Genomic DNA, 105,000 nt, shown 5'->3' with positions numbered 1-105,000 from the left:
TCTGCCAGATCAGAGGCAGTAGGGATGACCAGGGATGTTCTCTGTTTAGTGAGTCCTCCAGATCAGAGGCAGTAGGGATGACCAGGGATGTTCTCAGTTTAGTGAGTCCTCCAGATCAGAGGCAGTAGGGATGACCAGGGATGTTCTCTGTTTAGTGAGTCCTCCAGATCAGAGGCAGTAGGGATGACCAGCGATGTTCTCTGTTTAGTGAGTCCTCCAGATCAGAGGCAGTAGGGATGACCAGGGATGTTCTCTGTTTAGTGAGTCCTCCAGATCAGAGGCAGTAGGGATGACCAGGGATGTTCTCAGTTTAGTGAGTCCTCCAGATCAGAGGCAGTAGGGATGACATGGGATTGTCTCTTTAAGTGTGTGAATTAGATCATTTTCCTGTCCTGCTAAGCATTCGAAATGTAAAGAGTGCTTTTGAGTGTCAGGGAAAATGTACGGAGTAGAAGGTACATTTATTGTCTTTATGAATGTAGTAAAGTAAAAGTTTAGATACCCCAAACGACTTCAGTAGTACTTTACAGTATTTTTACTTCAGTAGTACTTTACAGTATTTTTACTTCAGTAGTACTTTACAGTATTTTTACTTCAGTACTTTACACCACTGAAAACCGACAATCCATAATATCAGTCAAAAATATACAATTCCCAGTTTATGCTACGAAACCAACTTTTATAAGAGATTTTATAAATAGGTTATATTTGACTCTACATTCCATGACGTACACCAAGGCATTGTTGTCAGAATAGATGGATGCGGCTCAATACATGATTTATATATTAAACTAATACATTTCTCGGTACTCCAGAAAATATTGCTATCGTGTTGTAAGTCACAGCGGGCCTGGTACCATTCGGAATGCAGTCTGTTTCAATGGCTCATTATTTTTTGGGGACAAAAACGGACAATTGTAACTAAGGCTGGGAATGTCAATACGATCACCGAGAGATTGAAAACCAGCTTCTATCTCAAGGCCATCAGATTTGCTAAAAAGCCATCTCTAACTCAGAGAAGCTTCTGCCTACATTGAGACCCAATCACTGGCCACTTTAATAAATGGACCCGCTAGTCACTTTAAACAATGTCACTTGAAATAATGACACTAATTTTGTTTACATATCTAATATTACTCATATCACGTGTGTATATACTGTATTTTATACCATCTACTGCACCTTGCCTATGCTGCTTGACCATCGCTCATCCATATATTTATATGTACATATTCTCATTCACCCCTTTAGATTAGTGTGTATTAGGTCGTTGTTGGGGAATTGTTAGATTACTTGTTAGATATTACTGCATTGTCGGAACTAGAAGCACAAGCATTTCGCTGAACTCGCATTTACATCTGCTAACAATGTGTATGTGACCAATAAGATTTGATTCAATCAAACTAACAAGGCCAAATGATCACAAGTCAGTTATAATGTGGCTGATAGGCTAGCGTATCTAGTTATGTAGCAAGATAAAAAACACAGACTAAACTTAGTCTAGATAGCTAGCTGCTAGGAGGATGTCATTGGAGGAGTGGGTGAGTGACTGACTTTTCCGGTGGCTACAGAGCTAGGGATGCAGGTGTCATTTGGTTAAGCTAGCAAGAAATACGAATCGCTATTCTTAAATTAGAGTGAATTTGCAAACGCAAGAGATATGCTATCTACTTCGATTTCAGAGCGCAGAATAACTGATGAATTTACCGACGCGCAACACCTGCTGATTATGACCGGTGTCAGTAAACTGGTTCTTGACACAATGCCCGCTTAACCCGGAAGCCAGCCGCACCAATTGTGTCGGAGGAAACACCTGGGGACCGTGTCAGCATTAAACCCAGCCCGCCACAGGAGTTGCTAGTGCGCGATGGGACAAGAACATCCCTGCCGGCCAAACCCTCCCCTAACCCGGCCAATTGTATGCCGCCCCATGGGTCTCCCGGTCGAGACCATTTGCGACAGAGCCTGGACTCAAACACAGAATCTCTAGTGGCACATCTACCACCGTGATGCAGTGCCTTTGACCACTCTAGAGGCCCTAACAGTGCATTTTTGATGGCCAACTAGCTAAAACAGTTTGAGGGGTTGCGCTAATCTGGCTCTGACTAGCATTAGTTGTTCATCTTGTTGATGTGTGTATATTGTGAAAAGATAGCCCACCTTGTCATGATTGTTTGATCAACAGGACTGAAGTTCCCAAATATAAGAGGATTCCCTGATATTTTACATATTTGCAGAAATCCATTCAGGTGTATTTTGTGACTTTTGGTGAATGTGTTCTAATGCTCTAAAGCCGTGTTGTTGCTACTTCCTGTAAACACACAGTCCAGTTCATAGTGAATGATGACAGGCCCTACTGCCTGTAAACACACAGTCCAGTTCATAGTGAATGATGCCAGGCCCTACTGCCTGTAAACACACAGTCCAGTTCATAGTGAATGATGACAGGCCATACTTCCTGTAAACACACAGTCCAGTTCATAGTGAATGATGACAGGCCCTACTGCCTGTAAACACACAGTCCAGTTCATAGTGAATGATGACAGGCCCTACTGCCTGTAAACACACAGTCCAGTTCATAGTGAATGATGACAGGCCCTACTGCCTGTAAACACACAGTCCAGTTCATAGTGAATGATGACAGGCCCTACTGCCTGTAAACACACAGTCCAGTTCATAGTGAATGATGCCAGGCCCTACTGCCTGTAAACACACAGTCCAGTTCATAGTGAATGATGACAGGCCATACTTCCTGTAAACACACAGTCCAGTTCATAGTGAATGATGACAGGCCATACTTCCTGTAAACACACAGTCCAGTTCATAGTGAATGATGACAGGCCCTACTGCCTATAAACACACAGTCCAGTTCATAGTGAATGATGACAGGCCATACTGCCTGTAAACACACAGTCCAGTTCACAGTGAATGATGACAGGCCTCTGTGCAAATGGCTTGTTTGTATAAAAGCCTACTGTAGTTCTTATTGGCTATGGGGCACCAGTCTGCGTAGATTCTGGTCCTGGACGAGACAGATGTTTTATTTACTGCAGTGTCTACTAATTGTCCAAACGCACGGCCACTTTCCCTCTATATTGCTATAGGATTTTCACAAATGCCCAAAACATTTATGAACATGTGAAAATGACCATGTGCTCACTTGTCAGAAATTCCTGGGTTGTATATGAACAGATTTTAATCAGAGTTCATGTTGCTAAAATGCAGTCCGTCCCATTTTAAACCCAGGAAACAGCCATTCAACTTGCCAGTCACCAGCTTTTCAAGCTTTAATAATGTCAAAAAAACATTTGGTAACTAGCTACCAAAGAATGGAGTTTCTCTGAGCAACTATCGACAGTACTGCCGTCACGACCTGTAGGCACTTCCTAATAAGGTCTGAATAGAAAGATGCAACTAAAAAAATGCCTGGAAATAATCTATATTACATTCTGGGTAGAGCAGGTGGAATAGTATTACATTCTGGGGGTAGAGCAGGTGGAATAGTATTACATTCTGGGTAGAGCAGGTGGAATAGTATTACATTCTGGGGGTAGAGCAGGTGGAATAGTATTACATTCTGGGGGTAGAGCAGGTGGAATAGTATTACATTCTGGGTAGAGCAGGTGGAATAGTATTACATTCTGGGGGTAGAGCAGGTGGAATAGTATTACATTCTGGGTAGAGCAGGTGGAATAGTATTACATTCTGGGTAGAGCAGGTGGAATAGTATTACATTCTGGGTAGAGCAGGTGGAATAGTATTACATTCTGGGTAGAGCAGGTGGAATAGTATTACATTCTGGGTAGAGCAGGTGGAATAGTAGTACATTCTGGGTAGAGCAGGTGGAATAGTATTACATTCTGGGTAGAGCAGGTGGAATAGTATTACATTCTGGGGGTAGAGCAGGTGGAATAGTATTACATTCTGGGTAGAGCAAGTGGAATAGTATTACATTCTGGGTAGAGCAGGTGGAATAGTATTACATTCTGGGGGTAGAGCAGGTGGAATAGTATTACATTCTGGGGGTAGAGCAGGTGGAATAGTATTACATTCTGAGGTTAGAGCAGGTGGAATAGTATTACATTCTGGGTAGAGCAGGTGGAATAGTATTACATTCTGGGGGTAGAGCAGGTGGAATAGTATTACATTCTGGGGGTAGAGCAGGTGGAATAGTATTACATTCTGGGTAGAGCAGGTGGAATAGTATTACATTCTGGGGGTAGAGCAGGTGGAATAGTATTACATTCTGGGGGTAGAGCAGGTGGAATAGTATTACATTCTGGGGGTAGAGCAGGTGGAATAGTATTACATTCTGGGGGTAGAGCAGGTGGAATAGTATTACATTCTGGGGGTAGAGCAGGTGGAATAGTATTACATTCTGGGGGTAGAGCAGGTGGAATAGTATTACATTCTGGGGGTAGAGCAGGTGGAATAGTATTACATTCTGGGGGTAGAGCAGGTGGAATAGTATTACATTCTGGGGGTAGAGCAGGTGGAATAGTATTACATTCTGGGGGTAGAGCAGGTGGAATAGTATTACATTCTGGGGGTAGAGCAGGTGGAATAGTATTACATTCTGGGGGTAGAGCAGGTGGAATAGTATTACATTCTGGGTAGAGCAGGTGGAATAGTATTACATTCTGGGTAGAGCAGGTGGAATAGTATTACATTCTGGGTAGAGCAGGTGGAATAGTATTACATTCTGGGTAGAGCAGGTGGAATAGTATTACATTCTGGGGGTAGAGCAGGTGGAATAGTATTACATTCTGGGTAGAGCAGGTGGAATAGTATTACATTCTGGGGGTAGAGCAGGTGGAATAGTATTACATTCTGGGGGTAGAGCAGGTGGAATAGTATTACATTCTGGGTAGAGCAGGTGGAATAGTATTACATTCTGGGGGTAGAGCAGGTGGAATAGTATTACATTCTGGGTAGAGCAGGTGGAATAGTATTACATTCTGGGTAGAGCAGGTGGAATAGTATTACATTCTGGGTAGAGCAGGTGGAATAGTATTACATTCTGGGTAGAGCAGGTGGAATAGTATTACATTCTGGGTAGAGCAGGTGGAATAGTATTACATTCTGGGGGTAGAGCAGGTGGAATAGTATTACATTCTGGGTAGAGCAAGTGGAATAGTATTACATTCTGGGTAGAGCAGGTGGAATAGTATTACATTCTGGGGGTAGAGCAGGTGGAATAGTATTACATTCTGGGGGTAGAGCAGGTGGAATAGTATTACATTCTGAGGTTAGAGCAGGTGGAATAGTATTACATTCTGGGTAGAGCAGGTGGAATAGTATTACATTCTGGGGGTAGAGCAGGTGGAATAGTATTACATTCTGGGGGTAGAGCAGGTGGAATAGTATTACATTCTGGGTAGAGCAGGTGGAATAGTATTACATTCTGGGGGTAGAGCAGGTGGAATAGTATTACATTCTGGGGGTAGAGCAGGTGGAATAGTATTACATTCTGGGGGGTAGAGCAGGTGGAATAGTATTACATTCTGGGGGGAGAGCAGGTGGAATAGTATTACATTCTGGGGGTAGAGCAGGTGGAATAGTATTACATTCTGGGGGTAGAGCAGGTGGAATAGTATTACATTCTGGGGGTAGAGCAGGTGGAATAGTATTACATTCTGGGGGTAGAGCAGGTGGAATAGTATTACATTCTGGGGGTAGAGCAGGTGGAATAGTATTACATTCTGGGGGTAGAGCAGGTGGAATAGTATTACATTCTGGGGAGAGCAGGTGGAATAGTATTACATTCTGGGTAGAGCAGGTGGAATAGTATTACATTCTGGGTAGAGCAGGTGGAATAGTATTACATTCTGGGTAGAGCAGGTGGAATAGTATTACATTCTGGGGGTAGAGCAGGTGGAATAGTATTACATTCTGGGTAGAGCAGGTGGAATAGTATTACATTCTGGGGAGAGCAGGTGGAATAGTATTACATTCTGGGTAGAGCAGGTGGAATAGTATTACATTCTGGGTAGAGCAGGTGGAATAGTATTACATTCTGGGTAGAGCAGGTGGAATAGTATTACATTCTGGGTAGAGCAGGTGGAATAGTATTACATTCTGGGGGTAGAGCAGGTGGAATAGTATTACATTCTGGGGGGAGAGCAGGTGGAATAGTATTACATTCTGGGGAGAGCAGGTGGAATAGTATTACATTCTGGGGGTAGAGCAGGTGGAATAGTATTACATTCTGGGGGTAGAGCAGGTGGAATAGTATTACATTCTGGGGGTAGAGCAGGTGGAATAGTATTACATTCTGGGGGTAGAGCAGGTGGAATAGTATTACATTCTGGGTAGAGCAGGTGGAATAGTATTACATTCTGGGTAGGGCAGGTGGAATAGTATTGCATTCTGGGTAGAGCAGGTGGAATAGTTTTACATTCTGTGGGTAGAGCAGGTGGAATAGTATTACATTCTGGGGGTAGAGCAGGTGGAATAGTATTACATTCTGGGTAGAGCAGGTGGAATAGTATTATGTTCTGGGGGTAGAGCAGGTGGAATAGTATTACATTATGGGTAGAGCAGGTGGAATAGTATTACATTCTGGGGGGAGAGCAGGTGGAATAGTATTACATTCTGGGTAGAGCAGGTGGAATAGTATTACATTCTGGGGGGTAGAGCAGGTGGAATAGTATTACATTCTGGGGGTAGAGCAGGTGGAATAGTATTACATTCTGGGGGTAGAGCAGGTGGAATAGTATTACATTCTGGGGGTAGAGCAGGTGGAATAGTATTACATTCTGGGGGTAGAGCAGGTGGAATAGTATTACATTCTGGGGGTAGAGCAGGTGGAATAGTATTACATTCTGGGGGTAGAGCAGGTGGAATAGTATTACATTCTGGGGGTAGAGCAGGTGGAATAGTATTACATTCTGGGTAGAGCAGGTGGAATAGTATTACATTCTGGGGGTAGAGCAGGTGGAATAGTTTTACATTCTGGGGTAGAGCAGGTGGAATAGTATTACATTCTGGGGGTAGAGCAGGTGGAATAGTATTACATTCTGGGTAGAGCAGGTGGAATAGTATTACATTCTGGGGGGAGAGCAGGTGGAATAGTATTACATTCTGGGGGGAGAGCAGGTGGAATAGTATTACATTCTGGGGGGAGAGCAGGTGGAATAGTATTACATTCTGGGGGTAGAGCAGGTGGAATAGTATTACATTCTGGGGGGAGAGCAGGTGGAATAGTATTACATTCTGGGTAGAGCAGGTGGAATAGTATTACATTCTGGGTAGAGCAGGTGGAATAGTATTACATTCTGGGGGTAGAGCAGGTGGAATAGTATTACATTCTGGGGGTAGAGCAGGTGGAATAGTATTACATTCTGGGGGGAGAGCAGGTGGAATAGTATTACATTCTGGGGGTAGAGCAGGTGGAATAGTATTACATTCTGGGGGTAGAGCAGGTGGAATAGTATTACATTCTGGGTAGAGCAGGTGGAATAGTATTACATTCTGGGTAGAGCAGGTGGAATAGTATTACATTCTGGGGGTAGAGCAGGTGGAATAGTATTACATTCTGGGTAGAGCAGGTGGAATAGTATTACATTCTGGGGGTAGAGCAGGTGGAATAGTATTACATTCTGGGGGTAGAGCAGGTGGAATAGTATTACATTCTGGGTAGAGCAGGTGGAATAGTATTACATTCTGGGTAGAGCAGGTGGAATAGTATTACATTCTGGGGGTAGAGCAGGTGGAATAGTATTACATTTTGGGGGTAGAGCAGGTGGAATAGTATTACATTCTGGGGGGAGAGCAGGTGGAATAGTATTACATTCTGGGGGGAGAGCAGGTGGAATAGTATTACATTCTGGGGGTAGAGCAGGTAGAATAGTATTACATTCTGGGTAGAGCAGGTGGAATAGTATTACATTCTGGGTAGAGCAGGTGGAATAGTATTACATTTTGGGGGTAGAGCAGGTGGAATAGTATTACATTCTGGGGGGAGAGCAGGTGGAATAGTATTACATTCTGGGGGGAGAGCAGGTGGAATAGTATTACATTCTGGGGGGAGAGCAGGTGGAATAGTATTACATTCTGGGGGGAGAGCAGGTGGAATAGTATTACATTCTGGGGGTAGAGCAGGTGGAATAGTATTACATTCTGGGGGGAGAGCAGGTGGAATAGTATTACATTCTGGGTAGAGCAGGTGGAATAGTATTACATTCTGGGTAGAGCAGGTGGAATAGTATTACATTCTGGGGGTAGAGCAGGTGGAATAGTATTACATTTTGGGGGTAGAGCAGGTGGAATAGTATTACATTCTGGGGGGAGAGCAGGTGGAATAGTATTACATTCTGGGGGGAGAGCAGGTGGAATAGTATTACATTCTGGGGGTAGAGCAGGTAGAATAGTATTACATTCTGGGTAGAGCAGGTGGAATAGTATTACATTCTGGGTAGAGCAGGTGGAATAGTATTACATTTTGGGGGTAGAGCAGGTGGAATAGTATTACATTCTGGGGGTAGAGCAGGTGGAATAGTATTACATTCTGGGGGGAGAGCAGGTGGAATAGTATTACATTCTGGGGGGAGAGCAGGTGGAATAGTATTACATTCTGGGGGGAGAGCAGGTGGAATAGTATTACATTCTGGGGGTAGAGCAGGTGGAATAGTATTACATTCTGGGGGTAGAGCAGGTGGAATAGTATTACATTCTGGGGTAGAGCAGGTGGAATAGTATTACATTCTGGGTAGAGCAGGTGGAATAGTATTACATTCTGGGTAGAGCAGGTGGAATAGTATTACATTCTGGGTAGAGCAGGTGGAATAGTATTACATTCTGGGTAGAGCAGGTGGAATAGTATTACATTCTGGGTAGAGCAGGTGGAATAGTATTACATTCTGGGTAGAGCAGGTGGACTAGTATTACATTCTGGGGGTAGAGCAGGTGGAATAGTATTACATTCTGGGTAGAGCAGGTGGAATAGTATTACATTCTGGGTAGAGCAGGTGGAATAGTATTACATTCTGGGTAGAGCAGGTGGAATAGTATTACATTCTGGGGGTAGAGCAGGTGGAATAGTATTACATTCTGGGGGTAGAGCAGGTGGAATAGTATTACATTCTGGGGGTAGAGCAGGTGGAATAGTATTACATTCTGGGTAGAGCAGGTGGAATAGTATTACATTCTGGGTAGAGCAGGTGGAATAGTATTACATTCTGGGTAGAGCAGGTGGAATAGTATTACATTCTGGGGGTAGAGCAGGTGGAATAGTATTACATTTTGGGGGTAGAGCAGGTGGAATAGTATTACATTCTGGGGGGAGAGCAGGTGGAATAGTATTACATTCTGGGGGTAGAGCAGGTAGAATAGTATTACATTCTGGGTAGAGCAGGTGGAATAGTATTACATTCTGGGTAGAGCAGGTGGAATAGTATTACATTTTGGGGGTAGAGCAGGTGGAATAGTATTACATTCTGGGGGGAGAGCAGGTGGAATAGTATTACATTCTGGGGGGAGAGCAGGTGGAATAGTATTACATTCTGGGGGGAGAGCAGGTGGAATAGTATTACATTCTGGGGGGAGAGCAGGTGGAATAGTATTACATTCTGGGGGTAGAGCAGGTGGAATAGTATTACATTCTGGGGGGAGAGCAGGTGGAATAGTATTACATTCTGGGGGTAGAGCAGGTGGAATAGTATTACATTCTGGGTAGAGCAGGTGGAATAGTATTACATTCTGGGTAGAGCAGGTGGAATAGTATTACATTCTGGGTAGAGCAGGTGGAATAGTATTACATTCTGGGTAGAGCAGGTGGAATAGTATTACATTCTGGGTAGAGCAGGTGGAATAGTATTACATTCTGGGTAGAGCAGGTGGAATAGTATTACATTCTGGGTAGAGCAGGTGGAATAGTATTACATTCTGGGTAGAGCAGGTGGAATAGTATTACATTCTGGGTAGAGCAGGTGGAATAGTATTACATTCTGGGGGGAGAGCAGGTGGAATAGTATTACATTCTGGGGGTAGAGCAGGTAGAATAGTATTACATTCTGGGTAGAGCAGGTGGAATAGTATTACATTTTGGGGGTAGAGCAGGTGGAATAGTATTACATTCTGGGGGGAGAGCAGGTGGAATAGTATTACATTCTGGGGGGAGAGCAGGTGGAATAGTATTACATTCTGGGGGGAGAGCAGGTGGAATAGTATTACATTCTGGGGGGAGAGCAGGTGGAATAGTATTACATTCTGGGTAGAGCAGGTGGAATAGTATTACATTCTGGGGGTAGAGCAGGTGGAATAGTATTACATTCTGGGTAGATCAGGTGGAATAGTATTACATTCTGGGGGTAGAGCAGGTGGAATAGTATTACATTCTGGGGGTAGAGCAGGTGGAATAGTATTACATTCTGGGGGGAGAGCAGGTGGAATAGTATTACATTCTGGGTAGAGCAGGTGGAATAGTATTACATTCTGGGTAGAGCAGGTGGAATAGTATTACATTCTGGGTAGAGCAGGTGGAATAGTATTACATTCTGGGTAGAGCAGGTGGAATAGTATTACATTCTGGGGGTATAGCAGGTGGAATAGTATTACATTCTGGGGGTATAGCAGGTGGAATAGTATTACATTCTGGGTAGAGCAGGTGGAATAGTATTACATTCTGGGTAGAGCAGGTGGAATAGTATTACATTCTGGGTAGAGCAGGTGGAATAGTATTACATTCTGGGTAGAGCAGGTGGAATAGTATTACATTCTGGGGGTAGAGCAGGTGGAATAGTATTACATTCTGGGTAGAGCAGGTGGAATAGTATTACATTCTGGGTAGAGCAGGTGGAATAGTATTACATTCTGGGTAGAGCAGGTGGAATAGTATTACATTCTGGGTAGAGCAGGTGGAATAGTATTACATTCTGGGGGGAGAGCAGGTGGAATAGTATTACATTCTGGGGGTAGAGCAGGTGGAATAGTATTACATTCTGGGTAGAGCAGGTGGAATAGTATTACATTCTGGGTAGAGCAGGTGGAATAGTATTACATTCTGGGTAGAGCAGGTAGAATAGTATTACATTCTGGGTAGAGCAGGTGGAATAGTATTACATTCTGGGTAGAGCAGGTGGAATAGTATTACATTCTGGGGGGAGAGCAGGTGGAATAGTATTACATTCTGGGGGGTAGAGCAGGTGGAATAGTATTACATTCTGGGGTAGAGCAGGTGGAATAGTATTACATTCTGGGGGTAGAGCAGGCGGAATAGTATTGCATTCTGGGGGGAGAGCAGGCGGAAGAGTATTGCATTCTGGGGGGAGAGCAGGCGGAAGAGTATTGCGTTCTGGGGGGAGAGCAGGCGGAAGAGTATTGCATTCTGGGGGGAGAGCAGGCGGAAGAGTATTGCATTCTGGGGGGAGAGCAGGCGGAAGAGTATTGCATTCTGGGGGGAGAGCAGGCGGAAGAGTATTGCATTCTGGGGGGAGAGCAGGCGGAAGAGTATTGCATTCTGGGGGGAGAGCAGGTTTAAACAACCAATTTAGATGTTATGTTCCTACACTGTTGTAGGTGATAAAACGGAGATCTGTCTATATTTGGGGCGGCAGCGTAGCCTAGTGGTTAGAGTGTTGGACTAGTAACCGAAAGGTTGCAAGTTCAAATCCCCGAGCTGACAAGGTACAAATCTGTCGTTCTGCCCCTGAACAGGCACTGTTCCTAGGCCGTCATTGAAATATTGAAAATAAGAATTTGTTCTTAACTGACTTGCCTAGTAAAATAAAGGTAAAAAAAAAAAAAAAAATTTACGAGATGCTCTGCCTCTAATTTTGCACGCCCAATTTTTCAGTTTTTGATTTGTTAAAAAAGTTTGAAATATCCAATAAATGTCGTTCCACTTCATGATTTGTGTCCCACTTGTTGTTGATTCTTCACAAAAAAATACAGTTTTATATCTTTATGTTTGAAGCCTGAAATGTGGCAAAAGGTCGCAAAGTTCAAGGGGGCCGAATACTTTCGCAAGGCACTGTATAAGGGATTTTATTAGAGGTGCAGAAAAGGTGGATTTGATGCTTTATTTCGACATTATTAAATTGGACAAGCTGTTAAATGGCTGCTTCTTGGGCTTAAAAGAGAATCACTGTATTCAACGTTTCCTGTAAGCCCAGATTGTTGTTCAGTTTAGATTGTTGACAACATGTTAACTATAGTTCATCTGTTTTTTGAAAATATATTAGAGGTCGACCGAGTTTAACGCCGATACCGATTATTGGAGGACCAAAAAAGCCGATACCGATTTATTGGAGGACCAAAAAAGCCGATACCGATTATTGGAGGACCAAAAAAGCCGATACCGATTTATTGGAGGACCAAAAAAGCCGATACCGATTTATTGGAGGACCAAAAAAGCCGATACCGATTTATTTATATTATTTTTTTACATTTTTTTTATTATTATAATTTTTTTTTTTTATGTATTTGTAATAATAACAATTACAACAATACTGAATGAACACTTATTTTAACCTAATAAAATAAAAATCAATTTTGTAAATAATAATAAATCAATCAAGTAAATAATGAAACATGTTCAATTTGGTTTAAATAATGCAAAAACAAAGTGTTGGAGAAGAAAGTAAAAGTGCAATATGTGCCATGTCAGAAAGCTAACGTTTCAGTTCCTGGCTCAGAACATGAGAACATATGAAAGCTGGTGGTTCCTTTAAACATGAGTCTTCAATATTCCCAGGTAAGAAGTTTTAGGTTGTAGTTATTATAGGAATTATAGGACTGTTTCCCTCTATACCATTTGTATTTCATTAACCTTTGACTATTGGATGTTCTTATAGGCACTTTAGTATTGCCAGTGTAACAGTATAGCTTCCGTCCCTCTCCTCGCTCCTCCCTGGGCTCGAACCAGCAACACAACGACAACAGCCACCACATCAGCAGCGTTACACATGTAGAGCAAGGGAAACAACCAACCACCCCAAGGCTCAGAGCCAGTGAAGTTTGAAACGCTATTAGCGTGTGCTAACTAGCCAGCCATTTCACTTCGGTCACACCAGCCCCATCTCGGGAGTTGATAGGCTTGAAGTCATAAACGGCGCCATGCTTGAAGCACAATGAAGAGCTGCTGGCAAAACGCACGAAAGTGCTGTTTGAATGAATGTTTACGCGCCTGCTGCTGCCTACCACCACTCAGTCAGATACCTAGATACTCAGTCAGATTATATGCAACACAACACGCTAGATAATATCTAGTAATATCATCAACAATGTGTAGTTATCTAGTGATTATGATTGATTGTTTTTTATAAGATAAGTTTAATGCTAGCTAGCAACTTACCTTGGCTTACTGCATTTGCGTAACAGGCAGTCAGTCTCCTTGTGGAGTGCAACGAGAGAGAGGCAGGTCGTTATTGCGTTGGACTAGTTAACTGTAAGGTTGCAAGATTGGATCCCCCGAGCTGACAAGGTGAAAATCTGTCTTTCTGCCCCTGAACGAGGCAGTTAACCCACTGTTCCTAGGCCGTCATTGAAAATAATGTGTTCTTAACTGACTTGCCTGGTTAAATTTAAGATTAAATAAAGAAATCGGCGCACAAAAATACAGATTTCCGATTGTTATGAAAACTTGAAATCGGCCCTAATTAATCGGCCATTCCGATTTAATCGGTCTACCTCTAAAATATGTACATCTGCACAATGAGCACTTGTTGTGTCAAATACATCATTACCGTTGTTGGCAAGGTAGCGTGCACATTTTAGCCATATTAGCATAGACCAGACATCAGTCAAAACAAGACATGGTATGAAGAACGAGCTGAAACGAGCCACCTACGATTCCCTACGTGCCAGCTTCTTGTCATTGTTGCTAGCTATCTGACCATCCAGAATCACCAAACAGACTTCTGTCCCATTTGAGCGCTCGCGTCATTTTGTTTTTGTGACTGTTTTTGTCAGCTAACCCGTCTATAGAAGTTATTTTTTATTTTTTGGGGGTGACGTTAAAAAAAAAAAAAAAAATTTTTTTTTTTTAAATTACGCATTCCTGCGCCTGTCTCCCGATCCTTTATACTGACATCAGCAAACCCGTCTATAGAAGTAAAAAAAATTTTTAGGACATATTTGACCGATGTTTGCTGCTTCTCTTTCCTCTTGTCTTTCAGCGAGCTATGGCCAGCCTGTCCAACTACGCCGTACGTATGGCGCGTCTCAGTGCACGTATCTTTGGGGATGTGGCGCGTCCTACGGACAACAAGTCCATGAAGGTGGTCCAGCTGTTCAAGGAGCCGCCCATGGCCCAGAAAAAGGAGGTGTACGACTGGTACCCTCAACACAAGATCTACTATGCCCTTACGCAGAAGCTACGATACATGGGACTCTTCAGGTAGTACATGACGTGGTGATGGGCTTAATAGATCCATAGGCCTATTCATGAGAAAGTGATCTGGGTTGTTTTGGCATGTCTGTGTTTGGCAGTGTGCAATAATGTATACAGCCCTACTCTAGCCAGAACCACTGCTAGAGGCTTTAGAAGGTTCTTCTGGCTAACCACAGACAGGGAAATTACAGTGTTCTAGACCCTGTTTGTCTCTGTGTTCTAACCAGACAGTATTCTAGACCCTGTTTGTCTCTGTGTTCTAACCAGACAGTGTTCTAGACCCTGTTTGTCTCTGTGTTCTAACCAGACAGTATTCTAGACCCTGTTTGTCTCTGTGTTCTAGACCCTGTTTGTCTCTGTGTTCTAGACCCTGTTTGTCTCTGTATTCTAGACCCTGTTTGTCTCTGTGTTCTAGACCCTGTTTGTCTCTGTGTTCTAACCAGACAGTATTCTAGACCCTGTTTGTCTCTGTGTTCTAACCAGACAGTGTTCTAGACCCTGTTTGTCTCTGTGTTCTAACCAGACAGTATTCTAGACCCTGTTTGTCTCTGTGTTCTAGACCCTGTTTGTCTCTGTGTTCTAGACCCTGTTTGTCTCTGTATTCTAGACCCTGTTTGTCTCTGTGTTCTAGACCCTGTTTGTCTCTGTGTTCTAGACCCTGTTTGTCTCTGTGTTCTAGACCCTGTTTGTCTCTGTATTCTAGACCCTGTTTGTCTCTGTGTTCTAGACCCTGTTTGTCTCTGTGTTCTAACCAGACAGTATTCTAGACCCTGTTTGTCTCTGTGTTCTAGACCCTGTTTGTCTCTGTGTTCTAGACCCTGTTTGTCTCTGTATTCTAGACCCTGTTTGTCTCTGTGTTCTAGACCCTGTTTGTCTCTGTGTTCTAGACCCTGTTTGTCTCTGTGTTCTAGACCCTGTTTGTCTCTGTATTCTAGACCCTGTTTGTCTCTGTGTTCTAGACCCTGTTTGTCTCTGTGTTCTAACCAGACAGTATTCTAGACCCTGTTTGTCTCTGTGTTCTAGACCCTGTTTGTCTCTGTGTTCTAGACCCTGTTTGTCTCTGTGTTCTAGACCCTGTTTGTCTCTCTGTTCTAGACCCTGTTTGTCTCTGTGTTCTAGACCCTGTTTGTCTCTGTGTTCTAGACCCTGTTTGTCTCTGTGTTCTAGACCCTGTTTGTCTCTGTGTTCTAGACCCTGTTTGTCTCTGTGTTCTAGACCCTGTTTGTCTCTGTTCTTCTGTACACCTCCTTCAGTGTAGTATTAATTTAGCTCACATCAGTAACACCATTTCCTCCCTGTTTCCCCACCAGAGATGAACACGAGGACTTCAAGGAGGAGATGCGTCGGCTGAGGAAACTGAGAGGCAAGGGGAAACCCAAGAAGGGTGAGGGAAAGAGAGCCACCAAGAAGAAATGAGCTCTTCCTTTCCCTGTCATATAGGACCTGTGGATAAACCCAGCCTTGCCCTGTCATATAGGACCTGTGGATAAACCCAGCCTTGCCCTGTCATATCGGACCTGTGGATAAACACAGCCTTGCCCTGTCATATATGACCTGTGGATAAACCCAGCCTTGCCCTGTCATATAGGACCTGTGGATAAACCCAGCCTTGCCCTGTCATATAGGACCTATGGGGGAATCACAACAGTCCTCGTTTGCTTTGGGACACCAGAGGAATGGCCTCCCTAACTGTATTCACAACGGTAACATGTGACCCCCACTCAGGATGTTCATAATGAATGGATCCTTGGAACAGCTGATGATGTGTGTTGAGAGGATCCTTTCATGACCCCATCACAGAAGATCCTGTCTGACAAGTGACCAGTCTTTGACCGCTGTGTGGTACATAAAGCCTTTCTGTTCATTGATTTACGAGATGTTTCACTTGTGTCCACGTTGTTATCAGCTTTCTGTTCTCATAGTCTCTGTACAGTGAACGGGTGAAGGAGATCTGGAGGGCATCAGTACATAGAACTGTGATGCTGGTATGTTCCTATTGACTGAGACAAAGTCATGAATAAAATCCTGAAAACAAATCTGCTGAAATGTGACTCTCCAGTTTGTGACTGGTTTATTGCCATGCAAATACTGTGTTACACCATGTTGTTACTAGGGACTTGGTGTAACTACAGGAAACCCATTTAAAAACCTGATCTGTTCTCTTTATGAATTGATGGCCAGTTTTTCAAAAGTGATCTGTATTTCTCCTATCGGATAAACTGGATAGAGTCCGGTTCTATTCATTATATTTCTAATCATTTAGTCTGTTTATCTGACAGGAGATATGAATGGAGAGTCCGGTTCTGTTCATTATATTTATAATCATTTAGTCTGTTTATCTGACAGGAGATATGAATGGAGAGTCCGGTTCTGTTCATTATATTTATAATCATTTAGTCTGTTTATCTGACAGGAGATATGAATGGAGAGTCCGGTTCTATTCATTATATTTATAATCATTTAGTCTTTATCTGACAGGAGATATGAATGGAGAGTCCGGTTCTATTCATTATATTTATAATCATTTATTCTGTTTATCTGACAGGAGATATGAATGGAGAGTCCGGTTCTATTCATTATATTTATAATCATTTAGTCTGTTTATCTGACAGGAGATATGAATGGAGAGTCCGGTTCTATTCATTATATTTATAATCATTTAGTCTGTTTATCTGACAGGAGATATGAATGGAGAGTCTGGTTCTATTCATTATATTTATAATCATTTAGTCTGTTTATCTGACAGGAGATATGAATGGAGAGTCTGGTTCTATTCATTATATTTATAATCATTTAGTCTGTTTATCTGACAGGAGATATGAATGGAGAGTCCGGTTCTATTCATTATATTTATAATCATTTAGTCTGTTTATCTGACAGGAGATATGAATATGAATGAGATACACATGGGTACTGGTGTTGTACAGAGACTGACTGGGTACGTCCACCCTATTCCCTATATAGTGCACTACTATAGACCAGTGCCCTATTCCCTATATAGTGCACTACTTTAGACCAGAGCCCTATTCCCTATATAGTACACTACTTTAGACCAGAGCCCTATTCCCTATATAGTGCACTACTATAGACCAGAGTCCTATTCCCTATATAGTGCACTACTATAGACCAGAGCCCTATTCCCTATGTAGTGTGCTACTTTAGACCAGAGCCCTATTCCCTATATAGTGCACTACTTTAGACCGGAGCCCTATTCCCTATATAGTGCACTACTTTAGACCAGAGCCCTATTCCCTATATAGTGCACTACTATAGACCAGAGCCCTATTCCCTATATAGTGCACTACTTTAGACCAGAGCCCTATTCCCTATATAGTGCACTACTATAGACCAGAGCCCTATTCCCTATATAGTGCACTACTATAGACCCTATTCCCTATGTAGTGCACCTTTCTATAAAAGGAACAGATATATTACTGGGCTCCTCTCTCTCTCTCTCTTGCTGCCTCTCTCTCTCGCGCTCTCTCTCGCTGTCTCTCTCTCTCTCGCTGTCTCTCTCTCTCGCTGTCTCTCTCTCTCTCGCTGTCTCTCTCTCGCTGTCTCTCTCTCTCTCTCGCTGTCTCTCTCTCTCTCTCTCTCGCTGTCTCTCCCATTATTTTGGTCTTACTCTCTCTCTCTCTCGCTGCCTCTCTCTCTCTCTCTGCCTCTCTCTCTCTCTCTCTCTCTCTCTCTCTCGCTGCCTCTCTCTCTCTCTCTCTCGCTGCCTCTCTCTCTCTCTCTCTCTCGCTGCCTCTCTCTCTCTCTCTCTCGCTGCCTCTCTCTCTCTCTCTCTCTCGCTGCCTCTCTCTCTCTCTCTCTCTCTCGCTGCCTCTCTCTCTCTCTCTCTCTCTCCCTGCCTCTCTCTCTCTCGCTGCCTCGCTCTCTCGCTGCCTCTCTCGCTGCCTCGCTCTCTCGCTGCCTCTCTCTCTCGCTGCCTCGCTCTCTCGCTGCCTCTCCCTCGCTGTCTCTTTCTCTCTCTCGCTGTCTCTTTCTCTCTCTCGCTGTCTCTTTCTCTCTCTCGCTGTCTCTTTCTCTCTCTCGCTGCCTCTCTCTCGCTGCCTCTCTCTCTCTCTCGCTGCCTCTCTCTCTCTCTCTCTCTGCCTCTCTCTCTCTCTCTCTCTCTCGCTGCCTCTCTCTCTCGCTGCCTCTCTCGCTGCCTCTCTCTCTCTCTCTCGCTGCCTCTCTCTCTCTCTCGCTGTCTCTCTCTCTGTGTAATATCCTCTGTCCCAGAGAGCTGGTCCTTTCTCGTTGCTCATCATGAGGCCAGAACACTCATTCAACTCCATGGCAGTTAAACCATCATAATCTGGTTGCTCATCATGAGACCAGAACACTCATTCAACTCCATGGCAGTTAAACCATCATAATCTGGAGTAATTTGTTCAGCTGCCCTATTATTACGTCCACGATAATACATTTAACATAATGATAACCCCAATGATAGGTTTCAGTACGTGAAGGTAGGATTTGTAAGATGTGTTTTTCACTCTGCCCCCCCCCCCCCCCCCCCCCGTGTGCACTCAGAATGGTGTGTCCCAGGGTCAAAGGAGAGATGAGGAGATGCAGCCCTTCTACACTGAACAAAAATATAAACACAATATGTAATGTTTTGGTTCCATGAGCAGAAATAAAAGATCCCATAAATGTTCCAGACGCACAAAAAGCTGATTTCTTTCCAATGTTAGACTCAAATGTGTTTACATCCCTGTTAGTGAGCAGTTCTCCTTTACTGAGAACACATCCACCTGACAGGAGTGGCATATCAAGAAGCTGATTAAACAGAATGATCGTTACACAGGTGCACCTTGTGCTGGGGACAATTAAAGGTCACTCTAAAATGTGCAGTTTTTTTACACAACACATTGCCACAGATGTCTCATGTTTTGAGGGAGCGTGCAATTGGCATGTTGACTGCAGGAATGTCCACCAGAGCTGTTGCCAGAGAATTTAATGTATTTTTCTCTACTATAAGCCACCTCCAATGTCGTTTTAGAGAATTTGGCAGTACATCCAACTGGCCTCGCTACCTCACAACCACGTGTATGGTGTTGTATGTGCAAGCGGTTTGCTGATGTCATTGTTGTGAACAAAGTGCCTCAAGGTGGTGGTTGGGTTATGGTATGGGTAGGCATAATCTACGGACAATTTAAAAAATGGCATTTTATCGAAGGCAATTTAAACGAACAGAGATTCCGTGACAAGATCCTGAGGCCAATTGTCGTGCTATTCGTCCTCCATTACCTCATGTTTCAGCATGATAATGCACAGCCCCATGTCGCTAGGATCTGTACACAATTCCTGGAACCTGAAAATGTCCCAGTTCTTCCATGGCCTGCAGACTCACCAGACATGTCACCCCATTGAGCATGTTTGGGATGCTCTGGATGGACGTGTACGACAGCGTGTTCCAGTTCCCGCCAATATCCAGCAACTTCGCAACAGCCGTTGAAGAGGAGTGGGACAACATTCCAACAGGCCACAATTGACAGCCTGATCAACTCTGTGTGAAGGAGATGTGTCGCGCTGCATGAGGCAAGTGGTGGTGACAGCAGATACTGCCCGGTTTTCTGATCCACACCCCTACCTTTTATTTACGGTTTCTGTGACCAACAGATGCATGTCTTACTTCCTAGTCGTGAAATTGATAGATTAGTGCCTAATTTATTTATTTAAATTGACTGATTTCCTTACATAAACTGCAACTCGGTAAAATCATTTAAATTGTTTCATGTTGTGTTTATATTTTTGTTCAGTATGATTGGCAGGGTTGACTTGCCTACAGATTAAACCTGCAGTTTGATTTACCCAGAGATTCAGATAAAATGAAGAGATGCCTACTGGATGTCTCCACCCTGACAATGGAAACTGTTGTCCATAGAGCGGTGGAAGACTGCCTGTCACGCTCCCTCCTCTCTTCGGATTGGTGGATACATCTAGTTTATTTGAATATTTTGTTGAATATTCGATGAGGGGTTCTTGACGTCACCTGTCTGTAATTACGTGGAGAGTGAGACGCCTCATGAACAGGACTGTCAAGAACCGGGATAAACTGATATGAAGTGTTTTTTTTCTCAAAGTTGCCGGGATGTCACGTGTTCACCTTATATCAGCGCGCTCGTAACAACCTAAACATGACAAGTCTTCTATTCAATCAAATAAGCCTCACGAAGCAAATGAGCCATTACACTTTTTTGTTGACCAAAAGTCGACACTCATTCTCATTATTTTACGTTAGGTTACTCAAATCAAATTCAAATCCAAGCTGCTTTATTGGCATGAAAAACATTGCGTCAATATTGCCCAGGCAACAATGTATACAATATAAATTGTAATAAAATAATGCAGAATAATAATATCAAATGGTAATAAATAATACAAATAATTAAATGGTAACAGTTAATAGTAGATAAATAATAAATAATAGGAATGAAAAAAAGCTAAAAATGGAAAATGAAACTATAACTAACTCACCATTATATCAGTACTACCACTAGTGTAACGGATGTGAAACGGCTAGCTTAGTTAGCGTGGGCGCTAAATAGCGTTTCAATCAGTGACGTCACTTGCTCTGAGACCTTGAAGTAGTTGTTCCCCTTCCTCTGCAAGGGCCGCGGCTTTTGTGGAGCGATGGGTAACGATGCTTCGAGGGTGACTGTTGATGTGTGCAGAAGGTCCCTAGTTCGCGCCCGGGTATGGGCGAGGGGACGGTCTAAATTTGTACTGTTACACTAGCATCACCATGACTAATACAATACTATACCACAACTACCACAACCATCATTCATTATCAACAATACCACAACTACCACAACCATCATTAATTATCAACAATACTATACTACCACAACCATCATTAATTATCAACAATACTATACCACCACTACCACAACCATCATTAACTATCAACAATACTATACCACCACTACCACAACCATCATTAACTTTCAACAATACTATACCACCACTACCACAACCATCATTAATTATCAACAATACTATACCACCACCACCACAACCATCATTAATTATCAACAATACTATACCACCACCACCACAACCATCATTAATTATCAACAATACTATACCACCACCACCACAACCATCATTAATTATCAACAATACTATACCACCACCACCACAACCATCATTAATTATCAACAATACTATACCACCACCACCACAGCCATCATTAATTATCAACAATACTATACCACCACCACCACAACCATCATTAAATTTCAACAATACTATACCACCACAACTATCATTAATTATCAACAATACTATACCACCACTACCACAACCATCATTAATTATCAACAATACTATACCACCACCACCACAACTATCATTAATTATCAACAATACTATACCACCACCACCACCACCATCATTAATTATCAACAATACTATACCACCACCACCACCACAACCATCATTAATTATCAACAATACTATACCACCACTACCACAACCATCATTCATTATCAACAATACTATACCACAACTATCATTCATTAAACTGATGTCATTACCATCACCCCTACTACTCGTACCACTACTATTAGGAATAATAATCACAACCCTAATAATAATTAAGTTAATTATTCAATGTCTCCCAGGCTTTGGGAGGCAAATACATATTTGTCTGCAAGAGGAGTCGTTGCTCCTTCCTTCACCTATGAGTATTTCTTGTTTTTCCTTTTAATAAGATCAAATGTGGAATAAATGTAGTAATTTCTACGAATAATGAATCTCTTGGTGAGGATTATATTTCTCACATTAAAGGAGAAAGTGCATCTCTGTTTCTACCTCCCCTGTCGTGCAGTGACCACATACACGCTCCTCTTTGGGTCGCCATGTCTTTTAATGTCTGCCCAGATTCTATGTCAATCGGAGGTCACTCAGCCTGTACTTGTTAAGGATCTGTCTCTGCTTCGTATCTCTGACAGAGTAGAGATAATCAATTTCAATTTCAATTTAAGGGGCTTTATTGGCATGGGAAACATGTGTTTACGTTGCCAAAGCAAGTGAAGTAGATATCAAACAAAAGTGAAATAAACAATAAAAATGAACAGTAAACATTACACTCACAGAAGTTCCAAAATAATAAAGACATTTCAAATGTCATATTATGAATATATACGGTGTTGTAACGATGTGTAAATAGTTAAAGTACAAAAAGGTGGGACCGAGAGACTGAAAAACAGCTTCTATCTCAAGGCCATCAGACTGTTAAACAGCCACCACTAACACTGAGTGGCTGCTGCCAACACACTGACACTGACTCAACTCCAGCCACTTTAATAATGGGAATTGATGGGAAATGATGTAAATATATCACTAGCCACTTTAAACAATGCTACCTTATATAAATGTTACTTACCCTACATTATTCATCTCATATGCATACGTATATACTGTACTCTATATCATCGACGGTATCCTTATGTAATACATGTATCACTAGCCACTTTAACTATGCCACTTTGTTTACATACTCATCTCATATGTATTTACTGTACTCGATACCATCTACTGTATCTTGCCTATGCTGCTCTGTACCATCACTCATTCATATATCCTTATGTACATATTCTTTATCCCCTTACACTGTGTACAAGACAGTAGTTTTGGAATTGTTAGTTAGATTACTCGTTGGTTATTACTGCATTGTCGGAACTAGAAGCACAAGCATTTCGCTACACTCGCATTAACATCTGCTAACCATGTGTATGTGACAAATAAAATTTGATTTGATTTGATTTGATTTGAAAAGGGACAATAAATAAACATAAATATGGGTTGTATTTACAATGGTGTTTGTTCTTCACTGGTTCCCCTTTTCCTGTGGCTACGTTGGTTATAAATACTCCTCGCCTGGCGGACGAAACAATTTTGGGCCAAATTAGCCCTCTCTGTTCGCCTTTTTACCTCTCTGGTCTAGCTGAGATTTTAACTACTGGAGTTAAAATCTCAGCTCGGGTTTGGTTTGCCTGTCTGTGTATGATGGTAGACCTGCAAAGGTTGGTGCTATACATTTGTTTTGTGGTTAATGTGTTTTGTATTTTGTTGCGTTTCATTTTGCAGGTGCACTTGATGCAGTTGTAAGCTACTAATCAGTAAACAAAATCAAATGCGGTCACTGAAACAAATTAAATACTCGTTATTGACATGATAAAACAATAGAAATAGTCACTGACACAGAAAGGAGGAAAGTGGTACCCTGATTTCCTCGTGTACCCCAAAACCATCACATCCCGGTGCTTTACTAGCCAGCTAGCTACATTTCTTGAATCTGTCTCCCCCTCCTGTCTCCTCTCCTCGATTATTTTCCACTCAGCTGATCGCAGTTTAAAATGGCGGCGTTGAGTAACGCCGAGTCCCCACCGCCCGTCTTCAACGGTGACACGATGGACCGAGACCCGGAGCGGGAGCGGGGACTGGAGGAGCTGGGAGCCTGCCTGGACCCCGCCTGTTCGGTGGGGATCCCGGAATGTCCGCAGGACGAGGAGGTATGGACCGGGGAGACGGGGGTGAAGCTGGGCATGGCGAGACGGGGGTACCGAGTGGAGGTTGCTGGATGGGGATCTTTAGGAAACACCGGCTGTAATATGGATCGTGGGGATGCATTGCAGGGGGCGAGATGATGCACTAAAATGGAAATGATTTCCATCACTAACGTGTCCTTCGTCCTCTTTGTATTTGCCGTTATTCCTTAAGGTGCATTTTGCGTTAGACTACATCGATCACGTTAGATTTGTGTAATAGTACGCTGACGGCAGTGTTTATTTCAGGCCTGCCTATATTTCATTTGGTTTTCGAGTTTTTTTTCTCTCTCCAGCAGGTCTCTCTCTCTCTCTCTCTCTCTCTCTCTCTCTCTCTGCGGCGGCTGCATCCCAGCTCTCTTTTCGCTACCTGGCACCGTTTGACTTCAACGATCTACCGCGTACGGCTTGATAATACATCGTTTTATATCGATATAGCTAACGGACAAACTTGTATTGATATTTATGAACAATTCATCAGGGATTTTCGTAAATTCGATGCAGAGAACCCCATCGTGGGCTGTCGACGGGAGCTGATATGTCTGTGCAAAGATCGGCTTTGTTTTGGTTGATAAAATGTACATTATTTTACATTATAGATCCAATGTTACGGAGGTTCATGCAGAATTATTAGCACACGAATATTAATAGCTATACACTAAGCTAGGCCTCTTCCATCATCATGGCTCAAATGATATGCTCCTAGCTAACGTTACATTTATGTAAAGTTAAACCATATTTTTCAACAGCTATTTAAAAACATATTTTTGCTTTCAATGCAAGAAGGCCTGTATCGAAGACATGACATTAAAATAAAGAACCTGATGCAACAGTCAAAAGGTATTTTGTTAGTGACATATCAAGCTTATCCAATTGACCGTAATATAACATAATGCCAAAATCACAATTGCATCATTAGTCAAATAGAAAAAGCTGTAAGTTGTGCAATGAGCCAAACCAAAATCCTCAATCAATTCCCTGTCAGCTTAACTTTGGGACCTTGAGTAACCTGCTGTTGATACTAGTGGTTTCTCTGGTTACAGTAGAACTCATAAACCAATTCACCTGGGATCCAGGTAATTACATCAATTAGTAGGCCAAATTAGTCAGATTTTTTTTAAAGGTATACTCAGGTAGCTAAACTTTCTCCTTCCCAAAAGTGCTTGACTGATGTTATTGTATGCCTTCTCAATAAATACAATATCTTTATTGTCTGTTGAAATTTTGTCCGCGCGGGATATCTGCCAATATTCAGGATATCTTCCAAGCTTAGTGAATAATATTGGCCCCCATTCAGCAGTCAACAGAATGCACATAGAATCAAACAGAATTCAAATAGAATGCACATAGAATCAAACAGAATTCAAATAGAATGCACATAGAATCAAACAGAATTCAAATATAATGCACATAGAATCAAACAGAATTCAAATAGAATGCACATAGAATCAAACAGAACTCAAATAGAATGCACATAGAATCAAACAGAATTCAAATAGAATGCACATAGAATCAAACAGAATTCAAATAGAATGCACATAGAATCAAACAGAATTCAAATAGAATGCACATAGAATCAAACAGAATTCAAATAGAATGCACATAGAATCAAACAGAACTCAAATAGAATGCACATAGAATCAAACAGAATTCAAATAGAATGCACATAGAATCAAACAGAATTCAAATAGAATGCACATAGAATCAAACAGAATTCAAATAGAACAGTTAGACAGGCTCCAGAACTTTGGCTACTAGTAAGTATTTTTGAAACCTCCAGCTTTGGGCAGGATGTGTCAATGTGTAGTTCATACATGCATAATCTATGCGCAAGAATTAGTCTTACCTCAATTAGCCACGGAATCCCGAGTTTGAAAGCAACAGTATTTCTGGAAGCTGTGCTGCTCCACCCCCCCCCCCCCTCCACCCCTCCACCCCTCCTCCCACATGGGCTAGCCCCCTAGCAATTTGATTTCTAGCCAATGAGCTTCAGCCCCTCGCCATTTTGAGTGACAACGAATCAAGATGCAGAGTGGAGAGAGTCATGACATATCTGTTCCGATGTGACGTAGTCCGCCATTTTATCGAGAACCACTATTGGCTAGAGAGCGTTTACCTTCAGAACTACTGGCTAAAAAGTACAGGAGAATCTCTTTTAATGGTCAGAGAATCAGAGAATGTAATTGAATTTGAATTCTGTCCTTTTTGATCACAAGTCATATTGCCCCAAAACAGTAAAACATAGTCCAGACTGAGGCCAATTAGAGTCCAGAGGTGTCACAGCCACCTGCCCCAGATATACACATGATGTGCGCATTTGGAGTTATTTTCATGGAACAGTTCTCGCCGGCCTCACGTTTCTATCCACAGTTTTTATGCAAGTAGTCATACCGTATTAAAAGTGGGACTTTCTCCCATTCCTCTCTGCAGATCCTCTCTGTCAGGTTGGATGGGGAGCGTCGCTGCACAGCTGTTTTCAGGTCTCTCCAGAGATGTTTGATCGGGTTCAAGTCTGGGCTCCGGCTGGGCCACTCAAGGACATTCAGAGACTTGTCCCGAAGCCACTCCTGCGTTGTCTTATCTGTGTGCTTAGGGTCGTTGTCCTGTTGGAAGGTGAACCTTCGCCCTAGTCTGAGCGTCCTGAGCACTCTGGAGCAGGTTTTCATCAAGGATCTCTCTGTACTTTGCTCCGTTCATCTTTCCCTCAATCTTGACTAGTCTCCCAGTCCCTGCCGCTGAAAAACATCCCCACAGCATGATGCTGCCACCACCATGCTTCACCGTAGGGATGGTGGCAGGTTTTCTCCAGACGTTACGCTTGGCCTTCAGACCAAACAGTTCAATCTTGCTTTCATCAGACCAGAGAATCTTGTTTCTCATGGTCTGAGAATCTTTAGGTGCCTTTTGGCAAACTCCAAACGGGCTGTCATGTGCCTTTTACTGAGGAGTGGCTTCCGTCTGGCCACTCTACCATAAAGGCCTGATTGGTGGAGTGCGGCAGAGATAGTTGTCCTTCTGAAAGTTTCTCCTATCTCCACAGAGGAACTCTGGAGCTCTGTCAGAGTGACCATCGGGTTCTTGGTCACCTCCCAGACCAAGGCCCTTCTACCCTGATTGCTCAGTTTGGCGGGGTTGCCAGCTCTATGAAGAGTCTTGGTGGTTCCAAACTTCTTCCATTTTAAGAATGATGGGAGGGCACTTGGGGACCTTCAGTGCTGCTGACATTTTTTGCTACCCTTCCCCAGACCTGTGCCTCAACACAATCCTGTCTCGGAGGTTTACGGACAATTCCATCGACCTCATGGCTTGGTTTTTGCTCTGACATGCCCTGGCAACTGTGGGTCCTTTTTTTTATAGACAGTTATGTGCCTTTCCACATCATGTCCAATCAATTGAATTTACCACAGCTGGACTCCAAGTTGTAGAAACATCTCAAGGATGATCAATGGAAGCAGGATGCACCTGAGCTCATTTTCGAGCCTCATAGCAAAGGCCCTGAATACTTAATTTAATAAGCTATTTCTGTTTTGGTTTTTAATACATTTCTAAAAACTTGTTTTGGCTTTATCATTATGGGGTATTGTGATGTCATTATGGGGTATTGTGATGTCATTATGGGGTATTGTGATGTCATTATGGGGTATTGTGATGTCATTATGGGGTGTTGTGTGTAGATTGCGGAGTATTTTTTAATTTTTTTAATCAATTTTAGAATAAGGCTGTAACGTAACAAAATGTGGAGAAAGTCAAGGGGTCTGAATACTTTCCGAAGTCACTTTACATATATTTATAAATGAATTTGTGCTCATAAAGAATGTGTACGGTACTCAAACCACTCAAGATTGATCAGAATATCAAACTCTTATGTAGCTTACGATCATTTCAATGAGACCCCTAAAATGCTAGAAACGATTTGGTTGGGCTTTTCAAGACAGCCCTATTATCAAATCATGTTCTGAGTATCTGAGGGCAACAGGGGGGCGGGGTTTGTCTTAGTTCTAGGCCTACTCTCTGGATGTACAGACGCTTCCATGCATTTAACCAGTGACGGGGAAGGTTTGTGTGACTGGTTATTTTAGGATCCATGGCCCACGGTAGAAACACTGGTGTATCAAGCATTTTGTCACATAGAACATGTTCTTTCTAACTGAAGCCCCTGAAGAGGAATTGGTTTGTTATGGTGGGATACTGTCTATACATAGACGAGTGATGCGTGGTTATGGTGGGATACTGTCTATACATAGACGAGTGATGCAGGGTTATGGTGGGATACTGTCTATACATAGACGAGTGATGCAGGGTTATGGTGGGATACTGTCTATACATAGACGAGTGATGCATGGTTATGGTGGGATACTGTCTATACATAGACGAGTGATGCATGGTTATGGTGGGATACTGTCTATACATAGACGAGTGTTGCATGGTTATGGTGGGATACTGTCTATACATAGACGAGTGATGCAGGGTTATGGTGGGATACTGTCTATACATAGACGAGTGATGCATGGTTATGGTGGGATACTGTGTATACATAGACGAGTGTTGCAGGGTTATGGTGGGATACTGTGTATACATAGACGAGTGATGCATGGTTATGGTGGGATACTGTCTATACATAGACGAGTGTTGCATGGTTATGGTGGGATACTGTGTATACATAGACGAGTGATGCAGGGTTATGGTGGGATACTGTCTATACATAGACGAGTGATGCATGGTTATGGTGGGATACTGTCTATACATAGACGAGTGATGCAGGGTTATGGTGGGATACTGTCTATACATAGACGAGTGATGCAGGGTTATGGTGGGATACTGTCTATACATAGACGAGTGATGCAGGGTTATGGTGGGATACTGTCTATACATAGACGAGTGATGCAGGGTTATGGTGGGATACTGTCTATACATAGACGAGTGTTGCATGGTTATGGTGGGATACTGTCTATACATAGACGAGTGATGTAGGGTTATGGTGGGATACTGTCTATACATAGACGAGTGATGCAGGGTTATGGTGGGATACTGTCTATACATAGACGAGTGATGCGTGGTTATGGTGGGATACTGTCTATACATAGACGAGTGATGCAGGGTTATGGTGGGATACTGTCTATACATAGACGAGTGATGCAGGGTTATGGTGGGATACTGTCTATACATAGACGAGTGATGCAGGGTTATGGTGGGATACTGTCTATACATAGACGAGTGATGCATGGTTATGGTGGGATACTGTCTATACATAGACGAGTGATGCAGGGTTATGGTGGGATACTGTCTATACATAGACGAGTGATGCAGGGTTATGGTGGGATACTGTCTATACATAGACGAGTGATGCAGGGTTATGGTGGGATACTGTCTATACATAGACGAGTGATGCAGGGTTATGGTGGGATACTGTCTATACATAGACGAGTGATGCAGGGTTATGGTGGGATACTGTCTATACATAGACGAGTGATGCATGGTTATGGTGGGATACTGTCTATACATAGACGAGTGATGCAGGGTTATGGTGGGATACTGTCTATACATAGACGAGTGATGCAGGGTTATGGTGGGATACTGTCTATACATAGACGAGTGATGCAGGGTTATGGTGGGATACTGTCTATACATAGACGAGTGATGCAGGGTTATGGTGGGATACTGTCTATACATAGACGAGTGATGCAGGGTTATGGTGGGATACTGTCTATACATAGACGAGTGATGCATGGTTATGGTGGGATACTGTCTATACATAGACGAGTGATGCAGGGTTATGGTGGGATACTGTCTATACATAGACGAGTGATGCAGGGTTATGGTGGGATACTGTCTATACATAGACGAGTGATGCAGGGTTATGGTGGGATACTGTCTATACATAGACGAGTGATGCAGGGTTATGGTGGGATACTGTCTATACATAGACGAGTGATGCAGGGTTATGGTGGGATACTGTCTATACATAGACGAGTGTTGCATGGTTATGGTGGGATACTGTCTATACATAGACGAGTGATGTAGGGTTATGGTGGGATACTGTCTATACATAGACGAGTGATGCAGGGTTATGGTGGGATACTGTCTATACATAGACGAGTGATGCGTGGTTATGGTGGGATACTGTCTATACATAGACGAGTGATGCAGGGTTATGGTGGGATACTGTCTATACATAGACGAGTGATGCAGGGTTATGGTGGGATACTGTCTATACATAGACGAGTGATGCAGGGTTATGGTGGGATACTGTCTATACATAGACGAGTGATGCATGGTTATGGTGGGATACTGTCTATACATAGACGAGTGATGCAGGGTTATGGTGGGATACTGTCTATACATAGACGAGTGATGCAGGGTTATGGTGGGATACTGTCTATACATAGACGAGTGATGCAGGGTTATGGTGGGATACTGTCTATACATAGACGAGTGATGCAGGGTTATGGTGGGATACTGTCTATACATAGACGAGTGATGCATGGTTATGGTGGGATACTGTCTATACATAGACGAGTGATGCAGGGTTATGGTGGGATACTGTCTATACATAGACGAGTGATGCAGGGTTATGGTGGGATACTGTCTATACATAGACGAGTGATGCAGGGTTATGGTGGGATACTGTCTATACATAGACGAGTGATGCATGGTTATGGTGGGATACTGTCTATACATAGACGAGTGATGCAGGGTTATGGTGGGATACTGTCTATACATAGACGAGTGATGCAGGGTTATGGTGGGATACTGTCTATACATAGACGAGTGATGCAGGGTTATGGTGGGATACTGTCTATACATAGACGAGTGATGCAGGGTTATGGTGGGATACTGTCTATACATAGACGAGTGATGCAGGGTTATGGTGGGATACTGTCTATACATAGACGAGTGATGCAGGGTTATGGTGGGATACTGTCTATACATAGACGAGTGATGCATGGTTATGGTGGGATACTGTCTATACATAGACGAGTGATGCAGGGTTATGGTGGGATACTGTCTATACATAGACGAGTGATGCAGGGTTATGGTGGGATACTGTCTATACATCTATACATAGACGAGTGATGCAGGGTTATGGTGGGATACTGTCTATACATAGACGAGTGATGCAGGGTTATGGTGGGATACTGTCTATACATAGACGAGTGATGCAGGGTTATGGTGGGATACTGTCTATACATAGACGAGTGATGCATGGTTATGGTGGGATACTGTCTATACATAGACGAGTGATGCAGGGTTATGGTGGGATACTGTCTATACATAGACGAGTGATGCAGGGTTATGGTGGGATACTGTCTATACATAGACGAGTGATGCAGGGTTATGGTGGGATACTGTCTATACATAGACGAGTGATGCAGGGTTATGGTGGGATACTGTCTATACATAGACGAGTGATGCATGGTTATGGTGGGATACTGTCTATACATAGACGAGTGATGCAGGGTTATGGTGGGATACTGTCTATACATAGACGAGTGATGCAGGGTTATGGTGGGATACTGTCTATACATAGACGAGTGATGCATGGTTATGGTGGGATACTGTCTATACATAGACGAGTGATGCAGGGTTATGGTGGGATACTGTCTATACATAGACGAGTGATGCATGGTTATGGTGGGATACTGTCTATACATAGACGAGTGATGCAGGGTTATGGTGGGATACTGTCTATACATAGACGAGTGATGCGTGGTTATGGTGGGATACTGTCTATACATAGACGAGTGATGCAGGGTTATGGTGGGATACTGTCTATACATAGACGAGTGATGCAGGGTTATGGTGGGATACTGTCTATACATAGACGAGTGATGCAGGGTTATGGTGGGATACTGTCTATACATAGACGAGTGATGCATGGTTATGGTGGGATACTGTCTATACATAGACGAGTGATGCATGGTTATGGTGGGATACTGTCTATACATAGACGAGTGATGCAGGGTTATGGTGGGATACTGTCTATACATAGACGAGTGATGCATGGTTATGGTGGGATACTGTCTATACATAGACGAGTGATGCATGGTTATGGTGGGATACTGTCTATACATAGACGAGTGATGCATGGTTATGGTGGGATACTGTCTATACATAGACGAGTGATGCGTGGTTATGGTGGGATACTGTCTATACATAGACGAGTGATGCATGGTTATGGTGGGATACTGTCTATACATAGACGAGTGATGCATGGTTATGGTGGGATACTGTCTATACATAGACGAGTGATGCATGGTTATGGTGGGATACTGTCTATACATAGACGAGTGATGCGTGGTTATGGTGGGATACTGTCTATACATAGACGAGTGATGCGGGTTATGGTGGGATACTGTCTATACATAGACGAGTGATGCGTGGTTATGGTGGGATACTGTCTATACATAGACGAGTGATGCATGGTTATGGTGGGATACTGTCTATACATAGACGAGTGATGCATGGTTATGGTGGGATACTGTCTATACATAGACGAGTGATGCAGGGTTATGGTGGGATACTGTCTATACATAGACGAGTGATGCGTGGTTATGGTGGGATACTGTCTATACATAGACGAGTGATGCATGGTTATGGTGGGATACTGTCTATACATAGACGAGTGATGCAGGGTTATGGTGGGATACTGTCTATACATAGACGAGTGATGCAGGGTTATGGTGGGATACTGTCTATACATAGACGAGTGATGCGTGGTTATGGTGGGATACTGTCTATACATAGACGAGTGATGCGTGGTTATGGTGGGATACTGTCTATACATAGACGAGTGATGCGTGGTTATGGTGGGATACTGTCTATACATAGACGAGTGATGCAGGGTTATGGTGGGATACTGTCTATACATAGACGAGTGATGCATGGTTATGGTGGGATACTGTCTATACATAGACGAGTGATGCGTGGTTATGGTGGGATACTGTCTATACATAGACGAGTGATGCAGGGTTATGGTGGGATACTGTCTATACATAGACGAGTGATGCATGGTTATGGTGGGATACTGTCTATACATAGACGAGTGATGCAGGGTTATGGTGGGATACTGTCTATACATAGACGAGTGATGCATTATGGTTATGGTGGGATTATGGTGTACTGTCTATACATAGACGAGTGATGCGTGGTTATGGTGGGATACTGTCTATACATAGACGAGTGATGCGTGGTTATGGTGGGATACTGTCTATACATAGACGAGTGATGCGTGGTTATGGTGGGATACTGTCTATACATAGACGAGTGATGCGTGGTTATGGTGGGATACTGTCTATACATAGACGAGTGATGCATGGTTATGGTGGGATACTGTCTATACATAGACGAGTGATGCAGGGTTATGGTGGGATACTGTCTATACATAGACGAGTGATGCAGGGTTATGGTGGGATACTGTCTATACATAGACGAGTGATGCAGGGTTATGGTGGGATACTGTCTATACATAGACGAGTGATGCAGGGTTATGGTGGGATACTGTCTATACATAGACGAGTGATGCAGGGTTATGGTGGGATACTGTCTATACATAGACGAGTGATGCATGGTTATGGTGGGATACTGTCTATACATAGACGAGTGATGCATGGTTATGGTGGGATACTGTCTATACATAGACGAGTGATGCATGGTTATGGTGGGATACTGTCTATACATAGACGAGTGATGCAGGGTTATGGTGGGATACTGTCTATACATAGACGAGTGATGCAGGGTTATGGTGGGATACTGTCTATACATAGACGAGTGATGCAGGGTTATGGTGGGATACTGTCTATACATAGACGAGTGATGCAGGGTTATGGTGGGATACTGTCTATACATAGACGAGTGATGCAGGGTTATGGTGGGATACTGTCTATACATAGACGAGTGATGCAGGGTTATGGTGGGATACTGTCTATACATAGACGAGTGATGCAGGGTTATGGTGGGATACTGTCTATACATAGACGAGTGATGCAGGGTTATGGTGGGATACTGTCTATACATAGACGAGTGATGCATGGTTATGGTGGGATACTGTCTATACATAGACGAGTGATGCAGGGTTATGGTGGGATACTGTCTATACATAGACGAGTGATGCAGGGTTATGGTGGGATACTGTCTATACATAGACGAGTGATGCAGGGTTATGGTGGGATACTGTCTATACATAGACGAGTGATGCAGGGTTATGGTGGGATACTGTCTATACATAGACGAGTGATGCAGGGTTATGGTGGGATACTGTCTATACATAGACGAGTGATGCATGGTTATGGTGGGATACTGTCTATACATAGACGAGTGATGCAGGGTTATGGTGGGATACTGTCTATACATAGACGAGTGATGCAGGGTTATGGTGGGATACTGTCTATACATAGACGAGTGATGCAGGGTTATGGTGGGATACTGTCTATACATAGACGAGTGATGCAGGGTTATGGTGGGATACTGTCTATACATAGACGAGTGATGCATGGTTATGGTGGGATACTGTCTATACATAGACGAGTGATGCAGGGTTATGGTGGGATACTGTCTATACATAGACGAGTGATGCAGGGTTATGGTGGGATACTGTCTATACATAGACGAGTGATGCAGGGTTATGGTGGGATACTGTCTATACATAGACGAGTGATGCAGGGTTATGGTGGGATACTGTCTATACATAGACGAGTGATGCAGGGTTATGGTGGGATACTGTCTATACATAGACGAGTGATGCATACATAGGTTATGGTGGGATACTGTCTATACATAGACGAGTGATGCAGGGTTATGGTGGGATACTGTCTATACATAGACGAGTGATGCAGGGTTATGGTGGGATACTGTCTATACATAGACGAGTGATGCAGGGTTATGGTGGGATACTGTCTATACATAGACGAGTGATGCAGGGTTATGGTGGGATACTGTCTATACATAGACGAGTGATGCATGGTTATGGTGGGATACTGTCTATACATAGACGAGTGATGCAGGGTTATGGTGGGATACTGTCTATACATAGACGAGTGATGCAGGGTTATGGTGGGATACTGTCTATACATAGACGAGTGATGCAGGGTTATGGTGGGATACTGTCTATACATAGACGAGTGATGCAGGGTTATGGTGGGATACTGTCTATACATAGACGAGTGATGCAGGGTTATGGTGGGATACTGTCTATACATAGACGAGTGATGCAGGGTTATGGTGGGATACTGTCTATACATAGACGAGTGATGCAGGGTTATGGTGGGATACTGTCTATACATAGACGAGTGATGCAGGGTTATGGTGGGATACTGTCTATACATAGACGAGTGATGCAGGGTTATGGTGGGATACTGTCTATACATAGACGAGTGATGCAGGGTTATGGTGGGATACTGTCTATACATAGACGAGTGATGCAGGGTTATGGTGGGATACTGTCTATACATAGACGAGTGATGCAGGGTTATGGTGGGATACTGTCTATACATAGACGAGTGATGCAGGGTTATGGTGGGATACTGTCTATACATAGACGAGTGATGCAGGGTTATGGTGGGATACTGTCTATACATAGACGAGTGATGCAGGGTTATGGTGGGATACTGTCTATACATAGACGAGTGATGCAGGGTTATGGTGGGATACTGTCTATACATAGACGAGTGATGCAGGGTTATGGTGGGATACTGTCTATACATAGACGAGTGATGCAGGGTTATGGTGGGATACTGTCTATACATAGACGAGTGATGCAGGGTTATGGTGGGATACTGTCTATACATAGACGAGTGATGCAGGGTTATGGTGGGATACTGTCTATACATAGACGAGTGATGCAGGGTTATGGTGGGATACTGTCTATACATAGACGAGTGATGCAGGGTTATGGTGGGATACTGTCTATACATAGACGAGTGATGCAGGGTTATGGTGGGATACTGTCTATACATAGACGAGTGATGCAGGGTTATGGTGGGATACTGTCTATACATAGACGAGTGATGCAGGGTTATGGTGGGATACTGTCTATACATAGACGAGTGATGCAGGGTTATGGTGGGATACTGTCTATACATAGACGAGTGATGCAGGGTTATGGTGGGATACTGTCTATACATAGACGAGTGATGCAGGGTTATGGTGGGATACTGTCTATACATAGACGAGTGATGCAGGGTTATGGTGGGATACTGTCTATACATAGACGAGTGATGCAGGGTTATGGTGGGATACTGTCTATACATAGACGAGTGATGCATGGTTATGGTGGGATACTGTCTATACATAGACGAGTGATGCAGGGTTATGGTGGGATACTGTCTATACATAGACGAGTGATGCAGGGTTATGGTGGGATACTGTCTATACATAGACGAGTGATGCAGGGTTATGGTGGGATACTGTCTATACATAGACGAGTGATGCAGGGTTATGGTGGGATACTGTCTATACATAGACGAGTGATGCAGGGTTATGGTGGGATACTGTCTATACATAGACGAGTGATGCAGGGTTATGGTGGGATACTGTCTATACATAGACGAGTGATGCAGGGTTATGGTGGGATACTGTCTATACATAGACGAGTGATGCAGGGTTATGGTGGGATACTGTCTATACATAGACGAGTGATGCAGGGTTATGGTGGGATACTGTCTATACATAGACGAGTGATGCATGGTTATGGTGGGATACTGTCTATACATAGACGAGTGATGCATGGTTATGGTGGGATACTGTCTATACATAGACGAGTGATGCAGGGTTATGGTGGGATACTGTCTATACATAGACGAGTGATGCAGGGTTATGGTGGGATACTGTCTATACATAGACGAGTGATGCATGGTTATGGTGGGATACTGTCTATACATAGACGAGTGATGCATGGTTATGGTGGGATACTGTCTATACATAGACGAGTGATGCATGGTTATGGTGGGATACTGTCTATACATAGACGAGTGATGCAGGGTTATGGTGGGATACTGTCTATACATAGACGAGTGATGCGTGGTTATGGTGGGATACTGTCTATACATAGACGAGTGATGCAGGGTTATGGTGGGATACTGTCTATACATAGACGAGTGATGCGTGGTTATGGTGGGATACTGTCTATACATAGACGAGTGATGCATGGTTATGGTGGGATACTGTCTATACATAGACGAGTGATGCATGGTTATGGTGGGATACTGTCTATACATAGACGAGTGATGCAGTGGTTATGGTGGGATACTGTCTATACATAGACGAGTGATGCATGGTTATGGTGGGATACTGTCTATACATAGACGAGTGATGCAGGGTTATGGTGGGATACTGTCTATACATAGACGAGTGATGCAGTGGTTATGGTGGGATACTGTCTATACATAGACGAGTGATGCATGGTTATGGTGGGATACTGTCTATACATAGACGAGTGATGCATGGTTATGGTGGGATACTGTCTATACATAGACGAGTGATGCAGGGTTATGGTGGGATACTGTCTATACATAGACGAGTGATGCAGTGGTTATGGTGGGATACTGTCTATACATAGACGAGTGATGCATGGTTATGGTGGGATACTGTCTATACATAGACGAGTGATGCAGGGTTATGGTGGGATACTGTCTATACATAGACGAGTGATGCAGGGTTATGGTGGGATACTGTCTATACATAGACGAGTGATGCATGGTTATGGTGGGATACTGTCTATACATAGACGAGTGATGCATGGTTATGGTGGGATACTGTCTATACATAGACGAGTGATGCAGGGTTATGGTGGGATACTGTCTATACATAGACGAGTGATGCATGGTTATGGTGGGATACTGTCTATACATAGACGAGTGATGCAGGGTTATGGTGGGATACTGTCTATACATAGACGAGTGATGCAGGGTTATGGTGGGATACTGTCTATACATAGACGAGTGATGCATGGTTATGGTGGGATACTGTCTATACATAGACGAGTGATGCATGGTTATGGTGGGATACTGTCTATACATAGACGAGTGATGCATGGTTATGGTGGGATACTGTCTATACATAGACGAGTGATGCAGGGTTATGGTGGGATACTGTCTATACATAGACGAGTGATGCAGGGTTATGGTGGGATACTGTCTATACATAGACGAGTGATGCAGGGTTATGGTGGGATACTGTCTATACATAGACGAGTGATGCAGGGTTATGGTGGGATACTGTCTATACATAGACGAGTGATGCAGGGTTATGGTGGGATACTGTCTATACATAGACGAGTGATGCATGGTTATGGTGGGATACTGTCTATACATAGACGAGTGATGCAGGGTTATGGTGGGATACTGTCTATACATAGACGAGTGATGCAGGGTTATGGTGGGATACTGTCTATACATAGACGAGTGATGCAGGGTTATGGTGGGATACTGTCTATACATAGACGAGTGATGCAGGGTTATGGTGGGATACTGTCTATACATAGACGAGTGATGCAGGGTTATGGTGGGATACTGTCTATACATAGACGAGTGATGCAGGGTTATGGTGGGATACTGTCTATACATAGACGAGTGATGCAGGGTTATGGTGGGATACTGTCTATACATAGACGAGTGATGCAGGGTTATGGTGGGATACTGTCTATACATAGACGAGTGATGCAGGGTTATGGTGGGATACTGTCTATACATAGACGAGTGATGCAGGGTTATGGTGGGATACTGTCTATACATAGACGAGTGATGCAGGGTTATGGTGGGATACTGTCTATACATAGACGAGTGATGCAGGGTTATGGTGGGATACTGTCTATACATAGACGAGTGATGCAGGGTTATGGTGGGATACTGTCTATACATAGACGAGTGATGCAGGGTTATGGTGGGATACTGTCTATACATAGACGAGTGATGCAGGGTTATGGTGGGATACTGTCTATACATAGACGAGTGATGCAGGGTTATGGTGGGATACTGTCTATACATAGACGAGTGATGCAGGGTTATGGTGGGATACTGTCTATACATAGACGAGTGATGCAGGGTTATGGTGGGATACTGTCTATACATAGACGAGTGATGCAGGGTTATGGTGGGATACTGTCTATACATAGACGAGTGATGCAGGGTTATGGTGGGATACTGTCTATACATAGACGAGTGATGCAGGGTTATGGTGGGATACTGTCTATACATAGACGAGTGATGCAGGGTTATGGTGGGATACTGTCTATACATAGACGAGTGATGCAGGGTTATGGTGGGATACTGTCTATACATAGACGAGTGATGCAGTGGTTATGGTGGGATACTGTCTATACATAGACGAGTGATGCAGGGTTATGGTGGGATACTGTCTATACATAGACGAGTGATGCAGGGTTATGGTGGGATACTGTCTATACATAGACGAGTGATGCATGGTTATGGTGGGATACTGTCTATACATAGACGAGTGATGCAGGGTTATGGTGGGATACTGTCTATACATAGACGAGTGATGCAGGGTTATGGTGGGATACTGTCTATACATAGACGAGTGATGCAGGGTTATGGTGGGATACTGTCTATACATAGACGAGTGATGCAGGGTTATGGTGGGATACTGTCTATACATAGACGAGTGATGCAGGGTTATGGTGGGATACTGTCTATACATAGACGAGTGATGCATGGTTATGGTGGGATACTGTCTATACATAGACGAGTGATGCAGGGTTATGGTGGGATACTGTCTATACATAGACGAGTGATGCAGGGTTATGGTGGGATACTGTCTATACATAGACGAGTGATGCAGGGTTATGGTGGGATACTGTCTATACATAGACGAGTGATGCAGGGTTATGGTGGGATACTGTCTATACATAGACGAGTGATGCATGGTTATGGTGGGATACTGTCTATACATAGACGAGTGATGCAGGGTTATGGTGGGATACTGTCTATACATAGACGAGTGATGCAGGGTTATGGTGGGATACTGTCTATACATAGACGAGTGATGCAGGGTTATGGTGGGATACTGTCTATACATAGACGAGTGATGCAGGGTTATGGTGGGATACTGTCTATACATAGACGAGTGATGCAGGGTTATGGTGGGATACTGTCTATACATAGACGAGTGATGCAGGGTTATGGTGGGATACTGTCTATACATAGACGAGTGATGCAGGGTTATGGTGGGATACTGTCTATACATAGACGAGTGATGCAGGGTTATGGTGGGATACTGTCTATACATAGACGAGTGATGCAGGGTTATGGTGGGATACTGTCTATACATAGACGAGTGATGCAGGGTTATGGTGGGATACTGTCTATACATAGACGAGTGATGCAGGGTTATGGTGGGATACTGTCTATACATAGACGAGTGATGCAGGGTTATGGTGGGATACTGTCTATACATAGACGAGTGATGCAGGGTTATGGTGGGATACTGTCTATACATAGACGAGTGATGCAGGGTTATGGTGGGATACTGTCTATACATAGACGAGTGATGCAGGGTTATGGTGGGATACTGTCTATACATAGACGAGTGATGCAGGGTTATGGTGGGATACTGTCTATACATAGACGAGTGATGCAGGGTTATGGTGGGATACTGTCTATACATAGACGAGTGATGCAGGGTTATGGTGGGATACTGTCTATACATAGACGAGTGATGCAGGGTTATGGTGGGATACTGTCTATACATAGACGAGTGATGCAGGGTTATGGTGGGATACTGTCTATACATAGACGAGTGATGCAGGGTTATGGTGGGATACTGTCTATACATAGACGAGTGATGCAGGGTTATGGTGGGATACTGTCTATACATAGACGAGTGATGCAGGGTTATGGTGGGATACTGTCTATACATAGACGAGTGATGCAGGGTTATGGTGGGATACTGTCTATACATAGACGAGTGATGCAGGGTTATGGTGGGATACTGTCTATACATAGACGAGTGATGCAGGGTTATGGTGGGATACTGTCTATACATAGACGAGTGATGCATGGTTATGGTGGGATACTGTCTATACATAGACGAGTGATGCAGGGTTATGGTGGGATACTGTCTATACATAGACGAGTGATGCAGGGTTATGGTGGGATACTGTCTATACATAGACGAGTGATGCAGGGTTATGGTGGGATACTGTCTATACATAGACGAGTGATGCAGGGTTATGGTGGGATACTGTCTATACATAGACGAGTGATGCAGGGTTATGGTGGGATACTGTCTATACATAGACGAGTGATGCAGGGTTATGGTGGGATACTGTCTATACATAGACGAGTGATGCAGGGTTATGGTGGGATACTGTCTATACATAGACGAGTGATGCAGGGTTATGGTGGGATACTGTCTATACATAGACGAGTGATGCAGGGTTATGGTGGGATACTGTCTATACATAGACGAGTGATGCAGGGTTATGGTGGGATACTGTCTATACATAGACGAGTGATGCAGGGTTATGGTGGGATACTGTCTATACATAGACGAGTGATGCAGGGTTATGGTGGGATACTGTCTATACATAGACGAGTGATGCAGGGTTATGGTGGGATACTGTCTATACATAGACGAGTGATGCAGGGTTATGGTGGGATACTGTCTATACATAGACGAGTGATGCAGGGTTATGGTGGGATACTGTCTATACATAGACGAGTGATGCAGGGTTATGGTGGGATACTGTCTATACATAGACGAGTGATGCAGGGTTATGGTGGGATACTGTCTATACATAGACGAGTGATGCAGGGTTATGGTGGGATACTGTCTATACATAGACGAGTGATGCATGGTTATGGTGGGATACTGTCTATACATAGACGAGTGATGCAGGGTTATGGTGGGATACTGTCTATACATAGACGAGTGATGCATGGTTATGGTGGGATACTGTCTATACATAGACGAGTGATGCATGGTTATGGTGGGATACTGTCTATACATAGACGAGTGATGCAGGGTTATGGTGGGATACTGTCTATACATAGACGAGTGATGCAGGGTTATGGTGGGATACTGTCTATACATAGACGAGTGATGCAGGGTTATGGTGGGATACTGTCTATACATAGACGAGTGATGCAGGGTTATGGTGGGATACTGTCTATACATAGACGAGTGATGCAGGGTTATGGTGGGATACTGTCTATACATAGACGAGTGATGCAGGGTTATGGTGGGATACTGTCTATACATAGACGAGTGATGCAGGGTTATGGTGGGATACTGTCTATACATAGACGAGTGATGCAGGGTTATGGTGGGATACTGTCTATACATAGACGAGTGATGCAGGGTTATGGTGGGATACTGTCTATACATAGACGAGTGATGCAGGGTTATGGTGGGATACTGTCTATACATAGACGAGTGATGCAGGGTTATGGTGGGATACTGTCTATACATAGACGAGTGATGCAGGGTTATGGTGGGATACTGTCTATACATAGACGAGTGATGCAGGGTTATGGTGGGATACTGTCTATACATAGACGAGTGATGCAGGGTTATGGTGGGATACTGTCTATACATAGACGAGTGATGCAGGGTTATGGTGGGATACTGTCTATACATAGACGAGTGATGCAGGGTTATGGTGGGATACTGTCTATACATAGACGAGTGATGCAGGGTTATGGTGGGATACTGTCTATACATAGACGAGTGATGCAGGGTTATGGTGGGATACTGTCTATACATAGACGAGTGATGCAGGGTTATGGTGGGATACTGTCTATACATAGACGAGTGATGCAGGGTTATGGTGGGATACTGTCTATACATAGACGAGTGATGCAGGGTTATGGTGGGATACTGTCTATACATAGACGAGTGATGCAGGGTTATGGTGGGATACTGTCTATACATAGACGAGTGATGCAGGGTTATGGTGGGATACTGTCTATACATAGACGAGTGATGCAGGGTTATGGTGGGATACTGTCTATACATAGACGAGTGATGCAGGGTTATGGTGGGATACTGTCTATACATAGACGAGTGATGCAGGGTTATGGTGGGATACTGTCTATACATAGACGAGTGATGCAGGGTTATGGTGGGATACTGTCTATACATAGACGAGTGATGCAGGGTTATGGTGGGATACTGTCTATACATAGACGAGTGATGCAGGGTTATGGTGGGATACTGTCTATACATAGACGAGTGATGCAGGGTTATGGTGGGATACTGTCTATACATAGACGAGTGATGCAGGGTTATGGTGGGATACTGTCTATACATAGACGAGTGATGCAGGGTTATGGTGGGATACTGTCTATACATAGACGAGTGATGCATGGTTATGGTGGGATACTGTCTATACATAGACGAGTGATGCAGGGTTATGGTGGGATACTGTCTATACATAGACGAGTGATGCAGGGTTATGGTGGGATACTGTCTATACATAGACGAGTGTTGCAGGGTTATGGTGGGATACTGTCTATACATAGACGAGTGATGCAGGGTTATGGTGGGATACTGTCTATACATAGACGAGTGATGCATGGTTATGGTGGGATACTGTCTATACATAGACGAGTGATGCAGGGTTATGGTGGGATACTGTCTATACATAGACGAGTGATGCATGGTTATGGTGGGATACTGTCTATACATAGACGAGTGATGCAGGGTTATGGTGGGATACTGTCTATACATAGACGAGTGATGCATGGTTATGGTGGGATACTGTCTATACATAGACGAGTGTTGCAGGGTTATGGTGGGATACTGTCTATACATAGACGAGTGATGCAGGGTTATGGTGGGATACTGTCTATACATAGACGAGTGTTGCAGGGTTATGGTGGGATACTGTCTATACATAGACGAGTGATGCAGGGTTATGGTGGGATACTGTCTATACATAGACGAGTGATGCAGTGTTATGGTGGGATACTGTCTATACATAGACGAGTGATGCAGGGTTATGGTGGGATACTGTCTATACATAGACGAGTGATGCAGGGTTATGGTGGGATACTGTCTATACATAGACGAGTGATGCAGGGTTATGGTGGGATACTGTCTATACATAGACGAGTGATGCAGGGTTATGGTGGGATACTGTCTATACATAGACGAGTGATGCATGGTTATGGTGGGATACTGTCTATACATAGACGAGTGATGCATGGTTATGGTGGGATACTGTCTATACATAGACGAGTGATGCGTGGTTATGGTGGGATACTGTCTATACATAGACGAGTGATGCAGTGTTATGGTGGGATACTGTCTATACATAGACGAGTGATGCAGGGTTATGGTGGGATACTGTCTATACATAGACGAGTGATGCAGGGTTATGGTGGGATACTGTCTATACATAGACGAGTGATGCAGGGTTATGGTGGGATACTGTCTATACATAGACGAGTGATGCAGGGTTATGGTGGGATACTGTCTATACATAGACGAGTGATGCAGGGTTATGGTGGGATACTGTCTATACATAGACGAGTGATGCAGTGTTATGGTGGGATACTGTCTATACATAGACGAGTGATGCAGGGTTATGGTGGGATACTGTCTATACATAGACGAGTGATGCAGGGTTATGGTGGGATACTGTCTATACATAGACGAGTGATGCAGGGTTATGGTGGGATACTGTCTATACATAGACGAGTGATGCATGGTTATGGTGGGATACTGTCTATACATAGACGAGTGATGCGTGGTTATGGTGGGATACTGTCTATACATAGACGAGTGATGCAGTGTTATGGTGGGATACTGTCTATACATAGACGAGTGATGCAGGGTTATGGTGGGATACTGTCTATACATAGAAGAGTGATGCAGGGTTATGGTGGGATACTGTCTATACATAGACGAGTGATGCAGGGTTATGGTGGGATACTGTCTATACATAGACGAGTGATGCAGGGTTATGGTGGGATACTGTCTATACATAGACGAGTGATGCAGTGTTATGGTGGGATACTGTCTATACATAGACGAGTGATGCAGGGTTATGGTGGGATACTGTCTATACATAGACGAGTGATGCAGGGTTATGGTGGGATACTGTCTATACGTAGACGAGTGATGCATGGTTATGGTGGGATACTGTCTATACATAGACGAGTGATGCATGGTTATGGTGGGATACTGTCTATACATAGACGAGTGATGCATGGTTATGGTGGGATACTCTCTATACATAGACGAGTGATGCAGGGTTATGGTGGGATACTGTCTATACATAGACGAGTGATGCAGGGTTATGGTGGGATACTGTCTATACATAGACGAGTGATGCATGGTTATGGTGGGATACTGTCTATACATAGACGAGCGATGCATGGTTATGGTGGGATACTGTCTATACATAGACGAGTGATGCATGGTTATGGTGGGATACTGTCTATACATAGACAAGTGATGCAGGGTTATGGTGGTATACTGTCTATACATAGACGAGTGATGCGTGGTTATGGTGGGATACTGTCTATACATAGACGAGTGATGCATGGTTATGGTGGGATACTGTCTATACATAGACAAGTGATGCAGGGTTATGGTGGTATACTGTCTATACATAGACGAGTGATGCATGGTTATGGTGGTATACTGTCTATACATAGACGAGTGATGCAGGGTTATGGTGGGATACTGTCTATACATAGACGAGTGATGCAGAGTTATGGTGGGATACTGTCTATACATAGACGAGTGATGCATGGTTATGGTGGGATACTGTCTATACATAGACGAGTGTTGCATGGTTATGGTGGGATACTGTCTATACATAGACGAGTGATGCATGGTTATGGTGGGATACTGTCTATACATAGACGAGTGATGCAGGGTCATGGTGGGATACTGTCTATACATAGACGAGTGATGCATGGTTATTCATTTTGTCTGGTTGTTGTGTGGAAGACATGGCTGAGGGTGGAGAGGAGACTGACCCCCCCTCCCCCCCCCCGCTCTCCCAGGGTGGAGAGGAGACTGACCCCCCCACTCTCCCAGGGTGGAGAGGAGACTGACCCCCCCCCCCCCCCCTCTCCCAGGGTGGAGAGGAGACTGACCCCCCCCACCACCCCCCCCCCCCCCCCCCCCTCTCCCAGGGTGGAGAGGAGACTGACCCCTGCCCATTACGCCACTCTTTTGACAGTCGGTTGTGTAATGATGTGTATTTTAATGTTGACAGTCGGTTGTGTAATGATGTGTATTTTAATGTTGACAGTCAGATGTGTATTTTAATGTTGACAGTCGGTTGTGTATTTTAATGTTGACAGTCGGTGGTGTATTTTAATGTTGACAGTCGGTTGTGTATTTTAATGTTGACAGTCGGTTGTGAAGTTGGGGACGCAGCAAAGAGAAAGAACAACCAGTAACTTAGTCTTCCACGACTAGTGTCTAATGGCTGCTTCCAAAACGCCACCCTAGTCCCTTTGTTTAGCCTAGTGCTCTACTTTTGACCACGACAGATAGGGACCCATAGTGCACTATGTAGGGAATAGGGCTCTGGTCTAAAGTAGTGGACTATATAGGGAATAGGGCTCTGGTCTAAAGTAGTGGACTATATAGGGAATAGGGCTCTGATCTAAAGTAGTGCACTATATAGGGAATAGGGCTCTGGTCTATAGTAGTGGACTATATAGGGAATAGGGTTCTGGTCTATAGTAGTGTACTATATAGGGAATAGGGCTCTGGTCTATAATAGTGTACTATATAGGGAATAGAGCCCTGGTCTATAGTAGTGCACTATATAGGGAATAGGGTTCTGGTCTATAGTAGTGTACTATATAGGGAATAGGGCTCTGGTCTAAAGTAGTGTACTATATAGGGAATAGGGCTCTGGTCTATAGTAGTGTACTATATAGGGAATAGAGCCCTGGTCTATAGTAGTGCATTATATAGGGAATAGGGCTCTGGTCTATAGTAGTGGACTATATAGGGAATAGGGTTCTGGTCTATAGTAGTGCACTATGTAGGGAATAGGGCTCTGGTCTAAAGTAGTGCACTATGTAGGGAATAGGGCTCTGGTCTATAGTAGTGTACTATATAGGGAATAGGGCTCTGGTCTATAGTAGTGTACTATATAGGGAATAGGGCTCTGGTCTATAGTAGTGTACTATATAGGGAATAGGGCTCTGGTCTAAAGTAGTGTACTATATGTGGAATAGGGCTCTGGTCTATAGTAGTGTACTATATAGGGAATAGGGCTCTGGTCTATAGTAGTGTACTATATAGGGAATAGGGCTCTGGTCTATAGTAGTGTACTATATAGGGAATAGGGCTCTGGTCTATAGTAGTGTACTATATAGGGAATAGGGCTCTGGTCTATAGTAGTGTACTATATAGGGAATAGGGTTCTGGTCTAAAGTAGTGTACTATATAGGGAATAGGGCTCTGATCTAAAATAGTGCACTATATAGGGAATAGGGACACTTCGAGGACCAATGTCTATAGTCACCATCTCTGTCAATGTAATTAGGCTATATATGAGATATGAGGTGACGTTCATAATTAAGGTGTGTGTGTGTGTGTGTGTGTGTGTGTGTGTGTGTGTGTGTGTGTGTGTGTGTGTCCTCTTAGATCTGGAATATCAAACAGATGATCAAGCTGACCCAAGAGCACTTAGAGGCACTACTGGACAAGTTTGGAGGAGAATGTAACCCCCCGTCCATATACCTGGAGGTGAGTTACCCTGTGAGGAGGAGAATGTAACCCCCCGTCCATATACCTGGAGTTGAGTTACCCTGTGAGGAGGAGGATGTACCCCTCTGTCCATATACCTGGAGGTGAGTTACCCTGTGAGGAGGAGGATGTAACCCTCTGTCCATATACCTGGAGGTGAGTTACCCTGTGAGGAGGAGGATGTACCCCTCTGTCCATATACCTGGAGGTGAGTTACCCTGTGAGGAGGAGGATGTACCCCTCTGTCCATATACCTGGAGGTGAGTTACCCTGTGAGGAGGAGGATGTACCCCCCCGTCCATATACCTGGAGGTGAGTTACCCTGTGAGGAGGAGGATGTACCCCTCTGTCCATATACCTGGAGGTGAGTTACCCTGTGAGGAGGAGGATGTACCCCTCTGTCCATATACCTGGAGGTGAGTTACCCTGTGAGGAGGAGGATGTACCCCTCTGTCCATATACCTGGAGGTGAGTTACCCTGTGAGGAGGAGGATGTACCCCTCCGTCCATATACCTGGAGGTGAGTTACCCTGTGAGGAGGAGGATGTACCCCTCTGTCCATATACCTGGAGGTGAGTTACCCTGTGAGGAGGAGGATGTACCCCCCCGTCCATATACCTGGAGGTGAGTTACCCTGTGAGGAGGAGGATGTACCCCTCTGTCCATATACCTGGAGGTGAGTTACCCTGTGAGGAGGAGGATGTACCCCCCCCGTCCATATACCTGGAGGTGAGTTACCCTGTGAGGAGGAGGATGTACCCCCCCGTCCATATACCTGGAGGTGAGTTACCCTGTGAGGAGGAGGATGTACCCCCCCGTCCATATACCTGGAGGTGAGTTACCCTGTGAGGAGGAGGATGTACCCCTCTGTCCATATACCTGGAGGTGAGTTACCCTGTGAGGAGGAGGATGTACCCCTCTGTCCATATACCTGGAGGTGAGTTACCCTGTGAGGAGGAGGATGTACCCCTCTGTCCATATACCTGGAGGTGAGTTACCCTGTGAGGAGGAGGATGTACCCCTCTGTCCATATACCTGGAGGTGAGTTACCCTGTGAGGAGGAGGATGTACCCCTCCGTCCATATACCTGGATGTGAGTTACCCTGTGAGGAGGAGGATGTAACCCCCCGTCCATATACCTGGAGGTGAGTTACCCTGTGAGGAGGAGGATGTACCCCTCTGTCCATATACCTGGATGTGAGTTACCCTGTGAGGAGGAGGATGTACCCCTCTGTCCATATACCTGGAGGTGAGTTACCCTGTGAGGAGGAGGGAAACTCCTTTTATGTTTGAGGTTCTTGAAAGTAGCCACCCTGTGCCTTGAAGACAGCTTTGCACACTCTTGGCATTCTCTCAACCAGCTTCATGAGGTAGTCACTTGGAATGAATTTCAATTATCTTGTGTGCCTTGTTAAGTTAGTTTGTGGAATTTTTTCCCTTAATGCGTTTGTGCCAATCAGTTGTGTTGTGACAAGGCAAGGTAGGGGTGGTATACAAAAGATAGCCCTATTTGGTAAAATACCAAGTCCATATTATGGTAAGAACAGCTCAAATAAGCAAAGAGAAACAACAGTCCATCATTACTGTAAGACATGAAGGTCAGTCAATACGGAACATTTCAAGAACTTTGAAAGTTTCTTCAAGTGCAGTCGCAAAAACCATCAAGCTCTATGATGAAACTGGCTCTCATGAGGACCGCCACAGGAAAGGAAGACCCAGAGTTACCTCTGCTGCAGAGGATGTCTTCACTATTATTCTACCATCTAGAAAATAGTAAAACCTGGAATGAGTAGGTGTGTCCAAACCTTTGACTGGTTATGGATGGATGGATGTTTAAAAAATGTTTGTATTGTCTCTGTAGGCCTATGAGGAGTACCCCAGTAAGCTGTGTGTGTGTGTGTGTTGTCTCTGTAGGCCTATGAGGAGTACCCCAGTAAGCTGTGTGTGTGTTGTCTCTGTAGGCCTATGAGGAGTACACCAGTAAGCTGTGTGTGTGTGTTGTCTGTAGGCCTATGAGGAGTACCCCAGTAAGCTGTGTGTGTGTTGTCTCTGTAGGCCTATGAGGAGTACACCAGTAAGCTCTGTGTGTGTGTGTGTGTGGTCTCTGTAGGCCTATGAGGAGTACACCAGTAAGCTGTGTGTGTGTTGTCTCTGTCGGCCTATGAGGAGTACACCAGTAAGCTGTGTGTGTTGTCTCTGTAGGCCTATGAGGAGTACACCAGTAAGCTGTGTGTGTGTGTGTGTGTGTGTGTGTTGTCTCTGTAGGCCTATGAGGAGTACACCAGTAAGCTGTGTGTTTGTTGTCTCTGTCGGCCTATGAGGAGTACATCAGTAAGCTGTGTGTGTGTGTGTGTGTGTTGTCTCTGTAGGCCTATGAGGAGTACACCAGTAAGCTGTGTGTGTGTTGTCTCTGTAGGCCTATGAGGAGTACACCAGTAAGCTGTGTGTGTGTTGTCTCTGTAGGCCTATGAGGAGTACACCAGTAAGCTGTGTGTGTGTTGTCTCTGTAGGCCTATGAGGAGTACACCAGTAAACTGGACGCTCTGCAGCAGAGGGAGCAGCAGCTCCTGGAGGCCATGGGGAACGGGACTGACTTCTACTCCTCCTCCCCTACGCCTCCTTCCCTCCTGGATGGGGGTTTGAGCTGTTCTGGGGGATCCGGGGGCACCCAGTTCCTTCTCCCCTCCGCCCCCAACACCCTGGCTGTCCTCCAGACCCCTACAGACGGACGGGCCAATCCCCGCTCCCCTCAGAAACCCATCGTCAGGGTGTTCCTGCCCAATAAACAGCGGACCGTGGTGAGTAAGGGGTGGTTATAATACATATACCTCCTGGTCTAGAAGGTGGGAGGGGTTAGGGTGGCCGTGGGAGGGGTTAGGGTGGCCGTGGGAGGGGTTGGTGTAGGCTGTGGGAGGGGTTGGTGTAGGCTGTGGGAGGGGTTGGTGTAGGCTGTAGGAGGGGTTAGGGTGGGAGGGGTTGGTGTAGGCTGTGGGAGGGGTTGGTGTAGGCTGTGGGAGGGGTTGGTGTAGGCTCTGGGAGGGGTTAGGGTGGCTGTGGGAGGGGTTAGGGTGTTCCTGCCCAATAAACAGCGGACCGTGGTGAGTAAGGGGTGGTTATAATACATATACCTCCTGGTCTAGAAGGTGGGAGGGGTTAGGGTGGCCGTGGGAGGGGTTGGTGTAGGCTGTGGGAGGGGTTGGTGTAGGCTGTGGGAGGGGTTGGTGTAGGCTGTAGGAGGGGTTAGGGTGGGAGGGGTTGGTGTAGGCTGTGGGAGGGGTTGGTGTAGGCTGTGGGAGGGGTTGGTGTAGGCTCTGGGAGGGGTTAGGGTGGCTGTGGGAGGGGTTAGGGTGTTCCTGCCCAATAAACAGCGGACCGTGGTGAGTAAGGGGTGGTTATAATACATATAGCTCCTGGTGTAGAAGGTGGGAGGGGTTAGGGTGGCTGTGGGAGGGGTTAGGGTGGCTGTGGGAGGGGTTAGGGTGGCTGTGGGAGGGGTTAGGGTGGCTATGGGAGGGGTTGGTGTAGGCTGTGGGAGGGGTTAGGTAGGCTGTGGGAGGGGTTCGGGTGGCTGTGGGAGGGGTTGGTGTAGGCTGTGGGAGGGGTTCGGGTGGCTGTGGGAGGGGTTATGGTGGCTATGGGAGGGGTTGGTGTAGGCTGTGGGAGGGGTTAGGTGTAGGCTGTGGGAGGGGTTGGTGTAGGCTATGGAAGGGGTTAGGGAGAGTTGGCCTGGATTGGTGATATTAGACAATAGTTGGGGAGAAATGGCCTGTATTGATGATATTAGACAGTAGTTAGGGAGAGATGGCCTGTATTGGTGATATTAGACAGTAGTTAGGGAGAGATGGCCTGTATTGGTGATATTAGACAGTAGTTAGGGAGAGATGGCCTGTATTGGTGATATTAGACAGTAGTTAGGGAGAGATGGACTGTATTGGTGATATTAGACAGTAGTTAGGGAGAGATGGCCTGTATTGGTGATATTAGACGGTAGTTAGGGAGAGATGGCCTGTATTGGTGATATTAGACGGTAGTTGGGGAGAGATGGCCTGTATTGGTGATATTAGACGGTAGTTAGGGCGAGATGGCCTGTATTGGTGACATTAGACAGTAGTTAGGGAGAGACGGCCTGTATTGGTGACATTAGACAATGGTTGGGGAGAGATGGCCTGTATTGGTGATATTAGACAGTAGTTAGGGAGAGATGGCCTGTATTGGTGACACTAGACAGTAGTTAGGGAGAGATGGCCTGTGTTGGTGATATTAGACAGTAGTTAGGGAGAGATGGCCTGTATTGATGACACTAGACAGTAGTTGGGGAGAGATGGCCTGTATTGGTGATATTAGACAGTAGTTGGGGAGAGATGGCCTGTATTGATGACACTAGACAGTAGTTGGGGAGAGATGGCCTGTATTGATGACACTAGACAGTAGTTAGGGAGAGATGGCCTGTGTTGGTGACAGTAGTTAGGGAGAGATGGCCTGTATTGGTGACACTAGACAATAGTTAGGGAGAGATGGCCTGTATTGATGACAGTAATTAGGGAGAGATGGCCTGGGCCTCTGCTGTGCAGGTGGCAGCATACTCTCATTAGACAGTAGTTAGGGAGAGATGGCCTGGGCCTCTGCTGTGCAGGTGGCAGCATACTCTCATTAGACAGTAGTTAGGGAGAGATGTCCTGGGCCTCTGCTGTGCAGGTGGCAGCGTACTCGCATTAGACAGTAGTTAGGGAGAGATGGCCTGTATTGGTGAAATTAGACAGTAGTTAGGGAGAGATGGCCTGTATTGATGACATTAGACAGTAGTTAGGGAGAGATGACCTGTATTGATGACAGAAGTTAGGGAGAGATGTCCTGGGCCTCTGCTGTGCAGGTGGCAGCGTACTCTCATTAGACAGTAGTTAGGGAGAGATGGCCTGTATTGGTGAAATTAGACAGTAGTTAGGGAGAGATGGCCTGTATTGATGACATTAGACAGTAGTTAGGGAGAGATGGCCTGTATTGATGACAGAAGTTAGGGAGAGATGTCCTGGGCCTCTGCTGTGCAGGTGGCAGCGTACTCTCATTAGACAGTAGTTGGGGAGAGATGGCCTGTATTGGTGAAATTAGACAGTAGTTAGGGAGAGATGGCCTGTATTGATGACATTAGACAGTAGTTAGGGAGAGATGACCTGTATTGATGACAGAAGTTAGGGAGAGATGTCCTGGGCCTCTGCTGTGCAGGTGGCAGCGTACTCTCATTAGACAGTAGTTGGGGAGAGATGTCCTGTATTGGTGATATTAGACAGTAGTTGGGGAGAGATGTCCTGTATTGATGACATTAGACAGTAGTTAGGGAGAGATGGCCTGGGCCTCTGCTGTGCAGGTGGCAGCGTACTCTCATTAGACAGTAGTTGGGGAGAGATGTCCTGGGCCTCTGCTGTGCAGGTGGCAGCGTACTCTCGATCTCTGTAATTGTTTCGCTCCTTTATTGCGTTGATGCATTTCTTCATCGTATGTTACGTCAGTTTTAAAAACCACAGCCTTTTGCCATAATTACAACACCAACCTCCTCGGCGTTGTTTTTACATGTAGTTTCCTGTTTTCTTCACTGGAAGGTCAAGTCTTCATTAGAAGTGTCATGCTACATAAAGGGGAGGATGTGGCCTAAAGTACAGATGACTTAAGCTACAGGATTTAGGGTTGTGATGCTAGGCTATTAGCTCGTTGACGATAATAAGCGCACAGTTCTGTTGACGTCCGTGTGATTGGAGCCCAGTCTGTGTCTTGGTAGATGTACTCTTGGTTCTCTACTGTAATGCTGTCATGCTACATAAAGGGGAGGATGTGGCCTAAAGTACAGATGACTTAAACTACAGGATTTAGGGTTGTGATGCTAGGCTATTAGCTCGTTGACGATAATAAGCGCACAGTTCTGTTGACGTCTGTGTGATTGGAGCCCAGTCTGTGTCTTGGTAGATGTACTCTTGGTTCTCTACTGTAATGCTGTGACCTACTCCTCTCATTCTATTCTTCAACATGACATTGAACCAATGCGGAGGAGTGTTGTCACCGTATCAGAATGTTGTTTTTGAACGGTAAATCTTTATTGATTTTTTTTTTTAAATGTTTTATTAAAAACTGGGTAGATCAAGATGTATACTAGGTCTTTATTCTCAGTACAGGTGAATGCCTATTCAATAGGAGTGTGACATGCATTGAGTTATTCAGCTTGTTTTTAGCTGATTTCATACACAGATAACCAACAAACCCTTCCGTTTGGGACTAAGTGGTATCTTCTTGCATTGTAAAGTGTCCGAGCCTGTCTGGACGGTTTCAACATCTCTACACCGTTTTAAAATATACTTTCCACCGGCTCAGAAATGAGCCGGATCACATCGCACGGAGCGAAGACGTCAGTTCAACGTCTAGTTTTGATTTACTTTTGCTTGAGTTGTCAACTGATGTGAATTCAATGTGAAATTTTAAAAATTACAAAAAATTTATGTTATTTTAATTTAAAAGTTAGGTGGTCCACAGTAAAAACGAGTCCTATATCGACATTACCTGAAAGGCCACTCAGCAAGGAAGTAGCCACTGCTCCAAAACCGCCATAAAAAAGCCAGACTGCACATGGGGACAATGATCGTACTTTTTGGAGAAATGTCCTCTGGTCTGATGAAACAAAAATAGAACTGTTTGGCCATAATGACCATTGTTATGTTTGGAGGAAAAAGGGGGAGGATTGCAAGCCGAAGAACACCATCCCAACCGTGAAGCACGGGGGTGGCAGCATCATATTGTGGGGGTGCTTTGCTGCAGTAGGGACTGGTGCACTTCACAAAATAGATGGCATCATGAGGAAAGAAAATGATGTGGATATATTGAAGCAACATCTCAAGACATCAGTCAGGAAGTTAAAGCTTCGTCACAAATGGGTCTTCCAAATGGACAATGACCCCAAGCATACTTCCAAAGTTGTGGCAAAATGGCTTAAGGACAACAAAGTCAAGGTATTGGAGTGGCCATCACAAAGCCCTGACCTCAATCCTATAGAACATTTGTGGGCAGAACTGAAAAAGCGTGTGTGAGCAAGAAGGCCTATAAACCTGACTCAGTTACACCAGCTCTGTCAGGAGGAATGGGCTAAAATTCACCCAACTTATTGTGGGAAGCTTGTGGAAGGCTGCCTGAAACGTTTGACCCAAGTTAAACAATTTAAAGGCAATGCTACCAAATACTAATTGAGTGTATGTAAACTTCGGAATTTGATGACAGAAATAAAAGCTGAAATCATTCTCTCTACTATTATTCTGACATTTCACATTCTTAAAATAAAGTGGTGATCCTAACTGACATAAAACAGTTAAAAAAAAAAAAAATGTTTTACTAGGATTAAATGTCAGGAATTGTGGAAAAACAGAGTTTGATATATTTGGCTAAGGTGTATGTAAACTTCTGACTTCAGCTGTATATAGTGATCTTGTTATACAGTTATGTAGTTCTAGTTGTGTGTGTGTGGTCTATACCTGCTGTTCAGTCTCTGAAACTAACTGTATATAGTGATCTTGTTATGTAGTTCTAGTTGTGTGTGGTCTATACCTGCTGTTCAGTCTCTGAAACTAACTGTATATAGTGATCTTGTTATGTAGTTCTAGTTGTGTGTGGTCTATACCTGCTGTTCAGTCTCTGAAACTAACTGTATATAGTGATCTTGTTACAGTGCCTTGCGAAAGTATTCGGCCCCCTTGAACTTTGCGACCTTTTGCCACATTTCAGGCTTCAAACATAAAGATATAAAACTGTATTTTTTTGTGAAGAATCAACAACAAGTGGGACACAATCATGAAGTGGAACGACATTTATTGGATATTTCAAACTTTTTTAACAAATCAAAAACTGAAAAATTGGGCGTGCAAAATTATTCAGCCCCTTTACTTTCAGTGCAGCAAACTCTCTCCAGAAGTTCAGTGAGGATCTCTGAATGATCCAATGTTGACCTAAATGACTAATGATGATAAATACAATCCACCTGTGTGTAATCAAGTCTCCGTATAAATGCACCTGCACTGTGATAGTCTCAGAGGTCCGTCAAAAGCGCAGAGAGCATCATGAAGAACAAGGAACACACCAGGCAGGTCCGAGATACTGTTGTGAAGAAGTTTAAAGCCGTATTTGGATACAAAAAGATTTCCCAAGCTTTAAACATCCCAAGGAGCACTGTGCAAGCGATAATACTGAAATGGAAGGAGTATCAGACCACTGCAAATCTACCAAGACCTGGCCGTCCCTCTAAACTTTCAGCTCATACAAGGAGAAGACTGATCAGAGATGCAGCCAAGAGGCCCATGATCACTCTGGATGAACTGCAGAGATCTACAGCTGAGGTGGGAGACTCTGTCCATAGGACAACAATCAGTCGTATATTGCACAAATCTGGCCTTTATGGAAGAGTGGCAAGAAAGCCATTTCTTAAAGATATCCATAAAAAGTGTCGTTTAAAGTTTGCCACAAGCCACCTGGGAGACACACCAAACATGTGGAAGAAGGTGCTCTGGTCAGATGAAACCAAAATTGAACTTTTTGGCAACAATGCAAAACGTTATGTTTGGCGTAAAAGCAACACAGCTGAACACAACATCCCCACTGTCAAACATGGTGGTGGCAGCATCATGGTTTGGGCCTGCTTTTCTTCAGCAGGGACAGGGAAGATGGTTAAAATTGATGGGAAGATGGATGGAGCCAAATACAGGACCATTCTGGAAGAAAACCTGATGGAGTCTGCAAAATACCTGAGACTGGGACGGAGATTTGTCTTCCAACAAGACAATGATCCAAAACATAAAGCAAAATCTACAATGGAATGGTTCAAAAATAAACATATCCAGGTGTTAGAATGGCCAAGTCAAAGTCCAGACCTGAATCCAATTGAGAATCTGTGGAAAGAACTGAAAACTGCTGTTCACAAATGCTCTCCATCCAACCTCACTGAGCTCGAGCTGTTTTGCAAGGAGGAATGGGAAAAAATGTCAGTCTCTCGATGTGCAAAACTGATAGAGACATACCCCAAGCGACTTACAGCTGTAATCGCAGCAAAAGGTGGCGCTACAAAGTATTAACTTAAGGGGGCTGAATAATTTTGCACGCCCAATTTTTCAGTCTTTGATTTGTTAAAAAAGTTTGAAATATACAATAAATGTCGTTCCACTTCATGATTGTGTCCCACTTGTTGTTGCTTCTTCACAAAAAAATACAGTTTTATATCTTTGTTTGAAGCCTGAAATGTGGCAAAAGGTCGCAAAGTTCAAGGGGGCCGAATACTTTCGCAAGGCACTGTATGTAGTTCTAGTTGTGTGTGGTCTATACCTGCTGTTCAGTCTCTGAAACTAACTGTATGGTTCCTCTCGGGCTGTCCAGTCTCTGAAACTAACTGTATGGTTCCTCTCGGTCTGTCCCAGGTCCCAGCCCGCTGTGGCATGACGGTCAGAGACTCTCTGAAGAAGGCTTTAATGATGAGGGGACTAATCCCTGAATGCTGTGCTGTCTACAGGATACAGGATGGGTAAGATATATACACACACACACACACACACACACACACACACACACACACACACACACACACACACACACACACGTGTCTTTTACATTTCACATTCTGTCAATTGAAGCTCCTGTACAACTTTGTAATCATTTCAGAACAGTGGAGATCAGTAAGGGGTCAATGTACAGTCCCACGGTAAGGGGTCAATGTACAGTCCCACTGTAAGGGGTCAATGTACAGTCCCACTGTAAGGGGTCAATGTACAGTCCCACTGTAAGGGGTCAATGTACAGTCCCACTGTAAGGGGTCAATGTACAGTCCCACTGTAAGGGGTCAATGTGCAGTCCCACTGTAAGGGGTCAATGTGCAGTCCCACTGTAAGGGGTCAATGTGCAGTCCCACTGTAAGGGGTCAATGTACAGTCCCACTGTAAGGGGTCAATGTACAGTCCCACTGTAAGGGGTCAATGTGCAGTCCCACTGTAAGGGGTCAATGTGCAGTCCCACTGTAAGGGGTCAATGTACAGTCCCACTGTAAGGGGTCAATGTACAGTCCCACTGTAAGGGGTCAATGTGCAGTCCCACTGTAAGGGGTCAATGTACAGTCCCACTGTAAGGGGTCAATGTACAGTCCCACTGTAAGGGGTCAATGTGCAGTCCCACTGTAAGGGGTCAATGTACAGTCCCACTGTAAGGGGTCAATGTACAGTCCCACTGTAAGGGGTCAATGTACAGTCCCACTGTAAGGGGTCAATGTACAGTCCCACTGTAAGGGGTCAATGTACAGTCCCACTGTAAGGGGTCAATGTACAGTCCCACTGTAAGGGGTCAATGTACAGTCCCACTGTAAGGGGTCAATGTACAGTCCCACTGTAAGGGGTCAATGTACAGTCCCACTGTAAGGGGTCAATGTACAGTCCCACTGTAAGGGGTCAATGTACAGTCCCACTGTAAGGGGTCAATGTACAGTCCCACTGTAAGGGGTCAATGTACAGTCCCACGGTAAGGGGTCAATGTACAGTCCCACACTTGCACAATTCAGTTTATTTTATTGTACTTTGTTGTACAAGGTAAATCATTGAGAACACATTCTCTTTCACAACAACAACCCACACATGTGTACTAAACTCGACCACAACCCAGTGAACTCCTCTTCCTGTCACCTGTCTCAGAGAGAAGAAGCCTCTTGGCTGGGACACAGACATCTCCTGGCTGACAGGGGAGGAGCTACACGTGGAAGTGCTGGAGAACGTTCCTCTGACCACACACAACTTTGTGAGTATGACTTGAAACTATGGAATTGGTACTAGAATTTCATATGACTGGGCAGGGGTGCAGCCTGGGAGGGCATGGGCCCACCTACTTGGCAGCCAGGCCCACACACTTGGGAGTCAGGCCCAGCCAATCAGAATGAGTTTTTCCCCACAAAAGAGCTTTATTACAGACAAAACTACCCCTCGGGCTTATGGTAGAGAAAGCAACATTACATTTTCTGTCAACAGTTCTGGTGGACAATCCTGCAGTTAGAATGTCAATTGCACACTCCAAAACTTGAGACATCTGTGTCATTGTGCTGTGTGACAAAACTGCAAAACAAATTAAGTGGCCTTTTACACAGATGAGTGGTCTTTCCATCTCCATGGACAGAAGGTACCCGTCACTAGTTACTGACGTTCCCGATCTATTTTCTAACCGTCTCTGTCTCTCTCTCTCTCTCTCTCTGTTTCTGTCTGTTCGCCCAGGTGAGGAAGACGTTTTTTACGTTGGCCTTCTGCGATTTTTGCCGGAAGCTTCTGTTCCAGGGGTTCCGATGTCAGACGTGTGGCTATAAGTTCCACCAGCGTTGCAGCACGGAGGTGCCGCTCATGTGTGTCAACTACGACCAGCTAGAGTGAGTTATCCATCGGTTTGATCAAATCAATCAGTTCAACTCGTTGAGGAAAGGGGGTGGGACTCGATGCGTGATGTTATTCTGTTGGTTTGCACGCAAGTGTTGTTGTTCCTTGTTTGAGACGGACGTTAGCTTGACCTGTCCCCGAGACGGACGTTAGCTTGACCTGTCCTCGGAGACGGACGTTAGCTTGACCTGTCCCCGAGACGGACGTTAGCTTGACCTGTCCCCGGAGACGGACGTTAGCTTGACCTGTCCCCGAGACGGACGTTAGCTTGACCTGTCCCCGAGACGGACGTTAGCTTGACCTGTCCCCGAGACGGACGTTAGCTTGACCTGTCCCCGAGACGGACGTTAGCTTGACCTGTCCCCGAGACGGACGTTAGCTTGACCTGTCCCCGAGACGGACGTTAGCTTGACCTGTCCCCGAGACGGACGTTAGCTTGACCTGTCCCCGAGACGGACGTTAGCTTGACCTGTCCCCGAGACGGACGTTAGCTTGACCTGCTTATTGCTAGTGTCCCAGTTCTATCCTGTATGTTGGGTCTCTGCTAGTGTCCCAGTTCTATCCTGTATGTTGGGTCTCTGCTGCAGTTTGCTGCTGGTGTCGAAGTTCTTTGAGCACCACCCCATCACCCAGGAGGAGGTGTCGTCAGAGGGCACCACCCCCGTGTCCGAGGCCTACCCGTCACTGCCCCCGTCCGACTCCACCGGGTGAGTCTCACAGCTGTCCTGATCCCATTCTCACCTCGGCACAGTTGACGGAAAGGAGACGAGGAGAGGAAGCCATTTTTGAAGACTATTGAAACAGACTTGATAATCTTATATCAAATCAAAATCAAATCAATGATGTTTTGATTGATTATATCTCCTTGCTAGATTCAATGTAGACTGGAATCTCTGCTAAGGCTTTGCCACATGTCCCCAGTGAGATGACCCTCATGTCCCCAGGGAGATGATCCTCCCCTCTTAACCGCTCTCTGAACCCAGGTTCCTGTCCCCGTCTAAGTCCATCTCCATCCCCCCCAGAGTTTCAACCCCCATCCTCCCTGACCACTGACCCCTCTCTCTCTCTCTGACCCCCAGGTCCCTGTGCCACGCCAGTGTGTCCCCGTCCAAGTCCATCCCTATCCCCCCAGAGTTTCAACCCCCATCCTCCCTGACCACTGATCTCTCTCTCTCTCTCTCTGACCCCCAGGTCCCTGTACCACACCAGTGTGTCCCCGTCCAAGTCCATCCCTATCCCCCCAGAGTTTCAACCCCCATCCTCCCTGACCACTGACCTCTCTCTGACCCCCAGGTCCCTGTGCCACGCCAGCGTGTCCCCGTCCAAGTCCATCCCTATCCCCCCAGAGTTTCAACCCCCATCCTCCCTGACCACTGACCTCTCTCTGACCCCCCAGGTCCCTGTGCCACGCCAGCGTGTCCCCGTCCAAGTCCATCCCTATCCCCCCAGAGTTTCAACCCCCATCCTCCCTGACCACTGACCTCTCTCTGACCCCCAGGTCCCTGTGCCACGCCAGCGTGTCCCCGTCCAAGTCCATCCCTATCCCCCCAGAGTTTCAACCCCCATCCTCCCTGACCACTGACCTCTCTCTGACCCCCAGGTCCCTGTGTCACGCCAGTGTGTCCCCGTCCAAGTCCATCCCTATCCCCCCAGAGTTTCAACCCCCATCCTCCCTGACCACTGACCTCTCTCTCTCTCTCTCCCTCTCTCTGACCCCCAGGTCCCTGTGCCACGCCAGTGTGTCCCCGTCCAAGTCCATCCCTATCCCCCAGAGTTTCAACCCCCATCCTCCCAGACCACTGACCTCTCTCTCTCTCTCTCTCTCTCTCTGACCCCCAGGTCCCTGTGCCACGCCAGCGTGTCCCCGTCCAAGTCCATCCCTATCCCCCCAGAGTTTCAACCCCCATCCTCCCTGACCACTGACCTCTCTCGCTCTCTCTCTGACCCCCAGGTCCCTGTGCCACGCCAGCGTGTCCCCGTCCAAGTCCATCCCTATCCCCCCAGAGTTTCAACCCCCATCCTCCCTGACCACTGACCTCTCTCTGACCCCCAGGTCCCTGTGCCACGCCAGCGTGTCCCCGTCCAAGTCCATCCCTATCCCCCCAGAGTTTCAACCCCCATCCTCCCTGACCACTGACCTCTCTCTCTCTCTCTCTGACCCCCAGGTCCCTGTGCCACGCCAGCGTGTCCCCGTCCAAGTCCATCCCCATCCCCCAGAACTTCAGGCCCGGAGAAGAGGACCACAGGAACCAGTTTGGACAGAGAGACCGCTCGTCCTCCGCTCCCAACGTCCACATCAACACCATCGAACCCGTCAACATAGACGTGAGTCCAATATCCCCTTTTGTCTGTGTGTCCGATGGCTCAGACACTCCCCCTGCTGGAGACAAGTAGAACTGTGTTTACAGGAAGTAGGGCCTGTCATCATTCACTTTGAACTGGACTGTGTGTTTACAGGAAGTAGGGCCTGTCATCATTCACTTTGAACTGGACTGTGTGTTTACAGGAAGTAGGGCCTGTCATCATTCACTTTGAACTGGACTGTGTGTTTACAGGAAGTAGGGCCTGTCATCATTCACTTTGAACTGGACTGTGTGTTTACAGGAAGTAGGGCCTGTCATCATTCACTTTGAACTGGACTGTGTGTTTACAGGAAGTAGGGCCTGTCGTCATTCACTTTGAACTGGACTGTGTGTTTACAGGAAGTAGGGCCTGTCGTCATTCACTTTGAACTGGACTGTGTGTTTACAGGAAGTAGGGCCTGTCGTCATTCACTTTGAACTGGACTGTGTGTTTACAGGCAGTAGGGCCTGTCGTCATTCACTTTGGACTGGACTGTGTGTTTACAGGAAGTAGGGCCTGTCATCATTCACTTTGAACTGGACTGTGTGTTTACAGGAAGTAGGGCCTGTCATCATTCACTTTGAACTGGACTGTGTGTTTACAGGAAGTAGGGCCTGTCATCATTCACTTTGAACTGGACTGTGTGTTTACAGGAAGTAGGGCCTGTCATCATTCACTTTGAACTGGACTGTGTGTTTACAGGAAGTAGGGCCTGTCATCATTCACTTTGAACTGGACTGTGTGTTTACAGGAAGTAGGGCCTGTCGTCATTCACTTTGAACTGGACTGTGTGTTTACAGGAAGTAGGGCCTGTCGTCATTCACTTTGAACTGGACTGTGTGTTTACAGGCAGTAGGGCCTGTCGTCATTCACTTTGAACTGGACTGTGTGTTTACAGGCAGTAGCTTGCAGCACGACTAGATCAAGAGAACACATTCACCAAAATACACCTGAATGGATTTCTGTAAATATGTAAATATCAGGGAATCCTCTTTATATTTGTGAACTTTACAGTCCTGTTGATCAAACAACCATGAAAAGGCAGTATCTCTCTCCCTCAGTTGTACACATCAACAAGATCAACAGCTAATGCTAGCCAGAGTAAGATGAGCTAACATCTAACGAAGTAACATTAAATAAACCCTCTAAAACCTTTTCACCTAATTTGGCTGTCAAAATTGCACTGATAAACGATGGGGAATTGTAGCCTCCTCGTCTTTCTGCAGTTTGCCTGCCAACAATGCAAGGCTTGTCCCCAACCAAGCACACAAGCCAACTGGCTAAAGTTGGCTAGCTAGCTAGCTACTTCCAGACACAGCAGAGCTGTTTACATGTTACCGAGAGCGTTCTTAACTAAACTATTACTTTATTTGCCTACGTTTACTGACCCCGGGTTAAACTCAGCAGGTGTTTCACGTTGGTAAATTCATCAGTTATTCTGCTCTCTGAATTTACAAATGCGAGAGATATGCTAACTGGATTAGCCGTTCTTGCTAGCTTTACCCAATGACACCTGCATCTCTAGCCGTGTGTATAGCCACCGAAAAACAAGATGACGGAAGAGTCAGTCACTCACCCACTCTTCCAATGACATGGTATCCTCCTAGCAGCTAGCTCGCTAGCTAACGTTAGGCTCCGTGTTTTTAGCTCGCTAGCTAACGTTAGGCTCCGTGTTTTTAGCTCGCTACATAACTAGATACGCCAGCCTATCAGCCATGTTATTGCTGACTTGTGATCATTTGGCCTTGCTAGTTTGATTTATATTGTCATTCTCAACCTTAGTTAAATTCGTCTTTTTTTTTTTTGTCCATAATATTGAGCCATTGAAACTGAGACAGTGCATTCCTTATGGTATCAGGCCCGCTGTGATTTACAACCCGATACCAATATGTTTTGGGACTACCAAGAAATGTATTAGTTTATTATATTAATCATACATTGAACTACATCCACCTGTTCTGCCATCAATGCCTTTTAGTGTACATCATAACATTTAGAGTCAAATATTATTATTATTATTATTATTATTACCTATTTTTAAAACCTTTTTAATAAAGTTGGTTTTGTATACATAAACTGGGAATTTTATATTTTTTGACTAATATATATAATTTTATGAAAACAGTGTTGACTGTTTTCATATCTGCAAAAGTAGTCCGTTCCACTAAGTGTTATACAAGCTACCAAGATATAACCCAATCTGTAGCGTTTATCTGGAATCTGAGATGACTAGCAGTCTTCACAGTATTGTGATTCTCTGTTATTTCCTCTCTCTCGCTCTCTCTCTCTCTCTCTCTCTCTCTCTCTCTCTCTCTCTCGCTCGCTCTCTCGCGTGCTCGTGCTCGCACTCTGTCTCTCTCTGTCTCTGTCTGTCTCTCTCTGTCTGTCTCTTTCTTTCTTTCAGGACTTGATTCGAGACCAAGGTTTACAGAGATCAGAAGGAGGTAAGGAAGCTATCATCATCACTAATTCAATCAACAAGTCCCCCCACCACCACCACCCCCATATCCTGCATCTGTGTTCTCTTTCTCTCTTGTTTTACAAGGTCCTCGAAACTCATTTTGTCCAGTCAGAATTCTAATTCTACTAGTCTTGTTGATGCATATTTAGAATATTTGTCCTTAGACTGTAAAACTCTGTCCCTTTTTAAGGAGACTTCCCCTTTAAGAGAGCCATCTACCCTTTTTATTCCCCTAACATTCTCTGATTTCTACTGCCCATCCATGCTCCCTCAGAGTGTAGACTACTTACTATAGGGCCAGTCTCAAATGGTACCCTATTCCCTATCTAGTGCACTACTTTTCGCCAGTGATAATGTGTGGAAAAACTCCCTAACTTTCTACTGGTCCACGGAGACAGATTCATGCATTCTCCTCATTGGCACTCATTGGGCTCTGGCCAGAAGTAGAGCACAGTACAGTGACTAGGCGTCCATTTTGGATCGGGCCTACAGTAGGTACCATAGAGAAGTGGGCCCAGTAGCTGGTCTTCAGGGCCAGTGATCCTGCTGTGTCTGTCTCTCTTTCCCGCCCTCCTGCAGCCCCCCCCTTGCAGACCCACCCACCCGCCCGCTGCTTGAGGAAGCACCGAACACGGATCTCAAGCCCCCTCCTATACTCCTACCCCAATGACATAGTCTTTGATTTTGAGTCCGAGCCTGTGTTCCGAGGTAGCTAGGCCTCTGTGGCGTGCCTCTGTGTGTGGTATTGTGATTGTGTGTATTGTGGTGATGTGTGTGTGTGTCCTCACCTCCCACCTGTGTTTTGGCCCTCCACTGTCTGTCTGTGTTTCGCTCTTCACTCTCTTTCCTTATGTTTTCTCTCACTACCATAATCCCTCACACTGTCACTACCGACACCCTCCCTCTGCTTCCAAAACGCTCATATGGGAGGATTTTTGTGTTTCAGGGCCTGTGTCCACAAAGCATCTCTGAGTAGGGCTGAGGCTGTAGGATCTGCTCGTATATTCTGATTCATTATGATCTAGAAGGGAACGCCGATCCTACCCTGAGATCCTTTGGATCCAGGCTCTGATCAGGGAATAGGAAAATACACTATAGATGTATAGGACATTATATAAATGTCCTCAGAACTGACATATCATGTAACAGTGTACTGTGTTGACTGACTGTAGTTGACTGACTGTAGTTGACAGTGTACTGTGTTGATGGTGTACTGTGTTGACTGACTGTAGTTGACCATGTAATGTGTTGACTGACTGTAGTTGACTGACTGTAGTTGACAGTGTACTGTGTTGATGGTGTACTGTGTTGACTGACTGTAGTTGACCATGTAATGTGTTTACTGACTGTAGTTGACTGACTGTAGTTGACAGTGTACTGTGTTGATGGTGTACTGTGTTGACTGACTGTAGTTGACCATGTAATGTGTTGACTGACTGTAGTTGACTGACTGTAGTTGACCATGTACTGTGTTGACTGACTGTAGTTGACTGACTGTAGTTGACAGTGTACTGTGTTGATGGTGTACTGTGTTGACTGACTGTAGTTGACCATGTAATGTGTTGACTGACTGTAGTTGACTGACTGTAGTTGACAGTGTACTGTGTTGATGGTGTACTGTGTTGACTGACTGTAGTTGACCATGTAATGTGTTGACTGACTGTAGTTGACTGACTGTAGTTGACAGTGTACTGTGTTGATGGTGTACTGTGTTGACTGACTGTAGTTGACCATGTAATGTGTTGACTGACTGTAGTTGACTGACTGTAGTTGACAGTGTACTGTGTTGATGGTGTACTGTGTTGACTGACTGTAGTTGACCATGTAATGTGTTGACTGACTGTAGTTGACTGACTGTAGTTGACAGTGTACTGTGTTGATGGTGTACTGTGTTGACTGACTGTAGTTGACAATGTACTGTGTTGACTGACTGTAGTTGACAATGTACTGTGTTGACCGTGTACTGTGTTGACTGACTGTAGTTGACAATGTACTGTGTTGACTGACTGTAGTTGACCGTGTACTGTGTTGACCGTGTACTGTGTTGACTGACTGTAGTTGACAATGTACTGTGTTGACTGACTGTAGTTGACCGTGTACTGTGTTGACCGTGTACTGTGTTGACTGACTGTAGTTGACAATGTACTGTTGACTGACTGTAGTTGACCGTGTACTGTGTTGACTGACTGTAGTTGACCATGTAATGTGTTGACTGACTGTAGTTGACAATGTACTGTGTTGACTGACTGTAGTTGACCGTGTACTGTGTTGACCGTGTACTGTGTTGACTGACTGTAGTTGACAATGTACTGTTGACTGACTGTAGTTGACCGTGTACTGTGTTGACTGACTGTAGTTGACGGTGTACTGTGTTGACTGACTGTAGTTGACAGTGTAATGTGTTGACTGACTGTAGTTGACAGTGTTGACTGACTGTAGTTGACAGTGTAATGCGTTGACTGACTGTAGTTGACGGTGTAATGTGTTGACTGACTGTAGTTGACAGTGTTGACTGACTGTAGTTGACAGTTTAATATTTTCACTACCTTCCAGTGTGAGTAGGTTGTTGTCTTTTTAATGTAATGTTGGAAGCCACATTGAGATGTATTGGTTATAAAGTAGAGGACGCCGTTAAAGTACTACATTACCCAGAGTTCCCTACTGCACCAGGCACCTCCCCCCATCTCAGCAACACCCTCTCCTTCACAAACCGGTGGCACTGATGGTTTCCTCTGAACTGACGGCTTCTACGGTTGTGGCTAGATGGAGGATTTGACAGGTTAGGGAGAAGTTGACAGGTTATTGAGAAGTTGACAGGTTATTGAGAAGTTGACAGGTTAGTGAGAAGTTGACAGGTTAGTGAGAAGTTGACAGGTTAGTGAGAAGTTGACAGGTTAGTGAGAAGTTGACAGGTTAGTGAGAAGTTGACAGGTTAGGGAGAAGGTGACAGGTTAGGGAGAAGGTGACAGGTTAGGGAGAAGTTGACGATTTAGGGAGAAGGTGACGATTTAGGGAGAAGTTGACGATTTAGGGAGAAGTTGACGATTTAGGGAGAAGTTGACAGGTTAGGGAGAAGTTGACGATTTAGGGAGAAGTTGACGATTTAGGGAGAAGTTGACGATTTAGGGAGAAGTTGACGATTTAGGGAGAAGTTGACGATTTAGGGAGAAGTTGACGATTTAGGGAGAAGTTGACGATTTAGGGAGAAGTTGACGATTTAGGGAGAAGTTGACGATTTAGGGAGAAGTTGACGATTTAGGGAGAAGTTGACAGGTTAGGTAGAAGTTGACGATTTAGGGAGAAGTTGACGATTTAGGGAGAAGTTGACGATTTAGGGAGAAGTTGACGATTTAGGGAGAAGTTGACGATTTAGGGAGAAGTTGACGATTTAGGGAGAAGTTGACGATTTAGGGAGAAGTTGACGATTTAGGGAGAAGTTGACGATTTAGGGAGAAGTTGACAGGTTAGGGAGAAGTTGACGATTTAGGGAGAAGTTGACGATTTAGGGAGAAGTTGACGATTTAGGGAGAAGTTGACGATTTAGGGAGAAGTTGACGATTTAGGGAGAAGTTGACGATTTAGGGAGAAGTTGACGATTTAGGGAGAAGTTGACAGGTTAGGGAGAAGTTGACAGGTTAGGGAGAAGTTGACGATTTAGGGAGAAGTTGACGATTTAGGGAGAAGTTGACAGGTTAGGGAGAAGTTGACAGGTTAGGGAGAAGTTGACAGGTTAGGGAGAAGTTGACAGGTTAGGGAGAAGTTGACAGGTTAGGGAGAAGGTGACAGGTTAGGGAGAAGGTGACAGGTTAGGGAGAAGGTGACAGGTTAGGGAGAAGTTGACGTGGTAGGTTAGGGAGAAGTTGGCGTGGTAGGTTAGGGAGAAGTTGACGTGGTAGGTTAGGGAGAAGTTGACAGGTTAAAGAGAAGTTGACAGGTTAAAGAGAAGTTGACAGGTTAGGGAGAAGTTGACGTGGTGGGTTAGGGAGAATTTGACAGGTTAGGGAGAATTTGAGGTGGTGGGTTACGGAGAATTTGACAGGTTAGGAGAATCAGGTTCAGGTTAGGGCGAAGACTGCTGTGCTCTAGCCACAAGCGTAGAAGCCATCAGTTCTGTTAAACCATCAGTACCACATCCCATTGTGACATCACCCCTCACCTCCCACTGTGACATCACCCCTCACCTCCCACTGTGACATCACCCCTCACCTCCCACTGTGACATCACCCCTCACCTCCAACACCACCAGGACACAACACTCCGACTCCCCTCAACCCTCCTGTTCTCTGAAACCCACTCTATGGTCCAATCCCAAATAGACCCCTAGACCCTACGCCAAGGATCCCTAATTACATTCAGCCGTGGGTCAAATTGTTTTCTTCATCCTTGAGCGGATGGTAAGGGGTTGCTGGAGCATAGTTATTAATCATTTGTATCGCTGCAAATTGACCGCAAGTATCCCAAATAGATAGATATATATTATATTATATTAGAGGGAAAATAATTTCAAACCTTGATTACATGTCAGTCTCTATTTATGCGTTGGAATAGTTGGACAGTTTTCCTAAATTTAAAATCACAGAGCTCATTTTCTGATGGTTTTACAGTCTCTTTTTGTTTCATTAATGAAAAATTATTTCTTAATAAAATATATACAAAATATTTTTGACCTGAACATTTTGGGAGCCAAATTAAATCGCCCATTGGGGAACCCTGCCCTATGATCGACCCCTAGAGCCTGTGATCGACCCCATGATCGACCCCTAGAGCCTGTGATCGCACCCCTAGACCCTATGATCGACCCCTAGAGCCTATGATCGACCCCTAGAGCCTGTGATCGACCCCTAGAGCCTGTGATCGACCCCTAGACCCTATGATCGACCCCTAGACCCTATGATCGACCCCTAGACCCTATGATCGACCCCTAGACCCTATGATCGGACCCCTTGACCCTATGATCGACCCCTAGAGCCTATGATCGACCCCTAGAGCCTGTGATCGACCCCTAGACCCTATGATCGACCCCTAGAGCCTATGATCGACCCCTAGAGCCTATGATCGGACCCCTAGAGCCTGTGATCGCACCCCTAGAGCCTATGATCGCACCCCTAGAGCCTATGATCGACCCCTAGAGCCTATGATCGCACCCCTAGAGCCTATGATCGCACCCCTAGACCCTATGATCGGACCCCTAGACCCTATGATCGGACCCCTAGACCCTGTGATCGACCCCTAGAGCCTGTGATCGGACCCCTAGACCCTATGATCGACCCCTAGAGCCTGTGATCGACCCCTAGAGCCTGTGATCGACCCCTAGAGCCTGTGATCGACCCCTAGAGCCTGTGATCGACCCCATGATCGACCCCTAGAGCCTGTGATCGCACCCCTAGACCCTATGATCGACCCCTAGAGCCTATGATCGACCCCTAGAGCCTGTGATCGACCCCTAGACCCTATGATCGACCCCTAGACCCTATGATCGACCCCTAGACCCTATGATCGACCCCTAGACCCTATGATCGACCCCTAGACCCTATGATCGGACCCCTTGACCCTATGATCGACCCCTAGAGCCTATGATCGACCCCTAGAGCCTGTGATCGACCCCTAGACCCTATGATCGACCCCTAGACCCTATGATCGACCCCTAGAGCCTATGATCGACCCCTAGAGCCTGTGATCGCACCCCTAGAGCCTGTGATCGCACCCCTAGAGCCTATGATCGCACCCCTAGAGCCTATGATCGCACCCCTAGAGCCTATGATCGCACCCCTAGAGCCTATGATCGCACCCCTAGACCCTATGATCGCACCCCTAGACCCTATGATCGGACCCCTAGACCCTGTGATCGACCCCTAGAGCCTGTGATCGGACCCCATGATCGACCCCTAGAGCCTGTGATCGACCCCTAGAGCCTGTGATCGACCCCTAGAGCCTGTGATCGACCCCTAGAGCCTGTGATCGACCCTATGATCGACCCCTAGACCCTATGATCGACCCCTAGAGCCTGTGATCGACCCTATGATCGACCCCTAGACCCTATGATCGACCCCTAGAGCCTGTGATCGACCCTATGATCGACCCCTAGACCCTATGATCGACCCCTCGAGCCTGTGATCGACCCTATGATCGACCCCTAGACCCTATGATCGACCCCTAGAGCCTGTGATCGACCCCTAGAGCCTGTGATCGACCCCTAGAGCCTGTGATCGACCCCTAGAGCCTGTGATCGACCCCTAGACCCTATGATCGACCCCTAGACCCTATGATCGGACCCCATGATCGACCCCTAGACCCTATGATCGACCCCTAGAGCCTGTGATCGACCCCTAGAGCCTGTGATCGACCCCTAGAGCCTGTGATCGACCCCTAGACCCTATGATCGACCCCTAGACCCTATGATCGACCCCTAGACCCTATGATCGACCCCTAGAGCCTGTGATCGCACCCCTAGACCCTATGATCGACCCCTAGACCCTATGATCGACCCCTAGAGCCTATGATCGACCCCTAGAGCCTGTGATCGACCCCTAGACCCTATGATCGACCCCTAGAGCCTGTGATCGACCCCTAGAGCCTGTGATCGACCCCTAGACCCTGTGATCGACCCCTAGACCCTATGATCGACCCCTAGACCCTATGATCGACCCCTAGACCCTATGATCGACCCCTAGACCCTGTGATCGCACCCCTAGACCCTGTGATCGCACCCCTAGACCCTATGATCGCACCCCTAGACCCTATGATTGACCCCTAGAGCCTGTGATCGACCCCTAGAGCCTGTGATCGACCCCTAGAGCCTGTGATCGACCCCTAGAGCCTGTGATCGACCCCTAGAGCCTATGATCGACCCCTAGAGCCTGTGATCGACCCCTAGACCCTATGATCGGACCCCATGATCGACCCCTAGACCCTATGATCGACCCCTAGACCCTATGATCGACCCCTAGACCCTATGATCGACCCCTAGACCCTGTGATCGACCCCTAGAGCCTGTGATCGACCCCTAGAGCCTGTGATCGACCCCTAGAGCCTGTGATCGACCCCTAGACCCTATGATCGACCCCTAGACCCTATGATCGGACCCCTAGACCCTATGATCGACCCCTAGAGCCTGTGATCGACCCCTAGAGCCTGTGATCGACCCCTAGACCCTATGATCGACCCCTAGAGCCTGTGATCGACCCCTAGACCCTATGATCGACCCCTAGAGCCTATGATCGACCCCTAGAGCCTGTGATCGACCCCTAGACCCTATGATCGACCCCTAGAGCCTGTGATCGACCCCTAGAGCCTGTGATCGACCCCTAGAGCCTGTGATCGACCCCTAGAGCCTGTGATCGACCCCTAGACCCTATGATCGACCCTATGATCGACCCCTAGACCCTATGATCGACCCCTAGACCCTATGATCGACCCCTAGACCCTGTGATCGACCCCTAGACCCTGTGATCGACCCCTAGACCCTGTGATCGACCCCTAGACCCTATGATCGACCCCTAGACCCTATGATCGACCCCTAGAGCCTGTGATCGACCCCTAGACCCTATGATCGACCCCTAGACCCTATGATCCACCCCTAGAGCCTGTGATCGACCCCTAGACCCTATGATCGGACCCCTTGACCCTATGATCGACCCCTAGACCCTATGATCGACCCCTAGAGCCTATGATCGGACCCCTAGAGCCTATGATCGACCCTATGATCGACCCTATGATCGACCCTATGATCGACCCTATGATCGACCCTATGATCGACCCCTAGAGCCTATGATCGGACCCCTAGACCCTATGATCGACCCCTAGACCCTATGATCGGACCCCTAGACCCTATGATCGACCCCTAGACCCTATGATCGGACCCCTAGACCCTATGATCGACCCCTAGACCCTATGATCGGACCCCTAGAGCCTATGATCGCACCCCTTGACCCTATGATCGACCCCTAGACCCTATGATCGGACCCCTAGACCCTATGATCGCACCCCTAGAGCCTATGATCGCACCCCTAGAGCCTATGATCGCACCCCTAGACCCTATGATCGCACCCCTAGACCCTATGATCGCACCCCTAGACCCTATGATCGCACCCCTAGACCCTATGATCGGACCCCTAGACCCTATGATCGGACCCCTAGACCCTATGATCGGACCCCTAGACCCTATGATCGGACCCCTAGACCCTATGATCGGACCCCTAGACCCTATGATCGACCCCTAGAGCCTATGATCGACCCCTAGAGCCTGTGATCGACCCCTAGACCCTGTGATCGACCCCTAGAGCCTGTGATCGACCCCTAGACCCTATGATCGACCCCTAGAGCCTATGATCGACCCCTAGAGCCTTTGATCGACCCCTAGAGCCTGTGATCGACCCCTAGACCCTGTGATCGACCCCTAGAGCCTGTGATCGACCCCTAGAGCCCGTGATCGACCCCTAGAGCCCGTGATCGACCCCTAGAGCCTGTGATCGACCCCTAGACCCTATGATCGACCCCTAGACCCTATGATCGACCCTATGATCGACCCCTAGACCCTATGATCGACCCCTAGACCCTATGATCGACCCCTAGACCCTATGATCGACCCCTAGACCCTGTGATTGACCCCTAGAGCCTGTGATCGACCCCTAGACCCTATGATCGACCCCTAGACCCTATGATCGACCCCTAGAGCCTATGATCGACCCCTAGACCCTATGATCGACCCCTAGACCCTATGATCGACCCCTAGACCCTGTGATCGACCCCTAGAGCCTGTGATCGACCCCTAGACCCTGTGATCGACCCCTAGACCCTATGATCGACCCCTAGACCCTGTGATCGACCCCTAGACCCTATGATCGGACCCCTAGACCCTATGATCGACCCCTAGACCCTATGATCGACCCCTAGACCCTATGATCGGACCCCTAGAGCCTATGATCGACCCTATGATCGACCCTATGATCGACCCTATGATCGACCCTATGATCGACCCTATGATCGACCCCTAGAGCCTGTGATCGACCCCTAGAGCCTGTGATCGACCCCTAGACCCTATGATCGGACCCCTAGACCCTATGATCGACCCCTAGACCCTATGATCGACCCCTAGACCCTATGATCGGACCCCTAGAGCCTATGATCGACCCTATGATCGACCCTATGATCGACCCTATGATCGACCCTATGATCGACCCCTAGAGCCTATGATCGACCCCTAGAGCCTATGATCGACCCCTAGAGCCTGTGATCGACCCCTAGACCCTATGATCGACCCCTAGAGCCTGTGATCGACCCCTAGAGCCTGTGATCGACCCCTAGAGCCTGTGATCGACCCCTAGAGCCTGTGATCGACCCCTAGAGCCTGTGATCGACCCCTAGAGCCTGTGATCGACCCCTAGAGCCTGTGATCGACCCCTAGACCCTATAATCGACCCCTAGACCCTATGATCGACCCTATGATCGACCCCTAGACCCTATGATCGGACCCCTAGACCCTATGATCGGACCCCTAGACCCTATGATCGACCCCTAGACCCTATGATCGAACCCCTAGACCCTATGATCGGACCCCTAGACCCTATGATCGCACCCCTAGACCCTATGATCGCACCCCTAGAGCCTATGATCGCACCCCTAGACCCTATGATCGCACCCCTAGACCCTATGATCGCACCCCTAGAGCCTATGATCGAACCCCTAGACCCTATGATTGACCCCTAGACCCTATGATCGGACCCCTAGACCCTATGATCGGACCCCTAGACCCTATGATCGGACCCCTAGACCCTATGATCGACCCCTAGAGCCTATGATCGACCCCTAGAGCCTATGATCGACCCCTAGAGCCTATGATCGCACCCCGAGAGCCTATGATCGCACCCCTAGAGCCTATGATCGCACCCCTAGAGCCTATGATCGCACCCCTAGAGCCTATGATCGCACCCCTAGAGCCTGTGATCGACCCCTAGACCCTATGATCGACCCCTAGAGCCTGTGATCGACCCCTAGACCCTGTGATCGACCCCTAGACCCTGTGATCGACCCCTAGAGCCTGTGATCGACCCCTAGACCCTATGATCGACCCCTAGAGCCTGTGATCGACCCCTAGAGCCTGTGATCGACCCCTAGACCCTGTGATCGACCCCTAGAGCCTGTGATCGACCCCTAGAGCCTGTGATCGACCCCTAGAGCCTGTGATCGACCCCTAGAGCCTGTGATCGACCCCTAGACCCTATGATCGACCCCTAGACCCTATGATCGACCCTATGATCGACCCCTAGAACCTATGATCGACCCCTAGACCCTATGATCGACCCCTAGACCCTATGATCGACCCCTAGACCCTATGATCGACCCCTAGAGCCTGTGATCGACCCCTAGACCCTATGATCGACCCCTAGACCCTATGATCGACCCCTAGAGCCTATGATCGACCCCTAGACCCTATGATCGACCCCTAGACCCTATGATCGACCCCTAGACCCTGTGATCGACCCCTAGACCCTATGATCGACCCCTAGACCCTATGATCGACCCCTAGAGCCTGTGATCGACCCCTAGACCCTATGATCGGACCCCTTGACCCTATGATCGACCCCTAGACCCTATGATCGACCCCTCGACCCTATGATCGGACCCCTAGAGCCTATGATCGACCCTATGATCGACCCTATGATCGACCCTATGATCGACCCTATGATCGACCCTATGATCGACCCCTAGAGCCTGTGATCGACCCCTAGAGCCTGTGATCGACCCCTAGACCCTATGATCGGCCCCCTTGACCCTATGATCGACCCCTAGACCCTATGATCGACCCCTAGACCCTATGATCGGACCCCTAGAGCCTATGATCGACCCTATGATCGACCCTATGATCGACCCTATGATCGACCCTATGATCGACCCTATGAGCGACCCTATGATCGACCCCTAGAGCCTATGATCGACCCCTAGAGCCTATGATCGACCCCTAGAGCCTATGATCGACCCCTAGAGCCTATGATCGACCCCTAGAGCCTATGATCGACCCCTAGAGCCTATGATCGACCCCCTAGACCCTATGATCGACCCCCTAGACCCTATGATCGACCCCCTAAACCCTATGATCGGACCCCTAGACCCTATGATCGACCCCTAGACCCTATGATCGGACCCCTAGACCCTCTGATCGGACCCCTAGACCCTATGGTCGACCCCTAGACCCTATGATCGACCCCTAGACCCTATGATCGGACCCCTAGAGCCTATGATCGACCCCTAGACCCTATGATCGGACCCCTAGACCCTATGATCGGACCCCTAGACCCTATGATCGGACCCCTAGACCCTATGATCGGACCCCTAGACCCTATGATCGACCCCTAGAGCCTATGATCGCACCCCTAGAGCCTATGATCGCACCCCTAGAGCCTATGATCGCACCCCTAGAGCCTATGATCGGACCCCTAGACCCTATGATCGACCCCTAGACCCTATGATCGGACCCCTAGACCCTATGATCGGACCCCTAGACCCTATGATCGGACCCCTAGACCCTATGATCGGACCCCTAGACCCTATGATCGGACCCCTAGACCCTATGATCGACCCCTAGACCCTATGATCGACCCCTAGAGCCTATGATCGCACCCCTAGAGCCTATGATCGCACCCCTAGAGCCTATGATCGCACCCCTAGAGCCTATGATCGCACCCCTAGAGCCTATGATCGCACCCCTAGAGCCTATGATCGCACCCCTAGAGCCTATGATCGCACCCCTAGAGCCTATGATCGCACCCCTAGAGCCTATGATCGCACCCCTAGAGCCTATGATCGCACCCCTAGAGCCTATGATCGCACCCCTAGAGCCTATGATCGCACCCCTAGAGCCTATGATCGAACCCCTAGACCCTATGATTGACCCCTAGACCCTATGCCCTAGGATCGACCCCTAGACCCTATGACCGGACCCTTGACCCTATGATCGCACCCCTTGACCCTGTGATCGGACCCCTAGACCCTGTGATCGGACCCCTAGACCCTATGATCGGATCCCTAGACCCTATGATCGGACCCCTAGAGCCTATGACCGGACCCTAGACCCTATGATCGGACCCCATGCACTTGTGGAGATCAGAGATGTTTTTGACAGGTGTAAGCAATATGGTAATTGTTTCAACTTGCCCTCTGATAGGCTAGGTGGAAGATTCACTGTTTCGTTTTATACCCGTCATTTCATAGGTCTAGGGGTCGATCCTAGGGCATAGGGTCTAGGGGTCGATCCTAGGGCATAGGGTCTAGGGGTCGATCCTAGGGCATAGGGTCTAGGGGTCGATCCTAGGGCATAGGGTCTAGGGGTCGATCCTAGGGCATAGGGTCTAGGGGTCGATCCTAGGGCATAGGGTCTAGGGGTCGATCCTAGGGCATAGGGTCTAGGGGTCGGTCCTAGGGCATAGGGTCTAGGGGTCGGTCCTAGGGCATAGGGTCTAGGGGTCGATCCTAGGGCATAGGGTCTAGGGGTCGGTCCTAGGGCATAGGGTCTAGGGGTCGGTCCCAGGGCATAGGGTCTAGGGGTCGGTCCCAGGGCATAGGGTCTAGGGGTCGGTCCCAAGGCATAGGGTCTAGGGGTCGGTCCCAAGGCATAGGGACTAGGGGTCGATCCCAGGGCGTAGGGTCTAGGGGTCGATCCCAGGGTGTAGGGTCTAGGGGTCGATCCCAGTGCATAGGGTCTAGGTGTCAGTTTGGGACTGGACATATCCCTTCTCTCTGTCACTCAAGCCCTGTCTTCCTCCTCTTCCTCCTCTTCCTCCTCCTACCGCCTCTGTTTGCCCTCCGTTTCTTCTCATCCTCATCTTTCCTTTTCTTTTGTTTTCCTCCTCCACCCCCCCCACCCCCCCCCCCTCCCTTCCCTCCCTCCCCCCCTAACCCCCTCCCTCCCTCTCCTACTTCCAATTAGGGTCGACTGCAGGGCTGTCGGCCACGCCCCCGGCCTCGCTGCCTGGCTCATTGACCAATGTGAAGGCTCCTCAGAAGTCTCCGTGTCCACAGAGAGAGAGGAAGTCATCGTCCTCGTCTGACGACCGCAATAAGATGGTGAGACACAACCGCTACAAAACACAGACCTTCCTAGAGCTGATTGGTGCATAAGGAACACAGACCTCAGAGCTGATTGGTGTATAAGGAACACAGACCTCAGAGCTGATTGGTGTAAAAGGAACACAGACCTTCCTAGAGCTGATTGGTGTATAAGGAACACAGACCTTCCTAGAGCTGATTGGTGTATAAGGAACACAGACCTCAGAGCTGATTGGTGTATAAGGAACACAGACCTCAGAGCTGATTGGTGTATAAGGAACACAGACCTCAGAGCTGATTGGTATATAAGGAACACAGACCTCAGAGCTGATTGGTGTATAAGGAACACAGACCTCAGAGCTGATTGGTGTATAAGGAACACAGACCTCAGAGCTGATTGGTGTATAAGGAACACAGACCTCAGAGCTGATTGGTGTATAAGGAACACAGACCTCAGAGCTGATTGGTGTATAAGGAACACAGACCTCAGAGCTGATTGGTGCATAAGGAACACAGACCTTCCTAGAGCTGATTGGTGCATAAGGAACACAGACCTTCCTAGAGCTGATTGGTGCATAAGGAACACAGACCTTCCTAGAGCTGATTGGTGTATAAGGAACACAGACCTTCCTAGAGCTGATTGGTGTATAAGGAACACAGACCTCAGAGCTGATTGGTGTATAAGGAACACAGACCTCAGAGCTGATTGGTGTATAAGGAACACAGACCTTCCTAGAGCTGATTGTTGTATAAGGAACACAGACCTTAGAGCTGATTGGTGTATAAGGAACACAGACCTTAGAGCTGATTGGTGTATAAGGAACACAGACCTTCCTAGAGCTGATTGGTGTATAAGGAACACAGACCTCAGAGCTGATTGGTGTATAAGGAACACAGACCTCAGAGCTGATTGGTGTATAAGGAACACAGACCTCAGAGCTGATTGGTGTATAAGGAACACAGACCTCAGAGCTGATTGGTGTATCACAAAGCAGGATCAATAAGTTTACAATATGACTGAGATGCCAACCAATGACTATAGGAGTTGTCAAGATGGCTAGAAAATGACCAGGTATTCAGTTGGAGAAAGACCTAGTAAAAACACACACAGTGTGGTGACACGCACAGAGCCTGTCACCGTGCGCTGCCACTTTAAGACCGGCTCTGTTGTAAAAGCAGGAAGTAAAACCATCTGTGTGTGCCTCCCCCCTCCCCCCCATGTAGAAAACCCTGGGCAGACGGGACTCGAGTGACGACTGGGAGATCCCAGAAGGTCAGATCACCCTGGGTCAGAGGATAGGCTCCGGATCCTTTGGGACCGTCTTCAAGGGCAAGTGGCACGGAGACGTGGCGGTGAAGATGTTGAACGTGACAGCTCCCACCCCACAGCAGCTACAGGCCTTTAAGAACGAAGTGGGAGTCCTCCGGTAAGACACGTTTTTAACGGTTAAGTCATGAAAAGCTTGGCATGTACACAGCGGTGGAATACTAGTTTTACCTGCAGATGTTGAGGTGATTAACTGCTACCTTCCAGGTCTTAAGTGTGTTGGGATATACAGTATAACGGGCAAGTATAGTGTAAACAGGGCTTCTGTTTTGTCATGAAATAGCAGGGCTTCTGTTTTGTCATGAAATAACAGGGCTTCTGTTTTGTCATGAAATAACAGGGCTTCTGTTTTGTCATGAAATAGCAGGGCTTCTGTTTTGTCATGAAATAGCAGGGCTTCTGTTTTGTCATGAAATAGCAGGGCTTCTGTTTTGTCATGAAATAACAGGGCTTCTGTTTTGTCATGAAATAACAGGGCTTCTGTTTTGTCATGAAATAGCAGGGCTTCTGTTTTGTCATGAAATAGCAGGGCTTCTGTTTTGTCATGAAATAGCAGGGCTTCTGTTTTGTCATGAAATAGCAGGGCTTCTGTTTTGTCATGAAATAGCAGGGCTTCTGTTTTGTCATGAAATAGCAGGGCTTCTGTTTTGTCATGAAATAACAGGGCTTCTGTTCCGTCATGAAATAGCAGGGCTTCTGTTCCGTCATGAAATAGCAGGGCTTCTGTTTTGTCATGAAATAACAGGGCTTCTGTTTTGTCATGAAATAGCAGGGCTTCTGTTTTGTCATGAAATAGCAGGGCTTCTGTTTTGTCATGAAATAGCAGGGCTTCTGTTTTGTCATGAAACAACAGGGCTTCTGTTTTGTCATGAAACAGCAGGGCTTCTGTTTTGTCGTGAAACAGCAGGGCTTCTGTTTTGTCATGAAATAGCAGGGCTTCTGTTTTGTCATGAAATAGCAGGGCTTCTGTTTTGTCATGAAATAACAGGGCTTCTGTTTTGTCATGAAATAGCAGGGCTTCTGTTTTGTCATGAAATAGCAGGGCTTCTGTTTTGTCATGAAATAGCAGGGCTTCTGTTTTGTCATGAAATAACAGGGCTTCTGTTCCGTCATGAAATAGCAGGGCTTCTGTTTTGTCATGAAATAACAGGGCTTCTGTTTTGTCATGAAATAACAGGGCTTCTGTTTTGTCATGAAATAACAGGGCTTCTGTTTTGTCATGAAATAACAGGGCTTCTGTTTTGTCATGAAATAACAGGGCTTCTGTTTTGTCGTGAAATAACAGGGCTTCTGTTTTGTCGTGAAATAACAGGGCTTCTGTTTTGTCGTGAAATAGCAGGGCTTCTGTTTTGTCGTGAAACAGCAGGGCTTATGTGTTTAGTCATGAAACAGCAGGGCTTATGTGTTTAGTCATGAAATAGCAGGGCTTCTGTTCCGTCATGAAATAGCAGGGCTTCTGTTCCGTCATGAAATAGCAGGGCTTCTGTTCTGTTATGAAATAACAGGGCTTCTGTTTTGTCATGAAATAGCAGGGCTTCTGTTTTGTCGTGAAATAGCAGGGCTTCTGTTTTGTCGTGAAATAGCAGGGCTTCTGTTTTGTCGTGAAATAGCAGGGCTTCTGTTTTGTCGTGAAATAGCAGGGCTTCTGTTTTGTCGTGAAATAGCAGGGCTTCTGTTTTGTCGTGAAATAGCAGGGCTTCTGTTTTGTCGTGAAATAACAGGGCTTCTGTTTTGTCGTGAAATAGCAGGGCTTCTGTTTTGTCGTGAAACAACAGGGCTTCTGTTTTGTCATGAAACAGCAGGGCTTCTGTTTTGTCATGAAACAACAGGGCTTCTGTTTTGTCATGAAATAACAGGGCTTCTGTTTTGTCATGAAACAACAGGGCTTCTGTTTTGTCATGAAATAGCAGGGCTTCTGTTTTGTCATGAAATAGCAGGGCTTCTGTTTTGTCATGAAATAGCAGGGCTTCTGTTTTGTCATGAAATAGCAGGGCTTCTGTTTTGTCATGAAATAGCAGGGCTTCTGTTTTGTCATGAAATAGCAGGGCTTCTGTTTTGTCATGAAATAGCAGGGCTTCTGTTTTGTCATGAAATAGCAGGGCTTCTGTTTTGTCATGAAATAGCATGGCTTCTGTTCCGTCATGAAATAGCAGGGCTTCTGTTTTGTCATGAAATAGCAGGGCTTCTGTTTTGTCATGAAATAGCATGCTGGGTGGATAACTAAAAGCTCATTCTCAGTGGTTTTGATATCCTCTCCCTGCTTCCTAACAGGAAGACTCGTCACGTCAACATCCTGCTGTTCATGGGTTACACCACCAAGCCGCAGCTGGCCATCGTGACCCAGTGGTGTGAGGGCTCCTCCCTCTACCACCATCTACACATCATAGAGACCAAGTTTGAGATGATCAAGCTCATAGACATCGCCCGGCAGACCGCGCAGGGCATGGAGTGAGTTAGTCTACAACACACGGGATGTACCCCGACTAGCACCCTGTTCCCAGAACTAGTCCCAGACATAGGGAATAGGCTGCTATTTGGGATGCATCCCCTGGTTCACGCCCTCGTCCCCTACGCTGACTCTCCTGGTTCACACACTTGTCCACTACGCTGACTCTCCTGGTTGACACGCTCGTCCCCTACGCTGACTCTCCTGGTTGACACCCTCGTCCCCTACGCTGCCTCTCCTGGTTCACGCCCTCGTCCCCTACGCTGACTCTCCTGGTTGACACGCTCGTCCCCTACGCTGACTCTCCTGGTTGACACGCTCGTCCCCTACGTTGACTCTCCTGGTTGACACGCTCGTCCCCTACGCTGACTCTCCTGGTTCACGCCCTCGTCCCCTACGCTGACTCTCCAGGTTCACACGCTCGTCCCCTACGCTGACTCTCCTGGTTCACGCCCTCGTCCCCTACGCTGCCTCTCCTGGTTGACGCCCTCGTCCCCTACGCTGACTCTCCTGGTTCACGCCCTCGTCCCCTACGCTGACTCTCCTGGTTGACACGCTCGTCCCCTACGCTAACTCTCCTGGTTGACACGCTCGTCCCCTACGCTGACTCTCCTGGTTGACACGCTCGTCCCCTACGCTGACTCTCCTGGTTGACACCCTCGTCCCCTACGCTGACTCTCCTGGTTCACACGCTCGTCCCCTACGCTGACTCTCCTGGTTGACACCCTCGTCCCCTACGCTGACTCTCCTGGTTCACACGCTCGCCCCCTACGCTGACTCTCCTGGTTCACACGCTCGTCCCCTACGCTGACTCTCCTGGTTCACACACTCGTCCCCTACGCTGACTCTCCTGGTTGACACGCTCGTCTCCTACGCTGACTCTCCTGGTTGACACGCTCGTCCCCTACGCTGACTCTCCTGGTTCACACCCTCGTCCCCTACGCTGACTCTCCTGGTTGACACGCTCGTCCCCTACGCTGACTCTCCTGGTTGACACGCTCGTCCCCTACGCTGACTATGTCTAGTGTACCAGTGTTTATTGATTACTAACATGGGACTGTAAATATGTCTAGTGTACCAGTGTTTATTGATTACTAACTAACATGGGATTGTTGTGGTTTTCCTCCCTAGTTATCTGCATGCCAAATCCATCATCCACAGAGACCTGAAGAGCAACAGTATCCTCTCTGACCTCTGACCTTTCACCTTTTTTCCAACAAGCACCTTTCACAGTCTGTCTGACCTTTGACACATTCTATAAGGAAGGCAGTCATAATCACCCCTCTCCGCTGTGTCACCTAATCCACATGTCATCGATAGGACATAGTCTTTGTGTTCAGATCTGTTTTTACATGGTAGTCATTTAGCAGGACGCTGTTATTCAGAGGGACCTACAGTTAGTGCCTCCATCTTCAGGTGAACTAGGTGAGACCGAGACCAGTGTCGGTGCAAGATAGGCAAGGGTGTTAGTTGATGAATTGGCAAGGACAGCTATCAGCAGATACATCCATGGTTCTCTGTTTTTTAAAGCTGTTTGGTCCTACAGGAGTCTCCCCAGACAGAGCTCCCCCTCTCCCTAGACAGAGCTCCCTCTCTCCCTAGACAGAGCTCCCCCTCTCCCTAGACAGAGCTCCCCCTCTCCCTAGACAGAGCTCCCCCTCTCCCCAGACGGAGTTCCCCCTCTCCCCAGACGGAGTTCCCCCTCTCCCCAGACGGAGTTCCCCCTCTCCCCAGACGGAGTTCCCCCTCTCCCCCCCAGACGGAGTTCCCCCTCTCCCCCCCAGACGGAGTTCCCCCTCTCCCCCCCAGACGGAGTTCCCCCTCTCCCCCCCAGACGGAGTTCCCCCTCTCCCCCCCAGACGGAGTTCCCCCTCTCCCCCCCAGACGGAGCTCCCCCTCTCCCCCCCAGACGGAGCTCCCCCTCTCCCCCCCAGACGGAGCTCCCCCTCTCCCCCCCAGACGGAGCTCCCCCTCTCCCCCCCAGACGGAGCTCCCCCTCTCCCCCCCAGACGGAGCTCCCCCTCTCCCCCCAGGCCAGACGGAGCTCCCCCTCTCCCCCCAGGCCAGACGGAGCTCCCCCTCTCCCCCCAGGCCAGACGGAGCTCCCCCTCTCCCCCCAGGCCAGACGGAGCTCCCCTTCTCCTCCCCAGACTGAGCTCCCCCTCTCCCCAGACAGCGGTCCCTTAGCTTTCTGTTCCTTAACCCCTCTCCTCCCAGACATCTTCCTACACGAGGACCTGACCGTGAAGATAGGAGACTTCGGCCTGGCCACAGTGAAGTCACGCTGGAGTGGCTCCCACCAGTTTGAACAGCTCTCTGGCTCCATCCTGTGGATGGTGAGTGATACTGCAGGGATTAAGAGGAGAACCTGAATAGACTGAACAACCAGCAAGAGAATTCAATCTACATTATTCTACATTATTAGAATTCAATCTACATTATTCTACATTATTAGAATTCAATCTACATTATTCTACATTATTAGAATTCAATCTACATTATTAGAATTCAAACTACATTATTATAATTCAATCTAGGGAAAGGGGGATACCTAGTCAGTTGTCCATTTGAAGTGTGTCTTCCTCATTTAACCCACAAACCCCTCTGAATCAGAGAGGGGCGGGGGGGCTGCCTTAGTCAACATCCATGTCTTCAGCGCCTGGGGAACAGTTGGTTATCTGCCTTGTTCAGGGCCCGGGGAACAGTGGGTTAACTGTCTTGTTCAGGGCCCGGGGAACAGTGGGTTAACTGCCTTGTTCAGGGCCCGGGGAACAGTGGGTTAACTGTCTTGTTCAGGGCCCGGGGAACAGTGGGTTAACTGCCTTGTTCAGGGCCCGGGGAACAGTGGGTTAACTGTCTTGTTCAGGGCCCGGGGAACAGTGGGTTAACTGTCTTGTTCAGGGCCCGGGGAACAGTGGGTTAACTGTCTTGTTCAGGGCCCGGGGAACAGTGGGTTAACTGCCTTGTTCAGAGCCTGGGGAGCAGTGGGTTAACTGCCTTGTTCAGCGCCCGGGGAACAGTGGGTTAACTGCCTTGCTCAAGGCCTGGGGAACAGTGGGTTAACTGCCTTGCTCAGGGCCTGGGGAACAGTGGGTTAACTGCCTTGTTCAAGGCCTGGGGAACAGTGGGTTAACTGCCTTGCTCAGGGCCTGGGGAACAGTGGGTTAACTGCCTTGCTCAGGGCCCGGGGAACAGTGGGTTAACTGCCTTGCTCAGGGCCCGGGGAACAGTGGGTTAACTGCCTTGTTCAAGGCCCGGGGAACAGTGGGTTAACTGCCTTGTTCAAGGCCCGGGGAACAGTGGGTTAACTGCCTTGCTCAGGGCCTGGGGAACAGTGGGTTAACTGCCTTGCTCAGGGCCTGGGGAACAGTGCGTTAACTGCCTTGCTCTGGCCCCCCGGAACAGTGGGTTAACTGCCTTGCTCAGGGCCCGGGGAGCAGTGGGTTAACTGCCTTGCTCATGGGCAGAACGTCAGGTTTCTTTACCTTGTCAGCTCGGGGGATTCGATCCAGCAACCTTCCGGTTACTGGCCCAACCCTCTAACCACATTAATCTACGTTATTAGAATGTAATCTACGTTATCAGAATGTAATCTACGTTATCAGAATGTAATCTACGTTATCAGAATGTAATCTACGTTATCAGAATGTAATCTACTTTATGAGAATGTGTAATCTACGTTATCAGAATGTGTAATCTACGTTATCAGAATGTAATCTACGTTATCAGAATGTAATCTACGTTGTCAGAATGTAATCTACGTTGTCAGAATGTAATCTACGTTGTCAGAATGTAATCTACGTTGTCAGAATGTAATCTACGTTATCAGAATGTAATCTACTTTATGAGAATGTGTAATCTACGTTATCAGAATGTGTAATCTACGTTATCAGAATGTGTAATCTACGTTATCAGAATGTGTAATCTACGTTGTCAGAATATAATCTACGTTGTCAGAATGTAATCCATGTTATTAGAATGTAATCTACGTTATCAGAATGTAATCTACGTTAGAATTCAATTGACATTATTCAACCGACATTATTCAACATTATCAGAATGTAATCTATGTTATCAGAATGTAATCTACGTTGTCAGAATGTAATCTACGTTGTCAGAATGTAATCTACGTTGTCAGAATGTAATCTACGTTTTTAGAATGTAATCTACGTTTTTAGAATGTAATCTACGTTGTCAGAATGTAATCTACGTTGTTAGAATGTAATCTACGTTATTAGAATGTAATCTACGTTATTAGAATGTAATCTACGTTATCAGAATGTAATCTACGTTATTAGAATGTAATCTACGTTATCAGAATGTAATCTACGTTATTAGAATGTAATCTACGTTGTCAGAATGTAATCTACGTTGTCAGAATGTAACCTACGTTATCAGAGCTGCTCTGAAAGGATCAGATATCGGTTGGTTTGGTTAGAATGTGTAACCTACGTTATCAGAGCTGCTCTGAAAGGATCAGATATCTGTTGGTAAATGCATCAGTTTAAATGTGACATGAGCTCGGGACGCAATTAGTCTTTCCTCAATTCCTTACCCTCCTCTCTTCTGGCCTCCATCTCAAAACTCATTGGAGGAGAGAGGGTCTGGGGGGGCGGTACCTCAAATCTTCTCCTCCAGTGCGGTTTGAGGAGGAGGCGAGGATGGAAGGCGCAAGGACAATACTTTTGAGACCCAGTGTACAGGGTGAAAGGTCAATTCCAATCAATTCAGGAAGTAAACTCAAAAATTCCAAATGTTCCTCCATTTGAAGAGAATTGTAATTGTCAGTGTACTTCTTGACTTGACTGTATTTGAGCCCGATCCTGCCCAATGTGGCTGTATATCTTGGTAAACTGTGTGACTCTGCTGTCCCCCCCGTCTGCCTGTAGGCCCCAGAGGTCATCCGCCTGCAGGATAAGAACCCCTACAGCTTCCAGTCTGACGTCTACGCCTTCGGGATAGTTCTCTACGAGTTGATGTCTGGGGCCTTGCCCTACTCCAACATCAATAACAGAGACCAGGTAGATATCTCTCCTGTTTTATATACATTTATAATGTTCTCTATGAGTTGATGTCTGGGGTCCTGTCCTACCTGAGCAAGGTCTCCTACCCCTGACCTCTGACCCTGTACCTCTCTCCTCTAGATAATCTGCATGGTGGGTCGGGATACCTGTCTCCTGACCTCTGACCCTCCACCTCTCTCCTCTAGATAATCTGCATGGTGGGCCGGGGATACCTGTCTCCTGACCTCTGACCCTCCACCTCTCTCCTCTAGATAATCTGCATGGTGGGTCGGGGATACCTGTCTCTTAACCTCTGACCTCTAACCCTCCACCTCTCTCCTCTAGATAATCTGCATGGTGGATCGGGGATACCTGTCTCCTAACCTCTGACCTCTAACCCTCCACCTCTCTCCTCTAGATAATCTGCATGGTGGGTCGGGGATACCTGTCTCCTGACCTCTGACCCTCCACCTCTCTCCTCTAGATAATCTGCATGGTGGGTCGGGGGATACCTGTCTCCTGACCTCTGACCTCTAATCCTCTACCTCTCCCCTCTAGATAATCTTCATGGTGGGTCGGGGATACCTGTCTCCTGACCTCAGTAAGGTGCGCTCCAACTGTCCTAAAGCCATGAGGAGGCTGATGGCTGACTGTATGAAGAAGAAGAGAGAGGAACGACCCCTATTCCCTCAGGTAACTATGGAGACGGGACCCCTATTCCCTCAGGTAACGACAGAGATGGGACCACTATTCCCTCAGGTAACTATGGAGACGGGACCCCTATTCCCTCAGGTAACTATGGAGACGGGACCCCTATTCCCTCAGGTAACGATGGAGACGGGACCCTATTCCCTCAGGTAACGACGGAGACGGGACCCCTATTCCCTCAGGTAACGACGGAGGACGGGACCCCTATTCCCTCAGGTAACTATGGAGACGAGACCCCTATTCCCTCAGGTAACTATGGAGGACGGGACCCCTATTCCATCAGGTAACTATGGAGGACGGGACCCCTATTCCCTCAGGTAGCTATGGAGGACGGGACCCCTATTCCCTCAGGTAACGATGGAGGACGGGACCCCTATTCCCTCAGGTAACGATGGAGGACGGGACCCCTATTCCCTCAGGTAACGATGGAGGACGGGACCCCTATTCCCTCAGGTAACGATGGAGGACGGGACCCCTATTCCCTCAGGTAACGATGGAGGACGGGACCCCTATTCCCTCAGGTAACGATGGAGGACGGGACCCCTATTCCCTCAGGTAACGATGGAGGACGGGACCCCTATTCCCTCAGGTAACGATGGAGGACGGGACCCCTATTCCCTCAGGTAACGATGGAGGACGGGACCCCTATTCCCTCAGGTAACGATGGAGGACGGGACCCCTATTCCCTCAGGTAACGATGGAGGACGGGACCCCTATTCCCTCAGGTAACGATGGAGGACGGGACCCCTATTCCCTCAGGTAACGATGGAGGACGGGACCCCTATTCCCTCAGGTAACGATGGAGGACGGGACCCCTATTCCCTCAGGTAACGATGGAGGACGGGACCCCTATTCCCTCAGGTAACGATGGAGGACGGGACTTCTATTCCCTCAGGTAACAACGGAGACCACTTCACTCTACATGCCAGGGGTTGAGCTGAATGTTTTAAAATTACCAAGACTATTCACCTCACCAGAAACCTCTTCCTGCTCATGAGGTTAAGGCTGGTAACCTGTGTGGGGACCGAGCCAGCCCTCCTTGGCGTTGTTTAACTTGTATGTATGAAGGAGAATGTGTTATTTCCACCACCAGGTGTCCTCTGAGTACTAGAAATACATTCACACTAACGTCTCACTGTGTTTTTAAAAGCTGCTGGAAAGCCCAGCTGAGGTTCTGCTGACAGCCTCAATCTAAGATTCTCTGACTTGGCTGTCAGCTTTGTCCCTATTTGAGACGAGTGATTTGAGAGAGGTGATTGGCTAGGGATGACCTATTAACCTCCTGTGTTTTTTTATTTTTTACCTCTGACCTCCTCTGTCAGATCCTGGCGTCCATTGAGCTGCTGGCGCGTTCTTTACCCAAGATCCACCGCTCCGCGTCGGAACCCTCACTGAACCGAGCCGGGTTCCAAACGGAGGACTTCAGCCTGTACGCCTGCTCCTCCCCCAAAACCCCGATACAGGGGGGATACGGTGAGGGGCCACACACGCGCTGGGGGTCCTGTAGTTTCTCCATGTACAGAGTGTTACTGCCATTTTAAATGCTGTCTCTCTCCTCTCTCCCTCTTCCATGCTGTACTGCTGTCTCTCTCCTCTCTCTCTCTTCCACGCTGTACTGCTGTCTCTCTCCTCTCTCTCTCTTCCATGCTGTACTGCTGTCTCTCTCCTCTCTCTCTCTTCCACGCTGTACTGCTGTCTCTCTCCTCTCTCTCTCTTCCATGCTGTACTGCTGTCTCTCTCCTCTCTCTCTCTTCCACGCTGTACTGCTCTCTCCTCTCTCTCTTCCACTCTGTACTGCTGTCTCTCTCCTCTCTCCCTCTTCCACTCTGTACTGCTGTCTCTCTCCTCTCTCCCTCTTCCACTCTGTACTGCTGTCTCTCTCCTCTCTCTCTCTTCCACTCTGTACTGCTGTCTCTCTCCTCTCTCCCTCTTCCACTCTGTACTGCTGTCTCTCTCCTCTCTCCCTCTTCCACTCTACTGCTGTCTCTCTCCTCTCTCCTCTACCTCTTCCACTCTGTACTGCTGTCTCTCTCCTCTCTCTTCCACTCTGTACTGCTGTCTCTCCTCTCTCTCTTCCACTCTGTACTGCTGTCTCTCTCCTCTCTCTCTTCCACGCTGTACTGCTGTCTCTCTCCTCTCTCTCTTCCACGCTGTACTGCTGTCTCTCTCCTCTCTCTCTCTTCCACGCTGTACTGCTGTCTCTCTCCTCTCTCTCTTCCACGCTGTACTGCTGTCTCTCTCCTCTCTCCCTCTTCCATGCTGTACTGCTGTCTCTCTCCTCTCTCTTCCACTCTGTACTGCTGTCTCTCCTCTCTCTCTTCCACTCTGTACTGCTGTCTCTCTCCTCTCTCTCTTCCACGCTGTACTGCTGTCTCTCTCCTCTCTCTCTTCCACGCTGTACTGCTGTCTCTCTCCTCTCTCCCTCTTCCATGCTGTACTGCTGTCTCTCTCCTCTCTCTCTTCCACTCTACTGCTGTCTCTCTCCTCTCTCTCTCTTCCACGCTGTACTGCTGTCTCTCTCCTCTCTCTCTCTTCCACACTGTACTGCTGTCTCTCTCCTCTCTCTCTTCCACGCTGTACTGCTGTCTCTCTCCTCTCTCTCTTCCACTCTGTACTGCTGTCTCTCTCCTCTCTCTCTTCCACTCTGTACTGCTGTCTCTCTCCTCTCTCTCTTCCACACTGTACTGCTGTCTCTCTCCTCTCTCTCTTCCACGCTGTACTGCTGTCTCTCTCCTCTCTCTCTTCCACTCTGTACTGCTGTCTCTCTCCTCTCTCTCTTCCACTCTGTACTGCTGTCTCTCTCCTCTCTCTCTTCCACGCTGTACTGCTGTCTCTCTCCTCTCTCTCTCTTCCACACTGTACTGCTGTCTCTCTCCTCTCTCTCTTCCACGCTGTACTGCTGTCTCTCTCCTCTCTCTCTTCCACTCTGTACTGCTGTCTCTCTCCTCTCTCTCTTCCACTCTGTACTGCTGTCTCTCTCCTCTCTCTCTTCCACTCTGTACTGCTGTCTCTCTCCTCTCTCTCTTCCACTCTGTACTGCTGTCTCTCTCCTCCTCTCTTCCAACCTGATCTTCTCTCTCTTCTCTTCATTCCAGGGGAGTTTTCAGCATTTAAATAAGATGCTGATCCAGATTCCACCAGTTCAGCCAGTCCATCCCTCGTCACTCTTCAACAAGTCTTGTGTTCCTGCGGTGGATTACTTCACCCATTTAACCAAAAACCAACATCCTGGTCTCAAAAGAACGTGCTGTTTTCTACTTTCCACACCTGAAGAGACAGACAGGACAGCCTCTTCCTCTCGCCGCTCCACGTCTCAGGAGCTCTACAGATGAGATCTCCGCCGGGGAATCACCACATCGGGGGGGAAAAACTACAACGTCTGATTTTAGAAACAAGGAAAAAAGAAAAGTTGAATGACACACAACCAGACACACTGAAGAAACCAAACCAGAGGAAGAAGAGAAAACTGTAAAAGGAGAGAACAGCACTTCTTGATTGTAGGACTGATGAAGGAGGAATATAACTGTTGAGAGCACAAGGACAGGATTGGGGTTAGGGGTCGAGAGGTTAGAGGTCGAGGGTTTGGGCAGCACACGCCTTCTCACTCCCCTCCATGACGAAGAGGGCGGAGCTACAGGCACAGGAAACCACACTTCTTTCCTGGCTGCTCATTGGTTACCCGAGTTGAAGGGGCCAGGTCTGAGCCAATCGCTGATAAGCTGGATTTCCCGGGGGGGTGGAGTCGACCCTGTGGGAAGAGGACTTGAAAGAATTTATTTATTTGAAGAAAATGAAAAAAACAGTTCTTGTTTGTTTTGGGATTTTAAGGATATGTGTTGGGGGGGGGGGGCTGTTCTGAGCTATTTGTTATTTTTGTTTTTGTTGACGAGATTGTTGACGTTTTTACTGTCACTACAAGGCATTCCTACCCGGTGATAGGTCACACGCAAGCTTCACTGAAAGGACAGCGATTCTGAAACTGTCCCCTCAGCGCTCTCTCTCACAGATCTGTCCCTTTTCCAATGAAGGATGCTTTCACACATTTTTGCCAGACTCCGGGATCTTGTGTCTGATTTTATGTCCATCTGCCCTACCTCTGGGATCTTGTCTTTGTCGTTTCTCTCACAGCAGAACTCCATGTTAACCCCTTGTTTGGATCATTTTGATTAGTTTATGTGGAGTCGACCGGAAAAACACCATCATCCGCTTTTTTTCAGGGACACACAGTGTGGTTCAACCTAACTTCCGTTTCCCCCTGAAAACCAGAAGTGGGGAACTCCGCTCGCTACGTTGGCGTCACAAAGAGCCTTTTTGAAATCAGCCGAGGACCGTTGTTTCGGAAGGGACAACAACAGGTCTGTTAGAAAAAGAAACCGTGTGAATCTAAGATGGCCGCCAGTGCCTCTTCAGACTTGGTGTTTTGAGGGAGGGGGGAAAAAAAGCCCGATCACAATCCTCTAGGACCGAGTTTACAGGGGTGTGGAGGACGGAGAGTCTCTCTGACCGTTTTATTTTGGAGGAGGAGGGCGGGGGGACTTTTTTCTAGTGAGTTTGTACGAGGAAGGATGGAAGCTTACAAGAACGCCGTACAATGGTTCTCCCTCTAGCTGAAGGTCAGAGTGAAGTCTAAAGGACGGAAGAAGCAGGACTGCGTCCCGATATTCCCGGCCAGAAGGGAATGATTGAATAGGGGTTCTGCTCTAGTCTATATGTTGGATAGCAGCTGCTGTCGTCAGAGGTTTTACATTTGCGTTGTGCTGTTACAAGTTTGACTGCTCTCCTTCAACGAGACACGGCTCCTCCTCTCAGCTTGGTTACATTCCCAGAACAGTATCCAATCAAACCCCACCCCCCCACTCATCCAATCAAACCCCCCCACCCCCCCAACATCTCTGATTCTGTTGGTGAATAGCTATCTGGGCAGTGCATGTGATAACCTACCAATGAGACCTTCTCTACTTGTCGTGGACTTTAATATTGCTTTTATCACAGTCAGAGGAAGCAGAAGCTCCATTCACCTGTTGCACCTGTAAACAAGATGGCTGCTGTCACCTACCTGCCTGCTGAAAGACTAGTGTGATTAATGTTTTTTTTTTGGGGGGGGGGTAAAGTCGGTGTTCTTGGGTCACTTTTGAATTTCCCTCCCCATTGGTTAAGGTTCTGATTGGGGGGTGGGTGGGGGGGTAAAGTCGGTGGTCTTGGGTCACCATTGGTTAAGGTTCTGATTGGTGGGGGGAAGCTGATCCTAGACCTGTACCAAGGGGGAAATGTATTCCCCAAGCTGTGTTTTTGAGTGGGGATTGAAATGGAACCTGTGCCAGGTATAAAATCAGCCTATCTATCCTTTCTACCTATCTGTCCTTTCTACCTATCTATCCTATCTGTCCTTTCTACCTATCTATCCTATCTCTCCTTTCTATCTATCTATCCGTTCTGCCTATCTATCTGTCCTTTCTGCCTATCTATCCTTTCTGCCTATCTGTCCTTTCTATCTGTCCTTTCTGCCTATCTATCTGTCCTTTCTGCCTATCTATCCTTTCTGCCTATCTGTCCTTTCTGCCTATCTGTCCTTTCTGCCTATCTGTCCTTTCTGCCTATCTATCCTTTCTGCCTATCTATCCTTTCTGCCTATCTATCCGTTCTGCCTGCCTATCTATCTGTCCTTTCTGCCTATCTATCTGTCCTTTCTGCCTATCTATCTGTCCTTTCTGCCTATCTATCTGTCCTTTCTGCCTATCTGTCTGTCCTTTCTGCCTATCTGTCTGTCCTTTCTGCCTATCTGTCTGTCCTTTCTGCCTATCTGTCTGTCCTTTCTGCCTATCTATCTGTCCTTTCTGCCTATCTGTCTGTCCTTTCTGCCTATCTGTCTGTCCTTTCTGCCTATCTATCCTATCTGTCCTTTCTATAGTCATGCAGCGGTCATTCCAGGGTGTTGAAGGAGCTGTTTTTGTACTTCTCTTTTGTCGATGTCGTTTTGCCTTTTTATTTTGTAGACAGGCAGGCCTGTAAAACTATTGAGTCATTTGTTAATGACATTTTCTGAATTGTGGTTATTGAGACCGGGAGAGCCATCTAGTGTTGTTTTAACTTCTTCTGTCTCTTTGGGAGGAGGTGTATCGAAGAAGCAAAAACAGCAACTTCCCTTTTTTTTAAATTTATTTTAATGTTTTATTAAGAAATAAATCCCGTCACAACATGAATTTTTAAGTTGTTGACTAACACCCCTAAACTCAATATCCAAAACGCATCATGTTCCGTCTGTAAAGGGAACACGGTTGATGTTCTGTTGGGGAAGCCCCAAAAAAAGCTGTGCAAGATGGGGTATTGGCTACGTCCCCAGACGGTTCCCCATTCCCTTTACGGTGCACTCGGTTGGCTCAGGTAGTGTTCCCTTGGAGAAGGAATATAGGGGCTCCATTTGGGACGAAGACACCGGTCGTCACGTGAAGAATTAAACACCCGACGAGGACCTCCTATGAACCCGCTGAACGGATATGGCTGGTTTCTCCGCTGTAGAAGAACAGTCAATGGAGAATCTACCATTTTACATGATCAGTTTTAGGACTGTGCTTAAACTGTGTCTGGGGAAACTGGCCCATAGATTAGGCCCAGGAGGAGCAAATCATAATACTGGAGGTTTAACCAGAATAGAGATGTGGACTTCTGCCATGAGATGTATAATGTTATGGATTTTTCTGAAGGACATCGTTTCCATTACACTGGGTCTTCAGTTCACTGTGACCCAACCCAAGATATGACCCCCGAGGGACTAACAGCAGGATATGACCCCCGAGGGACTAACAGTGGATATGACCCCCGAGGGACTAACAGCAGGATATGACCCCCGAGGGACTAACAGTGGATATGACCCCCGAGGGACTAACAGCAGGATATGACCCCCGAGGGACTAACAGCAGGATATGACCCCCGAGGGACTAACAGCAGGAATCTGTCAAATAAAGGGGTTTTCCGAGTGGCGCAGCAGTCCCAGGCTAGAGGCATCACTACAGACTCTGGTTCGATTCCGGGCTGTATCACAACCGGCCGTGATTGGGAGTCCCATAGGGGCGGCGCACAGTTGGCCCAGCGTCGTCCGGGTTTGGCCCGGTGCTAGGGCATCATTGTAAATATGAATTTGTCCTTAACTGACTTGCCTAGTTAAATAAAGGATCAGATAAATAGGACCCCGGGGGGAGCTAACGGCAGGAAGGAGTTGTTACGAGTGCTCTTATTATTTTACAGATCGACAGGCATCCCAAATGGCACGTTATTCCCTTTATAGTGCCCCCCTTTTGACCAGGGCCCATAGGGCTCTATGTAGGGAATAGGGATCCATTTGATAGGGTTCCATTTGATAGGGTTCCATTTGAAAGGGTTCCATTTGAAAGGGTTCCATTTGATAGGGTTCCATTTGAAAGGGTTCCATTTGAAAGGGTTCCATTTGATAGGGTTCCATTTGATAGGGTTCCATTTGAAAGGGTTCCATTTGATAGGGTTCCATTTAGGATGCATACAGCCATGTTCTTTATGTTATGATATATATGCTGTTGCAGCAGACTGTGGATGTCTTCACAAGCATTGGTCTATCAAAAGCTATGAGACAACCTGTTGAGTTGTCCTCCTCTCTCCATCAAAGCTATGAGACTCTACTGACAACCTGTTGAGTTGTCCTCCTCCTCTCCATCAAAGCTATGAGACTCTACTGACAACCTGTTGAGTTGTCCTCCTCTCCATCAAAGCTATGAGACTGACAACCTGTTGAGTTGTCCTCCTCTCCATCAAAGCTATGAGACTCTACTGACAACCTGTTGAGTTGTCCTCCTCTCCATCAAAGCTATGAGACTCTACTGACAACCTGTTGAGTTGTCCTCCTCTCCATCAAAGCTATGAGACTCTACTGACAACCTGTTGAGTTGTCGTCCTCTCCATCAAAGCTATGAGACTCTACTGACAACCTGTTGAGTTGTCGTCCTCTCCATCAAAGCTATGAGACTGACAACCTGTTGAGTTGTCGTCCTCTCCATCAAAGCTATGAGACTCTACTGACAACCTGTTGAGTTGTCGTCCTCTCCATCAAAGCTATGAGACTCTACTGACAACCTGTTGAGTTGTCGTCCTCTCCATCAAAGCTATGAGACTCTACTGACAACCTGTTGAGTTGTCCTCCTCTCCATCAAAGCTATGAGACTCTACTGACAACCTGTTGAGTTGTCCTCCTCTCCATCAAAGCTATGAGACTCTACTGACAACCTGTTGAGTTGTCGTCCTCTCCATCAAAGCTATGAGACTCTACTGACAACCTGTTGAGTTGTCGTCCTCTCCATCAAAGCTATGAGACTGACAACCTGTTGAGTTGTCGTCCTCTCCATCAAAGCTATGAGACTCTACTGACAACCTGTTGAGTTGTCGTCCTCTCCATCAAAGCTATGAGACTCTACTGACAACCTGTTGAGTTGTCGTCCTCTCCATCAAAGCTATGAGACTCTACTGACAACCTGTTGAGTTGTCCTCCTCTCCATCAAAGCTATGAGACTCTACTGACAACCTGTTGAGTTGTCCTCCTCTCCATCAAAGCTATGAGACTCTACTGACAACCTGTTGAGTTGTCCTCCTCTCCATCAAAGCGTTGAGACTCTACTGACAACCTGTTGAGTTGTCCTCCTCTCCATCAAAGCTATGAGACTCTACTGACAACCTGTTGAGTTGTCGTCCTCTCCATCAAAGCTATGAGACTCTACTGACAACCTGTTGAGTTGTCGTCCTCTCCATCAAAGCTATGAGACTCTACTGACAACCTGTTGAGTTGTCGTCCTCTCCATCAATGCTATGAGACTCTACTGACAACCTGTTGAGTTGCCGTCCTCTCCATCAAAGCTATGAGACTCTACTGACAACCTGTTGAGTTGTCGTCCTCTCCATCAAAGCTATGAGACTCTACTGACAACCTGTTGAGTTGTCGTCCTCTCCATCAAAGCGTTGTTGCCTGTTATGGTTTACTTCTATTTGTATTACTTTACTGTAAGTCGTTTTGAACCCCGTATCTGTCCTTGCCTGAAGCCGACGTATTCCACAAGCCACCTCCCAAACGACACCTTCATCCTCCTGGGAGATGATCGTCGTCCTCTGTATATAGCTGTATAAAGGAGATACTGGCCGTTTTTGAAATAGGAGGCATGGTGACTCTCAACATGGAATGATTTATATATATATATATATATATATATATATATATATATATATATATATATATATATATATATATATATAATTAAGAAATTAAAGGATTGAGAAAGACGTTTTGATAGAATGACATTCTGAGAGAAAACAATGTTGTGTAAAAATAAAGTTAATTTAAGAACTGTATTATATAAGGAGATGAAAGAGCTTAATGTATTTGTTGTGAATATTTAAAAACAGATCTATTAAAGAAGTGCATGAAAACGGTTATGTTTGTGTGTGTCTTTCATTGGTAATATAATGGCTATTCAGCATCATATTGGATCACTCTCAAATGGGGGATGGGGGGGCTTCTACTAAGGTAACATGTGGAATTGTTTCAAGAGTGTCATACCAGGGATCAAAACGAGGTTTATTTGTCACGGGCGCTGAATACAACAGGTGTATCGACCTTACAGTGAAATGCCGAATACAACAGGTGTAGTAGACCTTACAGTGAAATGCTGAATACAACAGGTGTAGTAGACCTTACAGTGAAATGCTGAATACAACAGGTGTATCGACCTTACAGTGAAATGCTGAATACAACAGGTGTAGTAGACCTCACAGTGAAATGCTGAATACAACAGGTGTAGTAGACCTCACAGTGAAATGCTGAATACAACAGGTGTAGTAGACCTCACAGTGAAATGCTGAATACAACAGGTGTAGTAGACCTTACAGTGAAATGCTGAATACGACAGATGTAGTAGACCTCACAGTGAAATGCTGAATACGACAGGTGTAGTAGACCTCACAGTGAAATGCTGAATACGACAGGTGTAGTAGACCTTACAGTGAAATGCTGACTTACAGGCTCTAACCAACTGTGCAAAAAAAGGTATCAGGTGAACAATAGAAATAAAGAAATGAAAAGTAACAGTAGAGAGGCTCTATACAGTAGAGAGGCTATATACAGTAGAGAGGCTATAGACAGTAGAGAGGCTATAGACAGTAGAGAGGCTATATACAGTAGAGAGGCTATATACAGTAGAGAGGCTATAGACAGTAGAGAGGCTATAGACAGTAGAGAGGCTATATACAGTAGAGAGGCTATATACAGTAGAGGCTCTATACAGTAGAGAGGCTATATACAGTAGAGAGGTTATATACAGTAGAGAGGCTCTATACAGTAGAGAGGCTATATACAGTAGAGAGGCTATATACAGTAGAGGCTCTATACAGTAGAGAGGCTATATACAGTAGAGGCTATATACAGTAGAGAGGTTATATACAGTAGAGAGGCTATATACAGTAGAGAGGTTATATACAGTAGAGAGGCTATATACAGTAGAGAGGCTATATACAGTAGTGAGGCTATATACAGTAGTGAGGCTATATACAGTAGAGGTTATATACAGTAGAGAGGCTATATACAGTAGTGAGGCTATATACAGTAGAGAGGCTATATACAGTAGAGAGGCTATATACAGTAGAGAGGCTATATACAGTAGAGGTTATATACAGTAGAGAGGCTATATACAGTAGAGAGGCTATATACAGTAGAGAGGCTATATACAGTAGAGAGGCTATATACAGTAGAGGCTATATACAGTAGAGAGGTTATATAAAGTAGAGAGTCAACATACAGTAGAGAGGCTATATACAGTAGAGGCTATATACAGTAGAGAGGCTATAGACAGTAGAGAGGCTACATACAGTAGAGAGGCTATATACAGTAGAGAGGCTACATACAGTAGAGAGGCTATATACAGTAGAGGCTATATACAGTAGAGAGGCTATATACAGTAGAGGCTATATACAGTAGAGGCTATATACACTATAGAGGCTATATACAGTAGAGGCTACATACAGTAGAGAGGCTATATACAGTAGGGAGGCTATATACAGTAGAGAGGCTATATACAGTAGAGAGGCTATATACAGTAGCGAGGCTATATACAGTAGAGAGGCTATATACAGTAGAGAGGCTATATACAGTAGAGAGGTTATATACAGTAGAGAGGCTATATACAGTAGAGAGGCTATATACAGTAGAGAGGTTATATACAGTAGAGAGGCGATATACAGTAGAGAGGCTATATACAGTAGAGAGGCTCTATACAGTAGAGAGGCTCTATACAGTAGAGAGGCTATATACAGTAGAGGTTATATACAGTAGAGAGGCTATATACAGTAGAGAGGCTACATACAGTAGAGAGGCTATATACAGTAGAGAGGTTATATACAGTAGAGAGGCTATATACAGTAGAGAGGCTATATACAGTAGAGAGGTTATATACAGTAGAGAGGCTATATACAGTATAGGCTATATACAGTAGAGAGGCTCTATACAGTAGAGAGGCTATATACAGTAGAGAGGCTATATACAGTAGAGAGGCTATATACAGTAGAGAGGCTATAGAGAGGCTATATACAGTAGAGAGGCTATAGAGAGGCTATATACAGTAGAGAGGCTATATACAGTAGAGAGGCTATATACAGTAGAGGCTATATACAGTAGAGAGACTATATACAGTAGAGGGGCTATATACAGTAGAGGCTATATACAGTAGAGAGGCTATATACAGTAGAGGCTATATACAGTAGAGAGGCTATATACATTAGAGAGGCTATATACAGTAGAGAGGCTATATACAGTAGAGAGGCTATATACAGTAGAGAGGCTCTATACAGTAGAGAGGCTATATACAGTAGAGAGGCTATATACAGTAGAGAGACTATATACAGTAGAGAGGCTATATACAGTAGAGAGGCTATAGAGAGGCTATAGAGAGGCTATATACAGTAGAGAGGCTCCATACAGTAGAGAGGCTATATACAGTAGAGAGGCTCTATACAGTAGAGGCTATATACAGTAGAGAGGCTCTATACAGTAGAGAGGCTATATACAGTAGAGAGGTTATATACATTAGAGAGGCTCTATACAGTAGAGAGGCTATATACAGTAGAGAGGCTATATACAGTAGAGAGGCTATAAAAGTAGCGAGGCAACATACAGACACCGGTTAGTCAGGCTGATTGAGGTAGTACGTACATGTAGATATGGTTAAAGTGACTATGCATATATGATGAACAGAGAGTAGCAGTAGTGTAAAAGAGGGGTTGGTGGGTGGTGAGTGGCAGGACACAATGCAGATAGCCTGGTTAGCCAATGTGCGGGAGCACTGGTTGGTCGGGCCAATTGAGGTAGTATGTACATTAATGTATAGTTAAAGTGACTATGCAAATATGATCAACAGAGAGTAACAGCAGCGTAAAAAGAGGGGTTGGGTGGGGGCACACAATGCAAATAGTCCGGGTAACCATTTGGTTACCTGTTCAGGAGTCTTATGGCTTGGGGCTAAAAACTGTTGAGAAACCTTTTTGTCCTAGTCTTGGCACTCCGGTACCACTTGCCATGCGGTAGTAGAGAGAACAGTCTATGGCTGGGGTCTTTGACAATTTTTAGGGCCTTCCTCTGACACCGCCTGGTGTAGAGGTCCTGGATGGCAGGAAGCTTGGCCCCAGTGAAGTACTGGGCCGTACGCACTACCCTCTGTAGTGCCTTGCTGTCGGGGGCTGAGCAATTGCTGTACCAGGCAGTGATGCAACCGGTCAGGATGGTCTCGATGTTGCAGCTGTAGAACCTTTTGAGGATCACAGGACCCATGCCAAATCTTTTTAGTTTCCTGACAGGGAATAGGCTTTGTCGTGCCCTCTTCACGACTGTCTTGGTGTGTTTGGACCATTATAGTTTGTTGGTGATGTGGACGCCAAGGAACTTGAAACTCTCAACCTGCTCCACTACAGCCCCGTCGATGAGAATGGGGGCTTGCTCAGTCCTCCTTTTCCTGTAGTCCACAATCATCTCCTTAGTCTTGATCACGCAAGGTCTCTGACCTCCTCCCTATATGCTGTCTCGTCGTCGTCGGTGATCAGGCCTACCACTGTTGTACCGTCTGCAAACTTAATGATGGTGTTGGAGTCGTGCCTGGCCATGCAGCCGTGGGTGAACAGGGAGGACAGGAGGGGACTGAGCACGCACCCCTGGGGGGCTCCAGTGTTGAGGATCAGCGTGGCAGATGTGTTGCTACATACCCTCACCACCTGGGGGGCGGCCCGTCAGGATCCAGTTGCAGAGGGAGGTGTTTAGTCCCAGGATCCTTAGCTTAGTGATGAGCTTTGAGGGCACTATGGTGTTGAACGCTGAGCTGTAGTCAACGAATAGCATTCTCACAGAAGTGTTCCTTTGTCCAGGTGGGAAAGGGCAGTGTGGAGTGCAATGGAGATTGCATCATCTGTGGATCTGTTTGGGCGGTATGCAAATTGGCTTCCGGGTTAGAGTCCCGCACCTTGAAAGCGGCAGCTCTACCCTTTAGCTCTGTGCAAATGTTGCCCGTAATCCATGGCTTCTGGTTGGGGTATGTACGTACAGTCACTGTGGGGATGATGTCCTCGATGCACTTATTGATGAAGCCAATGACTGATGTGGTGTACTCCTCAATGCCATCGTAAGAATCCCGGAACATATTCCAGTCTGTGATAACAGTCCTGTAGCTCAGCATCTGCTTCATCTGACCACTTTTTTATAGACCGAGTCACTTGCTTTAATTTTTGCTTTTAAGCATAAATCAGGAGGATATAATTATGGTCAGATTTGCCAAATGGAGGGAGAGGGAGAACTTTGTATGCATCTCTGTGTATGGAGTAAAGGCGGTCTGGAGTCCCCCCCCCCGGAGTCCCCCCCCCCCCCCCCCTCTGGTTGCCCATGTGACATGCTGGTAGAAATGAGATAAAACACATTTAAGTTTGCCTGCATTTGCTATGGAGCTTGTCAGCAGAAAGGCTTGTGTCTCCCAACTTCCCTCCTCCCCCTGCACCCACCTGCCATGACCCTGTCACTGAGAGACAGACAGAGGGGTTAACTGAACGTGCCCCCTCAGAGAGTAGAGCCTGCCCACCAGTATTAGCTGGCTAGCAGCAGTAGACCTGTCTGTCTGTCCAGTGAGCCCCGACTTGTCTATCTCAGGGATGCAAACTAGTCAGCTTTCTGCGAAATTCACCTGTTTTGAATCCAAAATAGGTGGCCTACGTGATTTGTGTAGATCCTATGAGAAAAGTTTGGACGGGGTGGGTGGGGGGGCTTTGGATCATGATGCGCATTTGGACCAATCCTGTCTGTATCCAAGGCTCAGCCAATCGTTCCCATAACAACAGAACGCAGCACAATACTGTCTGTATCCAAGGCTCAGCCAATCGTTCCCATAACAACAGAACGCAGCACGATACTGTCTGTATCTAAGGCTCAGCCAATCGTTCCCATAACAACAGGACGCAGCACGATACTGTCTGTATCCAAGGCTCAGCCAATCGTTCCCATAACAACAGAACGCAGCACGATACTTTCTGTATCCAAGGCTCAGCCAATCGTTCCCATAACAACAGAACGCAGCACGATACTTTCTGTATCCAAGGCTCAGCCAATCGTTCCCATAACAACAGAACGCAGCACAATACTGTCTGTATCCAAGGCTCAGCCAATCGTTCACATGACAACAGAACGCAGAACAATACTGTCTGTATCCAAGGTTCAGCCAATCGTTCCCATAACAACAGAACGCCGCACGCGACAGAAGAGAGAACCAATGTTCTAGTTACAGCATCAGCGCGCGCCCTGGAAAGAGCGGGAGAATGGAAAGGCAGTTTACCAGTTAACTTACAGCAGAACGTCCCCTGAACGGTAACGGAGAGGTAGGTGAGAAGCCTGACCACAGAGACCGGGGGTGAGAAGGTGATGAAACGTGAACTATAACCAAAAACAACTGGCATTTCGAAAGTTTGAGGTGAGGGAGAAAGTGTGGTGGGAAAAGTATTGTTAAGTATCTTGCTAGCTGAATCGAATTCACCGTTAGCTAGCCAGTGAAATGTTGAGCAACATTAGTCAGATTATTTAATTTTTTATGTTAAAATTAGCTGATTAATAAAGCCAGATGCGCTAATGTTACAACATCAGGTAAGCTAACATTAGTAACCTAACCAATTCGCTATAGTATTAACTGGTACACAACTCCTTCACGTTCCTCAAGTTATAACGCCTTAGTTGCTTACTGGAGCCAGGCAATCTGTGAAATGTTAACTAGCTAACTACTATCTGTGTGAAATGTTAACTAGTTAACTACCTAACTAACTATATGTGTGAAATGTTAACTAGCTAACTACTATCTGTGTGAAATGTTAACTAGCTAACTACTATCTGTGTGAAATGTTAACTAGTTAACTAGCTAACTAACTATCTGTGTGAAATGTTTACTAGTTAACTAGCTAACTACTATCTGTGTGAAATGTTAACTAGTTAACTAGCTAACTACTATCTGTGAACTGATGTTTTCCCTCTGTAGTACCTATGTGGTTGATTTTCAGAATGAGAGAATTAGGTGAAAATGAGGCGTTGCTTGTTAAACAAGTGGATTCAGGGATCAGGTGTAGCTGGAGCTGAGCCTGGTTTTAGCTGGATGCCACTATAGAGGTGAATGGAACAACACACACTTTCCCTCTTTCTCACGTTTTCAATACAGTGGATTAAAAGGGGTATGACAGGTGTTACTCTCTGCCTGAAAGAGATAAATTATGCCAACAAAGGGTATCCTGGTCTGCTGGCACATTGTAGAACAGACGTCCACAGGAACAAAGTGTACAATGTGATAATGTGTAGCCCAAAGATAATGCTTTTTGTTGTGTTGAACTTGACAGCAACACACGTGTAGCCATGTGCAACGCATCACCGGGGGCAAACTACCTGCCCTCCAGGACACCTACACCACCCGATGTCACAGGAAGGCCATAAAGATCATCAGGGACAACAACCACCCGAGCCACTGCCTGTTCACCCCGCTATCATCCAGAAGGCGAGGTCAGTACAGGTGCATCAAAGCTGGGACAGAGAGACTGAAAAACAGCTTCTATCTCAAGGCCATCAGACTGTTAAACAGCCATCACTAACATTGAGTGGCTGCTGCCAACAAACTGACTCATCTCTAGCCACTTTAATAATAAAAAATTGGATGTAATAAATGTATCACTAGTCACCTTAAACAATGCCACTTTATATAATGTTTACATACCCTACATTACTCATCTCATATGTATATACTGTACTCTACACCATCTACTGCATCTTGCCTATGCCGCTCGGCCATCACTCATTCATATATTTATATGTACATATTCTTATTCATTCCTTTACACTTGTGTGTATAAGGTAGTTGTGAAATTGTTAGATAACTTGTTAGATATTACTGCACGGTCGGAACTAGAAGCACAAGCATTTCACTGCTCTCGCATTAACATCTGCTGACCATGTGTATGTGACCAATAACATCTGCTGACCATGTGTCCATTAACATCTGCTGACCATGTGTCCATTAACATCTGCTGACCATGTGTCCATTGACATCTGCTGACCATGTGTCCATTAACATCTGCTGACCATGTGACCATTAACATCTGCTGACCATGTGACCATTAACATCTGCTGACCATGTGTCCATTAACATCTGCTGACCATGTGTCCATTAACATCTGCTGACCATGTGACCATTAACATCTGCTGACCATGTGTCCATTAACATCTGCTGACCATGTGACCATTAACATCTGCTGACCATGTGACCATTAACATCTGCTGACCATGTGTCCATTAACATCTGCTGACCATGTGACCATTAACATCTGCTGACCATGTGTCCATTAACATCTGCTGACCATGTGACCATTAACATCTGCTGACCATGTGTATGTGACCATTAACATCTGCTGACCATGTGACCAATCACATCTGCTGACCATGTGTATGTGACCAATCAAATTAGATTTTGTTTTATTTGACTTGATAATGTTTGGTATAGTGGCTACTATAATAGAGCAAAAATAGAATTCCTGTTTGTTTCATTCTATTTCTACTTTTTAAGATGTTTTTTCTCCCAAGTGCAATATTTAGGTGTGTGGTCACAAGCGTTCTATTATAAAGGCTGTCATGGTAACAAACATTCTATTATAAAAGCTGTCATGGTAACAAGCGTTCTATTGTAAAGGCTGTCATGGTAACAAGAGTTCTATTGTAAAGGCTGTCATGGTAACAAGCGTTCTATTGTAAAGGCTGTCGTGGTAACAAGAGTTCTATTGTAAAGGCTGTCATGGTAACAAGAGTTCTATTATAAAGGCTGTCATGGTAACAAGCGTTCTATTATATAGGCTGTCGTGGTAACAAGCGTTCTATTATAACGGCTGTCGTGGTAACAAGCGTTCTATTATAAAGGCTGTCATGGTAACAAACATTCTAACATAAAGGCTGTCATGGTAACAAGCATTCTAACATAAAGGCTGTCATGGTAACAAGCATTCTAACATAAAGGCTGTCGTGGTAACAAGCGTTCTATTATAAAGGCTGTCGTGTTAACAAGCTTTCTATTATAATGGCTGTCGTGGTAACAAGCATTCTATTATAAAGGCTGTCATGGTAACAAGCGTTCTATTATAAAGGCTGTCGTGGTAACAAGCATTCTAACATAAAGGCTGTCGTGGTAACAAGCGTTCTGTAATAAAGGCTGTCATGGTAACAAGCGTTCTATTATAAAGGCTGTCGTGGTAACAAGCATTCTATTTTAAAGGCTGTCGTGGTAACAAGCGTTCTATTATAAAGGCTGTCATGGTAACAAGCGTTCTATTATAAATGTTGTCGTGGTAACAAGCGTTCTATTATAAAGGCTGTCGTGGTAACAAGCGTTCTATTATAAAGGCTGTCGTGGTAACAAGCGTTCTATTATAAATGTTGTCGTGGTAACAAGCGTTCTATTATAAATGTTGTCGTGGTAACAAGCGTTCTATTATAAAGGCTGTCGTGGTAACAAGCGTTCTATTATAAAGGCTGTCGTGGTAACAAGCGTTCTATTATAAAGGCTGTCGTGGTAACAAGCGTTCTGTAATAAAGGCTGTCATGGTAACAAGCGTTCTGTAATAAAGGCTGTCATGGTAACAAGCGTTATATTATAAAGGCTGTCGTGGTAACAAGCGTTCTATTATAAATGTTGTCGTGGTAACAAGCGTTCTATTATAAATGTTGTCGTGGTAACAAGCGTTCTATTATAAAGGCTGTCGTGGTAACAAGCGTTCTATTATAAAGGCTGTCGTGGTAACAAGCGTTCTATTATAAAGGCTGTCGTGGTAACAAGCGTTCTGTAATAAAGGCTGTCATGGTAACAAGCGTTCTGTAATAAAGGCTGTCATGGTAACTGTAATATCAGTGTATTGTTTTTAGCCTTGAGTGTCATTTACTGTAAAGTCTAGACAACAAATATCATTGGATTCCTTTCTTTACATTTTTTTTTAGCTGGGAATTAGGTTTACATTATCCACTTTTTAGTTTTACAGACAAGAGACTGATCATATAGATCATATTCTTTGTTGTTTAATTAGTTACTCCTGTATATATAGTGGATGAAGGGGTGTCCTGTATATATAGTGGATGAAGAGGTGTCCACATA

At 46.1% G+C, this 105,000-nt stretch overlaps 2 protein-coding genes across 3 annotated transcripts; both read left to right on the top strand.

Annotated features, from left to right (window-relative positions):
• Window positions 1-14,099: 14,099 nt before the first annotated feature.
• LOC139395875 (small ribosomal subunit protein mS33-like) lies at window positions 14,100-16,164 on the top strand. The gene is made up of 2 exons (XM_071143188.1): window positions 14,100-14,338; window positions 15,643-16,164. Exons 1-2 carry the CDS (start codon window positions 14,124-14,126, stop codon window positions 15,746-15,748), a joined length of 321 nt encoding a protein of 106 aa, XP_070999289.1. The 5' UTR covers window positions 14,100-14,123; the 3' UTR covers window positions 15,749-16,164.
• A 7,524-nt stretch (window positions 16,165-23,688) lies between these two features.
• LOC139395874 (serine/threonine-protein kinase B-raf-like) lies at window positions 23,689-90,143 on the top strand. 2 transcript variants are annotated; one of them, XM_071143186.1, is made up of 19 exons: window positions 23,689-23,844; window positions 47,455-47,556; window positions 50,067-50,354; window positions 56,991-57,094; window positions 58,248-58,350; window positions 58,818-58,966; window positions 59,561-59,680; window positions 61,139-61,298; window positions 63,721-63,760; window positions 64,357-64,485; window positions 76,700-76,836; window positions 78,043-78,245; window positions 80,417-80,593; window positions 81,723-81,769; window positions 82,809-82,927; window positions 85,481-85,612; window positions 86,153-86,287; window positions 87,625-87,775; window positions 89,398-90,143. In XM_071143186.1, exons 1-19 carry the CDS (start codon window positions 23,689-23,691, stop codon window positions 89,418-89,420), a joined length of 2,475 nt encoding a protein of 824 aa, XP_070999287.1. In that variant the 3' UTR covers window positions 89,421-90,143. The 2 variants fall into 2 exon arrangements, with proteins under 2 accessions (XP_070999287.1, XP_070999288.1); XM_071143187.1 differs by lacking the exon at window positions 64,357-64,485.
• Window positions 90,144-105,000: the final 14,857 nt, after the last annotated feature.

This window comes from Oncorhynchus clarkii, unplaced genomic scaffold, assembly GCF_045791955.1.
Source record: "Oncorhynchus clarkii lewisi isolate Uvic-CL-2024 unplaced genomic scaffold, UVic_Ocla_1.0 unplaced_contig_2795_pilon_pilon, whole genome shotgun sequence".
NCBI lineage: Eukaryota > Metazoa > Chordata > Actinopteri > Salmoniformes > Salmonidae > Oncorhynchus > Oncorhynchus clarkii.
The sequence above is the reverse complement of the archived record's forward strand: the minus strand, read 5'-3'. Positions and strand labels throughout refer to the sequence as shown.

Excerpts from the sequence above, each read along its gene's own strand:
- LOC139395875 (XM_071143188.1), top strand. The coding sequence starts at position 14,124 with ATGGCCAGCCTGTCCAACTACGCCGTACGTATGGCGCGTCTCAGTGCA. Across the intron at positions 14,339-15,642 it reads CGATACATGGGACTCTTCAG|AGATGAACACGAGGACTTCA; the intron begins GTAGTACATGAC and ends TTTCCCCACCAG.
- LOC139395874 (XM_071143186.1), top strand. The coding sequence starts at position 23,689 with ATGGCGGCGTTGAGTAACGCCGAGTCCCCACCGCCCGTCTTCAACGGT. Across the intron at positions 80,594-81,722 it reads CAGACCGCGCAGGGCATGGA|TTATCTGCATGCCAAATCCA; the intron begins GTGAGTTAGTCT and ends TTTCCTCCCTAG. Across the intron at positions 87,776-89,397 it reads CCCGATACAGGGGGGATACG|GGGAGTTTTCAGCATTTAAA; the intron begins GTGAGGGGCCAC and ends TCTTCATTCCAG.